We start from the raw sequence: 122,447 nt of genomic DNA, 5'->3' as shown, positions 1-122,447 counted from the left end.
AATTAAAACTTCAACAATTTTCTCTTAAACCAAATGGGAAGGAGTTAAAAAATTGGTTTGTAACTTCGTACGATTGTCCTGTATATATTTTGTTAAAACGATGCACCGGGGGCTAAATTCGAATCCACCCTAGGGGATGATTGTTCTTTAAACTCTACCTGAGCTCAAATGGCTCACAGCGAGCCTTTTCCGTCCGTCAGTCCATGACTGCGTGCATTGACTCGTTTATTTTAACGATGTCTCCTGAACCGCTTGGCAAATTTTCATGACACTTAATTTACAGAATTATCCTTGGATGCAATCTTTCAAATTTCTCTGTTCGTTATAGTTAATTACCTATTTAGATTCAAGTCACTTGAGCAGATAGGGATTTTACAAATGAGGTCTTCTATTGAATTCGTTTAAATTATGCCTCGAGGGTGAAAATTTGCCACGACGAAGAGGTCACATGATGTCTATATAATTATATAGTATATAGCTCTTGAAATCGTAACTTTTGAAATAGCAAGGTTCAGAGGTAAAATAATTGGATGTGTTACATGGTATGGTAGTCCTATACAAAGTCTGTTCAAACAAATACCCCCATGGGAGTAAACACTGGGCTGGGATAACATGATTTCTAATATAATTAACACATAATCGATAAGTTCCTAAATGTTTCAGGTGAGCGTCTTAGGATCTTTCAGGCCCTCTAAAATAACAGTGATTCTTTTGCAAACATTATCAATTTGAGCAACAAAACAGACCCCAATAAAATTCTCCACTGAAAAAGGGAGCTTTTAGTATCTTATGTTTTTAATATTTTGTTTTAAAACTTTGAGTTTGGTTTTAAAAGGTTATATTTGACGTTAATGAAGCATAATTTGTGTTATGTCGTTTCGGAAGCGGATTTCGGTGTTGGTTGTTATGATTCCTGTGGTAATGCTGATTCCGTTTCGGATAATGTTAATTCCATTGGTAGTGACGTCGTTATTGTGATGTTGATGCTATGGGTTGAGATGATTATGTTAATTAGGTGGTGTTTTGTGGATGGTAGCGATACAAATGATGCCGAATTTGGTATCAGGCATGCTTAAACCGGCAGTGATGTTGTTGTTGATGTTGTTGTTTTGCTGATATTGGTGGTGGTGATGTAGATATAAATTAATACACATCTGTTGATATCGGTCGTGACAACCCTGTCAACGGTGTTGCTGCTGTTGTAGGCGATGGTGGTAATGCTTTTTGATGAGTTGGAGGTGCTGCCGATTTTGGTATAATTTCCACAGAAGGTCTGTATTTGAGCAGATCTGATTCTGAATTTACGGATACTTATTAGTATATAAGGATGGTTTGAGTAATATCATTCACAAAATTATTATTGATGACAGGCAATCGGATGTTCCTTATCATAATATCAGGTTGGGTATGTAAAACATGAAATATTAAACGTTTAGTAGTTAAACTGTTCATAACATTTACATGTCACAATACTTCTCAAAAGGAGGTTTCAAATCGCCTTTTGTACGACCAAGACAAAAACGATTTTCCATGAATTGAATGAAAAACATGTTACCGCATGCATATACAAACCCTATTTGACGAAACGAATGCTGATTGAGGATTGCGGTTTCATTGACATATAAAATGACGCAACAATAAGATGTTTATGTCAAGATGAACGATATATTCCATATGTGTGTATTCAATGCAAATTTTATATTGCATGGTATTGAATACATTGCAATTCATAAAACGAAGTTCATTGGTTTTCTTAGTGTATACATTTTATTATACAAAGGTATGTTTTGTAGGGGTTTTCATTCCAAAAGTGTTAAAGCCGGCAGCAGTGTTCAATTGAAAAAAAAACAACACTGTAGCTTAACATGATTTTGTGTTTGTTTTATTTTACTTTAAAAAAAGCATCAACCGATGACAAAGTATTTAATTCAACAAGTATAATGTAAACTATATTATGATATCTATTAAATTACTTAATGGGCTGTTGCTGAGTTTAACAAAGCACCCCTTCTTGTAAAAGAAAATACTAACACTGAATAAAAGAACATACGATTGTGTTTCCGTCGGAACAAGGGGAGACCGTACTTGACGCGATCTTTTCTCACTTATATTTGCATTGCGGTTACGCGGATGATTTCAAACGGTTATAACCCAGAATGGAGGTAACATAATGTATTTTAGCAGCTGTTCATATATTCTAGTGACTTTCGTGTGTCATTTTTATTAACCTCTTTGCTTGTGTAAGTGTTTGTGTAAATAATACAATAGTTAACAATTGTTGAAAAATTGACATCTCTTCTCATGGATGAATTACTATCAAACCGGTCAAGGGGTTGTTGTAAATGATGACGATAAATAAATGTTAAATCATGGGCTGGTTATGTAATCGGATTCAGGCAAATAACGCAAATAATTTAAACATTAAACAAGTATATTCAAATATATTAACATTTTACTCAGCGAGCATATAACTGTATTAGCCGATGTATTGTTGATGAAATATTGGATAGTTTGAGATATCCTTGCAGTGTTTTTTATATTAATATTGTGATAAACAATGAATCATACCACGAGCGATTTAACTGCGAAAAGGTCGAATTATTAATTGTATTACATCAGTTATATGTATTAATAATGCTGAATAATTGTTGTAGGCGCATACACAATTGTTTGGTTATTCTATTACATGGATACGCTGATATTCTTATAACGTTTTTAAAGTTTAAAGGACAAAACTGGATATGACGTTACAGGGTAATAAACAAAAAATAATGTCGGCATACCATAATATGTATACATGATGGGTAATTCATGTACAATAATTATTCTGTTAATATTATAGTTGAGCTTTTGAAAATAATCTGAATATTAGAACGTCGCTTGAGCCATTTTGGTCGCCTAACGCAGAAAACTTCCGTCACGTAAATTATGCAATGTTTGATCTGAATTTTCATAACCATCAAGCTTCTTTCAAATATATCTTCATAGATGGTTAAAAAAACAAAAGCTGTCATTCAATAACTTAAATTTTTTGTCATAAAAATCGGCAACACATATCCTTAAAAAAAATCTAAATTAATCTATGTTGCAAGGTAAAAACGAAAAGATAGCATTAGTTCTTCTGTTGCTTCACAGTCGTTTAAAATTTATTCACAACAACTACGAATTTGTGTTATATTATATTATTTTAAGTGTAATAGTTTTGTTACAGTCATACATCTCACTGCTTATTTGTAATTTTAATATGATTGGTTTTTGCAAGAGCATGTATTACTCAACATGCAAAGAAATAATCATTATTCTTATGTCAAGCGGACCAACTGAACGGAAGGATATTCGCACATTAGATACTAACGAGCGAAGTTGTTAACACTTGAGCAATAGAGTTGCGTTCTGACAAAACTGGGCATAATGCATGTTCGTTAAGTGTAGTCCCAGATTAGCCTGTGCAGTCCGCACAGTCTAATCAGGGACGACACTTTCCGCTTTCGACATTTTTCGTTTAAATGAAAATCCCTTCTAAGCAAAATTTCAATTTAGGCAGAAAGTGTCGTCCCTGATTAGCCTGTGCGGACTGCATTGGCTAATCTGGGATGACACTTTACGCACATGCATTATGCCCAGTTTTCTCAGAACAAGGCTCAATAAATCTAAGTAGTGTTCATATTTAATAGGAGTTTTAAACATTATATTCATGTAGACAGACAGTTTATTCAGACTTAAAAATCAGGACATCGTTTCAATACATCGTCTGCCTTAAAACATTTTACAATAAATAACATAAAATAGTAATTTAACAATAAAATGAACACAATCGATGACAAAATCACCAACGTTTTATGAAAAGCAGGAACGATTGTGCAAACTGTCTTTACAATTGCTCTGTACCTTCGACATTGTATTCTGAAATGCCATCGAACGCCTCGGTGCCATTGGCAAATGGGATATAAAATCGCCAGAACATACCACAGCATTGCTTTGTATGGTAAGACCAAGAGCATTTTAACTAAGTTAAAGTTATATTACCAAATTATTTTAACACGTATAATTAATATAAGCATCATAAATACATAATGGATTGGACATGCTACTATTTGATGGCGATGGCATCCGTATTTTAGAAGTTGCGACTACGTCATAATAAAGTGCTTCTGTATTAATATTAAGAAACTATACCGCTGCATTTGCTCATTAAAAATAAGATTGTTAAAGGATTTACAAAAACAATACGTGTTTGATTTGTTTGCTATGACGCACAATATGGGGTACGGCAACGTTTAGTATGTTATAAGTTACATGGCAGAAGCAGCTTGTGTAACGACATGGAAATAATTTGGGTCATCTGATACCAAAGTGCGTAATCCGCTATGCGCATGTGCTTTATTTTAACGTAACTCAGTGTCTATCAAGTTAGAATTATAGTGATGAGTAAAAGCAATAGACATAGGGGTTCGATCTGGGGGAGGGGAAATGTGCGATATTTTATGAAACCGCTGACTGTTGTTGCACTTTATATAAAACCCTCAAGTATTCGCAGAAAATGTGTGTGCTTCCGATGTTATAATGATCGAATCCTGAATAGAGAAGCATTTGGCTATTTTAATATTTTCACATTTCAAGTGTTTGTCCCCCACCGTCAAGTGAAGATGTATGTATCAAATCACATTGTCCTCAATTGATCAAAGCAGTACCACACCATGAACAAATGTCCAAACTATATGCATCAGACGTATACAAATTGCATGTTCTGTTAATTATTATTTTCAGGACTAAACAACCAATCCCACCCACTTCCGAACCAATACTCAAGCCACTACACGCTCTCCATGTGCGATTACCTGTGTGCCATTCAGTTAGGTGGGACAGCATGTGATTGCTCCGCCCCCATCGCACCTGGACGAAAATAATTGAACATTCCATTGGCTGGTGTACAACGGCGAGTTTAACTCAGCATGTGATTGGATGATGATGTTTGAGCATGCGCTGTGATATCAATACTATAATATGTGCTATTGTTTGTCATTGTTAATGAGCAATATTTGTAAATTAAAAAAATCCTCAATGTATTTATTCTGTAATAACCATTTTTGTAATCGTTAAGTGTTTAACTAAAATGAAGCAAATACCTCCTGTACATGTGTGACTAAGTATATCTGTAATAGTGTTTGTAAAATAAAAGTGTGACGTGTGCTGTATTGTAATGAACATCAAATTTAAAATCAGTCAAACAGTGTCATTCATAGCCGAATAAACCAGTTTCACAATACCACCGCTGTTGCTATTTTTAGATATCACGTGACGCGTCGAATTTCAGAACGAGGCTGAACGTGTATAGATCTTTGGCGGAGGATATTGATGATTATTAAACAGTTGATTTTTATTAAATATATTAGAGATTTTCATGAGTACTGACACTAGTTACAATAATTTACGACAAACCTGCATGTGTTGTTCAGTCAATAAATTGATGAGGGGTTATAAAATAAACATTCTTACACCTATGTCATATTTTAAAGCCATAGTATTTAATACCACTAGTGTATACGTGTATATACATTTTATTTCATCTTTATTAAAGTTCAAGATACGCACGATCATCAGAGTAAATGTGGTCTGAAGAAAATAAATAATTGCACAAAACAAGTATATACATAAGTGTATCGTTAGTGTATAGAAGAACAAAATTAAAACAAGCATTTTCGTTGACCACAGCGGGGTTAAATAATGTTTCCGCAAAATACAGACTAAAGAAATTTATGACATAAAGTGACATATATGTATCACTCATAATCACGTTTAAAGAGAAATCAAGTGCATGCATTGACACTAGACAGTTCAGTTCGCTCCACGCTCGTTTTTTTCACCTGTACACAAGAATTCTTCAATATTGTCTTTCACTGTAAAAGAAAATTAAATCAAGTTCAAAGAAAAAGACATTTAAATAGTGCCAAGTGCTTTGCATGTTATATTTCCTTTTCTTAGAGTCAACACACATCTTACACGTTCGAACATTCATGAATAATAGTACAGACCAACAAACCTACTTTTGAAAATTTAAGTTATATAAATAGATTTATAAGGCTACGTAAGGACGGAGTTTAATGGCGGAGTTTAATTTTACCGGTACCCGCTAAATAGGTTAGTGTTAAACATAAAATTTTATAAATATTTCAAATGCATAGGTATTTAGCACTAACTTATGTATCCGAACATTCTTTCACAAGGACAATCGTTCCTACGATAATTTTGACAAAGCGCACATTCGTTTATACGTTGTTTTAACTACCCGGACATTCATTCCCACGCTGTTTTGACATCCCGGACAATCGTTCCAACATTATTTTGACAGTACGGATATTCGCTCCTGCATAGTTTTCACGCTTCGATTTCTGCAAGGTTTCGCAAATAACAGATTTCAGTGTAAGTCGATATATTTGAATATTTTTTAACGTTATCATTATCATGATTACGATAAAGTCTTACAACAGTATAAAGTCTCACACAAAATATGAGATTTTTTTTATTAAAACAAACGAAACTATATAAATAAGGACTCATTACCGGATAAAATGACTAAAGTGTCATATTATTTTGAAAAAATGTGATAAGAATGACCGGGATAGCAATTATTCATGAACGATTATCCGGGCTGTCAAAATAACGAATGAACGAATGTCCGGGCAGTCAAAATTATATTCGCACCATTATCCGCGCTGTCAAAATAACGAAGGCACGAATGTTCAGGTTGTCAAAAAAAACATAGGAACGAATATCCGCCTGTGTAAAAAATAGGCTAGGACGAATGTCCAGCAATCACTATATTGGTATGATAAAACTGGCTTATATCTATACTGTATTTAGTTAGAGTATTTTACATTAGTCTTTCAAATTACTACGTAATACTACTTCCACCACGATATACATTTGGTATCATAAATGGTGTCCAATGACCAGGCATCTACCACGGGCGGTTTATGGCACCATGCTGTCATTTAGTATTTGTCGGTACAGTATCTGATCATAACAAGATAATGGGTTTGTGCTACCGGGGCTATTAAACCACAGATGAATCAATCAACAAGATATATCTTTATTCAAACATCGCGATAAAAAAGCTCAAACAAAGAGCGTCAAATGTGGGCAAAAATGAAGTAAAGCAAGTGCTTAAATCAAGATTTTTTTAAATAATGTATTGACACTTAAACTGTGAAGACATATTTATTACTTATACTGACATTGTAATATTGTGTTTTCTAAATCATTACATCGCCGAATGTTCAAATTAAGAGTGCGCGGTTGAAATCAGGTGCGGCGTTGCGATGGACTATTGTAAATGGTTACACGTTCCGCCTCGTTCTGGAGTTCTGCGAGTCACGTGACTTTCCGCTCTTATCAATTTAGGCCTATTGTGAAAAGGGTCTATTAATGCGTTTCAATATTTTTTCATAATATAATTATAATTGTATTTTCATTTTTATAACGCCACGCTTCAATCACGCGTAGCTCAAAATAACGTTGACCGCGTTTGTACGGATTTCTGCTGACGACGTCACATATATGTTTATGTATCATTGCCAGCATTTAGCTATTTTTATTCTTTCATCATTCTTTAAAAAATTCATAATAAACATAATTATACTTGATTTCTTGTTAACATTTGTTTTTTGTTTGAAAAGCACGTGTCAACGAAACGCAATAAAATAAAAATATTGATAACATATATAAATAATAAATAATAATATAATAATATTATTATTATAATAATATAATATATAAATAATTTTTATTAAATATTATTGTTCAGGTCTTTTCATTAATTAGAGGAACAAAAAAATGCGTATTTTGAGAAAATGCGTTAATGAATTTATTAATGTATTTGTCGGCGGATGGTATAATTAATACATAATATCTTAAGGTTTTAGTTGATAATAAGTTTGTAATATGTTTCCGTGACCGCCAGATTTAAATCATCAGCCTTGATTATTGATCATCAGTGACATTATGGACATCTAACAGTTATAAGTGTCTATCGCAACCGTTGCTTATTTTGGTGTTTTCACTTTATATACACTTATATTTGTTAATGCAGCATCAACATACTAAAACAATATCCTGAAAAGAGAAAAATAATGCAATTGAATATCAACCGTACTTTCGTACTTCGTACAGAAATTATTCGATTTACGATGTTAATCTAAATCTAGTTTTAGTGCAGATTCGTTCATACAACACAAAGACACGATTTTGTTTTACGGATCATTTCGGCTTAGAGGTGAGTCACGTAAAATATCGAATATAATATATATTTTGTATAATCAACTGGTAGCAAGATGAGTTGCAGATAATTGGTCAGTAACCACATTAAAACTTTTGAAATGTTAATTCTTTTCAGCTCAATTTAACAGTGAAAAATGCCCATAATATCACTTAAAGTTTAAATTACAAAATGAAACCGATATGCCATAATTAATTTATGGTATTATCTACTTGTATTTCATTTCAATTTTACATTAAGTTATGACATAAATATTAAACCGACTAGGAAAATTCAACAAGGGCGCTACACGAGGCATCATTGTTAACTTTCTAGACTACCAAAACACAGTGCATATACTTTCTTACGCAAACCGGCTACGAAATTCCTCTTTTAGCATCAACAGAAATTTCCCGAAGGAAATAACACAAGCACGTGAAACCCCTTGGCCTAAATTTAAACAATCCTCGAAGCAAAGTCACAATGATTTTCCCGGCAAAGGTTGTTATGAATTGCAAGGTGATTGACGATGCTTCACCTTACTAGTACTTACTAAAACACGGAAACAGGGCCTAAGTTAGTTCATCGGTCTACAGTTAGTGGAATCCCCATGCACAGAAAGCGCCAAACATCATATGTAAGGAAGCTCAATAGCTCAGCATTTAGCATACATGCGCCCAACACTGGAATTATGCACAATGTTGTTGATCCGGCACCTGTGTCTAGTGCTAATCACGTTCCTAGAAGATCACAATCAGTGTCTCCCCATCCTCCGAGGGCAGTCTACACACGCACCCACGCACCAATATCGCCAAGAACTTCCTTCCATTCCCAGACGACACACAATAGTATCCAACAACATTGGGACACTCAATCAAAAAAGGACGCTCAATCCAGAAACAAGATCTCACTACCACCCGTCAATACGAACAACACCAACGAGACTAACAGTCATTCCAACTAGGCCAGCGAGGGGTAGACACACTACTTGACCTGAAACAAAATAAGATACAATTAGGAGCATTAAATGTTAGAGGAATAAAAACGCCTAAATTACCCAGATTGTGTAGAACTAGTTAACAATTTCGACATATTTTGCCTTACAGAAACCCATATAGATACCCATTACATAATAAATTTAAAGAATGATAAATTCCTGCTAACCACAGAAAACAAGAGTATAATCGAAAAGCTGGTGGCCTTTGAATCTTCGTTTAAGATAAACTTACTCCTTTGTAAAAATCATGGAATTAAATACTAAATATATACTCTGGATCTCCATTTGAAAAAAATTATAACACAATTTGTTGAAAATATTTTAATATGTGCTGTTTACATTCCACCTGAAAACTCAAGCGTTTTTAACTAGAATGAATGTAATGAAACGAAATATGTTACCCTTGCAGATGACTTTAACAGCAGAGTTGGAAACATGAAAGATTTTCATTATGTGAGATCCACACTTAAATTACCTTTTTAATATTGACGAAGATTTGCAGAGCCATCTTGACCAATGCAAAACTCTTGAACAACTATACATTACACTTACACTTACCACTATGAATCATAGAACCAATACACGTGGACTTAGACTTATCGATATATAGAAAAACAATAATAGTTTTATCCTTAATGGCAGATTTTCTTCTGAAAAAGCTTCTGACATTTTAACCTTTCGGAATAAATCAACAATTGACTATGTCATGGCTTCGCCCGAAAGCTATCACTTTCTTACAAATTTTCAAATCACTGAAATAGACCCACTACTTTCAGACGGCCACTACGTATTCAGCTGGTTCATAGCTATGCCAGAAACAGATTCCCCAAACTTGACTGACACAAGCCCAACAAACAGGAAGCAGAAACCACAATGGAAACCTGAATTAGGTGATCAATATGTTAATACCATGATTCACAATAAAATCAATCATATCTTATCACAAATAAATACACACCCCCATCGCAGCAAACGGTAGAATATATCACTGTTGACCTCCAATAAATTTTCAACCAGGCCTAAATCAATACATACCCTGAAAACAGTGTAACAAATCTTAAGAAGACTATTGCCAAGCAATATATGTCCCCTACCGGCTCCACCATTGTCAGAATTTGTTTTATTCGTTGTCATATCAACCAGAATATTTAACGTAGGAAGAAAATGAAATGACGTGCATAATGTCCTGATTGCCATCTATCTATGTTTCAAGTTTCATGAAAAAATATGAAGAACTTTAAAAGTTATCGCAGGATCCAGAAAAGTGTGACAGACAGATGGACGGACGGACGGACAGACGGACAGAAGGACAGACGGACGGACAGACAGACAGACAGACCGACAGACAGACAGTGAGACAGACAGACAGACAGACAGACAGACAGACAGACAGACAGACAGACAGACAGACAGACAGACAGACAGACAGACAGACAGACAGACTGAGCGCAAACGGAGTGAAACCGGTAGGGGACAAAAAAGGTCATGCAAACAATAAATCTTGGTTTGAGATTTGGTTCACAATGTATTAATGCGCGCGCTATCCATCACAACGCTAAAAATGAATACACAGCAAAATAAAAATCAAGACAACACATTAAGCATGACTTAAGTAAGTAAACAATATAAGCGCACACTGAATTGAATTATTACATTACAGAAAGTAAACAAAAATTTGCAAACAAACTTCGTGCCATTAAGGAAAAAATCCTAAGCAATACTGGTCTTTTCTAAACAAATAAAGCCCAAAACTAAGGTTGACAACAAACCAACGCTACAAGAGCTTTAGAATCATTTAAAATAAATTAACACAACACATCATCACACACCCCCGATTCAAACACACAAACAGAAATTGCCCAACTAACACAAGAAACAGACTAAACCACCTAAAAACTAACACAGAAGTAGAAAAATGCATTCAGAAACTCGAAAACTGAAAAACACTAAGCCCATTTGACAATATCCTTAACGAATTATTAAGTCTACCAAGCAACTTGTAATGTCAGTTTACATTAAACTATTGAATTGTGTCCTGGACACCGGCTTATCCAACAAATTAAAAATTGGTTAAATGGTATAAGTATCCCCATATTTCAAAACAAAGGTGATCCAAAAGATCCAAGCAGCTACCGATCTATTATTATTCTCAGCTGCTTAGGAAAACTATTTTCTTCTTTACTAAATGGAAGGCTTACTTAATCAGAAATGAAAATAACAGCTTAGACGAAAATCAATCCGGTTTCAGGAAAGGCTATTAATGCTATGACCATATCTTCACTTTATACTCATTAATAGACATTCTGAAAAAGAGAAAACAAAACCTTTTCTACGCCTTTATGGATTTTTTTTAAAGCTTTCGATTAAGTATGGCGTGCTGAAATATGGCATAAACTACTCAAACATAATAGTTATGGAACATTTCTGCAATAGATTTAATTCGGAACTCGCGCGCTGTTGGTTTTTCCGATTTCTGAGCGCGCGCGGGGGGTACAAACATTGTCATAAATACAGTTATGACCACTAACGTAGATATCCGATATGCTTCCCATTCAGTAGTGGATAACAAGTATTATTACGACAGTAGTGTTTCTTTTAAGAAATGTCAAAATTCAAGTCTTTTGTTGTTATAACTATTACTATTATTATTATTAATTACACATAACAAATCTAACACTGATATTCATGTATGTCAGACGTTTAATACAGGATTAAAGTCTTAATACACCGTTCAGATGTACAGACGCCTATACGAATGGGTCCAGTAGCTAACATCCTTAAAAGACATGAAAAACAGACTTTGTAAGCTCTGTGGTAATGAAGAAACCTATACAATCGGCTTGACATATGCAATATTTCTTCTGAAAAACATTATTGATGGTCTTGTTTTTCGGCATGCTTTATAGATATGGCAAATAAAAGTAATGTATAGTAAAGCTCTTTAGTTATGTGTCTTCTAATCTTAAGGTCTTAGTCTTTAGCGAATAATTTTCTTAACTTTTCAGATTAGATTAAAGAAAAGCATCACAATAGAGCTAAATCAATAGATTTATAAATACCCAACTGATATGGAACAATATATTAGTTATAATACTACGAATGGACTGAGGATAGTAAGGTTTTTGTTTCTTGGTACTTGTCTGCATGATTTTAAATATATTTGAATAGTATAATATATATATATATATATATATATATATATATATATATATATATATATATATATATATATATATATATATATATATATATATATATATATATATATATATACGATAGAGTCAATGTCTTGGTGTTTTTATTGACAAACTTCCATTAAAACTGTATGCCCAGGCCTACAAACAGTATATGCAATGACATAGTTACGTGACCGAAGCTGTATACATGTACTTGCAGCATTATATCGTGTTACATAGTATTCTTACAAATTTAACACGATCTAGATTAGTTTATCTAAAAAAATGATTAAATCATGGTATTTTTATCAACTATAACGAACGTTTGAGCAGAAAAAGTGGTGTTTACTATTCAGCGATAAAGGGCCCCATACACCAAGCACGTTCTTAGACAGTTCGACCACGTTTTGAAGAAAATGCAGAACGGGATGTGAACTTGCTTGAACGTGTAGTTTTAGTCAGAAAAAAAATCGTACTAAATTCATACGCAGTTCGCGCTACATGCAGCTCGTTCCTATCCCGTCCTATCCCGTTGCCAGTCCGTCTTTATCCAGTTAAAATCTGGTCAATTTCCCAATTGTCCCGTTGGTATACCGTTTCCAGTCAGACCGAGCCCGTCCTCAGCCAGTTCGATTACGATCGTATGCAGTTCTTCTTTATTCGTTGTGCAGTGGTAACTCGTTCAAAGGCAGTTCTCACTCCGTCCTACTACGTTCTTAGTACGTTTAGGACGTAGTTGCAGCCATTTTCTGTACGGCGATTATAAAACCAACTACGTTCCTGCTAGTTCTCATTTATGTTTCACGCTTTGAGCCGACCAGACGTACATTTGTAATGCCGCCAAGAAATAATTCCGCAAAATTTCTCACCCAACAAGTTCTGTGACGTCTCCGCCTTCTTTCTAGGCCCAACAAAAACAGTATATTGCTGCTCTGCTTCTAGCATAAATTGCACGAAGCCAACATTTACAAAATTAAGAGCTCCAAGAGTGTCCATGTTTCAACTTAATATCACACATGATGAATTTTCAGACAACGACCTCTATTTATATGCACATTGTCTGAACGTATTGTATTTACGGTTTGCACGTCGTAACAACTGCATTAAACGAGTACAACGTTCTTGAAACCTACTGCGAACTCCTTAAGGCTGGTATTCCATCTGTCCGTATCCGCATCCGCATATCCGCATCCGCAAAAAATAGAACAAGTTGAAATGCACTGTGTTTATTCCATCCATCAGCATACGTATATCCGCACGCACAAAAGGCGTCCGCAAAAGAACGCTTAAGTGAGCATTCTAATGCGGATGCGGACAAGATACGGACGGGATTTAGCACAATGAGAGTAGCTGTCATCTAAAAAATCAACTGAAAAACTATCGAATTCGTAAAAAATTACCCGGAATTATACAACCAATGCAGTTCTGCATATCGGGACTCTGATTTTTCTTCAAATGTTTGGAAAAGCATAGCCAAGGCACTAAAAGAAGATGTTTCAGGTATTTACCATTTGTATTCTTTTACAGACAGTACGATGATGTGTACCTTATATCTACTTAAATTCACGCTTGTCCTTCATAATAATTAACTCAATTATAATCTTTAGTTTTATCCATATACAAAAATAAAGATACGTTCAACGTATGCGGATAAATGAAATATAGCGTCCGTATTATGATTTTGCGAATACGGATGCGGATACGGATACGGATGCGGATAGATGGAATATTAGCCTAAAACGAGTACAACGTACTACGAACGTACTGAGAACTCGTAGAACGTGTTGCAAACGTTGTAAGAACTTATCTTTTAGTTTCTATTTATTTTCACGAAACAAGATCGTACTTGAGACGTAGTGCGAACGGGGTCGGTATGTCTGAGAACGGATTGGACGGACCAGAAACGGATTCGATCTGTGTGGCATCGTACAGGTAATTTCGGTCCGATCGCACTACGTTCTGGCACGTTCCTAACTCGACCTTAATACGACCTATCCGTTCTTAGTACGTCCATTCCGTTTCCAGTACGTTATTACTACGTTTAATTGTAGAAAGGGATGATCGAAAGAAAATTTTGAGTAGGCTCAAAGTTCTGAAACACCTCTCCCGTTCAACCCCGTTCCAGGGCGTCCACAAAGTTCGAAGACAGTTCGTAACAGGTTGCTACTACGATCACTCCGTTCTCACACAGTTCGAGCACGTTTAGTCACATTTTTTAGAACGTACTTCGAACGGAGTTGGTGTTTTGGGAGTATAAGAAAAAAATATTGATTCACTCTCTTTTTAAACTATGCTAGTCAGCTTTTGTTTGCTGAAATATCTGAAAAACCCAGACTGGAGAGTTCCGGATAACAACTATTGATTCAAAATAGGTACAACAATATCAAATCAAGCATTTCTGCAAATGGTAATATATCCCAGCCCTTCATCTCGGAAATAGGCGTTCGACAAGGAGAAAAATGTATCACCGTTACTCTTTTCGCTTGTTTGAATGACTTACAAACACCTTTGCATCTCAATGACTCGATTGGCATAGAGTTAACAAATCCCCTAGATCTATCCATGTTGCTTTAACTTCTCGTCCTTCTCTATGCTGACGACACAGTGATCCTAGCAAACTCAAAAACCGATTTTCAAAACAGTCTAGAAATCTTGGTATCCGGAGAAGCGCCCCCCCCCCCGGAGAACTGCCCCCCGGATAACTGCCCCCTTATTTTAAAGGTGGCGGAGAGGTGCCCCCCCATCAAATCGGTAGGGGCGGAGAACTGCCCCCCTGTCAGAATTTAGTAGGCGGATATCTGCCCCCCCCCCCATCATCTCTGTAGGGGGGGGGGAGGAGAACTGCCCCCCCCCCCGCCGGTGTCATATTAGTTATTAGTTACGTAGTGAAAACAATACTTACGGGTAATTTTACTTTATCGCCGTACACATTTTATCCGGTAACAATTTAATTTCAGTACAAGTATATTAAAATTTATCGAACTGAATAACACAAATTGTTTAGAGGCATGTGATAATACTGTTTAAGGCCCTTGGTACGCATCTGCACCACTCACTATACATGAATGCCATGTAAACGTCGTGTTTTAATAAGAGCGCGAAACATAGTCGAGATCCACACAGGAAACGCGTGCGTGTTAATACTGGCCATGTGTCGCAACTAAATATAGACGTGCAACTCAGTACTTATGGAGGAAAAGTTACATCGGAATTAATTTACATTATAAAGATAGTATTGACCCATGGAAAAAAACGTAAATTTACGTATAAAAAAGTAAATTAATAGGCAAAGCAAAGGCAATAATTTAGCTGACTTGAAGAAAAAAGTGAAGTGAAGTCGAATTTATAATCAATTTATTTATGTTGTTTAGTTAATTCATGTGACATACAAAATAACATACATAAATACACACATTACATGCATACATACATTCACAGTTACAATCATACATACATACATTCAGACATACATTAAAAAATATATACATGCTTACATACACGTTCAAAAATACATTAATACATACATACTCTTATTACATTCATACATACATACATTCATACATTCATACATATATACATTCACAGTAACAATCATACATACATTCAAACATATATGCATTCTTACATAAACAAGACACTTAAACACTATATTTTAATTAACTTCAATCGCACAAGTCCGCCGACAACGTTCAAAAACTGACTCACACTCTTCTTTTTTAAGTCAACTATCTGCCCTCCTCTCCCCCCCCCAAAAAAAAAAAAATATATAAAAAATATACGAAATAAATGTAGGATATAATATGATCGGTAATTGATAAGTATTAATAATAGTTCCGGACCATTTCTCTGCTCAACGTAGAGGGGAAGATATTCTTTGCAGTCCTAGCCAAGCGACTGACAACGTTCCTTACTGACAACAACTACGTTGATACGTCAATTCAGAAGGGTGGAGTTCCCGGATTTTCAGGCTGCGTCGAGCATACCAGTGTTCTCAGCCAAGTGATCAGGGAGGCACGAGTGGACCATGATGACCTGACTGTAGTGTGGCTAGACCTTGACAACGCTTATGGATCAATACCCCACAAGTTGATTGAGAAGGCACTTGAGCAGTATCATGTACCAGACCACGTTTGTAACCTGGTAAAAGACTACTACAGAGGCATTAAGCTACGCTTTGCTGTGGGAGACAAGACAACAGCATGGCAAAGCTTGGAGAAAGGCATTGTCACAGGATGCACAATCTCTGTGGTCCTGTTTGTGATGGGTATGAACCTCATCATCAATGTGGCGAAGAGAGAGACACGTGGTCCAAAAGCAGCATCAGGAATCTACTTACCTCCAGTTAAGGGATTCATGGATGACCTAACTCTGACAGCAAAGACCCACATCCAAGCAAGGTGGATGCTTTCGGCCCTAGAAGAGGCAGCAACTTGGTCCAGAATGAGGTTCAAATCCAGAAAGTCCAGAGCACTTGTTATCAGGAAAGGCCAACCAACCAAGAAATTCAATCAGTGCAAGGTGAGGACATACCATCGATAATGGACAGCCCCATTAAATGCCTTGGGAAGTGGTATGATGCTACACTCCAAGATGGGAACAACATCAAGCGCATCAAGAACCAGCTCACTGAAGGGCTGAAGCAGATTGACAAAAGCGGACTACCTGGCAAATTCAAGGCCTGGTTATTCCAGAATGGACTTCTCCCACGACTGATGTGGCCACTGATGCTTTATGAGGTGGCAACAACAGTGGTGGAAGGACTGGAGAGAACCATTAGTAGGCATTTGCGAAAGTGGCTTGGCGTACCACCCAGCTTCAGCAACATTGGACTCTATGGACGATCAAATCAACTACAGCTCCCATTGAGTTCGTTGGTGGAGGAGTACAAGGTGGCAAAGGCCAGACTTGTCATGACGCTGAAGGATTCAAGGGATGACATGGTCCGAAGAGCAGGTGTTGAGACCAGGACGGGAAGAAAGTGGTCCGCTAGCCAGGCTGTAGCGCAAGCCGAGCGCCGCCTGCGACACAAAGACATTGTGGGAACAACGGCAGTGGGAACACAAGGTCTGGGCTCTGCGGAGACGAGGAGTTGGAAGAAGGCGGACAGTAGGACAAGGAGGGAGATGGTCCAGGCAGAGGTACGTCTGGCCGAAGAAGAAGATCGAGGCATAATGGCAGTGGCAATGGGGTGCCAGGGTGCTTGGACAAAGTGGCAGACTACAGGAAAGAAGATGACATGGGCGGATATCTGGCGTAGGGAACCTCTGCGCATCAGTTTCCTGCTCAGGTCAGTCTACGACCTGCTACCTTCACCAGCAAACCTGCACAGATGGGGAAAACGTGACGACCCAACCTGCCTACTTTGCGGAAAGATAGGCACGCTAGAACATACACTATCATCTTGCCAGACAGCCCTTACACAAGGAAGATACAGGTGGAGACACGACAAGGTCCTCCAAGAACTGGCAGACATAGTGGAAAGGGAGAGGCGGAAGAAGAGGACTGTGAAAGAGACCAGAAAGATGCAGTTTGTAAAGGAAGGGGAAACCATCAAGAAGCAGCAGGCGCAAGCAGCATCGATCCTAGATCGTGCGCAGTCATGGGAGATGGCTGTTGACCTGAAACGCAGGCTGGTTTTCCCAAGTGTAGTCCAGACAACACAACGCCCCGACATGGTGATCTGGTCGGCAAAGGACAAGTGTCTGGTGATGGTTGAACTCACAGTTCATTGGGAGTCGCGCTGTGATGAGGCGATGGAGAGGAAAACAGCAAAATATGCTGATCTGCAGAGGGAATGCAAGGAGAAGGGGTGGCACACGTGGCTATTCCCAGTGGAGGTCGGCGTCCGAGGCTTTCCGTCAAAGTCTCTCTGGAGACTTTTCACTGCACTTGGCCTGACAGGAAGAGACAGAAAGCGAGCGGTCAACAGACTTGGGGATGCAGCGGAGAGAGCATCGAGATGGCTTTGGCTGAGGAGAGAAGAGAGGAGCTGGCAGCCGTCTACTGACACGTAGGGGATTGATCAACCCCTGCGGACCCACCACCAGGAGAATGTATCGAGATTAATGGGTCGAAACATTCAGTGATCGGTGGCTCTCGACTGAGGATGTCAGTAGTCCAGCAGTTTAACGACTGTTTACATCTCATAGAAAGTATGTGCTTTTTTAATAATCTGAATGTACAGTTGTCACATTTAATGTCTCTTTTACACTTGTGGTCGGTGTTTTCACGGGTTGTTAGGTGTGAAAGGTCCTATATACAACAAACAATAATTAAAATGGCAAAACATTAATCACACTTAATTAGGCAGGCAGAGAACTTGTTACCGTTAACGATAAGCACCGCGATCTTTTAATCTTTTAATTCGTAGACCGGACCGACCTTAATTGTTAAGAACTTGTTAGCTTTGAATAAAGCCGCATACGGGTTTATTATATTGAACCGTCCAAATCCGTAATTGGCGAAAACAAACAAATAAATTATTGTTTTCAGCTTGCATAAGGATGGATTAAATTGCATGCTAATTGTTTGTTTTAATTACGGGGAAAATATCAAATAATTCAGCCGCGAAAACTTTTTATTAGCAAAAAGTGATTTGTTTTTCTTTGTTCACATAGACGAAAATCACGTGATTATCAAGATGGCGACGTCCATGCCGAGGCAGGTACTTTTTTGCCGTTTTATAACTTTTATTACTTGTACAACTTTATATTACTTTTGAAATTTCACTCAATTTTCAGAAATAATAGCAAGAAAGTTACTGGCGTTATTGTCATTATATAACTCGCTTTATATATCGCCGCGAAATTTCTTTAATTAGAGGGCACTTCTCCGGGTCGTCAATTCTGACAGGGGGGCAGTTCTCCGCCCCTTATTAATCAGCAGGGGGCAGTTCTCCGCTTTATAAAAAAACAGTGAGGGGGCAGTTCTCCGCCCAGTGAAAAATCTTTGGGGGGGGGGGGCAGTTCTCCGGGGGGGCACTTCTCCTAGACACAGACCTGCCAATTGTCCTTACCCTAAAACTTTTTGACCACACTGTTTTACCAATCCTAACCTATTGCTCGGAGATGTTTAGCTTCGAAAACATAAAATACTATGCTTGCCTTGTGTAAAAAAATATTGTATGATTTGCTAACACTACTTATTAATTGAGTATTACTAACACATTTATTACACAACACTGACAATGACTGTGAGTACATTGCCTCATTAAAGGGAGATTATACGATTTTTTTATATGTTTTAAATTGTTATATATTTATAAAATATGTTACAATAAAATTAAAGAGGCAAGAAAAATTATACATTGAAGACGAATTTAATACGATGCAGTAGAGACAAATTAGCACACCGAGCCGATTGTGACGAAGATAGTTCGTACATATTTTCGTACAATAACTGTAGCATTCGTCTTTTTATTAGGATCAGAGTTAGTGTTCATGTGTCTTATAATTATATATCGTTGCAGGAATTTAAAATGAACCGTTAAACTTAATTCAGATTCACATCGTACATGCATGATATAGACCGTTCCAGAATTTAGTCATTACCCAATTATCTCCCCTGAATACTCTCCGCGCCCGTCAATACACTGCTGCCTAACAGCCCGTAACATATATAAGAGAGCACCGATTATTCAACGGATGAATATCTTTCTAAATTCTAAAGCCGTGACATGGCTTTGGTTCTTTTTGTTAAACTTTTTTGTTTGTCATGCAAATTGTATGAATTAAAGTTTTTCTGCCAGATGTTAAGCTGTTATGACAGAAAAATGTTTGAAAAACATGTATTTTTAGGTATTTGTATAGGAAAACTAACACATTGGCACATTTAAAAAAGCATTTAATTAAATTAAATGCAATATTTTTCATTTGATTATTTGCATCAATCTTAAAATCGTGTAAGCCTTTCCATTCCAGTGTTTAATTGCCCCTTTGTTCTTCATAATCCGATTATCTCGTTTTGATCAGATATTGTCCAGACTTAACTTACAACATGGTGTCATAAACCACACTGGGTGGCAGATGACAGTCTGGTCATTAAACACAATTGATGATGCCACCATGTCTCCTCTTTCTGGTAGTATTTAGCAGTCATTTGGTTGGCTAATTTACCTCCGACATACTTAACAGTTGCGTACGTTAGATAAGTTACATATCGTACAAATTAGAAGTTATGTCAAATATAGAATATCAGAAATTGTACACGGTAAAGATACTAGCTCGTTTAATTTATGAAAAAAATAAAGTATTTAATAATTATAAAATTTACGTAAAAACATTTAACGTATTTAGCGGGTATCGGTTAATTAAAACTACTTCATTCCGTATAAAGATTTAATGTTACGGCACGAACAACATTATAAAAAACAAGAAATTACATTTGACACCAACAGAGGTAAAAAATATTTAAAGAAATATATATATGTATATAAATATATGTGTGTTAAAATGTTAGATATTTGTCACTCATAAGCACTAGTGACGTGTTTTCAATGTACATGAGAACACAGTTCAATTTGCATCATGTGAAGTTGTGTTTTTCAGTTGTATGTTAATATTCCTAAATAGCGTCATTCTTTGTACAAAACCCATCAAATGAAAATTACATGTAAATACCGTCTGACATGCACTTCGCTTTTAATAGGGCTTTGTAGTACGTTTATTTCGATCAATCATTTGATTATCACACTAGCGTACTCATGCCATTGATAATTATATTTTTATAATTTGATGTATTACTTTTGTACTTTATTGAAGCTTTTCTGCAAAAAATAATACGGCTTATGCATAGAGCTCTTTGTTGTGTCAAATTGTCGTTCTTTCAGTCATCAGATAATCTTTACTTTGATGCTAATGTCGCGTTTTTTTTTAAAGATGCATATAAATGTATTAAAAAATTCGTTCGGCACTAAATATAATATTTAGAAAAAAAATATTCGGAATAATTGACTAAATAAGTGTCGTTATCCATATGTTTTGCGTTACTGCAAATACCTAAATAATACATTTTTTAGTATTTTTAGCTTTATAGCTGTTAAATGATTCCAAAGATGAAAATCTATTCAACTAGATATATTCACATTCTCTTCATCTTCCGTATAATCACCTAAAAGATCGTCAAGATCAATTTCACTCTCTCATGATAAAAATTTCTTTTTTTTACTTGACATAATTCAGCTCACAAAATTTAATTTAAATCCAAACAACATTTTTTTATCTCTGATTTCAGTTAGAACAAGAAAAATACTGGAAGGCGTATCAAAAATAGCATTTTTAATATAATATATTATGATTTTAGAATATAAAGTTTTACCAATTGAGACCAATTACAAACAATTAGCGGTAATTAATTGCGCGAGAATCTTTAAAAATTATTAATTAAAACATAATCTGCTTGATGTTGCGGCAACACAACAATGCATGCGTGAATTGTCTGTAAAAAGTTAAAAGTAAAAAGTGTAATCAAAGACAAAATATGAGCGACTGAACTGGCAAATTTTTGCCGATGATTACCACTTGATTACCCTCACACAAAACAAATACACGAAAGCATGTTAAACATTTTATTTGTAACAATCAATCTCAACTTCAAACAACCATTTTAACAACAAAAATGTGATAATCTCCTGAAAATAATTAATTAAGTAATTTATTCTTCCGACATCGGTAAAGCGGGTATTCTCTCCGTCTTTGGCTTTTGGAATCGCAGACTCGCACAAGTTAGCAGAAGTGAAATGGCGGACAGTCACGTGGCTGACAATATGGCGGCGGTCAATTTATTGATTCTGGAACGGTCTATACATGCTGGCGAATTCGACTGTACAGACATTTTCGATTTCAAAATTAAATATATGGCTTATTTCGCATTTTCGACACATGTTCTTTTAACTTTTATTGTAATTTATATTGAAATATATATATATATATATATATATATATATATATATATATATATATATATATATATATATATATATATATATATATATATATATATATATAATAAGTTTTATACACATTTTATATCAATATTTGACAAAATCGTATAATCCCCCTTGAATGTATATTATCAAAAAAATATGTTACTATCACCAGATGACGGGTGCAAACAACATAGTTTTAAAAAATCCAGGATGATTTTGGCATCGCACACATGTTAATGTGCAAATAATTATGATATATATGATGATATAATGATGATAATAACGGCATTTTGGCCAGAATGTGTATATAAATATTTACTACATAATAAGTGGTACATAATATAAAAACAAAGAATAATCAAATTGAAAAAATATATATTCAACTATGTTACATATAGGAGGTTTTGGGGATGCCGATAATGACGTCACGTTTGCGCATGCTCAAATTTTGGCCGTCAAAACTGCGGCCATTTTGCTATTGTTTGCATTTGATGTACCGCATCGTTATAAAATTACCATAATAATCTCTACTTGACACATATTCGCGACCCTTTTTAAGAACAACAAAATACGCAGAAATTGAAATTCTTTTAGAATAAATTAAATTCAATGAACAAACACAAATAAGGACGAAAATAAACAATAGATCGATTTCATGTAATCAACATATATACTGATTTGAACCTATATGTCTGTAAAAACTAACCTTGATACAGATTAAATAAATGTTATTGTTTATATTTAATTGGTCACACCAATTTTGACACTCTTTGTTTCAGCATTTTTAACCCAGTGTTGAATTGTCCCTTTGTTCATCACAAACCGATTAGCTCTTTATGATCGGATACTGTCCAGACTAAGAAAACAGTGTGTCATAAACCCGGGGACCTATACCCTCAATAAACCACATGTGTCTGGTCATTAAACACAATTTATGATACCTCCATGTCATCTCTTGGCATATTGAGCAGTCATTTTAGCCAAATACTCAACAGTTGCTTCAATAAAATATTTGAACATATATAAAAAATATACATTTGTCATAAATGGATTAACAGGAACTATAAAGCGTATATATTAGCCAGTTTAAGCATAACAATAAAGTGTTTAATAACTATAAATTTAAAATATTGTACAAATTTACTGCTACACAATTAACGTGTTTAACGGGTACCTGCAAATATAAACTCTGCTATAACGTGTAAAGATCGTGCGTTACTGCAGTGTTCGAAACATCATCATGAAAACAAGCAATCACGTTTGTTCATAGTAGGGATATAAAATGCTTGCGTAAAATGAATTAAATATATAGATTTATGGTATCATAAAATGCTAGATTTGTATCGTTCATTAACACTAGTAAAGAGTTTTCAATATACATGTACATGCAAAGACAGTTTAATTTTCAGAATATGCAGGTGTTTTTCTTCCATTTGAATGCTAAAATTTAATATTTTAATTCAATGTAAACGAAACGAAAATCCATTAAATGTAAAAGAAAATTAAAAATACATTTAAAGATTGTAATGTATTGCGCTTTTTAGGGCTTTGTTTTATAACTGATTCAATGCACCTATTACAATAAATTTCGATCGCTGATGAAAATAACACTTTCGCATCCACACCACTTATAATTATAATCAAATTATTATATGTTTTATTTCTTTTGAAATATCATTTTTTTTTAAGTCTTACTTTAAGAAAAAACCCCGGGTATTTATAGTTTTGTTTTGGGAATTGTAAGTATTTAGTCTTCCGACGACCTTTACTCTAATACAATGTAAATGGCCATGATCGAGAGGTGTGACGGCCAATCTATTTTTAGTAACGGAAAACCCGTCTTGTGACGTCACGCCAAAAAAATATTAATAGACGAATCGTACATACATACAAGAATATGAATGCTTTATCAACACATTGACATTTAAGCGATGCCAAAAAGCAATCGTACCGATGACATATTGACCCTTTAAGGCGTAAATATGGCGGATTTCGCTACTCGACAGGCCTGCTTAATATCAACGGGGATTTCGGGAAATTTCGGGGAGTAATCTAATGATTTCTGGGGTTCGTTGTAAAGTAGGTTATGTTTTTTTCCAGGGTGTTGCTATGGTTTTTTATTTACGTAACACACACTTATGTTAGTTTGTTTATGGATTTATATTAGCTTTATCAAATGTTTTATATGCCGCTTATTTTTTAATAAAATTAAAAAAAGAAAAACATGAGCAAGAGTTTCCATTAAGTTATTATTTTTAGAACAAGCCCATGCTCATAGTACCTATTCAAAGTACCAATCAAAAGGACCGATATTATGGGACAACGGTACGTGAAACAGATTATTATAGGGAGCTAAGTCTAGCCATTATTTTGTCAAAACATTGCCGATTTAAATGCAGTTTTCGTTGTTATGTCCAATAATACACATTTAACTATAGATTGACATAAAACACATGCGTGTTTTAGTTTGTATTCACTTCCAAAATTCGTATGTATTCATTATGAGAGCCGATACTACGGATAGACATGCTACTCCGCGTTACATTAGCAAACAAACCGGTTTCGCAAGTTTGTTTGTGAAGGGCTATTTATTGAAATAAATAGCGATCGAATTCAGTTCTAAGGAAGACGTCATCGTTGCAACATCGTGAACCGAAAATGGAGGAGCACATAAATCTAATCAGCGAAATCGTAGATGAAAAGTGAAATCGTCTTTAGCAAGCATAGCAAGAAAATCCGCTACTTCATGACATGAAACGCATTATAGAAAAGATAAGTTAAAAAAACTAACGTTACTCGCTTAAATCAAATTTCGAATATAGTATCTGCTGAACCATCATTTAAAAGAAAGTCAAATTAAGAACAATTTAAGCATAGAGCCCAGTAGATTGTCCCCAGAAGTGAGTAAAAGTTGTATGCTATGGTCTACGGACGTGGACATAGAGCCCAGTAGATTGCTCCCGGAAGTGAGCGAAAATTGTATGCTATGGTTCTCGGAAGTGGACAAAAAGGTATGATTTAAGCCCCGGAAGTGGACAAGACCCCATTGTATGACTCCTACAAATGAGTCATAGCGTTTATGATATATAGTAAGTCCACAGAAGAGGACGTTAAAGATATTAGAGGGTTGTCTGAGAGGGATTGCTAAGTATATGGTAAGTCGACGAAATGTGACTAGATTAATCCTTTTTTATAAAGGTTGATGATAATGCGGTAAAAGATGTCGAAAAAATTGGCATCTGGTCACAAATAGAAAAAAATCTCTACTAGGCGTGAAGCGGAAATAGTTACATGTAACAGAATTGTTAAAACTTTTCAAAATGCTTTGCTTAATTTGTACATAAAAGTGTTTTCAGACAATACAAATGTTAACTCTATATAACATAATGGTAGTCGAAAAATGGATATTCAAAATAGCTCAAGATTTAAATATGTTTTGTGATCAAAATAATATATGGATATGTCCGGAATGAATTCCATGAACAAACTATGAAAAGAGCAACTATTTAAGGCGATGTTTCGATTCAGACGATTGGCAGATAAAACCATATTATTTTATAACAATAGATACCACATGGGGTAAACATTCAGTTGATAGATTCGCATCGCATATAAATATTAAATGTAGAAGGTTTAACTCCCGATGGTGGGATCCAGGAACAGAGGCAGTGGATGCTTTAGTTCAATATTTGGGAAACGATGTAAACTAGTTAGTTCCGCCACATAGGTTTGGTTCCAAACTGCATCGCTAAGATGATATAGGAGAAAGCAAAATGCACACATGTTGTCCCAAAATGGGTCAGTTCGCCTTATTGGCCAATGCTGATTTTATTCGACGACATATTTATAGACTTTGTAAAAGATTGTGCAATTTTTGGAAGAGATTGTACGATTCCCGGAAAGGGAAATAACGGTTGTTTTTGTAAAAATAGATTATTATTTGATATGACAGCATTAAGATGCATACCATAATTAATGCATATATCACATATGTTTGACAAGTATTGGTTTGAGAGATACTCTGAATGAACGATAAGAGGACGCGGTCTTGCATGGGAAACACAGAGATCAAATGTCGGACATAATTGCTGGATACTTGGTTCAATCAAGAGCAGACAATGCGGTGAAGAAATATATATATATTTTCATTTGAACATTTAAAAAAATATTGCGAATATAATAGTTGCAATGCCAGCCCTTCCTCTATAAGTAGCAATGCACATGACTTAATTGAACGATCAATGAAAATCTAACAATGTTGTTTCAGTTGTGTTCTACAGTATCAAATTGGTTCATTCCATTAATGGTTCAAATTATCAAACAGAAGAAAAGTTCTATATGCGTTTTTCGTACATCGCACAACATAGTTGTTGTTTATGTTTGTTTGAAGCTAAGTTAGGACTTAACATTAATGAACACAAGAGAGTCAGCTGGTGGTATATAGAAACAGCAAATATATACATCGTTTTCGAAGCCGAAAAAAGATTTAGAGAGTTCACAGCAAATAATCAATTGGTCATTTATATTTAGAACTTCAATTGTATCATAGACTGTTTTATAGTAAAAAAATCACACGTCCGTTGTGTCGTTTCGCATTTCTGTTGCATTTTTGACATTGCCATGATAAACTTTCAAAATTGTCAATATGGATATTATTAGATTTAGCTGTCCACGTTTCTGTATATATAAAACTGTCATATGAATTTGTAATATGAAAACATCACTGTCCTCTAGTTTTTGAAATAAGACCCTGAACATTCCAGAATAGCACAGTTAGTTGCTTCCGGTCGTCTCCTTAAAGACCAGTCGTTAGGTCATACCCATGGTCATGGCGTCTTCCGACGCTGATACGCTGTCAACCGTAATCGCGGCGGCCACGAGGGGGGAGTTTCGGTACTGGGCCAGGGTATGGACGTTCATGGGTATATTTGACGCGGTCGATGTACAGCGCGTCATAGTTTTCTTTGCCGTTTCGCCTCAATCAAATATGGAAGCAGTTTCTTTCTAATGGAAGAGTACCATGCCACCGATAAGATGCATAATTATCACAAAAATTATTTCAATCAGGCTAAGAGGGAAGTAACCCGTGCGATGAATGTGCATCTTAGCGATAACGCAGCTTTAAATGGCACTTGGTTATGATTATTTGACAAGGCATATGGGGAAATGTCAAGTACTAGTATTAAAGTAAAAAAAGATTTTATACCTGTGATTATCGTCCTTATTACTCAGTAGATTTCAACTGTGGCTCAGACAATTTAATACGCGTAGTCAGTTTAAAACGTAATATTGGGCAGTGCTCTGTGTGTAAAAAAGGGGTTTAATGCATGTGCGTAAAGTGTCGTCTCAGATTAGCCTGTGCAGTCCGCATAGGCGAATCAGAGACGACACTTTTCGCGTTTATGATGTTTTTCGTTTAAAGAAAGTCGCTTCTTGGCAAAAAGCCAGTTGATGCGGAATGTGTCGTCGCTGAACAGCGGACTTCACAGGATAATCTGGGACGACACGTTACGCACATGTATTAAACCCGGCTCATATGGTTTAGAAAACACATAATTTTTTACTTATCATTTTGTCTGTTCATGATTGTTTCTCCTGCATTTACCCTTTATCAATGTGATACTTTTTTTTACTCAGCCGTAGTCCCTTAGAAAGTTAAATTTAATTTAAGACCTTCCTCACTAGATACAAGTTTTAAAGGCTTCATTTCTAACCCTTAGATACTGATGGGCAGCAAACAGCATAAAACCTGAACAGACTGCGAGTTACTCGCAGGCTGTTCTGGTTTTATGCTGTTTGCACATAGCCATTTTCACTGCGTTTCTTATGGAAGAAAGGGTTAAAGTGATTATGACGATTTCGTCTTTCCATGGCTGCGACTGTTGAACATCCGAGTATAGTAGCACTCTTCGTTAAATGTCCATGATAGCATGTTCATCTTGCACGCATGGAATCATTTAAACTATAACACGTCATTTTATCTTGACCATTGGGATTCTTCCTCACGCACTTTTACTGTGTGTATGATGTAATACAGGTACGTGTATCTATTTAAATAAGGCGATACTTTAGTTGCAGCAGGATGAGAAAACATCACGTGGTTCTGCATTTATGGGGAGTGACCAATTGCAAAACAGTGCAAAACAGTTCAACAAAAAGATATAACACAAACACAAATCATGAACGAGAAGCGGTCACTGACTTGAGAATTTTATTTTTAAACCGGTCTTATGAAGCGTCTAGCATCAAATTTGGTCCAGAGTGTTTCCAAAAGAAGTATAAATACATGTTTATTTTACTTTATCACAGTTCGAAGAAATGTTAATAAATAAAATATATTTCAATGTGATAAATAGTATCATGTAAATACTCAGCGATTGAATGCAAACCAGAGCCATCAGAATGAAAACTTTCTTAAGAATTATGGTTTAAACAAAACGAAATCACCGGCATATTTTTTTACTGAAATAAAACTGTCGAAATAATGCAACATGTAAACTTATCAGATCTTGGTCATACGATTTCTTAAAATGGCGCAATAGCAAAGGTGATAGCCGTGGCGTAGTGGAAGTGGAGTCATGGGTTCGGTCCCAAACGTGGGAGAGCTCTTTAGATCTCCCCAATAAACACCAAAAACTGGTTTTCATAGAAAAAAAGCCGATTCTGTGTTTACAATCCTAATTAGAAATATATTTCATTACTTAAAAGAAATAAACAATAGTAATGAAAGCAAGAACTATACTACTAGTACTAGAAATCCCGGTTACGTATATTTTGTCAATACAGGGTTGCAGATTGAAAAAGGCTCTTACATGTGTATATACATGTATATAAAAGGCTCTGAATTGTTTCCCAGACAGTGTTTTCCACATACTTTAATATTTTAGTTAAAATTTTAATGTATAACCTGACTACAATCCATGAATCAAGTTTAATGACTTTTACAATCTTTCCTGAAATCGCAAGGCTAAGTGTTTTTATAACATCTTGTGTGTTTTTTGTTCAAAGTGTTTTTATTCCAATCATAACCCTTGGGTCAAAACTGGAAACGTTCTAAGGATTTCGTTTTTACTATAGACTTTATTTGTTATTTTATTTGAACAAGTGTTCTCTCTCAAACCAAAAGGCCGAACTATGTCATATTAGGTGTGTTAGTTACAACGCATACTTTATTTGAAACACAACTTTTCAACTCTGAAAATAAAATTTCAAAGTTGAGCAATCTACGGCCATTTTGTGATTCTTGTTTTAAGATAATATTGATACAGATAAGGAAAAAGTATCTGTTTACAAACAAGAAACTTATGGTAGGGGTGGTTATCGAAGACTTCCAAAAGGGAAGTTAACGCTGAGGATCTTTGCTATCTGTACATTAACATTGGTTAAAAGAACTAGGGAAGTTTTAAGAGATAATAAATAGATTGTACAGGATAATTTTAACATTGAAACGACATTTATAGTGTCATTAATCGAATAGAACATTATACACTTGATATATTTGTATTACTAAGAAACAAATTGTTCCGTGTTTTATACCGCGATCTTCCGTGTGTCATGCCGAACATTTAATAAAAAATTCTTATTTATTATTGTATAAAGCACCTTCGAAATGTTCAACCTGTCATTTCAGCAAGAATAATTATTGCATAAAAGCATTTTGACGAGATGTTTTAATTGTAATGTTTTAATTATTACCGCTCTTGTCATTCTGACAAAGTCATATTATTAGGAACATATACACCCCCCTTATAAACAGTAAAGACGGACGTATATTTCAGTCGGAGAATTTTAGCGAGTAAAACATTTAAAATACAATGGAAGTATAAAGTATAAATTGTAATTTTTCGTTAGCGACAATGCTGGGTAAACTCATATGAACAAAGTCCTGAAAATCCTGTTGCAAAAGTCGGAGAAGAAATGTAAAAAGAAATACGTGATCTTTATTAATAAATCAAAGCGCTGAAGGCACTGAAGTTGTTCGTTAGTGCATAATTTAAGACGAAACTATTTTTTCAATATTAATCGCAAGTTTGAAATGAACACAAGCCATTCAAATTTATAAAGGGTGTGTCTTAACGCACAGGTCGAGATGTATGTGCACTTTTTGTCATCCTTTTTATTTTATAGTGATAGCTTAGACAAAATAACAACAGCATGGTCCTATTTTGACGTTCTGAAAGTATAGAAAGTATGATGAAAATGGTAATGAGAACTGAATATAAAGAAAATTTGCAATCGCCATCATATTAAATGATTTCATGATGGAAATTCCCTGTACAAAACTTTTGATTTTTTACACCATATACAAATTAAAATAGACAATAAAATAATTGATGAAAATAAATAAAAATTAAATCTGCGAGCAATACTTTTTACTAACGAATTAGGTAGTCATAAAGACAGCCCTGTTGACCCGTACTTTGGTGTTAATGCATTACTTGTAACCATAGCAATTCACACGGTTTCAACAACTCTGACCTAAACATGGGTATAGAGCACTAATGCGCTTTTTCGGCGTAGCTGTGTTACCCAGCTTTTCGCCTAAAAGACTTTAACATAACGCCAGCAGACACGCATGAATATATTCGAATATTTCATAGGCTGATTCGGGATAAAACCTTAAAACTTTGGCAACATCGCTTTGTCTTTGCTCAGCGTTAAGGATGTAGTACTATTCAGTGTAAGGAATTCCGGACTACTCTCTGTATGTTCAAACGACACAAATTGTGGCCCAGTTACAATTACGCGATAAAATCCATCTCGCAGAATTTCAGGGTCAGTACTCGTTCACTAAATCATCTGGGGAATATATAATTGACTATCGATAAACACATTTTGCGTTGAAGATAAAAAAACAAACATCACCGAAATAGTATAGTGTCACGATAAAAGAAAAAACTTTACTTATCCAGCCATAAATGTTTGCCGTACGCTGTCAGCACGTCTAGAAATCGTTACTGAACGCCTGGATAGGCTGCCCTTATTAACCAGTTTGCTATTTTGAATTTAATTTTGTATCGAAAAGCATTGTGCTAAAATGTGCCATTTACAATTGGCAATTAGATTTTTTTTAATGACCCTCGTCATGCGAAAATGGGTCTTATTTCATATTCGCCAATCATATACATATCCCACTCAGCCTGCGCAACTCTAATTCTGGTCAGGAGATACATAATGAGACCATAACACATTGAGTGATTTTATAGCGAACAGCATCGCCTCTGACCAGACTGCGTAAATGCACAGGTTGGGCTTAAGATACGCTGGCCGAAACGCATAAGACCCGTTTTCGCATGACGCGGCTATGAAAGTGTGATTTAAATGTGTAAAAAGAAAACTGCGTGTAAATGAAATATTAACATACGATGTATTTCGATTGTGAAGAAATACACTCATAATAAGGCATGTGAGGACACATATGGTGTGCACTCCCGTAGTATAATTTTTATCTACTTACACTAATGTGTGGTTTGACAATGATAAAACACATTTCAATTGGTGAATATGCGACTTACAAGTAAACAAAACCAATAGTTAAACTTTTGCTATCAATTTTAATAATTTAGAAACGTAAATTGCAAACTTTATTATAAAGTCAGCATTGACGCCGACTACCTTTTTAAAATATATTTCTTGTTATATTTAGCTGTTTTTCTGTATTCGGTTTTAGCGATTATAAAGCATGTGTGTTGTTGTCTGAAGTATTCCTGTTGTTTTTGGTGAACTCATGTTCAACGTTTTATAATTTGAGAACTGTGAATATAAACAAACTTAACCTTATACTATTGCGTTGTTAGCACCCGTGAATACAAAAGATCGCCGCTATCTGTTGAGGACAAAATAACGCTTCCCATGTAACGCAACAGTCGCGTTATAATGTAATGGACATCCCAATATACTTGTTTATCAGCAGAAGTTTCATTTTCCCGCATCTATTAATAGCCTCAGATAACGAATGACCAAATGAGCAAAAAAATACGTCATTAAAGGGATCTTTTCACGGTTTGGTAAATTGACAAAATTTAAAAAAGTTGTATCAGATTCGCAAATTTTCGTTTTAGTTATGATATTTGTGAGGAAACAGTATTACTGAACATTTACCATAGTCCAATATAACCATTATATGTATCTTTTGACGATTTGAAAACCTAAAAATTATAAAGCGTTGCAACGCGAAACGATTGAATAATTTGGAGAGTTCTGTTATTGTCGTTTAAATTTACGAAACTACGAAGATTGCTTATATAAGGTATAAAATAATTACACTGTGTATACCCGGCGGAATAGCCGAGAGGGCTAATGCGTTTTACTTCAGACTAACTCCAGGACTCCGGGGGTCACTGGTTCGAGCCCTGGTACCGGCTACGTTTTTTCCTTTTTTTAATTTTATTGTTTATTTTTTACTGGTGCTTTTAAGATCAAATGTTTACAATTATCAATATAAAGCATTTAATGACAAACTTCAAAATATGCCAAAATCTGTGAAAAGGCCCCTTTAAGACGCAGCAGATAGTGACTATTTTAATAATTCATAAACATTCTCTTTCGCGACACGTATAATACAAAAATTGTTTATAGATTTTTATTCTATATACGCTCCGTTCAAATTTTTTCCATTAAGCACGATATTCACATTATGTTTCCATTTGTGAATGAATATAATTGAAGAACTCAAACCTCTTGCATAAATTATACAACTCTTTCTCGTTATCAGGTTTATCGTAGTTAAGAGCGACCGACTTGACATTTGTTTTGCAAGCGAACAACTAAAAACCACACAAAACACTCTATAAACTATAAATAGCTCTACATGCGGAACGTATTGATATTATCATTAACGAATGCACGTATGTTGTATAATAACTATTTATGCCATGATAGATATACAGTCCACTCTCGTTATCTCGAAGTCGGCGGGAACAAGAAAAAATATCGAGATAACGAGAGTTCGAGATATCCGATTAGGCGTTTTCAAAGAAAAAATGAGACGAAAATTTACCTTGTTTTTTAACACCTAAATACCTGCTAAGTGGTCTAACTAAAGCCGTCATCGTGTGGCATAATACTCTCTACCTGATATATACGCGTTTTTACGAGGTACGATTAATTTTGCTATTTAAATGCTTAAATGACGTTTTAAGTATTACAGAATTGCATGAACACATGCGGTTATAATTTTTCTAAACTGTCGTGTAAACATCCGGTAATGTTGCTATTTAAAAGTTATGATGCAATTGACGTCCAATCAAGACGAGGGTTTTCCATCTGAACATGCGTAAATCACGTTCCGGAATACTGAACTGTACATGCACATTTTGTAGTTTGAAATGCTAAGTTCAATCGATTATTAGTACAGGATCAAATAAAAATGAAAAGCCATTTTGAGTCTTGTCTTTATTATCTTTATTACTGAACATCCCCAGATCTACATACAGCCTGTGTATTAATTGCAGTTAACTGATGTTAAAGTGACAGTAAAAGTGACAGGCCTTACTTAAGTGTTAAGGGCTAACGACATTACACACGTGTGATCATTGATGCAATGAACGGATCAATTCATTTTTATCCACAGATACTAGAAGGCTTCTAGTCATGTCTTTAATTCAGTGCCACTTTGACTTCAGTTGCTCTGTTTGGTACACTGGTTTAACTCAAATGTTAAAAAACAAGTTACAGGTCACCCAAAATAAACTTATCAGGTTCATATTAAATTTACATCCTAGGTCTCACATTGGTAAAGAACATTTTACTAGACTTAACTGGTTGCCTATTGAAAGTCGAGTAAACCAGATCACACTTTGTCATGTTTTTAAAATAAGCTCTAAGTTGGCTCCGCTATATATGGAAGATAATTTTACTCCAGTCAGTAATATTCACAATAAGAATACTAGGTTCAGAGTTAGAACACAGTCAGACTCTCCTAATACTGATCTAAACATGCATGATTGCAATAGGTTTGCCATTCCAAGGGTCAAGGGTTCTGGCAAAAAGTCATTTGCTTTCAATGGGTGTACTCTCTGGAACTCTCTTCCTCAGCATATCAGAGATGCCAAAAGCATTCCATCTTTTAAACACAGTGTTAGGGAGCATTTTTTAAGCCAGATAGATTTTTAATGTGCATCTCTTTAAGATTTCTTACTGTTGATTTAACTTGAATGTCAATATAGATAGATTTATTGTGTCTTATCTAGTTGCTGTATGATTATTCTTTAGCTTGGCAAATAATTTTATGTTAATTTTTAAACACTTAAATTGTGATAACTTCTTAATAATTGTCTAGTCTAGAACTTATCAGAATATATTCTATGCATTTAGGTTAGTGTAACTTAATATGTCACATGTCTTTCATTATTATTCACTGTGATATTACTATATACTGTGATATAAAACGTTGTCTCCTATGTCATACAATATTATAACTAAAGGACCACAATGGAAATAAGGGTTTAATTGCAAACCCTTTATTGTGCAATCCTTAACGTATAATGTTGATTGACATGGCTTTGTTTATACATGCAGGTTGTTTTTTATTACTTATTGTGTGTATATAACATGCTGCCATGTAAATCTATGCATTTTATGTTGAAATAAATCTATCTATCTATTTCCTACCGCACAGTATCGTGTGCAGCTTGGCGAAGCGGGGCGGTGAAGAATCAAAGACATTTGTTCACACCTTTTGCCGACACTGGAACCGTTATTCGCACTTCGAGATAAACCACGGCAAATACATGTATATCGGGACTCGGGACACAATTTTATATCGAGATATCGAATTATTCGACATAACGAAAATCGAGATATGCGATGTTTATTTATATAGATAAAGAAGGAAAAAAGTTGGGACATTGAACTTACTTCGACATATCGAGAATATCGAGATATCCGATGTCGAGATAACGAGAGTGGACTGTACGTTTACTTATTAATATCGCGAACAACATAATACTTACCGACAAAAACAACTCTTGTCAAACAGTTCAACGTATAAGTGATATTAACCTTTTTATGCCTAGTGGACTCTCCCATCCTTCTAAATTGGATCATTTTATTTCCAAAATTAGGGATGTCTAGTATATTTATTTCTATATTTAGAATATTTCTTACAGAAATTCCTTCATGCATCATGCGGCGTCTCATCTGGGTCTTCGCTGTTTGCCAAGGCCTTTTTCCTAGACGCTAGTCATAAATGGGTTAACTACTTTACATACACATTACCAATGTATATTGCAAACTATAGATGTAAGCTGTATTATTCTTGTACAAATTGAATTGCATTTAATACATACTATAAAATAATGCTGTTATAACGTATTGGCAGTCCCTTTTCCCCAAAATACTATATGCCCTTTGTGTTTATGAACACAGTAACTGTTGTAACGCATGCACTTCTTTGAATCAATTTTTTCATGTAACAGTGTATTCAAACAGCATAAACATTTACCAAGTATACAATCAGCAAGCATGAGTGACGTTTATTGTCACGATAGCTCATTCTTTAGGACCCCTTTATATTTTCCCGACAAATATGCAGCTTTAATTAAATGCGAGTATATACGACCTTATAAAATTAGTTTTCAAACAGAACAAAACGTTAAAAAATAACAACTTGAAATATAAAATTTCATCTTTCCTCAACAATGTGTAACTCTGTTGCTCTGGTTACCTTCCTACCATTGAGTAATTAAATGGTAATTAAATTGAATGCGTGTTAGTTCCATTTTATTATTGTTTAATATGAGTTGCAATTCTATGAGTTTTAATTTTATTTACACTTATATGAATCATGAATATTGCTGGGCCAAGTGTGAGGTTGAGCGCTCTAAAACCGGTTCATACCCCCAGTGCTTAACATTGACGTTCCAAGGCGACGACCCCAGCTTTATTCTTCTATGTGTGTATTTTGTTTCGTATTGCGCTGTTTCGTACTGTTACGGCAATTGGTCACTCGCCTTAAATAAACAAAGTGTATATAATAAGAATGCAATACTACTCCAGCAGCTGGAGTTTCACTTCTTTATATTGAATACAAGTTGTTGAGAAAAAGTACCAGACAACACCGGAAAAGGAGCTTGTTTATTTAAAATAAATGTCTCATGTACAGCAGAAAACTAATTCATGCACAAACAACATGTATACGAACAGAAAATCCCAATCAGCTACTTAAAAAATGGCCGTGCTCTGTGAAAAGAGGGTTTAATGCATGTGCGTAAAATGTCGTCCCAGATTTGCCTGTGCGGACTTTCGTTGACAGAAAGTCTCTTAGTAGCAAAAATCCAGTTTAAGCAGAAATTGTCGTTCCTGATCAGCCTGTGCGGACTGCACAGGCTAATCTGGGACGACATTTTACGCACAAGCATTAAATCCCCTGATGTACAGCACCCCTTCATGTACACACGATACGTACATAGTAAGGGAATCCCTATCAGTAGAAGCAGATTCGTTCATACGACGCATTGACATAATATATCGGTAATGCAACATATACGAAAACACGTTTCAGTGTAAAATGCCGTTGAATAAAACATTTGACAATATATCATACACAATTTATATATTTATACGTTGGTTAACACAGGTATGACATGGTGCCAGAAGTCATATATACTCGATTTAAATGAGTCAGTTTTGTTGTACAAGATACCAATATAAAAGCACGTATTTTCACAATCAAATGTAATAAAATTATTTGAAAATAGATCTTTTTATAAACAAATATATGAATTCAGTTTAACTGAATGTGTCGCTTAAAACATGTACAATACTTATATTGTATATACGTCGATTTTTAAAGGGCTTTTGATAAAACAGATCACATTGAATTTATTATTTAAATCTCTCGAAAGAAAGGGGCTACATGTTTTAAAATCAAGCTATAATCACTTGCAGACATTTGTAAAGAATAATTTCTCAAGAAGGGGGAATGTCATAATTCATATGCAACAAAGTTTTTCCCCTGCAACATTGGTACCAGACAGGGAGAAATAATAAGTTTGACAATCTTAGATTTATTTATTGATGAATTGTCTGCCCTTTCAAAAGACAAATGGTGATCTGGTAATTTTATGTTATGTTGTGATATATTATGTTTAATGTTTGCAGATGATATAGCAAACTGTGCTAAAACTGTCCAAAAGTTACAACAACAATTAAATGATACATATTGCGAAAGTACTGGAATGGAAGACAATTTACATTTAACCAAAATCATCGTGTTTAGTACACGTGGTGACTTAAAAAAAATTGCGAACGTTGGTATTTTAGAGGACAATAAGTTAAAACAACATCTAATTACAAGTACATGGGGCTCAAGTTTACCCCTTCCTAATCATGGTAATTAGATCTGAATAAGTTAGCTCAGAAAGCTATATTGTTAGTATACGTGTATGCGTATCAAACATTATATGGTTACTATATAATATTTTCAAACTACGTGTTATTGACTGTCATACACGCAATTGCCACGACTAAAAAATAAACTTCAAGTCGATGTTATCATTATAAATGCTTTTAAACGCATTTAGATCCCGAGAGATATCTTCCCTGAATATCCAAACAAAATTTAAAACTCTTTTTGCAATACCTCGCCGTGGTACCATCAACTCAAGGTTGAACATGGTAGACATTTAAACTGACCATGTGAATCGCGATTATGTACACATTTTTTAAATGGTGACAAGAGATTGTACGATTCCTGGAAAGGGAAATAACGGTTGTTTTTGTAAAAATAGATTAATATTTGATATGATAGCATTAGGATGCATACCATAATTGATGCATATATCACATATGTTTGACAAGTATTGGTTTAAGAGATACTCTGAATGAACGATAAGAGGACGCGGTCTTGCATGGGAAACACAGAGATCAAATGTCGGACATAATTGCTGGATACTTGGTTCAATCAAGAGCAGACAATGCGGTGAAGAAATATATATATTTTTTCATTTGAACATTGAAAAAAATATTGCGAAGATAATAGTTGCAATGCCAGCCCTTCCTCTATAAGTAGCAATGTACATGACTTAATTGAACGATCAATGAAAATCTAACAATGTTGTTTCATCTGTGTTCTACAGTATCAAATTTGTTCATTCCATTAATGGTTCAAATTATCAAACGGAAAAAAGTTCTATATGCGTTTCTCGTACATCGCACAATATATTTGTTGTTTATGTTTGTTTGAAACAATGTTGGGACTTAACATTACTGTACACAAGAGAGTCAGCCGGTGGTATATAGAAACAGCAAATATATACATCGTTTTCGAAGCCGAAAAAAGATTTAGAGAGTTCACAGCAAATAATCAATTGGTCATTTATATTTAGAACTTCAATTGTATCAAAGACTGTTTTATAGTAAAAAATCACACATCCGTTATGTCGTTTCGCATTTCTGTTGCATTTTTGACATGGACATGATAAACTTTTAAAATTGTCAATATGGATATTATAAGATTAAGCTTTCCACGTTTCTGTAAATATAAAACTGTCATATGAATTTGTATAGATGAAAACATCACTGTCCTCTAGTTTTGAAATGAGACACTGAACATTCCAGAATAGCACAGTAAGTTGCTTCCGGTCGTCTCCCTAAGGACCAGTCGTTAGGTCATACCCATGGTCATGGCGTCTTCCGGCGCTGATACGCTGTCAACCGTAATCGCGGCGGCCACGAGGGGGAAGTTCCGGTACTGGGCCATGGGGTTTGACGTTCATGGGTATATTTTACGCGGTCGATGTACAGCGCGTCATAGTTTTCTTTGCTGTTTCGCCCCAATCAAATATGGAAGCAGTTTCTTTCTAATGGAAGAGTACCATGCCACCGATAAGATGCACAAGAATTATTTCAATCAGGCTAAGAGGGAAGTAACCCGTGCGATGGATGTGCATCTTAGCGATAACGCAGCTTTATATGGCACTTGGTTAGGATTATTTGACAAGGCATATGGGGAAAAGTCAAGTACTAGTATTAAAGTAAAAAAAAGATTTTATACCTGTGATTATCGTCCTTATTACTCAGAAGATTTCAACCGTGGCTCAGACAATTTAATACGCGTTGTCAGTTTAAAACGTAATATTGGGCAGTGCTCTGTGTGTAAAAAAGGGGTTTAATGCATGTGCGTAAAGCGTCGTTTCAGATTAGCCTGTGCAGTCCGCATAGGCGAATCAGAGACGACACTTTACGCGTTTATGATGTTTTTCGTTTAAAGAAAGTCGCTTCTAAGCAAAAATCCAGTTGAGGCGGAATGTGTCGTCACTGCACAGCGGACTTCACTGGCTAATCTGGGACGACACCTTACGCACATGCATTAAACCCGGCTCATATGGTTTAGAAAACACATAATTTTTTACTTACCATTTGGTCTGTTCATGATTGTTTCTCCTGCATTTACCCTTTATCACTGTGATAATTTTTTTTTACTCAGTTGTAGTCCCTTAGAAAGTTAACTTTAATTTAAGACCTTCCTCACTAGATACAAGTTTTAAAAGCTTTATTTCCAACCCTTAGATACTGATGGGCAGCAAACAGCATAAAACCTAAACAGACTGCGAGTTACTCGCAGGCTGTTCTGGTTTTATGCTGGTTGCACATAGACATTTTCACTTTGCTTCTGAGTGAGTTACTCGCAGGCTGTTCTGGTTGTATGCTGGTTGCACATAGCCATTTTCACTGCGCTTCTTATGGGAGAAAGGGTTAAAGTGATTATGACGATTTCGTCTTTCCATGGCTGCGACTGTTGAACATCTGAGTATAGTAGCACTCTTCGTAAAATGTCCATGATAGCATGTTCATCTTGCACGCATGGAATCATTCAAACTATAACACGTCATTTTATCTTGACCTTTGGGATTCTTCCTCACGCACTTTTACTGTGTGTACGATGTAATACAGGTACGTGTATCTATTTAAATAAGGCGATACTTTAGTTGTAGCAGAATGAGAAAACATCACGTGGTTCTGCATTTATGGGGATCGACCAATTGCAAAACAGTGCAAAACAGTGCAACAAAAAGATATAACACAAACACAAACATTAACGAGAAACGGTCACTGACTTGAGAATTTCATTTTTAAACCGGTCTTATGAAGCGTCTAGCATCAAATTTGGTTCAGAGTGTTTCCAAAAAGAAGTATAAATACATGTTTATTTTACTTTATCACAGTTTGAAGAAATGTTCATAAATAAAATATATTTCAATGTGATAAATAGTATCATGTAAATACTCAGCGATTGAATGCAAACCAGAGCCATCAGAATGAAAACTTTCTTAAGAATTATGGTTTAAACAAAACGAAATCACCGGCATATTTTTTTTACTGAAATAAAACTGTCGAAATATTGCAACATGTAAACTTATCAGATCATGGTCATACGATTTCTTAAAATGGCGCAATAGCAAAGGTGATCGCCGTGGCGTAGTGGAAGTGGAGTCCGCCTAGCGATCGGGAAGTCATGGGTTCGGTCCCCAACGTGGGAGAGCTCTTTAGATCTCCCCAATAAACACCAAAAACTGGTTTTCATAGGAAAAAAGCCGATTCTGTGTTTACAATCCTAATTAGAAATATATTTCATGACTAAAAAGAAATAAACAATAGTAATACAAGCAATAACTATACTACTAGAACTAGAAAACCCGGTTACGTATATTTTGTCAATACAGGGTTGCAGATTGAAAAAGGCTCTTACATGTGTATATACATGTATATAAAAGGCTCTGAATTGTTTCCCAGACAGTGTTTTCCACATACTTAAATATTTTAGAATAATTATTGCATAAAAGCATTTTGACGAGATGTTTTAATTGTTATGTTTTAATTATTACCGCTCTTGTCATTCTGACAAAGTCATATTATTAGGTACATATACACCCCCCTTATAAACAGTAAAGACTGACGTATATTTCAGTCGGAGAATTTTAGCGAGTAAAACATTTAAAATACAATGGAAGTATAAAGTATAAATTGTAATTTTTCGTTAGCGACAATGCTGGGTAAACTCATATGAACACAGTCCTGAAAATCCTGTTGCAAAAGTCGGTGAAGAAATGTAAAAAGAAATACGTGATCTTTATTAATAAATCAAAGCGCTGAAGGCACTGAAGTTGTTCGTTAGTGCATAATTTTAGACGAAACTAATTTTTCAATATTAATCGCAAGTTTGAAATGAACACAAACCATTCAAATTTATAAGGGGTGTGTCTTAACCCACAGGTCGAAATGTATGTGCACTTTTTGTCATCCTTTTTATTTTATAGAGATAGCTTAGACAAAATAACAACAGCATGGTCCTATTTTGACTTTCTGAAAGCATAGAAAGTATGATGAAAATGGTAATGAGAACTGAATATAAAGAAAATTTGCAATCGCCATCATATTAAATGATTTCATGATGGAACTTCCCTGTACATAACTTTTGATTTTTTACACCATATACAAATTAAATCTGCGAGCAATACTTTTTACTCACGAATTAGGTAGTCATAAAGACAGCCCTGATGACCCGTACTTTGGTGTTAATGCATTACTTGTTACCCTAACAGTTCACACGGTTTCAACAACTCTGACCTAAACATGGGTATAGAGCACTAATGCGCTTTTTCGGCGTAGCTGTGTTTACCCAGCTTTTCGCCTCAAAAGACTTTAACATAACGCCAGCAGACACGCATGAATATATTCGAATATTTCATAGGCTGATTCGGGATAAAACCTTAAAACTTTGGCAACATCGCTTTGTCTTTGCTCAGCGTTAAGGATGTAGTACTATTCAGTGTAAGGAATTCCGGACTACTCTCTGTATGTTCAAACGACACAAATTGTGGCCCAGTTACAATAACGCGATAAAATCCATCTCGCAGAATTTCAGGGTCAGTACTCGTTCACTAAATCGTCTGGGGAATATATAATTGACTATCGATAAACACAGTTTTGCGTTCAAGATGAGAAAACAAACATCCCCGAAATAGTATAGTGTCACGATAAGAGAAAAAACGTTTTATTATCCAACCACAAATGTTTGCCGTACGCTGTCAGCACGTCTAGAAATCGTTACTGAATGCCTGGATAGGCTGCCCTTGTTAACCAGTTTGCTATTTTGAATTCAATTTTGTATCGAAAAGCATTGTGCTAAAATGTGCCATTTACAATTCGCAAATAGATTTTTTAATGACCCTCGTCATGCGAAAATGGGTCTTATTTTATATTCGCCAATCATATACATATCCCACTCAGCCTGCGCAACTCTAATTCTGGTCAGGAGATACATAATGAGACCATAACACATTGAGTGATTTTATAGCGAACAGCATCGCCTCTGACCAGACTGCGTAAATGCACAGGTTAGGCTTAAGATACGCTGGCCGAAACGCATAAGACCCGTTTTCGCATGACGCGGCTATGAAAGTGTGATTTAAATGTGTCGAAAGAAAACTGCGTGTAAATCAAATATTAACATACGATATATTTCGATTGTGAAGAAATACACTCATAATAAGGCATGCGCGGACACATATGGTGTGCACTCCCGTAGTATAATTTTTATCTACTTACACTAATGTGTGGTTTGACAATGATAAAACACATTTCATTTGGTGAATATGCGACTAACAAGTAAACAAAACCAATAGTTAAACTTTTGCTATCAATTTTAATAATTTAGAAACGTAAATTGCAAACTTTATTTTAAAGTCAGCATTGACGCCGACTACCTTTTAAAAATATATTTCTTGTTATATTTAGCTGTTTTTCTATATTCGGTTTTAGCGATTATAAAGCATGTGTGTTGTTGTCTGAAGTATTCCTGTTGTCTTTGGTGAACTCATGTTCAACGTTTTATAATTTGAGAACTGTGAATATAAACAAACTTAACCTTATACTATTGCGTTGTTAGCACCCGTGAATACAAAAGATCGCCGCTATCTGTTGAGGACGAAACAACGCTTCCCATGTAACGCAACAGTCGCGTTATAATGTAATGGACATCCCAATATACTTGTTTATCAGCAGAAGTTTCATTTTCCCGCATCTATTAATAGCCTCAGATTACGAATGACCTGTGCTGAGCAAAATACTACGTCATTAAGACGCAGCAGATAGTGACTATTTTAATAATTCATAAACATTCTCTTTCGCGACACGTATAATACAAAAATTGTTTACAGATTTATATTCTATATACGCTCCGTTCGAAATATTTCCATTAAGCACGATATTCACATTATGTTTCCATTTGTGAATGAATATAATTGAAGAACTCAAACCTCTTGCATAAATTATACAACTCTTTCTCGTTATCAGGTTTATCGTAATTAAGAGCGAACCGACTTGACATTTGTTTTGCAAGCGAACAACTAAAAACCACACAAAACACACTATAAACTATAAATACATGCGGAATGTATTGATATTATCATTAACGAATGCATGTATGTTGTATAATAACTATTTATGCCATGATAGATATAGATACCCGATATAACCAATATTTATTATGTTATTTTAAAAAGTATAATATTTGTATCGATGTATACGATTTCACTGAACTTTATTACATGAAAATAATACATTTTAGTAAATCAAGGCCACCGGACCATAATACATACCGCAATACCACAATATAATAACATTTCAAAGCTGTATCATATGTTTCTAATATTTAATAAATATAAATGTAATAGTTTACTTCTTAAGTGTTTATCGCCTGTAAAAATGGAATAGGTAACATGTTAGTTTCTTTATAGCGTTGTCATTATTCGAAGACATAATATTTCAGAATTGTCGAGCGTTTGAGGAGGTGTCGTTTGAAGAAAAAAATAGAGGCTACGCATGGCGCACAATGCACAACGTGCAAAAGTTGATCTCAAAAGCTCTCCCTCTCCCTAGGCATTACACAGCTAGCAAAATAAACAACAAAAAACAAAGATACGCTTTTAACAATTTTTAACACAATCAGTAAAATATTGTAGTTAAAAAGAAACTGTAGAAACATATTCTGAAGAGAAATACTTATTAACACCCATTCATCTAAAGCCATTAACCAATTTCCAACACAATACAGGACTGTCTATACATCTCGACAAAAAACATAAAAATAAATTATTAAAACGGTGACCCCAGTTTTAATCATGCTTCTTTTCTAATGTCGTATTGCATGAATTCATTTTTTGTGCAGGGAATGCCAAAACTAAAACAAATAATCAGATTTGTTTTTGTTTCGTGATTATATTTCTGAAGTTACATTATCAACAACAATTATCAATGGCTACGATGGCCGCAAATTATATGGCAACAGAAAAATTTAATTTATATGGATGTTTGACATAAAAAAGATCATCTGTGGCAAACTGAAGTACTGAACGTAACCTATATATAAGTGAATGCATTGTTACTCTGCAGGAAAACTGTGTTTCAATTGGTTAGGTAAACATATAAAATAACACATTAACTCTTATGACAGGAGAGTTTTTTTTTATCTGATTTTATAAGAACCAACGATGCTTCAGTCAACAATAAAATTCGGCAACAATATAGTCGAGGTTTTGTATTTGACCAATTACAACTTTTGTCTGCGAAAGTGATTGAAGAGTAACAATACAACCAATATGTTAGATTTAATGCTATGAATTATCTTTTAATTTATACTAGTTGCTAGTTTCCACTTATTTCTTATAAATAGGAAAGGTACTTTCACGCCACTTTGTTTTCGATAATTGTTTGTACTATTTTTATTTCCCACTTGATTAAGGATGCTCAAACACAAACATATTTCAAATCCTTTATTTATTGTATTTCTTAATATGTTAAATTAATTTTTGCGACTTTAAGTTCCAAATGTCGCAAACATGATCCCCAACTCGACTTGGAATAACCAACACAAGTTTAGAGTCGGCATGTCTAAGTGGAAACACACCTTTTTATGCCTTACATGTCTTGTGAATAAATCTAGGCATAGGATTTTCTTGGTTGACCGTTCGTTTGGGTTAATAATTTTAATTAGTGTGTGTTTCCTATGGTTGTGTCTATCGTCTTAATAATGTGCAATTGCTCACTTGCACTAAATTAAGGGTCTCTTGCTGATGCGATAGGAGCTGCACTTTTTGTTGTTGTGTTAGGACAACATTGTACTATATTATGTATAAAACATATTAATGTCAATGTCAATGTATTTGTATATACGAAGTAAGATTGTGCCTCAAGATTTGTCAGCATAAAATTGGCATTTGTATTTAACTCAGCTAAGTACGCGTTTGTTTGACTTGATATTGATAATTCGGTAAATTGTTAATTGGTGGCGAATTTATACGTGAATATTTCAATGCTTGCATAAATATTTAAAGCAATCAATCAAATTGAGGTTTAAAACCGTTCCAAATATATGCTGTGTTTGTTCACGTTTAAACTTATTATCCCGATTTCTCGTGCAACTTTGGTTTCACGTGGCTTTTAGTTGAATGCGCGGTATGTTTGCTTTATTTTTAGTAATGTAAATTTGAGCTAAAATAACACTTAAGTATATATGTATTCGACTGAATTAAAAACGCACATTTGCCTTTTGAAATGAGCTCCTCTAAATAGTAATGACAATAATCATGCGTATTCTAAAACATGTATCTACATTGAAAAGCGCACACACATATATGGTAATGCCTCCAATCTGGTTAAAACAAGAACTATGGAATAGACACCACACATATATAATAGTTTATATAACATGTTTTGTAAAACACTGATTGGGATATAATTCAGCTTAACAGTGTGCAGTTGTTTATGGAGTGGCTAAAGTCTCTGTTAAAAAGGAAGCATTGCACTATTATGAAGAAGACATTTATTCATCCGCAAGCCTTCATTGCCGAAATAGAGGTAACAGTGATTGCAAAAAATCCATATATATTGGCCATTGATAAATGTCCGTTCCTCTAATATCACAAACCTAACTATTGATTATATTTAAAAACAATACTGCTTGAATGATATTAAATCGTATTAAATCGTCATCAATCAACGTAAATATATTGTTACCCGTATAAGCAGGAATAGTGTTTCTTTCTTTTAAGAAATAAGAGATGTTTGTTATACACAACAAAATGATGTAATTGCATTTTTTAGACCATTGCTATTGTGGCTTTATGGAAAGTTAAGGACGATGATCCAAGTATTCTATATTTTGCTTTGTCAGTTTAATAAAAAACGACTTGCAGTCATTTCATTTCATAAATATTCAAAAGTTACAATTATAATGGCTCTGGTGTTTACAAACACTAAATTGTTGAATAATACTCATTCTTTTATACCTAATGATAAAATATGACATTTCTGCAGTGAAATAACAGCATTGAAGATAAACAAATTGTTATTTTCACCGGTGAAAATAACACATTTTCGGAACTACTTTTTATATTTTTAGATTATCAGTTTAAGATAAGTTTTTGTGTTAAACGCTAAATTACTCAGTTCACTGTTTGTAAAAATGGCGCACTGTATAAATGAAAATATGTGAACATTTGCGTATTCCTACGAAATAACGGACAGTAAATGTTACACTAGCAGCTTTTATGCTTAACTTTGTTTGCTTATTTTAGAAAGAGCAATAAAATGTTAAAACATTTCAGCTTTGTTTACTCGTAACCCATTAACATTCGGACTTTTTTTTCGGCGGAGAATGATGCAAACACTAATGAAGTTCTTTTGTGTATTGAAATGTATTGAGGCACGCCACGGGAGAAATGGTAACTTTTCAGCGGAAGGGAAACAGCTGTATTATTTTCGTGAAAACGGACATAAAAGAAACTCTTTATGTTTCTGCGCCACTCGTGAACATATCTTTTCTATGATCACTCGTGAAATAACTAACGATCTTACACTAACAGGAACAAATTTCCTCTATTTATTTCATTAAAATATATTTTATACCATTTCTCTTGGTTTATGTAATAAACCATTAATATTTATTTACACTTATGTTTGTTTATTGTCAATACTCTTAACGAAATTTGAGTGTTTCAGCTCCATAAAATCTTTTAAAAATCATAAAAAAACTCTCCTGTAATAATGGTTTGTGTTTGTTTTGCGGGCGTGTTCTCTGTCTAGTGTTGATGCTATTTGTCAGACTGTTTTACAATTGCTTACTCTTAATAAATGCCATACCTTATAAACGTTTTTTTCTCATTCTGCTACAACTGATGTCTCAATATATTTAAATTACATAAACGTAGCAGTATGACATCATACAAACGCAGTACAAATTGCGTAAGAAAGAAACCTAATGGTCGAGATAAAATTGCGTTTCAATGTTTGAAAGATTCCCAGTCTTCAAATCTTACTGGCCATTATAAAAACTTCCTTTACGAAGATTGCTACTTTGCTTAGCAAATAAAATACCAAAGCGTTTTTACTCGTTTTATGCTGGATAAAATTCGCATTCTTGAACAGAAATATGGTAAATACGTGTTTTCTAAGGAATATAAATTAACTATGATAGTCCTGTGCCGAAACGTAAACTATCACAATATTATGTTATCTTCTGACAAAACTTATAAAATTGTTTAAGCCACGCTAAGATGCTTGACCCTGGCTTGAATAACTTTACCGATCATGGGGTGAGGGGGCAAATAACAATTACAAAAATGATGCCTTTTAGCAGACGCGTGATATTCATCCATTAAGTCCACAACAAAAACACAATCAAATTGAAATTGGAACACTGTAAAACTCGTCGCTAAAAACTTGTATTGCCAAAATAGCGTGACAACATAATTCAAAAGCCCGCGTGGTAAGTTGGAAGCGCGCTCTCATTGTTCATAAGACATCCCGGGTTCGACGAATCCCAGGGCATCCACATTTTTTATTTAGCGTACTTTTCTTGAGATTTTAATTTTTTAAAATTGTTAAAAGTGTTACAGTTTTGTAAGAAAATATATTTTGTGACATTTTTCATAGATACGAAAATCTGTGAATAACTCTCATGAAGTAACTATAAAAAGTGAAACTCTTATTGTTCCAGCAGTATTACATTCCTAGAACATAAGGTTGTTATTAACTGAACAAAAATCGCATTATGTTTCGATGCCAGCACAAGAAAAGTGTAAGAGGGGTTTATATTTTAATCCACTCCTTTTGACACATACATGGTAATACCCAAAATTCCCTTCAAATCTTAATAATAAACAGCATTAGCACAGACCATTTAGTATTGGTTAACAAGGGAGATGATCGGGGTTTGGAGGCTATTTAAGATGATTTCAGAAGAATTTCACTCATACCTCATCGATCAGTTTAAATCTACTCGCAATTTTTCGAGTTTAGCTGTTTTACCCGGATTAAGTGCTCATGCTTACACAAAGGTAAGGGATAAATGGTCGTATATATTATTTCACGAAAATCCACAACACGTTTTGTGCATGGTTTATCATTATAAAGAGCTCGTGCTTACACAAAGGTAAAGGATAAATGGCCGTATATATTATTTTACGACAAATCCCCAACAAGTTTTTGGACGGTTAAGGAAGTTTATCACAGGATCCTGGTATTTGATAGCGTTCAAGGTGCTTCTCTGTTGAAGTAATATTTTCTGGACACTTAATTAAAAGTATCAAATCTGACACTTAGATTTTAGTTTCACTTAAAACTTGCGGAGTTATTAACATTATAAACCTGTTATAGTTTTGATTGTCAATTAATAATAGACATCGCATACGTAGGATACATCTGAAGACCTGATGCACACGTTAACAGGATTAATAATGCACAGTGATTTACGTAAAAAGATATTTTAATATTGAACCATATTAGTTTCCTTACATGTAGTAAATCTTGTTCCAAATTTACTTCCCTCTACTTGTTTATCTAAAGTCATTTTGATTACAATACACTTTCGCTAAGATGAGACTTCCTTAATGCGGAACGATACAATGGGGACTGCACAGGGTAATCTCAGAGAACACTTGACACATGCATTAAACTCCGTTTGCTCAGAGCCCGATGATATTTATTTTGGTCAAAGTTGAGTAATACGTACATATACGCTTTAAACGGCCACCGGAAAAACTTTGCGAAACCGAAATTTCGCAAACTTAAGTACCCTTTTTCTTGAAGGTTTGCTTATTTGTGATAAAGTATAAGATAAAAGTCTAACTTGTGATTAATAATTGGTTATTTTTGCTTGTTAAATGCGTTTTCTTCACTATGAACTTTATTTGCAAAGTTGGGGTACCCATGGGATTTTTGTAATAATCCCATGGGATTTTTCATTATCCCATGGGAATTTTGGTTTCTCCCATGGGATTTTTCTCCAGCTTTTTTTATGGGAGAAAAAATCCCATGGGATTTTCAAAAACATAAAACACGTTCGTTTGTGCTTAGTTATCGATTTTAAGCATTGTTAAAGCATTTGTGCTTATTTTCGTTCAATTTACTTTGATAGAAAAAAAATCCCATTTTTTTATGGGAAAAAAAAATCCCATGGGATTTTTTTCTGATTTTTAGAGATTTATTCATGTAACCTTCAGAAACACTACCTTTTAACAAATGATGAGCATTTCTCGCGATTTCAACGCGTTATATCGTGTTTTAAAATAATAAAAAAATCCCATGGGTATTTTTTTCCCATGGGATTTTTTTGTCCCATGGGATTTTTTTCCCATGGGATTTTTTTTTCCAATGGGATTTTTTTTAAGGTATAAGTTTCTAAAAGCTATATAATAATAATAATTATAATAATAATAATAATAATAATAATAATAATAATAATAATAATAATAATAATAATAATATTAATAATAATAATAATAATAATAATAATAATAATAATCGTGCTCAATATGATGAATTTGTACTTTTAAGCGACTAACATTTTTATTCGAGCCGATCGTCGAGTCCGAATGGTGAGTATAAGAGCAATTTACCAGTACAAATAAATCTCACTTGTGAAGAGAACGCTACCGTACTATAAAATAATCTTGATAATAAGTCATATCATTTCTCGACAGAAAATGAAAACAGTATCCATATTGATGTCAGCAATGTCCCCTGCTATGATAAATATTGACAAAATGAAAAACCTTGACAATAATTCCGTGTCGAATACGCATTAGATTATAGCAATCAAATTCATATAAGCATTGATAAGATAATATGCGAAAATGGGTCTTATGTCAAATACGGCAAGCGTAGCTCCATTCCATAATGTCCGGTATTAAGTCACGTCAAGTTTCGTGGTCGAATTATAGCATAATAATCATTTTCACATTACGCGAATCATATGAGTTTCCCTACATATATTGTGTTAAAATTTATGTTACACTAATGTGCGATGATGAAAAGGGGATATCGGTAATTCTACATTCGCCCGCCTAGTACCGAAATCCCCATATTTACGCCTTAAAGGGTCAATAGGTCATCGGTATGAATGGTTTTTGACTTCACATGAATGTTAAGGTGCAAAAAAATGATATTAATTTTAATTATTAAGCACTCTTGACAGCATTAAGTTGCCTCTCAGTGGGGATTTCGGTAATTCTACACTAGAACTTAAACGCGCGCCGGTACCGAAATCCTGCTGTACAAACCTTCAAGTGTCAACAAAATTATTATAGTGTTTTTTTTTCATTAGCAACCAGTGACATGTATTATCTCCCATTCGGTTACTTCTTTTGGAAAATAATTAGCGGGGATTTCGGTACTGCTACATTCGTACGCCCAGAGCCGAAATCACCCATGTTTACGCCAATCCCCCATATTACGCCTTAAAGGGTCTATATGTCATTATGTTTGGGTTTTGGCTTTGCATTAATGTTGATTTGTACACAATCATATTAGTGTTAATCATTTAAACACTCTTATCAGAATATTTTTTCCATTATTAAATAGTTTATTAATGTGAAAAATGTGTAAACGAATGTAAAAAAGGTAAAATGTACATTTAAAACATTGGTTACACAAAAGTATATGTAAATATAACATGACATAGTAATAATAAGTCTTCAGAAAGTATTTTCCAAACAAATCTGATGAAACAAATGATATCGTACTACCTTATTTACAATATGCTATACACTTTTGCAATTTAGTTATCAATGTTTAATCAAAGCATAAATCAGGATAATATGTTGCCTCTTAGCGGGGATTTCGGTAATTCTTAACAAGCACATAAACCCGCGCCGGTACCGAAATCCCCGCTGTACAAACCTTTAAGTGTAAAAAAATACTGATTTAGGTTTAAATAAAGGGAACAATAGTATTTTTGGCCACCAAAAAGCACTTCCGCGTCAACAAAACGATTGAAATTATGTCAGAAACCCAGCTTTTCATTGTATATATTGCAATACACCATCGGCCGCCGAGAGCGGAATACTGCGCTTGGCCGCTAAACAATGTGGATTGCATCAAATTAAATGTCAATTTTCGATTTTATTACAAAAAAAAAACACTGCCTTTTTATAAATATGTCAAGCACGTACACTTAACAAAAAAAATCGATATATCTTTATGTAATGTAGAAAAGTAAAGCGCTTTATATATAACAATGTTTTATAATGTCTCTCTGGTTGAGAAAAAAAACTAAACAAAACCATGTAGAACATATATGTTTTCATAATTAAAAAAAAATATTTAATGATGCACGTGATGTTTTATAATTGATATAAGTTCACGTGTCATTAAACGAGTTAAGGGAGAGATGCGAATTAAATTACACATAATTAAAAAATGATACTATACTGTCAGCTTGATTTATAAATTGTGTTCCATCGCGCCAATATATTCATTGTTCCATGAAATTGTGTATAAAAGCAAAACGATTGAAATTATGTCAGAAATCCTGCTTTTCACATGAAATGATCTTTAACACTTTATTTATTCCAATCAGGTAATTAATAATAATAGGGGAAGTCTATACTGTGTATTAGAAACTTGTTGTGGTGATCCCTATCTTATCCGCTCAATACACATCCACCTGGCTACTGTACAGAAAAAATTAGATTTACTTCCAAAATAACTGATTTCATTAATTGCTAACTTGTTGTCTACATTTTAAATTAACAACGATAATGGATCAACATCACCGTTGCACAATTATTAAGTTCACAGTAATCTGTACTTTAAATAGATAGCCTAATTAAAGACGGTGCTAATAAAGAACAAAGCGTGAATGTTGATATTAAGAAATTAGATCCTTTTTTGCATGACACTGGCAGTATATCATTTTATCTTATATAAATAAGCCACATTTAAGACATGGATAAAATTAAAACAAGACACATTTGCATCTTTCATTTCTTGAAAAAAAAATAAGCACGCAGTCACATATAAATAAGATACATTGAAGACACAGAAAAAAATAAATAAGACACATTTGCATCTTTCACTAAATTTTCTTAAAAAAACATGTGAAACTGAAGAAAAACATTTATTACTGACACATTATTCTAAAAGTCGACTGACAACTTAAGTTCAAAGAGGGATTTACAATTAAATAAGATCCATTTTCGCATGATGCTGGTTGTAGAGCAAGCAATACATTTCTTACTGACACATTATTCTAAAAGTCGACAGGCAACATAAATTCAAAGAGGGAACCACAATTAAATAAGATCAATTTTCGCATGATACTGGTTGTATAGCAAGTAGTCACATATTAATTACAGCTTGCATTAGTTGCAATAATTTTGTTAAGTGCGCGTGCTTCTGAACGTTGCGTTAAGCGAGAGTGTTGTCATTTTGTTAGTTTTATATTTTGGTATTATGTATGATTATTGCTTGTTTTGAATTTGAAATAAACGCTTTCTGGCAAATAAGCATCGTCTTAATTTTAATACATATAATGAACATTTGACATACAAAATGTCCAATAACATACCGGCAATAAAATTATATATATGTTAATTTCTGTGCATGTTTATACCGAAATTATAGCCGACATCGGCAGTTAGGGAAATTTAGTGACACACTTTAACACATCAAACATGCATGATAGTTCTTTTTTCATATGATATTCCCCTGGTTGCTTACCGCTGTATTGGTGCAGTTGATAACCCCGCCGGGACTACAGTAGGGTGCTAATACACACGTGTATCGTGTTCAATACAATCGTCTTAATTTTAATACAAATAATGAACATTTGACATACAAAATGTCCAATAACATATCGGCATTAACATTATATATATGTTAATTTCTTTGCATGTTTATACCGAAATTATAGCCGACATCGGCAGTTAGGGAAATTTTGTGACACACTTTAACAAATCAAACATGCATGATAGTTCTTTTTTCATATGATATTCCCCTGGTTGCTTACCGGTGTATTGGTGCAGTTGATAACCCCGCCGGGACTACAGTAGGGTGCTAATACACACGTGTATCGTGTTCAATACCCGATCCATGCTACAACGTGTAAGAACGGGAATTTCGGTAATTCTACCTTTTTAAGCTTGCGCACCTCTAATGGGCACATATCCAAATATAATTTAATTAATTATTTTCCTAATCAGCATCATTTCACTAAACTACATGCAATTTTGTAGGTAGCTTTCCATGTTTAAAAAAAATAAACCGATTTTTTCAAAACCACCCTCACGCTCGGCTTTTGTCCAGTTTATTTTCACCCCTTTGGGTATATAAAAGTTCCATAATTCATTCAAATTTCCAAATATGGGCATGCAGTTGGTGTGTACAGATGCAGTAAAGATGTTTAAAGTTTAAACAAGATGAAATAAGTATTCTTTTACAGACATTTATTTTTTACAAATTTTAATCTATGGAATAGCGCCATGAAATGTAAGTGATTTCAGCCAAGTAAAAATTGGGTCGGTTAAAAACAAAGTGTCATAAAATTCAAAATAGTATCATTTAAGTTATATTTTAAACTAAGTTTTTATAGAAACACTATATACAGCAAAAATACCAAAAAATAGACAGATTTACCGTTTACTTTTTGAAATAAAAATAAAAATGCAACATGCATCATTCGTATTTTCAGCAGTAAATTAATCAATTTAGCCATAACGTTGTTTTAATTTTAAAATTGAAGGATGTGCATACAATTTTCAACATATTTAACAATAAACATAGCTTATGTGCTATATTAAATCAAATTACGTTAGAAAAGAAATAAAACGCGTCGCAAAAAGTATGCGATGTCGGCAGGAATCGAACCTGCGCGGGAAAATCCCAAAAGATTTCAATTTCATCGCCTTACCCACTCGGCCACGACAACTTTACATCTGTGTAACCTTAAATTAGATATATATAAGTAAACAGGTAAAAAGGCTCGCTCGATCTTTGAAGAAATCGCGAAATCGTATTTTTCAGATGATAATTGGATCAAAGTCAATATTTATAGTGAAAATAATGTAATCTAAATGAATAAGTTAAACATATATCAAAATTCGAAGTTTGAAAAAAATAAAATGCATCTCTCGGAAATAAGCGATCATTGAAGATCGGCAATGGCTTATGTATGAAGTGAAAGGACAGTTGAAAGTTTCCATTTTGCACGTTAATGATTCTGATAATATGGTGACAAAGGCAGCAGTCCTATGTAGTATTGTGTTTGACCGGAGAGTAGCGTGATCTGTGTCGGTGTTGGGCGCTCTGAGGGCGCAATCCGGCTACATAGGTACATAGAAACCTCTTGTGGCTATAGTCCATGGATCGGGTTCGGCTGACAGGGAACATGTAAATTTTTATATGTATGTTTTATATCTTAATTACCTAAACGTATATTTATCCTGGTTACTTATTTACTGAGGTATGAGTTAGTCGCAATGATTGTAGATACGTTGTACTATATTTAGTAAGTATTTGGAGGACGAGTGGCACGGGCACGCGCTTTATTATCACTTATGCAAGGAACGCGTTTTGTTTATATACGTATTTTTGATATTCCGATAGGCTTAAGGGAGGTAACTTATTCAAGTAAAACGCGATATTTTTTGCGATGCCTTTTTATAACTCTTGTTTAATTAATTACATACGAATATACAGCTAAATTTAAGATGATTTTTACCAGAAAAAAATTTCGGAGAAAGATATATTGAGATTTTGATATTCCATAGACTGCGAGTCTCCATATATATTTTCTATTGCAGGGGAGGTAATTTAAAAATTTTAAAGTCTCCGAATTGGTCTTTGTTGTATCTATTTACGTTTATTTTCAAGCTTATGGCGATTAAAAAATTAATTATTATTAGTATATGCTCACATGGATATTGGTACGGATATATCGTGTTCATATAACTGTTACTACATCCATTTCATTCATTGATTTAAAGCCTAGCGCGCGCGAACTAATTGCAATCATAAACCAAAAAGGGTATAATGAACAGGATCACAAATGGTCAATTTACTGCGCCGATCATAATTTACCGATATTAACCAACCCTAGCCATAAGATTAACATATATAGTCCCATTAAAAGGGAGGACAGGGCTTACTCGCGCATGCGCCTAAGGGTGACTAGATTGCACGGCGACTATTACAAAACTGTCCTCTGCCCCCAGTGCAACATTCATAACACGTTTGAACATCTTTTCTTTATATGCCCTAAACACGCTGAACAGAGACTAGAACTAAGTGCAGGGGTAATAGCGGCCTACAAAAACCCACTTATCATTAATCGCGACTCACTGTTGATGCCTCCAAGCGGAATCGCTCCTGTTGTGCGACTGCACGTGTTTAAATTTTTGCGCGACACGGGCTATTTAGATAAAATATAATATTCCGTTGGACTATTAGCGGTAGATAGAAATAACAACACATACCGTCAGTTATATACTGCTTCATTTATTCAAATTAATAATAGCAATCTTATGTACTAATGACGGGCGGGACTCGGACGATGGTCACTTCGGTGTGCACCATATGGCCACCCGTCTGGGCCCGAACTGAACCTAACCCTATTATCCCGGCCCTATAGGAAAATTAAAATAAATAAATAAATAAAAACTCAGATCAATAATGGCAACTTTATGTACTAATGACGGGTGGGTCTCGGACGATGGTCACTCCGGTGTTGTCCATATGGCCACTCGTCTGGGCCCGGCTCGAACTTATATACTATTATTAATTAATTTGGTTCTAAAACTGTACCGTAAAACAATCCATGATATATGTAATTTTAAAGATTCCAATTAATAATGACTTATGACAAGAGGAAAATTGCATCAACAAATAAATAGATATAGAAACACTGCATGTAATGTGCACGCCGAGAACCTATAATTGTATTTGGGGTCCAAATGTACTTTGGATTGGTAGTACATTACAATGCAGTGTCCAATAACACCTTGTTGACGTCAATACATAAATAAACAATACTATAAACAAGGCAAAGATGAGGGAGCTGTCTATAACGAACGTTCGCGGTTTCCTCGTCTGCGCTTTATGATATATAGGAAAATTACACCAATAAATAAATAGATAAAGACTAATAATACTAAAACGACGGAAGGGTACGTCCCCCCCCCCCCAATACAAATGTCAGTTGGCCCCTTTCGACCACTATGGATAAGCTCTAAGCCTTCTTTTACAACCAAATAGCGCTCTAGGTAACAAAACCCAGGGTTCCGCGAGACCCTCGCTTTCCTTCTCTTAAGCTGTAATCAGCAACAACGACGAAGGTAGGGGACACAGACAACATACTTCCACGCAGGATCGGAAGACGCAGTAAGTGCGTACGTGGGCAAATTTACCCACAGTGCAACCCCTATAGGTGTAAATATTGTTGTAATTAAATGTGATTAGTTAACATTTTCCCCATATGTACAAGACTTAAACATGTTGAGTAGAGCGTGTCGGCTGGGCCAGAGGGCGCGCCTGAAGAGATATCTCTCGCCCGTGCACTCTGGCTCCGTTGACATGACATCCGTGCACTCTGGCCCCGTTGACATGACATACCCAACATGACAAAAATAAAAATAAAAAGAGAATGGTGACGGTATTTGTTGTTGTTGTTTCCCCTACTGTAGCGTAGGTGATGTTTTCTTGTAGAGTAGTGTAAGTTTTTTCCTTGCATGCCTGTGCCTTGTTACGTTTGACGTTGAATTGTAAACCTTGTATTGCTAACCTGCACGTATTACCCTTGTCACTATGAGGATCAGATCGAATTAGAGGGATGGTCAGCATTAACATCCCAGATCTATTCCCTCCTGAACAAAATGCACTAATACATATAATAACCATCTGTGTAACCACTAGCAATATAAACAGGAAGAAAAACGTGCGCGCTCTCTCTCTCAAAAACAAAAAAAGGCGCGTGAAAATTGTCTCCCAAAGAAAGAAAGTGTAGAACCAGATATTGTCCTCCCTGTACCACCAACAACCAATCAGTCATCTCGGTCCAACCATACAAACGCAGCCCCTTTTCTACTATATTAAACTTCAAAACTATTCTGACCCTTGCAACACCATTAAACACCTGACAATATCCAACAGCACAACAGAGAGAGCCCATGTGAATTTACACCAAGACACAGGGCAATAGAGTAATATCTGTACTAATCTATGTTTATGTACTAACAAGTCCTCCGCGAGGGACGTTAAACGGGGGTGCAGTGTATCGGTGCTGTACACCGGGCACTTAAAAGAACCAGGGGCGCCTCTGGAATCGGGGCGCCCTCTGTATCCCGCTCGAACCCCCACTAACACCTCTTGGGGCGGAGAGCACAAAAACCACACACAAACTTTAAGGAATTAACATTAATGCCAATAAGGATAATGATAATCTAGAGATAATAGGAATACTGCAAAAACCATTTTTATAAAAGGCAAACCACTACATAATCCATTAAAAAAAAAAAAAAAAAAAAAAAAAAAAAAAAAAGCATCTAGTCACATTAAGGTCTCATTGGCCATCGTGCTATGATGTATAATATGACCTTATTTTCTCCCCTGAAGGGTCACAGGGGCAGGTCGATACATCTGTAGTCGAGAAGACGCTGGACGACCTGTAAATAAATCTCAAATACACACACTCATTCATCATTCAGGTCGGGCTACACAAATCTCGTGAAGAGGCCAGCAGGACCTGTAAACAAACTCTCATACACACACTCTTCACTCATCGTGGCGCTCTCGCATGTCTGAGGCGATATATAAGATCGATGTCATATATTATACTGTATTCGCTGGTATTTTCGGTTGATATGTTTGATTGCTTAGGACGCAATGAATATAGTGTATTTATATTTAATCGAAGTGAGCTCATTGTTGTTTCTGGCGGTATTCAATTTCTGGTAATAGTTTCGCGATTAAAGACGTCTGTTCTCGGTTAGGTGTGGAATGTTCTTATTTGTTAATGTGCCAAGTGCTTAAAGGCGGTTTATCGCACTTTATTAGTCGGCGTTTCAAGAGAATGGGTAATAAATGCAAATCAGTAGGTGCTTAGAAGACTTAAGTACGGCAAGAACCACAACTCACTCTGCTAGAAACGATTACCACTGCCTGTCTGCAGCAGACGACAAATGATTCTGCTCTAGCAGTGAATGTATATACCAGCTTGTACACGCCATTGGCCAGTCTAGTGTTTATCATTAAAATATGCACATATTGGCTGCTTTCATGGAAAACGAGGCTTAATGCACGTCAAATAAGATTAGCCTGTGCACAATGATAAGCATATGCAATGCGAACAAGCTAATCAAGGACGACAACAGCGAACAACTAAAGTGCCTTCAGCGCTTTGATTTATAATATACATTATGTCCTATGTTATATGGCGTATAGCTACTAATATATGTGTGTATAAAATATGTTAACCGTCTTTATTTTTTAAATAAATGAAATCATACTGAAACTCTACGAATTGAGGATTTACATGTTTTTATGAGCTGTCAAAGATTATTACAAACAACAATTATTATCTTTTTTAATGCAGACACTTTAAAAGACTGTGGTTTCGGACCCAGGATCCTGCGATAAATCAAACGGAAAGGTACTTTAGGTACTTAAGCTACTTTGAAGAAACTCGGACATTGTTGACGCCCTGTCTTCAATAAATACTGTTTTTGAGTGAGGTTAAACTTACAAATGTATTTGTTAGCCAATTGACGTGTATCGTGGTATTTTGAAATTATTTTTAAAATAACTGGGCTAAGCATTGGTTTCGGTAGAAAAGTACTGCAACAATTTCGCTAGATTTGAACACATTTTAACACTCCGCATTATGATATTTTGATTCAATTTTTCATATTTATACCAAGTGAGTTTTCATTTGACCGCCTTGCGGATACAGATCCATTAGCATGTGCTTGTGTATTATAATAACAATTAATGAGTTAATTTACTACTTACAGTATCGTTATTTTCATCAACATCATCGTTATCAACGTTATCATGATCATCATCATCAACATAATCATCATCTCATCATTATCATCATCATCATCATTATCATCATCATCATCATCATCATCATCATCATCATCATCATCATCATCATCATCATCATCATCATCATCATCATCATCATCATCATCGTCATCATCATCGTCATCATCATCGTCATCATCATCATCATCATCATCATCATCATCATCATCATCATCATCATCATCATCATCATCATCATCATCAGCATCGTCGTCGTCGTCGTCGTCGTCGTCGTCGCCCTCGTCCTCGTCCTGCTCCTCCGCCTCCACCGCATCATCAGCAGCAGCATCGTCATCAGCAACAGCAACAGCATTATCGTCACTATCACCAACAACATCGTTATGGTCGTCATCGTCGTGATCATCATCATCAGTGTCATCATCATCATCATCATCGTCATTGTTATCGTCGTTGTTCTCCTCCTCGTCGTCGTCATCGTCATCATCGTCGTCATCGTCATTCTCATCATGAACAATTTCAACAACCGTAAAACCTATCGCTCAGCTCATTTTTGCAGTGAATTCGGATGTTATATCAAATCTTTTTGATTAATAGAGTTTGCTGCTTAATGTATTAATAACTAAATAATAATGTTGATAATATTGAAAATAAATGGTTTCAATTTTATTTATCCGTTTAAGATGCAGTATTTGACCAAGTCAATTCGTCGCTAAAAGTAGTCATTACACATTCAATCCAAAAAGCGTTACGAGTTGCTATTGAAACTATAATCGCATTCCGATAAAAATGGTGTCTGTATTAGGGCCTGTTTAATTTCTACGCTTAATTGCAATTCATAAAAATATTTTTAAGGGTACCGGTATATCTAGACACACTCTGTTATCCAAACAATCCCTGTGATCATAAACAAATAAACAATGAAATATAAATAAAATTAGATGATAAAAAATGGTATCTTCCTTTTTGCTGTTGCTAGTTATCAACAGAGTAGCACAACTTTTAAATATAAATTATATTCAATTCATAGCACGCTTAAAGATTTGAAGTTTATCTAAATCTATAAGCACAAACATATTTATGTTTGTTAATACAAAGCTGTAGCAGTTTTCTGATTGCGCTTGAAAAGATGTGATTGTTGTTGTTGCATTAATAGTATCATTAGTTTGTATTTCCAGATTAGGTATTCCACCATACATTTTGTTTTTAATCAGATGTCTTATAATTGGCATTGCAATATTTCAATAACGAGTAATCAACACAATTGACTTTATGTATTTTTAATTGTTTATCCATATTATCATTAACACTTGAGGGAAAAATAAGCTGTGTCATTTTTTATTTTTTATTTTACTTATGGTTCAGACAACTCTGCTTTTACTATATGCCGTAATAATTATAAGTTTCCGTTCACTTAAAGATATTGTTTTTCGTGTTGGAAAATTTAAATACGAAAAATATTTAGAGACAAGTGTGTTATGTTTGTTTGTCAATTATTTAATTGAAGTAGAAATAATACATCAGTGTACATAATTTTATTGTGTTGTTCCCTTCGTTCTTTACTTTAAAAATGCAACTTAACAGCTTTACAATCAACTGAAATAATATATAAAAAGTAAAAACAATAAACGTTTGGCTTTCTTAATACGATATCATTTCAAACGCTGTTGGAAGGAACCATTGCTTATTAGAGGTTTACAAGGTAATTTACCCAAGTACGCAAATGTAATGGTCGATTGCCCTTAGGCATGATTCTGTTTTATTACTTTAATCCGGTTGTAAAAATGCATGACCGAAGGGTCATCAGATAAGCAAAAACAGGGTCAAAATCTGATAAAATAGCGCTGTTTAACTGACTGTACGAAAATCCGTATGTCCGAAAATTTAGAATCATGAAAACATAAATATTTTGGCTTAAAAAGGAAATGTAAGAAAATTTAGAATGTAAGAGAAAATACGGTGGTTTTATGGTGTTTAAATCGATTAGAAATAGCAAAACCTAAAGACATTATCTCAAGTGTGATTTTCAAATGATTTTATATGAATGTACACACACGGTAAAACTAGTCTATTAAAATGAAATACCTTCATTGGTTCTCATGTTTTTAATATTTATTAAACATAGGTATTTGTGAACACTTGTTGTTATATAATATTGAAATGTACACGCATACTGAACATAAAATCATTAACATAACGGCTAAGTTGGTTTTTACTAAGATTGCAATAGTGTTTATTTTATTATTATGAATCTTATGAGGATAATTTTGAAAGTATGACACAGAGTATCTGAAGAAGATATATACATAATCACATATGTTGTTGTTGTTGTGGTTATTGTTTCAATATTTTTATGAGTATCATACATTCAATGACGAATAGCTATTAATTTGTCATACAAACACCATAATTATTATTGGATTGCGGAGATTAAACAAATCGATTCCCTAGTAACTGATATAACTGATACATTTTTTGAGCGACAATTTGAAACTAAATCTAGTATTATTTAAATTTGATTATTTTAATTGCAGACTTTTTTATTAACCCCAATTAATGTGTACGCAACGTTTCTTTTATTTAAATCGCTGAGTACGAAGCATCAAGCTATTTTTTAATTAATTGACAGTGATCTTTAATGTATGTCATAATATAAATTGAAATCAATCTTAATTAAAGCTTGAGCGGTTGGTTTGTAATAAGTTTTGTAAATGTTGCTGTAGGATATGTATGCACAATAAATACTAACGCTCTGGCATATTGTGATGGTGATATGATTATATATTGCACAATGAATATGTGATGATGTTCTTGTGATAATATTGAGGCTATAATTAGTTTTTGAATTAAGCTAGCTAATTTCAAATAAGATACAAACACATCCCAATCCTAAAATTATCAGTAAGTTATAGTATTGTTTGCCTCTAGGCGCATAATTAATTGAAGGCCTAGTTTATCTGTTAATCCTCGCCCCATGTGGTGTCCCAGTGGGTACACTGATATTAATACACGATGAATTGGTCCACAATTAAATCTCTTATAAAAACATGTCTCTCAGGTGACTGAAAAATGGCTGTGTAGATACAACAAATACTACTACAACGGAGACTAAGATAACACATGTTACAATTAATTTGTCTTCCTTGCGTTCTTCTTATTCGACAAACACTTCTAAAACAAAAAAGCAAAAAGCCGCTACTGCTACTGCTTCGGCTACTCTTACTGCTACTGCTACTGCTGCCGCTGCCGCTGCCACTGCCACTGCCGCTGCCACTGCCGCTGCCGCTGCCACTGCCACTGCCGCTGCCACTGCCGCTGCCAGTGCTGCTGCTGCTGCTGCTGCTGCTGCTGCTACTGATAGTGCTACTGCTACTGCCACTGCTACTGCCACTGCCAGTGCCGCTGCCACTGCCGCTGCTGCTGTTGCTTCTGATAGTGCTACTGCTACTGCTGCTGCTGTTGCTGCTGCTACTGTTACTGCTACTGATACGGCTACTGATACTGCTACTTCTACTGCTACTGCTAGTGCTACTGCTACTGCTACTGCTACTGCTACTGCTACTGCTGCTGCTGCTGCTGCTGCTGCTGCTGCTACTGCTACTATTGATAATAATTCTCCTTCTACTTCTCTTTCTAATATTGCTAGCGATGCTTCATAATTTATTATTAAATGTATCATTTTGTTAAAACAGGAAAGAACTGTTATATATATTTTCTTAAAGGGATCTTTTCACGCTTTGGTAAATTGACAAAATTGAAAAAAGTTGTTTCAGATTCGTAAGTTTTCGTTTTAGTTATGATATTTGTGAGGAAACAGTAATACTGAACATTAACCGTGCTCTAATATAGCCATTATATGCATCTTTTGACGATTTTAAAACCTAAAAATTATAAAGCGTTGCAACGCGAAACGATTGAATAATTTGGAGAGTTCTGTTTTTGTCGTTAAATTTTGTGAAACTACGAAGATTGCTTATATAAGGTATAAAATACGTCGAGAATGTGTACTCGGCGGAATAGCTCAGTAGGCTTAAGCGTTTATACTACAGGACTCTGCCAGGACTCCAGGGGTCACTGGTTCGAACCCTGCTCCGGGCAATGTACATTTCCTTTTTTTTTATTTTTTTCTTGATTTTTTACTGGAGCTTTTATGATCCAATGTTTACATTTATCAATATAAAGCATTTAATGAATAAGTTAAAAAAAAAGCCAAAATCTGTGAAAAGGCCCCTTTAAAGGTGTAAAGAATCTAAACTTTTCTGCGATTAAAGTTTTATTTAACTGGATTAGTATAGGCCACATAACAGACGCTATTGTACTGATTTGTACTAAACAACATTTTGTCATAATCAACAGTTTTAACATGCCGCAGTTTCCTTGGAAGTTAACCTTTGATTGGAGTTATGTATAAAACATTAACAAGGTATTTGTTGACAGTTTGTCCTGTCACAATTATATATTAGTTGAGCCAAACGTGTGATAAAGATCCCCTTTGGGGTGGCGATAAATACTATTTATATTGTTCAACAGTGGGAGACTGAGAAAACATATGTTACAATTAATTTGTCTACTTTGCCTGCTTCTTCTTTATATATTTTTCTTGCTAATCGTTTAAGTTTAGTTTTAGTTAAGTAGATATATCAATTTACATTTTTTGATAGATATTTATTTGGATAGTAATAGTATGTTTTATTTGACTTGACATCATTGAACCGGTTTATTCATTGATAAGATCGGGATCTCCACAGGTGTTTAATCTCGATTGTTAGGTGGGGAGAAGGGTCCGAATGATAATGTTGTCGTCGGCTTACGAATCACATTTCACAAGTTTTAGACAAATATGCATACGTTATAAACCTAATTTAAGTATTACATAGATAATAACTTATCTTTATTTTGATGAACTACGTTTAAGGTATAAAACTATAATTATCTATGTGTTGTGTGCCGCATACATACCATCTTGCTTTTTTAAATTTGATCACAACGGTCCGAAGTCATAAACATTCATTATGCATGGTTGCTAAAGCACAGTGTATACTAACTAACTTATGTTTATTGTTGTTTGCTAGGGTTATTATTATTATGTTTTATTTTTTTTTATTTTTTTTTTTGGGGGGGGGGGGGGGCTTTTATAGAAGATTTCAACTAGTCCTTCAATTAACGAAAAAAAATATTGGTATAGGAAATATAAAACAGTAATAGACAGCTTCATTCATGCTGTTCTATTATGGTGTTTTAACGCATATAATTATGTATGGTTGATGAAGCACATTGTATGCTACCGATGTTTATTGTTGTTTGATGATGATGTTAAGTTGGTGTTGCTGTTGTTGTTAATGATGATGAGGAGGAGGAGGAGGAAGAAGAAGAAGAAGAAGATGATGATGATGGTGGTGGTGGTAGTAGTGACGACGACGACGATGATGATGATTTTGATTATGATAATGAGATTTGAATTAAATTAATGCACAAAGATTTTTCTTTTTAGCGGCCAAGTGCAGATATCTGCGCTCGGCCGCTGTAAGGGTTATGTAATATTTGCAATCTACATAGGAGTCAATAGCAGATACCAAGCACCATATGCTTATGAGAAACAAAAGCAAAATATTGGCAATCGCTGAAATCTCGAATATGACTTAATCATTTTATTAAATGAAAACCGGTAACTATTTTAAACGGTTATTATATTGCAACAACTTAGCGGTGTTTATCCAAAAGACCATTGTTATAATTACAGGGACGTCAATAGGCCAAACTATTCAGGAAATATGATTTGAGTCGTCAAGGATAGATTTTGAGATCAATGTACGTCCGATGAGATTTAAAGGGAGTTGGAGGCGTAGGGACAGATTCGTTCGAGTACGCGATCATTTGAGAACAAATTATGTTAAAGCTTTATCGGAATTCCGGAAATTTGCGATCGGTACCGATTTTTCCTGGTTCTTTTTTTATTGATTCTGATAAGTTAGCGGCCGGCACGGACATGAATATTAACTGACGAAAACCTCTTCGCTACTTTCCGAAAATCTTCGACATGTTGCAAATATCCGTAATATTCCGCATTGTACTCACCAGAAATTGCAACTAGAAAGACTACAATAAATCAATTAGCTACGGCTCGGGCGGGGATTTACCTTTTATCCCTGTAAGGGACCTAATGCCCCAGACTACCGGCTATTTTTTCCGGAATTCGAACTTGATACACTTGATATCCCTGAATTAAATTTATATCCGCAATTCTGATCTCTAGAGTGCTGACTGTTAGTATTGTATTTGACTGGAATGATTGTCGATTATGTGTTTTTAAGATTAAAACAAGCTTACGAAGAACTTTGTGTTTGCTTTTTTGTACGCTTTCTTTTTAAAAATGTATTGTCCGCCACGGACGCAACAATTGACCAAATGTACCAGATTGTGGTCTCTTTAAAGTGCTATGTTTTTACTGCCGTGATATCTTTAACAAACTACACATTATTGATCGTGGACGTTTAATACTCTTATTGAATTTGTTTCCCCAAAATATGCTCTTCTATTAGTAGATGTTTAGGTGACGATGTTTTAATTATAGATCTTACACGGCCAAGAAACACTAGATAGGTCTTTGCAAAGAGAGCTGTTGGATATCGTGAATGCGTTCAATGTGGCCTGTTTATTTCAGAAAGCTATGTGCAATGTTTTATGGGGATTTCCATCAAATTGCCAATTGCAAAATTTGATTTAATTCATTCGGACCTACAAGCGGGAAACTTCTTCATTAAAATTCAATGGGCTTTTAAGAAGTTCGTTGAAAGGCCAAATTTGACGTTAAACAGCAACGCCGAAAAAATTGCTACTCAGTCTTATTTATCACTTTTTTTTGTAAGATTTACCAGTAGACGTTCTTCAGTGAAATTAAGCAAACACACAGTGCCGACAAATATGGAAGGGTATTTAGGTAAAAATTACATCCTTCTTTGTGACTGTGTCATGATTCTTGATGGTACTTTCAATTAGTATGTAGACACCTTTTCATGCTTGATGACACTTACATCTTGCCTGATGTCCAATGTCTATTTACATTCTGCTTAATGGTATCATGCATGTGTACAGATGCAACATTCTTGTTCGTTAATTGCATGCTGCATATGTGTATGTTGGTTTGTGCAGAGAGACTTGTGCAATAGGCGCAGTGCATAATGAAATCAAATATTAATGCGTTTAATAAATTAACGCGATGGTAAGATGTGAGTTTCACCCAAGCACAAAGCAACATACTATCATGCATGATACAATGATGTCAATTGACAGTCATTCCGAAATGCTACGGAGGACTACGGAAATTTACGGCGTATAACGGAAATTTTATGTTATAGGAGAAGTTGCGCACCTTTGTAAGATATTTGCTACTGAACCGAAATTAACCGCGTGTTTGTAGACTTAACTTTTTTTTGGTTAATGACTAACCATAATTTTTGTACAGTAATTTACCTTCAATAACCAAAGAAAGTCTATGGATATATTTGAATATATGCTACTAATGCATGTATGCAGAGCTCCAGATAAGACGCTTAAAGTCGTACAAAATTGAATTAAATTTAGTAAAAAAGTAGACTTAAATTCTGTGCGTACGGTTACACATTGGAAAAATAAAATAAGAATTCAAAATGTGTGATCATGCGTAAAACTCAATATCAATGCATATAATGTAAACATTTTATCAATGAGTTCCCACTCGTCTAGGCCCTCATTACAATTATGAAATCAACAGCACTTTAACGTTATTATGAATAACAGACCATCTTTACAACAGTCGAAAAGCCGAACGTTTTCCATTATCTGGTCCTTTTATCGCAAAAAGTCTGCTGTAACCCGGCAATTGTCATGAGCTCTTCTTAGACTATAAACCTTAATGCGGATGTGCCAAAAATTATATTTACCTGAAAAAAAAGAATTAATAATAGACTTTAAGGCTGGATTATTATAGAGTGTAAACCAAGATTTTGCTGAAAAAGTTATCTGGAACTTTGCATGTATGTTGAGAGGAAATCGATTACATAATTTCAAATTTACTAGAGTACTTTTATATTGCACCACATAAAATGCTTTAAAACTATAATATTGAAGTGCACATATAAACTTTATTATAGATGGGTAGGTATTTCGTGTCAATCTCTTTCACATATGAAAGAGCTGTTGGTCATGCTGCTTTAAGTACATATAGATGCATGACACAATTTAGATTAAGCAAAATAAAACACTAGGTATTTGCCAAGAGTCGAATATATACGAGCAGTAAGAGCGTAATCGTGCACAGCGAGACTTACTCATGTAGAATTGAAACTCTTATTGCTTTCTTTCGAAATAATTTCATGTGTCCGATCTAATATGCAATATGCCCGGTGTTTTTTTTTGCGGATTAATGTTCCGTTTTAGATCCATAATTAACGAATGCCTCAATATTTTCAAAAATTAACACCGGAATAATGTTCACCGACATTTTTTCATACAGATTGGATATACATATTATAGAGCTTAACAAAAAATACATTAAGCCCTGTTCTCCCGGCACACGTGCTGGACACACAGGTGGTTAGCGTGTGGCTATGATAATAATTAGTGAAAACATCTTTTTGAATGATAAATAATCATATTAAAACGAAAAATCAAATTTTCTATAAAAAAAAAATCACTACCGTTTTATATATAACAAGGTATCCAACTCGAAATCAAACGAAAACGGGGTGCATCGTTTTGAGCAGCCATTACTAAATTAATTTTGCAGCGATTTTCATGACCCGGTCTTATTCAACGCAGAAATGAATTTCCTTTTAGGAAATGTATATATATTGTTATATTTCTACACATGCTGGGTCAAATTTTAAGAAATAAAGCTATACATAATTCGCTTGACCCAGTTGTTATCGATCAGACCGTATTTATGAATGAAATCTCCAGTTGTAAAGACACAACTCCGCATTGGAGCAATGAAATCACTCTTGTGTTTAAAATGTCAGTTGGTTGAAATGTATGTAAACAAAGGTTTGAAAATGCGCTGGACAGTTAGTTTTGATGCATAATTCTACGGCAAGCACGGTAAGAATGTTTTTTTTCATACGTTTTATTGAATTATGGTATCGAGGTTCGTGAACTTTGCAGGGAAAATGCCCATTTCCCCGTGAAGATTTCAGTCATGAATACTGTCTGATCGATCACAGCTGGGTCACGCGAGTTGTGTATCGTGTTATTTCTTAAAAGTTGACCCAGTATTTGTAAAAATATTGCAAGACATATACATTTCCAGAAAGGAAATTTATTTATGGGTTGAATAAGACCAAGAACGTGAAAATCGCTGCAAAATTGATGAAGTAATGGCTGTTTAAAACAATGCATCCCGTTTTCGGATGATTTCGAGTTGGATACCTTGTTGAATATATATTTAACTTATTTTTTTTAAGAAAAGTTGATTTTTCGTTATAATATGATTACTTATCATTCCAAAATATGTTTTCACTAACTAGTATTATAGCCACACGCTAACCACCTGTAGCTGGACACTTTTAAAAAACACTATACAAATTCAAGTACTTATGCACTTAATTGATTGTAAACAATGACGGTTGAAATCCGTGCGTGGGAATTTTTCTGGTAACCAAGAGCGACGTCAACGTTCATGACAAACCTGTTTATATGACATTTATTTATTGATTTTTTCCAACTTGATTGAAAATTATGTTTTATGATATTTTAATACATGTAGATGAAGTAGTTGTTTTCTCAACGAGGAGTACAATAGTTGTACAGTACTAGACACGAGTACTTGTAACTTTCAGGTTTCTCTGTATACCACAGACATTATATAGTCATAAAATGATAAATATGTGTTTATAGAAATTGTAATTATAGCATGGTAAACAGACTAGAGAAATCTGAAAGTTTCACGCACAGGTCTGTGGCAATTGGGGTTTGGGCTACTTTATAAATATGAGGTCGATATGCAATGCACATCGGTAGATTACGTCTACTGTAATTATTTGGACTAGGGAAGGGCCACAATTCCAACACATCAGCCCCGTTATGTTCTGAATAAAATACATGTATAATTTCTTGAGTGCCAATTGCATCTTACAAATATCAAACACATTCACGGCAGTCAATTCATTGTGTAAACTTACTGGTCTTCATGGCAATAATGAACGTATTTAGTTTAATGGAGATTATATAACGAAGGGAACTAATTCAGCTTATTCAGTTTACTAGTCAAAATGATTCGGATGTTTTCGCTTTTTTTCCGAAAAGTAATTTATTCAACATACGGAAAATAAACGCGCGCCACCTGATGTCATAAATTAGTAACTTGCATTCTGCTTACTGCCTGTTGCTAACTGCCGTTGTTAATGACGCTTAGTGGCAAAACCGATTATGACTGGTTTCAGGAATAATGAACACACAAACATTGGATAGTCACCAAGCATGTTGAAACAATCATCAAGTATAACCGATAGAGAACAAGCATGTTGGAACTGTCATGAAGCATGTTAGAATAAACATCACGCATAATGTAAATATTATTCATGAATGATGTAATGTTGCAGCAATCATCAAGTATAAACGAATAGACAACAAGCATGTTGGAATTGTCATAAAGCAAATTAGAATAAGCATCAGTCATAATGTAAATATTCACCACGAATGATGTAACTTTTACCTAAATATCCTTCCATAGACATGTGTTGTTACTAAAATAGACATAGAGATTTGAGCATTGGGAGTGCCCTAATCATACTGTGCTTTAGCAGTATTAAGGAATACCGTTAGTGCCATCGTGGTTACACATTAAAATCCAGAGGGCGAAAACGCGATAGTACGATGGCGACAATGTGACAATACGATGATGACAGGGTGACAATACGATGGCGACAATGCGATAGTACGATGGCGACAATGCGAGAACGCGATAATACGATGACGACAATCAGACAGTGCGATGACGACAGTGCGACAATACGATGACGACAGTGAGATAGTACGATGGCGACAATACTACAGTTCGATAGTGCGATAATACGATGACGACAGTGCGAAAATACGATGACGACAGTGCGACAATACGATGGCGATAGCCGACAGTGCGATAGTACGATGGTGCCAATGCGATAACGCGATAGTATGATGGCGGCAATTCGAAAATGCGATGGCGACAGTGCGACAATACGATGGCGACAATGCGATAGAACGATGGCGACATTGCGATGATACCACGGCGACAGTACGATATGACTATCGCATTGTCGCCCCCGTACTATCGCACTGCCGCCATTGTATTGTCGCACTGTCGCATTGTCGTCATCGTACTAGCGCGTTTTCGCAATCGTACGAACGCATTGTCGCCATCGTATTGTCGCACTGTCGTCATCGTACTTTCGCGTTCTCGCATTCTCGCCCTCTGGATTTTAATGAGTAACCACGGTGGCCCTAACGGTATTTTGTACAGTAAAGTGCGTAAAATCTGGTTTGGAATAACAATTTATATGCCGAAAACAGATGTTGAAAACCCGACTTTGTTTTATAAGTAGTAGTCTAAATGTACAATGAGTTTTCCGAGCATTAAATAAACATATTAAAATAAAATTCATGTTCGTATCAGTTGAAGTTCTTGTTAATAGTAGAAGCAAAGAACACAATAAATCGCTGATTGGGCTTACTAATTTGAGGCAAGAAAAAACACATCGCGCTATTATATATAACATATAACGCGCATCCGCAAAGTTCGAGCGCCCGTCTCGGTGCCGTCGTTTCCGGTGAAAGTTTCGCACAGGAGCTACCGAGTTTGGATATGAGACCACGAATCATGGCTTGACTTTATATATTAGTCAGCGTAGTACCTGACCAGACTGCGCGGTTGGACAAGCTAGGATGGACCAACTTTGGCCGCATATGACATAAGACCCATTTTCGCATGACGCGGGTCATCTGACCTTTATAATGTGTATATAGCTTTGAATGGAATTTGCACATAGTTTTTGGCATGGACTTATTGTTATGTTAATGTGTTGCACGCTTTCAAAAGCAGAGGGCATATATAAGATCAATTATACTACGGAGTTCATTTTCTGTTGCAAAATGAAATGCAATAAAGATTGTTACTCAGCGGTGTGTACAGTATGACAGCGTTGTCTGTCTGCGATGCATTTATACTGGTTCTAAGCTGGCATACTCACCAATTGGACTCAACCATCTGCTCGAACAAGAAATGATAAGTTCTACTAGCATAAACCTTTAATTGTAACTCATTTTAAAAATATTCATGTTATTTATATTATTCAATTTATTATTCAAAATTATAATTATTATTTCCTTTATTGTTGTTTTTCGCATTAAGAAACTTATTCGGCTTACGAAACTGAAAAATCCCATTGGAAAAAAATCCCATGGGGATTTAAAAATCCCATGGGATTTTTTGTTTTTTTTTCAAACACGACTAAACGCATTAAAATATCGTAGTTGTTCATCATTTCATAAAATATGATGTTTCTGAAAGTTTCATGAATAAATCTCTCAAAATAAGAAAAAAATCCCATGGGATTTTTTTCTCCCATTTTAAAATGGGATTTTTTTATTACTATATATTTTTATATATAATTGGCATAAAACCAATATACAGTCCTTAAATAACGTTAAAATACTTGCAAACGCAAATAAAACACGTTTTTTAAAATGTTCAAAATCCCATGGGATTTTTCTCCCATTTGCAAATTATGGGAGAAAAAAAATCCCATGGGAGAAAAAATCCCATGGGAAAATCGAAAATCCCATGGGAAAATGCAAAAATCCCATGGGAACCCCAACTTTGCTTATAAATTTCATAGTGAAGAAAACGCGTTTTTTGAGTGAAAATAACCAATTATTAATCAACGATAAGACTTTTATCGCATACTATGTCTCAAAGTAGCAAATCTTTAAGAAAAAGGGTACTTAAGTTTGCGAAATTTCGGTTTCGCAAAGTTTTTCCGGTGGCCGTTTTTATCGTTTTTAAATGAATATATATCTCCATTTCATTTCATTGAAATGCTCTACTTAGTGTCGCGTGATACATGTAAAATATGTTTTAATATTTAATAAACCATGTTGTTAACTGTCCATATGCATTCAACATATGCACTACGCAATGTTGTAAACTGTCAATATGCATTCAATGTAGTTCATATACAATTTTGTAAACTGCCCTTACACATTCAACAATGCAGTGGTTGTCCTTACTAAAATGTTTAGCTATTTAGATATTTCATATTCTATCTTACTTTACATTTTCAAACTGACGAATTATTACACAATAAAAAAGCTAATTTCTCCTATATAAAGTCACGTTTTATACATCAGAATCACACATTTAATATAAAACAAGGTTTTTAAAAAGATATCTGCTGTAATGTGACATGTGCAATGTAAATCATAATGTGAGTACTCAAGCGGAATGGCCGCACTTCGTTAAGCGAAAGAGCAGTAACATTGCTAACAGGAAAAAAAAGACACATTAATGTGTTAATCGAGTTTAGATTTAAACATTATCACATGTGATTATGCAATCCATTTTTTAGATGCTACAATTTTATCTAGCATGATTCACTTCGTCATGATATTTCATTCATAAGCTTTCTCCGAACATTTCATTACATTAGCTAATACAGTCTGTTGTTAACAAGTCAAATATGGAAATAATTTTCTTAGCGATCGAGTGTTTTATACTATTTGGAATAAATGAAGCAGTGTCTGAAAGTTATGTATGCGGGCCACGTAATACTAGTACATGTGAATGCTTTACGGATAAACGAAGCTCGGTTATGGATTGTGAAGGAAAACATATTTCGAGAATCACAGATATATGTTCTGTTGTAGGAAATATTACTATTGAGCCAAGGGTCACACTGAGAGCTGGTAGAAATAATTTTGGAAATTTTAACGCCACAGAACTTGAAGGGTGTGAACATTTGTATGAACTTAACGTAAATTTTAATCAAATAAGCGAATTCAGAAAAGACAATTTTATTAATTTCACCAACTTGAAGATACTGGATAAATCCAGAAATAATCGCATGGTCTTCAAAAGTGGCTGGTCAGCGGAATTTATTCCACTGTCTCTAACTACTCTAATCCTAAATGGATGTCCTGTGGATAAAGCTGCTATACGGAACTATCCAAATCTTTCACACCTATGAAAACTACAAAGGCTAAGACTTGATGGGTTGAGAGACAACTTTGACATTGGGAAACACACCAATAGGCTGCAGGGGTAAGTTTGTCAGGGTTGTATTCCTACAGTCACTGTAGCATACCCCATATTTCCAACTAGACCTTTAAGCAGTTGGTATCAATCGTGAAACTGAACATTTCAGCTTGCTCCGTTAGGAATATTTTAGCTGGGGCTTTTTGAACAACTTAAACATCTGCAAATATTAGATCTGTCTTATAATCGAAAGCTTGGCTTCAGATCAATGGAAAATATATCATACAGACTTCAATTTACCGATATTCTTAGTGTATATGTGCCATATATACATACCTCGTTGGACTGGGAACATGTCTATTAAGGCAGGATCTCTGTTACATTTGGAACACAAGTATAGAAGAAATTTTTATCGCAGGCAACCGACTAATGTCATTTGAGACAAATGCCCTAATCTTGCTTCCTGAATCGTTAACTACCATGGATATGTCTGACAATGATCTAGTATTTACACCGTACATGTTACAGACCTCATGCATGATAAACGTCCGAAAATTGTTGGGCGCTTTGCAGCACTCCTCTTACTACCCGTCCAGATATAATGTTGAAGACACTGACGACGAAAGAAAAGGATGTGAGGAGAGGGATTTTACTAGATACCCTTATATGCAGGAAGCATTTCTGATGCAACTAACGGCGAACAAATGGCCATGTAATTATATACAACCAAATCTGAGAAACATAACTCTTGAAACTAATCTTCAAAAACTTCTAGAATTTGTGGATTTTCATGAGGGCAATATCATTTACAATGAACAGATAAATTATAATATCACACCCAGTGCCAATGCAATCAAGCATATTGATTTGTCAAATGACGTTTTCAACATATTCACCGATCAATATGGACCGTTTCCGAATATTGAAGTCAGTAATATATCCCGTTGTTACATAATGCAAATCGGGGAAAAGTCATTGAACTATCCTTTGAAAATCTTACGACTAGACAATAACTACCTAGGGAACCAATTAGCAGACAGTGTGAGATCAAGTATTTTTGAATGTTTAACATCATTAAAAACTCTTAATTTATTGGCAAACGGCATTACGATATTGCATAGATCGACCTTTGGCCCACTGACAAATTTAACAGATCTAGATCTTAGCAACAACAATATAGGAAATCTGGTTATTATGCTGCCTTCTTTAACAAATTTGTTACATATAGATCTACACGTTAATTTCCTTTACACTCTCGCAAGAAATATTCGGACAAGTTTAGAGCTGAATGCTAAGAAATTAAATTCTACGTTCGAAATTGACCTTCGAAACAACTCGCTAGATTATTCGTGTGAATACCAAGACTTTCTAAACTGGCTTTATGAACATAAGAGCAACATGAAAACGGTTTTCGGATTGTCAGATAAAAGGATCATGGATGCCACATGTTAAGAGAAAGAAGTCAGCAATTTAGAAGGTGACTGTAGATCTTACACGCTTCTGATTGTCCTTTGCTGTATCGGGATATCTTCAGCACTGGCCACAGTTTTGGGAGGCGTTATATACCGACATCGCTGTAAACTCCGATATCTGCTTTTTATGTCTAGGAAGAGGTTCTTCGGTTATCGTATATTACCGGACTATACGCTAATAGAAAACTACAGATTTGATGCGTTTATTTTATACGCAGAAGATAATTTCAGATTTATTTTAGATGAAGTTATTCCAAGACTTGAGGCGGAAAACGTTTCTTTGTGTCTGCATCAGCGAGACTTTTTGCCAGGTAACGCAATTTCGGACAACATTATCCACGCCATCCAGAGCAGCAGAAAAAACCATCGTCATCCTGTCAGAAGCGTTTCTAAGGAGCAAATGGTGCAATTATGAATACAACATGGCGCGAATGGATAGCATATACTCGAGGGAAGACCGGGTGTATCTAGTTATTGTTGTCTTGTAATTACTTATCGTTCGTGGATAACACACAGTAACAACCAAAGTTAATTTCTGTTTTCATCGAGATTTATTTCTGTTAAATTATTTCTAACACAACGCTTTTAATGTTCATGAAGTACAATTTTACAGCGCGGCGGCCAACATGGCCACTACGTCAAGAAGACGTGACGACTCTCAAAGTTCTTTTCCAAATCTAACCCAGAATCTGAAACTTACAACAAACCCACAGCATTTTATTCTGAGGAAAATAAACAAGATATGTCTTATCCCATTCTTGATTGGTTGACTGTTACTCTTTCCCCGATTTACTAAACCCATCCCTTCGAATAACCCTTGTTGATTGGATGGATCGCTCACGCATCTACCATATGTCACAGTTTGTGATGACCATGTGCAGATAATTTAATTAAAGGCTCTATAAAGGTGAAGATACGTATTTTTATTTACAGATTTTTAATTTTTTTTTTCATATTTTATTTATAAAGGTTATCAGAAAACAATATATATATGCTATTGGACATAATAATACAAAAATGAGCAATACAACTTGTTTTGAGCTCAAAATAAAGTGTCTTTCAAGTCAATAGCTGTATATCAAATCTTGTCGATATAACCAGCCACGTGATGATAGCCGAGCCACGTGGTACAATAATTGCGTCTTACAGTATCAACGACCCACTAGTTGTTATTTTTACGTTTCTTTTAATTAAGATATTTTTTTGTAATTAACCTAAACTAATACACTATTTTCAAAATAGAAAAGTAAATAATACTTCTTTTCATAATATACTTAAACAAAACAGCCTTCCAGATTTGGAAGGATTTTCTTGTGATGGTAGTGGTTATCACTAGTAGCCGTGGGGAGTTTGTCTCGGATCAGTAAACACTCGCTCGTAAGGAAATTGAGTTGTACCGATTATGTGCTGGTGGTGTGCAAGCAAATAAAGTGCCATAGTCCGGAAACTCTCGGTTGTTCCTTTTGGCCACTTAAAATGGTCGTTGTACATTAAAAAAAATGAAAACGTTAAATTGGATTAATGATCATGTAGACGTGACGAATTCAGATGGCGTGTGCCTATATCAGCTGTATAGGTGTTTGTGTTCTCTTCAAGTACGTGTTCATCCATAGACCGAGAAATCTCTTAATTGGGAGTTCGGATTCTACAATTTGGTCGCTGTACACTACCGTATAAATACTTGCGCTGTAAGCAAATTGGCTAAATGGTCTGTCACGTTCTGTCACGTACACCAACTTTGCAGGGACTTGTGTTAGTCTTTAGTCCATGATCTCTCAGACACATGGGCAATATGTACATTAAACACTAGATAAAAAAGTGTAGACGGATGACATTTTACGTACATTGACTTTGTTTCAATAACCAAACGAAACTATCAAAATTACGTGTAGATAAGACAAACAGCTTTCATGGCGATAAAGCACGTGGCTGTCATGTGTTCTACTAGCACGTATAAGCTGATGGTTTGAAAACTCTTGTATGAAACCTTTGGCAACTGAAACATTGGCACTAAACGTTAGAATTAAAAACAGGGAAGTTTAACGTGCATAAATGGTCACGTGCATATGACGATTTAAGACGGCACGGTGGTTGTTTGTGTTCTCTACAAGAACCTGATGGTCAAATGTTCTAGAAAAATCTTGATTCGGACTTTTGGCTACTGAACTATGGGCGCAGGACATTGAACAAAATAATAAAAGCGACAAAGTGAATGTTTGACCACATACATTGGATATGTGACCTGTATCTAAATAAATTAAAAGTGGTAGTTTAGCAAAGTATGGTGAATCAAACAAAATATAAGACAACGTCTAAGTGCAGCGCCAGTTAAAACACAATACAATCAAATTGACGTGCAATACATGTGGAATAAACAACCAAAAATGGTAAAGCCTGTTAAATACTATTACAAGGTTGATGAGACAAAATACTACCATTTTTGCGACTCGGAATAAGTGACGTGATTCGGAATACCTGACGCGACCTGAGATGCATATTAATACATAGGCTAACGATTGGTGTTTATTTATTAAATTTCTTTGTAAGACTTGTATGGTACGTTCTATAAAATTCGGATTTTGTAAATTAAGTAGTTAATATTTATATAAATAGCGCATGGTAACGATTTTATAATACGTGTATTATTTCCCATGCGTGTTTTCACGCATAAATGATCGCACAAAAATTCATAGACTTTGTATCTATCTATCTATCTATCTATCTATCTATCTATCTATATATCTATCTATCTACCTACCTACCTACCTACCTACCTACCTACCTACCTACCTACCTACCTACCTACCTACCTACCTACCTACCTACCTACCTACCTACCTACCTACCTACCTACCTACCTACCTACCTACCTACTACCTACCTACCTACCTACCTACCTACCTACCTACCTACCTACCTACCTACCTACCTACCTACCTACCTACCTACCTACCTACCTCCTACTACCTACCTACCTACCTACCTACCTACCTACCTACTACCTACCTACCTACCTACCTACCTACCTACCTACCTACCTACCTACCTACCTACCTACCTACCCTACCTACCTACCTCCTACCTACCTACCTACCTACCCTACCTACCTACCTACCCTACCTACCTACCTACCTACCTACCTACCTCTACCTACCTACCTTACCTACCTACTACCTACCTACCTACCTACCTACCTACCTACCTACCTACCTACCTACTACCTACCTACCTACCTACCTACCTACCTACCTACCTACCTACCTACCTACCTACCTACCTACCTACCTACCTACCTACCTACCTACCTACCTACCTACCTACCTACCTCCTACCTACCTACCTACCTACCTACCTACCTACCTACCTACCTACCTACCTACCTACCTACTACCTACCTACCTACCTACCTACCTCCTACCTACCTACCTACCTACCTACCTACCTACCTACCTACCTACCTACCTACCTACCTACCTACCTACCTACCTACCTACCTACCTACCTACTACCTACCTCCTACCTACCTACCTACCTACCTACCTACCTACCCTACCTACCTACCTACCTACCTACACCTACCTACCTACCTCCTACCTACCTACCTACCTACCTACCTACCTACCTACCCTACCTACCTACCTACCTACCTACCTACCTACCTACCTACCTACCTACCTACTACCTACCTACCTACCTACCTACCTACCTACCTACCTACCTACTACCTACCTACCTACCTACCTACTACCTACCTACCTACCTACCTACTACCTACCTACCTACCTACCTACCTACCTACCTACCTACCTACTACCCTACCTACCTACCTACCTACCTACCTACTACCTACCTACTACCTACCTACCCTACCTACCTACCTACCTACCTACCTACCTACCTACCTACCTACCTACCTACCTACCTACCTACCTACCTACCTACCGACTCCTACCTACCTACCTACCTACCTACCTACCTACCTACCTACCTACCTACCTACCTACCTACTACCTACCTACTACCTACCTACCTACCTACCTACCTACCTACCTACCTACCTACCTACCTACCTACCTACCTACCTACCTACCTACCTACTACCTACCTACCTACCTACCTACCTACCTACCTACCTACCTACCTACCCTACCTACCTACCTACCTACCTACCTACCTACCTACCTACCTACCTACCTACCTACCTACCTACCTACCTACTACCTACCTACCTACCTACCTACCTACCTACCTACCTACCTACCTACCTACCTACCGACCTACCTACCTACCTACCTACCTACCTACCTACCTACCTACCTACCTACCGTACCGACCTACCTACCTACCTACCTATAGACCTACCTAGACGACCTACGACCGACCTACCGACCGACCTACCGACCGATACCGACCTACCTACCGGACCGACCTACCTACGACCGACCACCTACCGACCTACCGAACCGACCTACCTACCTACGACCTACGACCTACCTACCTACCTACCTACCTACACCTACCTACCGACCGACCTACCTACCAACACTACCTACCTACCCACCACCACCAACCCACCCACCCACCCACCCACCCACCCACACAACCAACACCCACACCAACCACCCACCCACCCACCCACCCACCCACCCACCCAACACCACACCCCAGACCCAACCCAACCACCCACCCCCACCACCCACTCACCCACCCACCACCACCCACCCAACCCACCCACCACCCATCCACCGACCCAACACCCCACCAGCACACCCACCCACCACCCACCTACCTACTACCTACCTACCTACATACCTATCTACCTACCAACTACCTACCTACCTACCTACCTACCGACCTACCACCTACCTACCGACACCGACCTACGACCTACGACCTACCGACCGACCTACCTACCTACCCGACCTACCTACCTACCACCCACCCACCACCCACCCACCCACCACCCACCAACCCCACACACCACCCACCCACCCAACACCCACCCACCCACCCACTCACCCACCCACCCACCCACCCACCCACCCACCCACCCAGCACCGAACCCACCCACCCACCCGCACACCCACCACACCCATCCACCTACGACCTACCTACCTACCTAAAGACCTACCTACGACAACCGACCTACCTACCACCTACCTACCGATCCTACCTACCTACCTACGACCTACCTACCTACCTACCGACCTACCTACCTACTACCTACCTACCTACCGACCTACCTACCTACCTACCTACCTACCTACGACTACCTACCGACCTACCTACCGACCGACCGAAACTAACGACCGAACGACCCTACCTACCCTACCGACCGAACCTAACCCCTACCTACCTACCTACTACCACCTACCCCTACCTACCTACCTACCTACCTACCTACCTACCACCACCCTACCTACCTACCTAACCTACTACCTACCTACCTACCGACCTACTACCTACCCCTACCTAACCCCTACCTACCTACCTAACCTACCTACCTACTACCTACCTACCTACGACCTACCTACCGACCTACCGACCTACCTACCTACCTACCTACCTACCACCCTACCTACCTACCTACCTACCTACCTAGGACCGACCTACCGACTACCTACCTACTACCTACTCCTACCCCTACCCTACCTACCTACCGACCTACCTACCTACCTACCTACCTACCGACCGACCTACCGACCTACGACCCGACCTACCTACCTACCTACCTACCTACCTACCTACCTACCTACCTACCGACCTACCTACCTACCTACTACCTACCGACCTACCTACCTACCGACCTAAGACCTACCTACCTACCGACCTACCTACCTACGACCGACCTACCGACCCTACCTACCTACCTACCGACAGACCTACTACCTACCTACCTACCGACCTACCTACCTACCGCCGACCTACCGACCTACCTACCTACCTACTACCTACCTACCTACCTAACTACCTAACTACCTACCTACCTACCTACCGACTACCTACCTACCTACCTACCTACCTACCTACCTACCTACCTACCTACCTACCTACCTACCTACCGACATACCTACCTACCTAACCTACCCTACCTACCTACCGACCGAACCGACCTACCTACCTACCGACCTACCTACCTACTACCTACCTACCGACCGACCTACCTACCTACCTACCTACCTACCGCTACCTCCCTACCTCCCTACCTACCGACCTACCGACCTACCGACCTACCACCGACCGACTCCTACGACTACCTACCTACCTAACGACCTACCAACCTACCTACCTACCTTCCCTACCTACCTACCTACCCTACCTACCTACCTACCTACCTACCGACCTACCTACCTACCTACCGCCTACCTACCTACCTACCTACCTACCTAACCTACCTACCTACCTACCTACCTACCTACCTACCTACCACCTACCTACCTACCTACCTACCTACCTACCTACCTACCTACTACCTACCTACCTACCTACCTACCTACCTAGACCTACCTACCCACCCACCTACCCACCACCCACCCACCCACCCAAACCCACCCACCCAACTCTCTCTCTCTCGACCTATCAAGACCTACCTACCTACCACCGACCACCTACCTACCGAACATACCTACCTACCGACCTACCTACCTACCGACCTACCTACCTACCTAACCTACCTCGACCTACCTACCTACCTACCTACCTAAGACCTACGACCCGACCTACCTACCTACCTACCGACTACCGACCTACCTACCTACTACCACCTACCACCTACCTACCGACCTACCTACCTACCTAACTACCTACCAACCTACCTACCGACCTTCCGACCTACCTACCTACCTACCTACCTACCTACCTACCTACCTCCTACCTACCTACCTACCTACCTACCCTACCTACCTACCTACCTACCTACCTACCTACCTACCTACCTACCTACCTACCTACTACCTACCCTACTACCTACCTACCTACCTACCTACCTACCTACCTATACCTACCTACCTACCTACCTACCTAACCTACCTACCTACCTACCTACACCCTACCTACCTACCTACTACCTACCGATACCTACCTACCTACCTACCTACCTACCTACCTACCTACTACCTACCTACCTACCTACCTACCTACCGACCTACCTACCTACCTACCTACCTACCTACCTACCTACCTACCTACCTACCTACCTACCTACCTACCCTACCTACCATACTACCTACCTACCTACCTACCTACCTACCTACCTACCTACCTACCTACCTACCTACCTACCTACCTACCTACCTACCTACCTACCTACCTACCTACCTACCTACCTACCTACCTACCTACCGACCTACCTACCTACCTACCTACCTACCTACCGACCTACCTACCTACCTACCTACCGACCTACCTACCTACCGACCTACCTACCTACCTACCTACCTACTACCTACCCTACCGACCTCCTACTAACCTACCTACCTACCTACCTACCTACCTACCTACCGACCTACCTACTACCGACCTACCTACCTACCTACCGACCGTACCTACCTACCTACCTACCGACCACCTACCTACCTACCTACACCTACCTACCTACCTACCTACCTACCTACCCACCCACCCACCCACCCACCCACCCACCCACCCCCCACCCACCCACCACCACCCACCCAACCACCCACCCACCCACCCCACTCATCCACCCACCCACCACCCACCCACCCACCCCCCCAACCCACCCATCCACCGACACCCACCCACCCGCACACCACCCACCACCCACCTACCTACCTACTACCTACCTACATACTATCTACCTACCAACCGACCGACCCTACCGACCTACCTACCTACCTACCTACCTACCTACCTACCGACCTAACGACCGACCTACCGACCTACCTACCGACCTACGACCTACGACCGACCTACCCTACCTACCTACCGACTACCTACCGACCTACCGACCGACCTACCTACCTACCTACCGACCGACCGACCCACCCACCGACCCACCCACCCACCCACCCACCCAAACCCACCCAACCAAACTCTCTCTCCTCTCTCTACGACTACCTACCTACCTACCTACCGACCGACCTACCTACCTACCTACCTACCTACTACGACCCTACCTACCTACCTACCTACCGACCTACCTACTAACTACCTACCGACCTACCTACCTAACGACCTACCGACCGACCTACCTACCTACCTACCTACCGACCTACCTACCTACCTACCTACCGACCTACCTACCGACCTACCGACCTACCTACCGACCTACCGACCTACCTACCTACCTACCGAACCGACCGACCGACACCTACCTACCTACCGACCGACCGACTACGACCTACCTACCGACCTACCTACCTACCGACCGACCTACCGACCGACCTACCTCCCTACCTCCCTACAGACCGACCGACCGACCTACCGACCACCGACCGACCTACCTACCGACCTACCGACCTAACTACCGACCTACCTACCGACAGACCGACCTACCGACCGACCGACCTACCTACCTACCTACCTACCTACCTACCTACCTACCTACCTACCTACCTACCTACCTACCTACCTACCTACTACCCACCCACCCACCACCTACCACCCAACCACCCACCCCACCCCAACCCACCCACCCCACCTACTACCTACCTACCTACCTATCTACCTACAGACCTCTCTCTCTCTCTCTCTCTCTCTCTCTCGCTCTCTCTCTCGCTCTCTCTCTCTCTCTCTATATATATATATATATATATATAATAAAAGTAAAAACACGTGTCTGGGATTTTAAATATATATTGATTTAGCCAACGCGTTTCGCATAGCTCATCAGGGCATAATACAATATATTACAACGTCAAAATGTCATGGAGACGTTGTAATATATTGTATTATGCCCTGATGAGCTATGCGAAACGCGTTGGCTAAATCAATATATATTTAAAATCCCAGACACGTGTTTTTACTTTTATTATATAATATTCACAATCTGGATTATTACATTTTACTTATATAACTATATATATATATATATATATATATCTATATATATATATATATATATATATATATTATTTTTTATACATGTTATTTTACTGGAAAATAGTTTGTAAAGCTACATGAAAACATCAATTCTTAATGTCATGTTTAATACAATTTTAGACAAATACCTAAATGTCTTGATAAGCAGAAATTAATCAAGTTTTTTAATATGTTGATACATTAATATAGTTTTAAATTGAACATAATACCGTAATTATAAAACCTTAAACAGCTACATCTTAGTTTAATAAGTGTAGTATATTATATTTTGTTGTATTTTATATCAGTTTTTATGAGATTGTGATACTGATAGTCTCTTATAATTCGCTAAGAATGGCCACATTCATATATCCTATGGATCATTTATTGTAATAATTGTTATGATGAATTGTGGATGAGACTTAAATAAAATAAATAAACTTAAAAACTTTATCGGGTCGTTGTCATGACATCGTGTCAGTGTCTGGCGTACATAATCGTTGTACTAGGTCTAATATGGTAGCTCAGCCAGAATCTGATCATTTTGCTGAAAATTTTACATTTGAAGACTCTGGTCGTTTTTCCAAACCAAGAGTAGGAAGTATTGGTTTTAAAACATTTACATATAATGGTATCTGTTTATGGAACAATCTTCCTCAAAACATCAGGGATGTACCTAAACCTAACAATTTCAAGGGTGCCATCAAGAAACAGTTTTTAGAGTCTTTATAGCTTTTAATAGTGTAATTTTTATTATGAATTTTATGTTCTGTTAAAATACTGTGATACATTTTTAAGTCTTATGATCAATAAGATGCAAGGATCTCATAATTATTCTTAAACTTATAGTATGCTACAAAGTGTGTTTATTAACTACATATGCAGTGTGTAACTTTCTTATGCAACTTCTGTGATAATAATGAACATGTGATTATATTTGTTCATTCTTAATCAGTAATATACTTTATTAAACAGTACATATTGTGATACATATACATTATTAAATATCTAATACATGCCTGTTTCATGGTTACTGCCACCAATATCAAGGACCCCAATGGAAATAAGTGAAAATCATTTTTCTCTTTTTTGTGTTATCATTGGTATTGTGTGTGCATTCCATGGTTTGCTATGTATATTGCTGTGATAATATATTTATATTGTCTGCATTATGTAGTAACTATGTAATGTTCATATGTTTACCAAATAAAATTAATCAAATCAATCAATCAATCAATCCGCATGAAAAATGATATTAAATAGTACAACCACATGCTAAACCAATCATTTTCATGAGTTTTGTTTTCCGTTTATTATATTCTTCTCGATAGGTGTGTGCTATTAAAATAATGTACAAGTCGTGTGTTGTTTTTATGGACATTGTTGCTTTCTGTCATATGCTCTTTACTTCCAGCCCAATATAATAGTTTATGATGCGTGCATTGCAAGCTGTTTATGATGCGTGCATTGCAAGCTGTTTATGATGCGTGCATTGCAAGCTGTTTATGATGCGTGCATTGCAAGCTGTTTTAATTTCAGATCATGTTGTTATCAGTGAGGTAATTTGTTATTTTTCGTATATTTGTTTAGTATATTTTTTATTTTAGTAATTATAAAAATAAAAATAAACGTATAAACGTATCTATGTTTTTACCCTTTAATATTAAATATTTATCTTACCCTCGTAGACATAGTAAAAGAAATCTTCAAATAACAACAATACTGAAGTCAAAATATTCAGTATTTGCATAAACACACTAAAATTCTAAACAAAACAAATATATTCCGTTAAAAAATTGACATTAAAATACCACAAATCCAATAACAACAGCATTTACGAATGTGTCAGAAAATTAATTTCTCACGGCGCATTTGGTCACCGTATTAAGCTTAAACTAAAATGCATAAGCTGTATACTTAGTAAATGGACACGGCATGCTGATGGTATAAAGACAATTTAACAGTGGTATTGATCCAAAACAGGTAAGGTAATGAACATTATAATAGTTTTGTATATTTTACGGACCGATAGTAGCCCTTTAAAACTTCTCATTGCACAACATCTTCCGCACAACGTGTTCTTTTGTTTACAGAATTACACACTACATATCCAGATTTGTTTTCATTGATTGCCTTTGGGAAAAAGGGGGATTTTGTACTAGTATCCTACTCACACTCATATTTGCAACAAAAAGTTTGCCATACCTTTCACATCATAATTAAAATATCAGGTTTAGCAGATACTGAATAAATATCAACTAGTATATATAATCCTTGGAATATTCTCATGTCACTAGGAAACTGCAGCAATCTTTAAAATACTGACACAGTGTATATTCTTTTCTTTCGCATGGTAAAATAGTCACCGATTGATACTTATACATTGTTTCATCTAAAGGGACATTAACTCAGACATTAAATGATGCTAATAAATATTAAATTTTATTTCTCAACTTCCAACACTATAGATATTTGTTATATCAGATTTATAAAAAAAGGTCCAAAACTCAACTGATGTCGGAAATATGCCCATGTAAACAAGTTGTAATGGTGGATATTTCAATTCATTGATAACACTATATGCCTATCTCATAAAGGAGGACCATTAATGGTTACTGACCTACCACATTCAAAATGATAATTGATACGAGCCGCGCTCTGTGAAAAGGAGGTTAAATGCATATGCGTAAAGTGTCTTCCCAAATAAGCCTGTGAAGTCCGCACAGGTTAATCAAGGACGACATTTTCCGCCTTTACTAGATTTTTGCTACGAAGAGACTTTCTTTAAACGTAAAATATCATTAGAGCGGAAAGTGTCGTCCCTGATAAGCCTGTGCGGATTGCACAGGCTAATCTGAGACTACACTTTACGGACGGCCCATTTATAAAAACATGTTTACTAAGTAGCTTGTGTGATTTGTTCTTTAGTCTTCAGTTCTCAAGTATTTCCTACTAAAGGATCAAATAGAACATTATTATCGCACCCCTTTGTATTAAACTTTATCTTTATAATCAGCCAGGTAAATCTATATACCATATACACCAACTTACTTATTTAGTAAAGTGTTTCTAGTTAAAACATTCCTTTATTTCCTGTATTGCTTAAACATTGTAAAAGACACTGTCTTAACCAATTTCTCGTTGCAGTATTCCTTGATATTTGTTTGCACTAAAGTTTATTTGATAATTGCCGAATAATATACATATATAAATACGGTATTCAACACATTTCAAAACAAAACACGTAAGTTCGTGGAATACCAAGCTCTTAATAGATGCCTCCTTTGCAGCAAAATGTCGAGTTTTATCGATCATTTGAAATTATCAAGGTCATCTTTCACAATACCCTTCATTTACCATGTATTAATATTTTTTGCGTTTTGCTATAACATTAAAACTGTTTTCTTGATTCTGTGAAGATATAAGTCATGATATTTATGTGCGCATGTCTGGGTTTGATTTTGCTGTTAAACTCAAATCTGCTCCAATACGATGTTCGAACTGCTTTATCATTTCCACCCAAGTTTCCTCGCTCTCTCTCAGACGCTTGGAACCAGTCACCAAATAATCACACTTGTTGCTGAGATTTTCAGTCATATTTCTGTAGCAACTCAGCGCATTTTTCCAGGTAAGAATACGTTCAGTGAGGCTGTCGTACTTCATTCCAGGCACGTGGCCGGGAGCCAGACCATAAAGGTATACGTCATCAACCCAGAAAAATGGCGTCATCGTGGCCGCTCTAAAAATTGCGGGAATGACATCATTAGTGAACAAAACCATAAAACCGCTGCAGTATTCAGGATACGAGTTTTTCCCCCGGAAATGATTTTCGCTCACATACCATTTACGCCATATATTAGTTTTATTCCGAATTATCGGCATTGTGTTGGCCCGAATACGATTACATACTATTTGTTTCGTTTTGTTCTCAAACTTTGGTAAGACTCGAGTAAACAATATGAACATATTGACAACAATGTCATCGTCAGTTTTTAAAATAAATTTCGCGTTTCTGCATCGTTCTGTGATCCACTTGTACCCCATGACGCCCTTGTGAGTGAGGTTCCGGTAGGAATCTCGGAAATCCCCTTGCAGCATGTCGCGGTACTCATTGAACTCAGCTTCCATCTTCATCTGAAGCGCCGAATCCCCAACCTGCCCCAGAAGAAAGAGCACCCGGGCGACCCCCATTTTCCGGTAAAACGTGTCGTTCGCCCACGTCCTTCGTATCGCCAGCCTCATTTCGAAATGATCCGGAGCGGTATGCACAATTATTAGTACCGACAAATTTGCCACTGATGAACACAATTGAGGATTTTCAAATATGTACTTTCCGTTAATTGTAACTGGATACTTCGCTTTAGACGATGCATTAATGAGCCTATCGAGTTCAGGGTTGGGCGTTATCGCCATAAGCTCTGACGACAGGTTCGATGTTGTGTGTTGTGAAACCATTGTTGTCGCCGTCGTCACTTTTTGAATAACAGACCATTCACCGAGAAACGGACGGTTTAGCACTTGCTTGGTATCAAGCTTTTTCCTCTGAACAATCCCTCTCTGTATGTTATCCGTGTATTTCAGAATAATTACGAGGGATAAGATAGATATTACTACAGCTGCTGTGGCGATATATCCCAAGGAGCGCTGACACATTTTGAGCAGGTAACCTAGTATATCCGGTCCGGCAATTGTCCAGCGCCTCTTCAACTTGACCCGCTGTGTCTTCGTTTGTGACGGCATGGAAGTTATCTGCGAGTAAACAAAATAGTCGTAACTATGACTAGTTTAAATATTACCCCTCATTTGGTAAACAAGTGTTATTGCTGTCAGTGCTACTCCCGATGCAACTGATGATGCTACTGTAGCTGCTACGTTTGCGGCTACTGTTACTGTTACTCTTGCCTCTTCTGTCGCTGCTACTGTCGCTGCTACTGTCGCTGCTACTGTTGCTGCTACTGTTGCTTTTACTGTCGCTTCTACTCGTGTGGCTACTGTCACTGCTACTGTTGCTGCTACTACTGTCGACGCCAGTCTGGCTTTGACGATACTGCGTCTAGTTTTTTAGTCATTGGCTTTTGCCAATCGACTTTATTACTGGAAATAAAAAAAAACACGTCTCGCAGTCAGGATGCGTGCCTATCAAGAGGTAAAAATACCCGCATTTGGGATGTTTCCAGACAAAACAGATAGGATATTAGCATAGAATTTTCTAATTCTTACAATTTTAAAACTCTGTTTTGAAGATTACCTTATAAGAATTTTTTTAAGACCATTTTTAGTGAATTTGTTTATGACCATTTTGAATGAAACACGTTCTTAGAAAAACAGATTTAATCATAAAACAAATCTGTTATTGGCAAGAGCTAGATAACGTTAACCATACGTATTATGTTTCGTAACAGTTCATGAAAGTTTGCGTGTCGCAGTGGTAACGCGTCCGCTTACTGATCCTGATGATACGGACTCGAATACCGGCGACGTCAGTTTTTTCAACCTTTTTTCATACATAAAAAATAGCTAAGTCAATTAAAACGTTGAAGATTTGTAAGCAATCATATCTAATGACATTCATAAAACATGCCAAAATCTGTTAACAATTCTCTTAAAAACGTGTATCGGAACGAGAATGTGATTAAAGTATCGTAGTTCCAGGTCTTGTTTCATATCTGCAAATTGTGTTGCATATTATTTGTTTTTTTAAATAATTTGAATAAGGATTAAATACTTCAGAACGTGTGCTCCAAAATACAGCGAGCATGTAATAGTTTGCGTATGTAACAAAGTCGGTTAATATTACAACAACAAGGCAACAACGACAACAACAACAACAACGAATTGTTTCTTTCTGCTTAAAAGAAAACGAAGCGATCGTAACAGTATTATTAAAAGTAACAAACAATACAAGAAAAACAAAGATAAAACTTTGACCTTAGCGTCCGAATGAAGAAATCGCTCGGTCTCGTTAATAGTAATGATGTAATGATAACGTTGATTTAAAAAAAGAGCATAATTAAACGGCCAGCTAATCAGAAATAACATTTGCATCCGGGCATTTACTTGCTCTCAAAATTCCAAGCTCCATTGAAACATATTTATGATTTTCCGATTGATATAGATTTTTTGCAGTATTTAACCACTTCTTGTTTAATTTATTTGTACTAATTCTAAAAAAACTTTTCTTTTTGATAGCCTTTCAGATTTTCATTCAGTCAACTGTTTCTTTAACATTTACTTCAGAAGAAACTTCCCTGTATCTTGCCAATAGACTTTCAACGCCGTCGGCGCTCTCCATTCTGTTTCTAACACTTCCGCTACATTTGCCACTATTACTACTGCTAATTTAGTCAAATCAAGAATATTTATAGGATGCAGTTTTAAAAGTGTAACCAACAAATGTGGAAACAAATATTCAATATGTTTATCAATGCTGATCATTACGGTAGTAAATGCGTGCCGCGAATGTTCTCGCTAAAGCGATGCGCTTTTATTACAAGAACAATGTTGTGTACTTTTACAAACCTATGAGTGCTTAAACAAATTAATTATGTGTAATACTCGATATGGACCGTGCTCTGTGAACAGAAAGTTTAATGAATGTGCGTAAATGTCGTCTTAGATGAGCCTGGGCAGTCCGCACAGGCTATTCAGGGACGACACGTTCCGCTTTTATTATATTTTTCGTTCCCAAAAAGTCTATTCTTTGAAAAAATCCTGTTTAGGCGGAAAGTGTAGTCCCTGATTAGTCTGTGCGGACTGCTTGACGCACTTTACGCACATGCATTTAACCCACTTTTCACAAATCCAGGCTCATGTATTTATACAAGAATGAATTTTATTCTGCATAACGTACAATAAATATAGCAATATAAAACGTGCATTACAATTTACGTTATTTATGTAAAACCATGCAATCAATAATGCAACTATAAATTGCATCTATATATTGTGCATACACTTGTATATTTAACGACACACCCAGAAAACAAACCGGAAAAGGTGAGACTCTAATTGCTTATGGGTTCTGCCTAAGAAAGACACTCACCCCCGGAAACAAGTGATCGCGTTATAAAGTCATCAGACAAACATTGAATGTTATTTTCAAACTTTGGCATTTTATAAAGTAAAAAATTGAAAGATATTATAAAAAAAGTCGGCGAAATAGACAAAACCTACATACTTTAAGTCTTGTCATTTATCCAGAATGTCCTGTGCTTTAAAGTTAACGCAAGAATTATGATAGAACGGCACTTGTGGTTAATGCGTATTTAAGTTTTATATTTCTATGTCAACGTTAGGACAAAACCCATCCAGTATGTATTGCTTTTACAGTTGTATCCTATTTCTCATGATGCAGTACATACTGCACATTTCATGTATTGACAACGCGTTTGTATTACTCGTTTGTATCATTGACAAAAGGCAACAAATGTTTGTAACAGATTGACCATCTTTCCCTCTAATGAACCGAGCCTGGAGCATTCAATGGCGCTTAACAGTTGTTACATGACCAACAAGAAATATCTTTAAAAAAAGATATACGGCGTTGATTGTGGTCGATGTTTATGAACGATCAAAAGTTATCTCTATGAGATAAAAAGTAGCGGATGCCTTTTTTCTGCGCAGTTCTTAGCTACATCATAAGCAAATCAATTTCGGGGTGTTGCGCCAGATTTCGTGGCTTATTTTGCTTTATGTGATATTATTACTCAGATATCTATATTTACAGAATAGAAAAACACAAGAAACATGAAAATAAATGAGTGCATATAGGTCAGCTGGCAATACTCGAATCTTATTTAATTGCATAATTATAGTATAGCGAATTATTGTGCTCATGCTTAATAAACTGGTCTAAATGGATAAATATTTCTAATTAATTTTATCAAAATTGGTCCTTATCATGCAAATGTTGAAACCATATTAAAAATCGATGATTGACATACCACAATAATATCGCCGAATATCATTATTTAGTATCTTTCTGATCAAAACAGACTTCAAGTGCACAAAGTTTACGAGACGGCGTTTATATAAAGATTTCTGCTACTGACCGCAAACTGACCTTTGATACCTTGCGGATTGGAATGCAATGCATTTCAGTCACTACGTTATTGTCAGTAAGACCGGTGTAACACAATGATCGCAACCCCTTCTGCGAACTCCGGTGATGAACTGTATATAAACTCTGACTTTCACAAATGGCCGCGATTTGACCCGAAACCTCGCGGGTTGAAATGCAATGCAAGTAAGTACTAAATATGACAACATAGCCTTTAGTATAAACGCTTTTGCGCTGGTAATTCTCTGAAAATAAAAGGTCAACGCACAAACTGTATTTATGTCGAAAATTGATTGTAAAACTGTTCTATCTATTGAGCCTTTTCATTAGAGATAAAATTGTTTCATGCAGTAAAACAGTGTTTCAAAGACGCGGATATGTTTCCAATGTTCTGGTGTTATACTCAAATCAGCCAATGGAATAAATGAAGTGTATTCATTCGTACCTAGCCGCGGGAAATTTTATTTGAGTATTATTGGACACTTACAAAGGTCAAGTCAGGGTGAAAAGCTGGCTTAATACAGCTTACGCCGAAAAAAGTGTTAATAAGAGTTTTGTTTCCAGTGTCCATTTATAACTTGTAATTAATACAGGGTGGCACGTATGCTGCGCAAAATTGAGTTTATACCGATCCCACTACTTTAAAATGGCAACTAGACTGGTTTAGAAAAGATGTCCTATAAACATAAAGTTGCATTAACGCGAATAATGCTGTCCGCATAAACTTATCAGGGACGGTTCTTTCCGTTTGTTTTGATAATGTTTCGTTTTAAGGACATCATTCTGTTCTTTGCGTAACTTGTTTTATGCGGAAGGTATCGCCCCTGATTAGCTTGTGCAAATTTATTTCAAGTCACGTGTTTTATCAGAGCGATGCTTATATATTGTAAATTAAAATGATATCCGTTTTAAGGATTGAACATATAACAAGCTGTTAATAAAATGAACGATATAATTGACGTAGAAATACAGATTGACACCAATGTGACAATATTTGTAAATACAAATGTGTGAATTGTGAAAACGCAAATGAGAAATGTTTATTGCATGTTTAGAAGCGTGTATGTTAACTACACACGTTATACGTTACAATACTCCAATATTTGAACATATGCTGCTGTAATTTAAGCTTGCATAATGATATTACAGTGTTCGGCGTTAATTTATGTTATTGGTCAATAATACCGCTGTCTTTTATCACAAATGAACAAAAACATACACAGTGAAATTCGTCCCCAATATCCGTGACATGTTCACAATTCGCAGTGAAGCGGATGAGTTATTCTCAAAATCGTATACGTACAGTAATAAACCTTCATTCAATATTGACATTTGTTTAAAGCAGATTGGTTTGACAACGAGTGTATTACTGCACGAAATCACTACCATGACGCTTTAAGATATTTTAACCTAAACAAAACCGATTGAAATAGAAAATCGTTGTGTGAAAACAAAACTGTTCATAAAAAATAAATTTAGAAAAAGAAAAATAATGCATATCAGCGTAAAATGGCGGAAATTGAATGTGTAAAAAATAAAAACCGAAAGAATTTTGGAAATTTTTTAAATAAAAAAATATAAAGGTTATTGTAATAAAATTCCATTACATGTAGTATTTTCAAAATTTGAGTAAATCTAATTCGGGAAATAATAATGCAGAGGCATATTTTTTTTTGTTCGAATATTAACTTTGACATTGAAAGTTGTACTTTTCCAGGATAAGACCAACCTATAACGGTAAATGAGGTCTTAAATGCAAACAAACATTTAAAAAGTAATAAAGCGCATGGTGGTGACTTTATTTTAAACGAATATTTTATTGAGTGTATTGATATATTATCCGGTCATTTGTGTGATGTTTTTAATAGCATTTTCACATCAGGCTATTTTCCTGAAAAGTGGACAGAAGGTATAATTATTCCAGTGCATAAAAAAGGCTCTGAGGATGATGTAAATAATTATAGAGGGATAACCCTTGTTAGTTGTTTTTCTAAGCTATCAACAACTATTTTAACAAGCGCATCCAATCATTTTGTGAAAATAATGCAAAATTTCGGATGCACTATTCGGATTTAGAAAAGGGTGTTCAACTGTTGATGCCATATATATTCTTAATTCAGTTGTACAACATTATCTAAATGATATTCTACCACGGCACGTGACTTGTTTTCTATATACAAAGAAGAAAAACTACTGTTTGTTATTACCCCGATATACCAACGGTTGTTTAAAGTGACGTCACTTTGATTGTTCGCGCACATTTATATGAATGAAGACGACGTCATTTGATTGTAATTGTTGTGGTGACGTCACGTTTTCGCGGAAAAGTGGAGGACGTTCGGTTAATATAATTCTCATTTATAACCTTTAAATCGCGAAAACTTATTAATGAAATCGTGTTAGAATCGAAATAATCCACGGGTCACCGTTGATTATTGCGGTAAACACCAACGGTATGTCGTTCCGATGCTTGTTATCAAACCACTCGGGCTACGCCCTCGTGGTTTAATTCCTACGCATCGGAACTCCATACCGTTGGTTATTACCGCAATAACCAACGGTTACCCGTGGATTATTTCTTAAATAATCGTCTGTATGTTGTTTACGTCGATATGCTTCAATGTTATAATAGTATATATCGCAATGCATTATGGCTAAACATTTACAAATCTGGTATACAAGGCAAAATATTAAGAATAATTAAAAATATGTTTGAAATCATAAATGTATTGCAAAACGGGTTTATTGCAAAACGGGTTGTAACAAAGCTTTAAAGGCTATGAATACTTTGCTTTTTAAATGCAAACAGTACGATCTTAAACCTAGAATATTGTGTCAGTTGTTTGATATATTTGTTGGCTCGATTTTGAAATATTCATCAGAGATATGGGGTTTTAATAAGTTAAACGATATTGGCCGAATTCAATTCAAATTTTGCAAAAGGTTGTTTAATGTTGAAAGCAACACATGTTATGCAATTGTGTATGATGAACTAGGTAGACACCCACTTTATATTAATATGCATGTTCGTATTGTAAAATATTGACTTAAAGTTGTAAATAGTAAAAATATTATCATACAAACTGTGTATAACCAAGCGATAATTGATTGTGATAATGGATATACAAATTGGTTATCGATTGTAAAAAAGTTGTTAAATGATTATGGATTTTCAATAAAATCATCGAAAATGCAACTATGATTAATACAATTACGTTTTTATGTGAATTTAAATGTAGTATTATAGATACATTTAAACAAAATGGTTTGGCAATATGAATAACAGTTCTGTTTTAGATATGTATAGGATATTCAAAACAACTCTTGAATACGAAACGTACTTAGATTTACTGCCAAAATGTTTGCGTTCTTACCTTGTTAAACTAAGGGCTTCTCGTAATGAACGATACTGTCAATGTTGTGATCAAAGGGACATAGAAGACGAATTCCACTTTATATGTAAATGTCCATGTTTTCGTCAAATAAGGCAAAAATATATAAAAACTGTTTACTATGTGAATCCATCAGTTTTTAAGTTCCATGCTTTATTGAACTCAACTTGAAAAATTGAAATTATAAATTTGTGTAAATATATTAAGGAAGTTCTAACCGTTAGATATTGTATCCAAATATAATTGTCAACGAAAACTAAGTATTTCCTTACTGCCAGTGAAATGATATTATACTATGAACTATAAAGTCGTACTTCTTTGCTAATTATACTTTGTCGCAATTTGTTAGATAACATAAGCCATACGTTGTAATATATAGACTCATGACACTATTTCTATTATATTTCATGTATTTAGACGATGTACATTTGTATAAGTCTTAATAAACAGTCTGTTCTGTCCTCTGCCTGTTTTGACTTACTGATTATACAGAATACAGTGTTAGTTTATGTAATTGGTCAAAACTAATGCTGTCTTTTGTCAGAATACATCAGGCACATGTTATATCGGGTCGTTGTCATGGCAGCCGCATGAAACATTATATTTAACAATACATACCAAATGCTATACCAGTCGTTTTCATGTGTTTTGTTTTCCGTGTATTTTATTCCTCTCGATAGATGTGTGTTATTGACACAGTGTACAAGTCTTGCGTTTGTTTTTAAGGACATTGTTGCTTTCTGCCATCTGCTCTTACTTCCAGCCCACTTTATTAGTTAATGATGCATGCATTGGAAGCTGTTTTAATTTCAGATCCTGTTGTTTTAGTGAGGTAATTTGCTATCTATCGTATATTTGTTTTGTATATTTTGATTTTAGTAATTATGCAAAAAATAAACGTATAAACGTATGAACTGTCTATGTTTTTACCATTAAATATCATATATTCATCTTAACCCGTAGACATGATAAAGGAAATCTTCAAGCAACAACAATACTGAAGTTAAAGTATTCAGTATTTGCATAAGCACACTAAAAATCTAAACAAAACAAATGTATACCGTGTACAAAAAGAATTCACAATAATGTACCACAAATCCAATAACAACAGCATTTACGAATGTGTCAGGAAATGTATTCCCTTATACCTTATAAGTCTCCTAAATAAACCGCAAAAACAAAGATATAAATTGAAAATACAGCTTGTATTTTGGTATCTATGCGCACGACCAGATGACAAATTTATAACGTATAACATAAACAAATGTGAACAATTCACATTTTGATATATATTTCATAACTCATACATGAAATAACGCTAAAATAGTTTACACACAAAAACAACAACATACTATATTCCTGCAGATAATCATTTCAAGAGAAAACTTTTCAATACTTTATATCCAATAAAATATTAGGGAAATTAACGTGTTCTCTGGTTCGTAACGCAAAGCCGAATGGCTATGCCACAAGTATTTTTACCCGCCAAAACAATACACTGAGCCACCCCTACAGGAGACTTTCGTATGCAAAGGAAAATAATTTTCCTCTAATTCGCTGCACTCAAACTAGGAAAATTATATTTCCTTATACCTTATAAGTCTCCTAAATAAACCACAAACACAACGATATAAATTGAAAATACATCTTGTATTTTGGTATCTATTCGTACGACCAGATGAACGAAAAGTTCGGGCAAAAAACTAGCTAAAAATTGATTGACAAGTTTTCTGTAAACCCCAAAAAAAACGTTTATAAACCAAGTGATTTAGAGACAATCATTCTAGAATCCATATCATCTTTCACATACCCATCTTTTGCACTTTCACTAGTCCATCGACCATGTCTTTTAAACAGTCTATCTCTTACACCGCTGTTTGCAGCAGATGCAGCTCCTCCTGATCTCAAAGAGTGCAACCCAAAGCTAGAAATATCTGACACGTGCGGTTGAAAAGCCTTAATATACTGCTCGCATAAGCTTGTATAAAACATAACTTTCATCACTTATCTTGGTTTAACTCCGGTTTAAGTCTAAGACAAATTGCAAAATATTTAATCATCTCCCTTCAAATTTGCGCATTCAATGTACTTTTGTAGATATGTGTAAAGACACAAAACAGTTCCCGATTTAGCGATTGGTATCCATGACCCATCTCTATACTTGTCAGTTTAACTCGACTCAACAAAAACTAATATATATGTATCCTCAAACACAATGTCAGATACTTGCAATTGTAATAATTCTGCACTGCGCATAAACCCCGCATAGCCTAATAAACTAGCGACAATAATTCGTGGTGACATTACATCTTTATCTTTGTAAATACGTTTGTACATAGCTAATAATATTTCCACCGTTACGGGTTCTTTTTTTATTAGTTTGAGTTGACAAAATTCTTTTTGCTGACTCTACATCATTAGCTACTATTTTTGAATCAGTAGGAGAATCCAAACCATAAAAGTCATGCATCCATTTAATCCCGTAAAATGCAAATATAACAGGTGCGGGGGTTTTAGCACTTTGTAAAAGAGACTCTAAATACAACGCCACCGGAAAAGCCTTAGCGGGCAAAATGTCACTACTCCCTAACTGATTGCACAAAGTCCAATTTCTCCATCGAATAAATGCTCTTTCATATTTGGAACATGTACTTTCTGTTCTTGATTTGCGCAAGATGCCCGGGAGCAGCTCTACCCTCTCCGCAAAGACCTCCGGTAACGCCTCTTTTTTATGCGCATGGATCTGCAAAAAAAAACATATGTAAAAACACACACAAAATTAATACAGATTCTCTTTTACTACTCGATGTACATCATCAATTTCAGATCATTTTCAGACAAGCGTCTTACTGATCTTTGACTTTAGACAAGCGTCTTAATCGATCTTATATCACAGACACGAGTCTTAATGATATTTAATCACAGACAAGAGTCTTACTGATATTTAATCAAAGACAAGCGTCTTAAATGATATTTATTCATAGACAAGCGTCTTACTGATATTTAATTCCAGACAAGCGTCTTACTAATAGTTAATCACAGACAAGCGTCTAACTGTTATTCAATAAAAAACAATAGTCCTACTGATAAATAATCACAGACTCGCGTCTTTCTAATATTTAATTAAAGGCAAGCGTCTTAAATGATATTAAATCATAGACAAGCGTCTTACTGATATATAATTCCAGACAATCGTCTTAGCGACATTTGATCACAGACAAGCGTTTCAATAATATTTAATCCACTACAAGCGTGGTGATGATATTGAGTAAACGACAAAAGATTGTTTTCTTACAAGCGTCCTGACAGCCCTTCGGCTAAATAAATACAAAATAATGTACAATTAAGTCTTTATAACTGCATGGTGATTATATCAAAACCTTTTCACTTCCTGAAATCCATGCAACAAGCAAGCTTGTCAAATTTTTAATTTATGTTGCCAAACATACCTTTCCACTTTGACACGGAACATAAAATCGCCTGTCAGATGGCAGATGAATAACATCCAAAACCTCAGGAATAAAATGTCCATTCGGACATAACAATGGCCAAAATACCACAGAGGTCCATTGCGGAACAACTAATACACCGCGTGCTCTATCAACCATCATTGTGTTCACAACTCTTGATATAACAGAAATAGGAGGCACAAATAATCCTAACCCCAAAGAACATCTAGAAGTAAATGCATCTATACCTTCCGAACCAGGGTTCCAAACTCTGGAGTAAAAACGATCTAATTTTCTGTTGTAATGCGATGCAAACCAATCCATGGTAGGCACACCAAACTAAACTATTAACGCCAATAACTCGTTTTATATCCCCCAATCATAAAGGTCCTCTATCTTTGACAAATAGTCTGCCCGTTCATAGTCCGTTCGAGGGACCCACTCAACCTCTAATTTAATGTTATTTGCTAAACATAAATTAAAAATATCCATTGCCAAATCTTGCAAATATCTTTTTCTGGAACCTTTTTTAACGATGGCCACAACAGACTGATTATCAGAGAACCATTTAATGCTCTGATGAACAAGCAAGTGTTTGAGAGAACACATTATTCTAAACACAGCTGTTAATTCCCTCCATGTTGAAGACTCTTGTGCCCCATCAGGTGACCACATTCCATGCGAAACACCATTGATCGCATCAACTACATGACCACCGTAATCTGCGTGACTAGCGTCAGAGTACACATTTTTGGAACATTTATTTGAATAAAAAATATCCTTTTTATTCAATTTGGAAAGAGTTGCCTGCCAAAACTGAAGTTCATTAACACTTTCTTCTGTTATTATTATCTTACAATTCCAAGAAATGGCTGAATTGATATCAAAATTCAAGTACCTGGTCTTTATTTGAACGATATTTCCAATAACAATTGTCATTGATATGATTTGCCCAACAAAACAGGCTATTTTTCTTACCGAAATAGGCCTAAGGAATGTAGATTCTTCAATCAATGAAGAGCATGACCATAATGCCTTAGTTTTACTTTGCTCGGCAATCTGAATCTCACCATTGAAAGAATCAAGTACAGCTCCCCAAAACTGCACGACTTGAACTGGTATCCAAATGCATTTGTCTGCTTTAGGAATAAAACCTGAACTGAGTATATCTTGCTTTATTTGAGTGCCTAAAACCAACGTGTTTTGTATGAATCTGAACAACCAAATCCTACATCAAGAAAAATAAGTACGGATTTACCCTTGCTGCGCCATTTTTTGATCAAAGAGCGACAAATCTTTGTGAAAATCCAACAAGAACTACTTAATCCAAACGGAAGTACTAGAAACCGGAAGTAGCTGACCATGCCGTCCGCCCCCTTCCAACAAAATCCTAGAAAAACGCAATGTGGTTTGAAAATTTCAATAAAATGATAGGCGCTTGTAATGTCAAATTTTACAATGAAAAATCCTTTTTTCAAAAACGACAAAGCCACTTTTAAATCATCAAATTATTTAACACTTTGTTAATATAAATGTTTGTTTGCGGCTCTTAAATCTAATATAATATAAAGAAGTGAAATAAGTCTCTTTTTCCATCACTTTTTTTTCTGAAACTGTCATTGGATTAACAACATGTGGAGGTTCCTCGCAAATTTCAATTTAATTTCGATCTTACAAATTTTTGAATGGCCTCAGACACAAACTCAGTATTACTGCTAGCAGATTTATTATTTCCAATAACTGCCTTGGAGGCTTTGTGTAAAATAGTATTTTTTTTACCAGATTTAATAATATCAAGAACATAATCATTTGCTCCAATCCTTTTCCAAAATTTAAAATTTTCTCGTAGTCGTCCCCGCAAAATAATGTCTTTGTTTCATTGCTTGTATTCAAATAGTCATTGGTCAATTTAGTATAATCGTAAAAATACTCATCTTTCAATGTGTCTGATTTCTCTCGCTTGGGACTGCTACTTGGCCCCGGAAGTGGATGTCTGGGTGTTTTGACCTCTCGGGACGTATGGACAGTTTCGCCGGAAATGCGAGAATTCTTCGCAAGCGAAACATTTTCCTGGACGGGTTACACTCGCACTACTGTGTCTGCCGCTGTTGTATGGTCTGCTACCTCAAATAAGACCACCGCGACCACCGCCATAGAGCCCCCGCATGGGAGCAGCAGCATACGGGTGGAAACGTGATGACTTCATCAGAGACGACTTGCCTTTTGTTGCGTTTTTCTTCTTCTTTACTGCTTAATTCTCAGCTCGATTGATCCTTGCTTCGTCCTCGCTGTCGCTAGCCACATGGTTGGACTCGTACAGCTTCACTGTGTCCAAGCCGCCCTCGGACGTGTCAGCTATGCGTATCAGTTTGTTTCGTTTCTTAATATTGGCCATCTTTTCCGCTATCAACTCTCTACAATAGCCAGTTTTTCCATGTCCAATGCACCAGTCAATTTGTTTTAGACTGTCTGCAATGTCCTCGTTGAACTCGAATTGAACTCTGTTTCCTTTGAAACGCCACGTAACGTCCTTTTCTTTTTTTGAAGCGTTCTTCTTCTTGTGCACTAAATGCCGACCCCCACCCCCCCGAATTTCTTTCATCATGTATTTAAATTCACTTAACAGTTAATTAAATTTGGCGTGAATATCGTCGTTTGAATGTTTCTCCGCCATGTTTCCCAAATACACAGGTGATTGTAGTCAATCCAATAAAATATAAGGAAAATTAACGTGTTCTCTGGTTCGTATCGCAAAGCCGAATGCCTATTCCACAAGCATATTTACCCGCCATAACAATACACTGAGCCACCCCTACAGGAGACTTTCGTATGCAAAGGAAAATAATTTTCCTCTAATTCGCTGCGCTCAAACTAGGAAAATTAATCTCACTGCGCATATGGTCACCGTATTCTGCTTTAACTAAAATGCGTTAGCTGTATACTGAGTCAAGGGGCACGGTATTCTGATGATATAAGGACAATTAAACAGTGGTATCGATCCAAAACAGATAAGGTAATGGACATTGTAATAGTTTTATGTGTTTAAACGACCGATGGTAACCCTTAAAAACTTCTCGTTGCACAAAATCTTCCACACAACGTGTTTCTTTTGTTTACAGAATTACCAACTACATATCCAGATTTGTTTTCAGTGATTGACTTTGGGAAAAAGGTGGATTCTCTACTAGTATCCTACTCACACTCATATTTACAACAAAAAGTTCTGTCCAGTATTTGCCATACATTTCACATCATATTTTAAATATCAAGTTTAACAGATACTAAATAACTAGCAACTAATATACATAACCCTTGCAATATTCTCATGTCCCTAGGAAACTGCAGCAATCTTTAATTTACTGACACAGTGTATATTATTTCCTTTCGCATGGAAAAAGGCACCGATTGATACTTGTTTCATCTAAAGGGACAATAACTCAGACAGTGCATGATGCTAAATAATATTATATTTTATTTATCAAGTTCCATCACTATACATATTAGTTATATAAGTTTTATTAAAAAAGACCCAAAATTCAACTGATGTCGAAACAATGCCCATGTAAACAAGTTGTAATGCTTGATATTTCCCATTTATAAAGGCATGGTTACCAAGTAGCAGGTGTGATTTGTACTTCAGTCTACAGTTCTCAAGTATTTCTTACTAAAGGATAAAAAAGAACATTATTATCGCACCCTTTTTTTTAAAACTGTATCTTTATAAGCAGCCAGGTAAATCTATACAGCATAAACATCAACTTACTTATTTAGTAAAGTGTTTCTAGGTTTAAACATTCCTTTATTTCCTGTATTGCTTAAACATGTCGACACATTGACCATGTGGCAAAACACCATTGTAAAAAACACTATCTAAACCACTTTCTCGTTGCAGTAAAACTTGATATTTGTTTGCATACTAATGTTTTTTTGGCAATTGCCGAATAATATACATTTTTATACGGTATTCAACGCATTTTAAAACAAAACACGTAAGTTCGTGGAATATCAAGCTCTTAATAAATGCATCATTTGCAGTAAAATATCGAGTTTTTCGATCATATGAAATTATCAAGGCCATGCTTCATAAGACCCTTTATATACCATTTATTAATGTTTATTCGCTCAAGAATAAACTGTCTTATTCAACGCAAACGCTATTTTCCTAAGGGATCGCCGAAACCCGAACCCCAATTTTATAACCCATCCTACCCAGTCTACTCTAACACATAGACTCGTCCACTAAGTATAAAACCACTGCCCGTGCACATTGTCGTTCTTTTACTCACACCACAGGGTAGTTCGCGCTATGGTTTACAAGTTTACATTTTCACCCACCCTCCCACTTGATTTTTTATTGTAACACGATGCTTGCCAGATTTTTGGTATATTCCAGTGTTGTCGAGAATTACGAGCTCCATTAGAAATCCACATCGTCATGGCTGGGACTTATAACAGCGTACGGCACACTGTCAGTCTGTCCAATGGTCTACTTAGTTCGGCCCCCGACGACAGGTTCCTGCGTAATTGACTGTACTAGAGTTAGCGAATTTGCTAGACATTGATCAGTAAACATTTTGTTAATATTGGTTGTTTTCGGGTACAGTTTTCCAGAGTTATTTTACATTCAGTGAAGTTTTATCTCTGGTTTTTACTCTGGCATTGAAAACACCATTTTAGGATAACGAATAGAAGTGATGTATAGGCATAGTTTCCACGAACCCACTTCCCGCTTGTCACGGGGGATAGACATTATGTACTTAAATTTCCCGCCGTTCTCGGGGGAACCTGTATAATACAATTGATCCCAGCCTTGACATTATTATGCCAAACCTTTAAGATAATAAATTGCGTAGTTAAACTGTTTGGCGTTTGTCGTTGAATAATAATATTTTTGCGTTTTGCTATAACATTAAAACTGTTTTCTTGATTCTGTAAAGATATAAGTCATGATATTTATGCACGCTTGTCTGGGTGTGTTTTTGCTTGTAAACTTAAATCTGTACCAATACGATGTTGGAACTGCTTTGTCATTTCCACCCAAGTTTCCTCGCTCACTCTCAGACCCTTGGAACCAGTCACCAAATAATCACACTTGTTGCTGAGATTATCAGTCATATTTCTGTAGCAACTCAGCGCATTTTGCCAGATAAGAATACGTTCAGTGAGGCTGCTGTACTTTATTCCAGGTACGTGGCCGGGAGCCAGACCATAAAGGTATACGTCATCAACCCAGAAAAATGGCGTCATCGTGGCCGCTCTAAAAATTGCTGGAATGACATCATTAGTGAACAAAACCATAAAACCACTGCAATATTCAGGATACACATTTTTTCCCCGGAAATGATTATCGCTCACATACCATTTGTTATTCTTATCCCGAATAATCGGCATTGCGTTGGCCGGAATATGATTACATACTATTTGTTTCGTTTTGTTCTCAATCTTTGGTAAGACACGATTAAACAATATAAACATATTGATAACAATGTCATCGTCAGTTTTTAAAATAAATTTCGCGTTTCTGCATCGTTCGGTGATCCACTTGAACCCCATGACGCCCTTGTGAGTGAGGTTCCGGTAGGAATCCCGGAAGTCCCCTTGCAGCATGTCGCGGTACTCTTTAAACTCCGCTTCCATCTTCATCTGAAGCGCCGAATCCCCAACCTGCCCCAGAAGGAAGAGGACCCGGGCGACCCCCATCTTCCGGTAATACGTGTCGTTCCCCCACGTCCTGCGTATCGCCAGCCGCATTTCAAAATGATCTGGAGCGGTATGCACAATTATCAATACCGACAAATTTGCCACTGATGAACACAATTGTGGATTTTCAAATACGTACTTTCCGTTAATTGTAACTGGATACTTCGCTTTAGACGATGCATTAATGAGCTTATTGAGTTCAGGTTGGGGCGTTATCGCCATAAGCTCTGGCGACAGAGTCGTTGATGTGTATTGCGCAACCATCGTTGTCGTCACGTTTTGAATAAGAGACCGTGCAACGACATACGGACCGTTTAGCACTTGCTTGATATCAAGATTTTTCCTCTGAGCAATCCCTCTCTGTATGTTCTCCCTGTAGTTCAGAATAAATACGAGGGATAAGATGGATGTTACTACAGCTGCTGTGGCGATTTTTCCCAAAGAGTGCCGACACATTTTGAGCAGGTAACCTAGTAAATCCGGTCCGGAAAATGTCCAGCGCCTCTTCAACTTGGCCCACTGTGTCTTTGTGTGTGACGGCATGGAACATATCTGCAAGTAAACAAAATAGTCGTAATTAATAACAAATTAAATATTACCCCTCATTTGGTACATAAGTGGTATTGCAGTCAATGCTACACTTGCTGCAACTGATGATGCTACTTTTTCGGCTTCTGTCACTGTTAGTCTTGCCGCTCACGTAGTTGCTACTGTTGCTGCTACTGTCGCTGCTACTGTTGCTTAAATTGTCGCTTCTACCCCTGCGGCGACTGTCATTGCTACTGTTGCTGCTACTGTCGCAGATACTCTTGCTGCTATTGTCGATGACAGTCTTTCTTTGATGACGATACTGCGTCTAGTTTTAGTCAATGGCTTTAGCCAATAGACTTAATTACTGGAAATTAAAGGCATGTTTCACAGTCAGGTGCGTGTATATCAAGAGGTACAAATACCCGGATTTGGGATGTTTGTAGACAAAATAAATAAGATATATAACATCGAAGTTTCTTATTCTTACAATTTTTAAACATTTTTTTGAAGATTATCTTCTAAGAATTTTTCTAAGACCATTTTGAGAGAATTTTTTAATGACCATTTTAAGTGAAAACACGTTCTTAGAAAAAAAATGTTCATAAAACAAATATGTTATTGGCAAGAGCTAGATAACGCTAACAACAGGTATTATGTTTCGTAACAGTTCATGAAAGTTTGCGTGGCGCAGTGATAGCGCATCCGCTAACTGATCCTGATGATATGGACTCGAATACCGGCGACGTCATTTAAAAAAAAACATTTTTGTTACTATAAAAGTTAGTTGAAGTCTATTAAAAAACGTAATCAATCATATCTAATGACATTAATTAAACATGCCAAAGTATGTTAATAATTCTTTTACAAACGTGTATGTGTACGAGAATTTGATTAAATTATCGTATTTCCACAGCTTGTTTCATATATGCCATCATTCCAATAAATACAATAAATATATTTCTAGAATTTCTGCTAACTGTTTTCATACTCAGTTATGTGTTTTAACAAAGTGAATCTCGTCGTATTTGATTTTGAGACATCATACTTTTTCAATGTGTTTATTAATGGGGTACGTTACTTTAAATAGTTTTTACATATATATATATATTTGTCTTGTTTCTTGCGGGAGCATGTCGAGTTAATTTTGGGGCTGTAATATCGTTAAACGTAAATGATGGCAAACATTTACCTTGCGATTTTCGGCGGTGAAAGAGCGGGTCAAATTACAGTATTTTGATATTATCTGCACATTTTGATGCATATTATTTGAAATTATTTGAATCATTTGAAAAAGTTTTAAAAACTTCAGAACATGTTCTCAAAAATACAGCGAGCGTGTAATATTTTGCGTATGTAACAAAGTCGGTAAATATAACAACAACAACACGACAACAACAACAACTTGTTTCTGCCTGCTTAAATGAAAATGAAGCGATCGTAACAGTACAATGAATAGTAACAAACAAAATAAGGAAAACAAAGATATAAATCTGACCTTAGCTTTCGAATAAAAAATTCGTTCAGTCTCGTAAATAGTAATGATGTTATGAAAACGTTTATTTCAACAAGAGCATAAATAAACGTGTAGTTAATCAGAAATAACATTTACATGCGGGCATTTACTTGCTCGAAAAATTCCAAGCTCCATTGATATATATTTATGATATAGGATGGTTGGCAGTATTTTTCCACTTCTTGTTACATGTATTTGTACTTATTCCAACAAAAATCTTTTTGATAGCCTTCCAGATTTTATTTCAGTCAACTGTTCCTTCAACATTAACTTAAGCAGAGCTTCGCTGTATCTTGCCAATTTGACTTTAAACGCAATCGGCGCTCTCCATTCTGTTTCTAACACTTTCGCTACATGTGCGGACTCCACAGGCTTATCTTGTACGACACTTTACGCACATGCATTAAACCCCCTTTTCACGGAGCGAGGCTCATATATTTGTATGAATGTTAGTCTACCTAGAATCTACTTTAAATATAACAATATAAAACGTTAATTAATTTTACAACATACAAAAGGCATGCAATAAGAGATTGTGCATACACTTTTTATTTTAAAACAAACCCAAAAAGCTGACCGAAAAAGTGAGACTTTTATTGCTGATGGGTTCTGCCTTAGAAAGATACTCGTCGCCAGAAACAAATGATCGACATAATAAAAAAGTCGTCGAAATAGACAAAATTTACATACTTTAAGTCTTGTCATTTTCCAGTTTTTCCTCTTCTTTAACTTTGACGCAAGAATTATGATAGAATGGCACTTGTTGTAAATGCGTTGTTAGTTGTCAGTCGTATTTAAGTTTTGTTTTCCTATGTCCTTGTGGGTACAAAACCCATCTGTGTGTCTTATCTTTACAGTCGTATTTTATTTCTCATGACGCAGTGAATACTGGACAATTCATTTATTGATAATGCGTGTGTATTTCTCGTTTTGATGAAGTAAAGGCAAACACATGTTTGTAACAGATTGACCATCTTTCTCTCTAATGAACCGATCCTAGAACATTCAATGGCGCATAAAAGGTGTTACATGAACAAACAAATGTTCACATGGTTTTTAAATTGTCCATACAAAACTTGTACTTAATACGGATTGGCACGTATGCTGTGCAAAATTAAGTGTATACCGATCATTCCACTTGAAATGTTAGAGCGCTCTAGCAAATATGAGTTGGGCGTAAAGTGTCGTCCCAGAGCAGCATGTACAGTCCACACAGAATAATCAGGAACCCCATTTTCCACCTAGACTGGCTTAGAAAAAAAATTCATATAAACGAAAAATTGCATTAAAGCGGACAATGTCGTTCGCATAGATTTATCAAGGACGGTACTTCCCGTTTTTTTAATCATTTTTTGTTAAAAGGACATCTGTCATTGCGTAAATCTTTTTTTGGCTGAAGGTATCGGCCCGGATTAGCTTGTGAATAATGCTTTTCAAGCCAGGTTTTCCCCAGAGCGAGGCTTATATATTTTACATTAAAATATTGTCAGTTGTAAGTGTTTAGCATATAACAAGCTGTTAATAAAATGAATGATATGATTGACCTATATAAAATACATATTGCAACGAATATTACATAAAATTTGTGAATCGTGAAAATGCAAATGGGAAATGTATATATAACATGGTTAGAAAGCTTGTTTGTTAACTACACAAATATACGTTACAATACTCTGATATTTGAATATATGCTGCCGTAATGTGAGCTTACAACTTGATTTTGTACGGATTAAAATATGCATGTTCTACTGTTGCCATTGAATTGTTTTAATTTGAACGGAGAAGCGACGAAAACAATTAAAAAATAAGATTTTATTAAAGGGGCCTTTTCACAGATTTTGACATGTATTGAAGTTTGTCATTAAATGCTTTATATTTATAAACGTAAACATTGGATCTTAAAAGCTAAAGGAAAGAAAACAAGAAACACATTTAAGAAAGAAAAAAAGAGTAATCCTCAACTGGGATCGAGCCACTGACCCTTGGATTAAAAGTCTAGACCGTGCTTATAAAATGAGCGGTGTATTTTATACTTTATATAAGCAATCCTCGTAGTATCACAAAATATAACGACAACAACAAAACTCTCCAAATTATTTAATCGTTTCGCGTTGCAACGCTTCATAATTTTCAGGTTTTTAAATCGTCAAAATTTGCAAATAATGGATATTTTAGAGCATGGGTAATGTTCAGTTTTACTGTTTCTTAACAAATATCATAACTACAACGAAAACATGCAAATCTGAAACAATTATTTTTAATGATGTCAATTTACCAAAACCTGAAAGGGCCCATTTATCTTTGCAGAGGTTTCAAGTCTGAGCCGCGCACTGGATAAACCGTACTTAAAATATTGCCCAAAGTATTATCCCAGACAAGTCTGTGAAACCCGAGTTCAACGCATCGGCATTAAGCCAAGTTTTCCAAGAACATCGCTTATTTCAATTGTCAGGTTTATTCTCTATAAGGAAGTATTCGGCAGGCAAGATCTTTAAAACCTATATTGGCGAATATGAACAATGCATTAATGTATAGGCAATATCAGCAAAAAGATATATAGCCCCTGTATAGGCCCATGTAAGGAATAACAGTTAATGTAGACCTTCATGGGACCATGTGATGAAGAAAAATATGTAGAGTCTATATGGAATCATATTAGCAAAATGGTGAATCATGATATGACGATTACCTCATTTTGCCATGAGTTAAACCTCTGTCTGTCTCTCGACGTTTTGAGCTTGTTGTCTTTCAATGTTTTTCTTTAAACTGCTGCTGGCTTCTTCATTATTGTTTCTGTCGACCCTAAAATAGTAGAGCCACATTCTGGAAAAAATGGTAAATGCATGTGCGTAAATTGTCGTCCCAGATAGGCTTTTGCAGTCTGCATATGTTTACCAAGGACGACACATTGCACATATATGCATTTTGTTGTTTAAAGAAGGTCGGTTATTTCTAAACGACAATCCAGTGTAAGCGGAGGAAAGTGCCATCCCTGATTAGCCTATGTAGACTGTACTTTACGCTCATGCATAACCCCAAGTTTCCCCATAACGAGGCTCAAGTTATTGGCGTCGCTCTGGGGAGCGGCGACTAGTATGTAATTCATTTTTTTTTCGCTTATGGGAGGAAAAGTTATTTTATGGATCAATGTATATATTTTTGTTTTAAGAATATCTTGCATAGTAGTGATTTTTTGAGTAAATTAGTGTAAATAAGTACTGCATTTGTGCCTATTACATTTATTACAACATTTATTGCCAATAATGCAAAGCTAATTGTTTTAATTGTAAACTGATCCACGACTGATCACAGGGGAGAGATCACAGGGCAAAAACGCGAAACTTTCTGGTCTTGTATAAAAACAAAACATAATCAAAATATATTAATTTTTTGGTTTTTCTAAATTGCTTATTTAGTGGAGAATCAATGTAGTACGATATTTGACGACCTTTCGCGCAAGCAAGTTTATTGGAAGGCGTAGCGGAACGAAAACGTACAATGTATTAGTTTATTCATAGCCATATAATAACGATCGCTATACACAATTTTACCAAATAGCAGTACATAAATGATGTCAGCCGGAATAGCTCAGTTGGGAGAGCGTTAGACTGAAGTTGTTTACGCAACAATCATCTAAAGGTATCGGTTCAATCCCGGGTTCCGGCACGAACGGAACAGTTCGGCGACTGACATTTTTTCAGTCAGGTTAATAAATATAATAAAGCTTAATTTATGTAGACATTTAAAAATTTATTTTACTACAATTGGACATTTTTATTAAAATTAATGGATGCCGCGTGGTGACAACGTTAATTAAAAGTTCTTACATCACTTAAATATCTTATAAAAATACACTCGTTTTTATATTAACAAATAAATGCAAACAACACATCTATTATCCATGTATGTATATGGTTGTCTATCATAGGCGCTAAGTACTATCCCTACCACATATAGAGCGCGAAGCGCGACACGTATTATTGATTGTAACAATGAGTATCGATAAAGGAAGCAGCCGCTTATCAAGGAGGAGCTGTTTCCCAGCAACCCGTTTCCCTAGAGTCAAACACTCATCGGATTTTTTTTAAGAACCACATATAGAGCGCGAAGCGCGACACGTATTACTATCCAGGTGGTATGGGCCCTTTAGCATTCTCCGACCATTACGTCCATAGTTATCTTCCTTAGAAGTTGATAAATTTTGAAATCGTTGCTCGAAGTTCAAAATTTTCATCCGATTGTTCCCAAACTTGCGCATGTTTTTTTTATCAATGATAACCCAACCCAAACTCTATATAAGCAATATCGAACCATAAGTCCAGAATTATGTCTCTTTGAATTAAAAAAAAAACAAAAAAAAACTGCTTGGTTAGGTGATTATGTCAACATTTTCTTCAGATTCTTTCCAAACTTACAGTGTCTTCATATCAATGAGCATTTTTACCTCATTTAAAATGAGAAACATCGGGACAATAAGTCCAGAATATTGTAATCCAATTAAAATCACAATCTTATGAAATATTTGTAATATTTAAATTTTCACTTTAACTTATTTAATAATTTTAATTAATCATAATTAATAAAGTTTTAATTAATTTCAACTAACAAAATTTTAAAATAACTATTGCATATTGTTTAAAATAACTAGTGCATATTGTTTAAAATAACTATTGCATATTGTTTAGAATAACTATTGTACATTGTTAGAAATACTTAAGGAATTGCGCAGTTCATATCACGCATTAAGCCCAGTTTTCACAAAACTACACCGGAATACTTTTTGTGCCAGGTGAGCTACAAACTCTATCATATTGATGTACTATAAGAAAACAGCTTACTAAGCAAACAAAGAATAGCACATTCCAATCTAAATTGTTTACCAAATCAAGAACGCAAACGTAAGCAATAGAAACTTCTAGAAAGTTCCATGACCAAGGGTTAACAACTTTGACCCGAACAAATATAAAAAAGTAGGTGAATCAGCGTACCACGTGAGACCACATAGGATCACGTGAGAAACGTATTAGGAAAAGTCTGATCAGGTTTCAGAAAGTTGCATCTGAAGGATATTTAAGAAAACACTGTGGGGGACTCACCACAGTGTTTTTCCGGATATTACAGGTGAGCTGTTGCTACTTACTTATTTTCAAACCTAAATTATAGTTTGCTGCAAATAAATATATTCATACTTAAATTATTGTTTACTACTTTAATTTGTTTCAGCTACATTCAATGTAGAGTATTTAGGAAAGTTGTTTGACTGCACAATATCCAAATAAATATATATTGTGTATTAATGATAATTGCTATTTTATAAGTATCATATTAGTAAAACAAATAGTACTGTCTTCTCATAAATAAATAATTTCTTTATTTTATGATTTAACAAAATAATGTTAATGCCTGAAAACTGTTAGTGAAATTGAACAATATTCTGTGTGATTTATTAATATATATTAAGAATCAATATCGTTGCATATGTACGTATATATCATAAATGATATTTATGCATGCAAATGTTTATCTTGTTTAATAAATTAACACAGTGTTTTCTCGGATATTACAGAGAATAAAATGGGCTGTTTACACTGTCGACTTCTTTGATTATTTACATCTATTATGGATTATAGAATATTAGCGCTTAACGTTAATTTGCATAAATTGAAGAACGGTAGCATTTAATGCTAATTGAGAATGAAACACTACAAATACAACATTCACTAAGACCGTAATGGACAGAATAATCAATTATTAAGAACTAAATAATGTATCGTACGTAAATGGAGATCCCGTTACCGATTACACTAGATGGAAATAATGAAAACTTCAAGGATATTGAAATAACAAGTAAAAGCACGTACGATATCTGGTGGAGAATAGGTTCTAAAGTTTAATTCCTTTACAATAACATTTTCCACAACAAAAATCGTCAGAAATGTTTCAAGATGTCTCACTACAATTTACGTTCTCGCCTATCAGCCACTCTACCGCCACAGTTGACGCCGCCAACATCCCCACCTGACGAGTCGACAGTTCCGGAGCAGCCATTTCAACCATCAACTACCATATCAAAACAAGACACTCCAAAATCATCAAGTGAATCAAAACCTTATTTACAAACTCCCGAAGATTTTGTTGCAAGTGAAAAACGTCGTAAAAAACAATTACGTTCAGATTTTCATAAACAATTAAATTCTATCAAAACAATCAGAAGAGTAACAATACATGACAGCCCATTTCAAAGTCACCCATTACAATCCGATGCATCAGACACCGAAGAAACCCAAGAAACAACACTCCAGCCATTAACGCAGGACCCGCCGAAGGAATCGCTGCTCGAGCCATTATCCAATTTCCGGTACGACCCAGTACCACCGCCATATGGTAATTTTCAGTGCCTTCCCGACGAACGACTACAGGATCCAATTTCCAGTGTTATTTCGCAGAGACCTAACTTTTTCTTAAATACCCCATCACCTAGTGTTAATAGTGCTAATTTTCCATCGCAAAGTGCTAATAGTGACAATATTAACTTACGTAGGCAGACGCCTTCCGCACCTGGCCACTCTCCAGCAGACGGGGAACGACCGGCGAGAAACTTCCATACCGCACAGACTTCGGACCCAAGAGGTACAATGTTTAAGCCAAACATAATTAAGTTAGCATGCTTTACAGGCAGAGACTATGATAGTTTACCAGCGTTTCTAGCAAAATTTCAGAAATTTTGTAGCATGAATAACATTGATAGGGGTGAATACGCTAATGTTCTTCCATTTTACCTGTCCGACAATGCAGAGAATTTTTACAATAATATGACCGAAGATATTAAATCTAATTATCAAGAACTCACCAAAGCACTTGCTAAACGATTCAGACTAAAGAATTAGATTATCATCTAATTGCTATTAAACAAAGAGCAAATGAATCATGTGATGATTATATCTCGAGAGCATTAAAAATTTCTACTGATGTACAAGGCTTAGAAGAAAAAGTTCTCGTAAGCTTGCTTGTCAATGGATTAAGAGACAGTATTAAGAAAGATGTTATTTTAAGACAGCCAGAATCTCTGTCAGAACTGGCCAAATACTGTAAACTCTGTGACATGACCACGTCATTTTCAGTCAATGCTATTGACACAAAATTTCAAACGTTATTGGAAGAGATTAAAACCTTAAAAGCGGACATCAAAATTAAGGAAATTAATGCTTTACAGTCAACCCCAATACCAAATATACAGGTAGAAAATTCTTACGCTCAACAACATATGTTTCCAAATCAAATGCCATCTGTTCCTTACAGCCGTTATCAACAATTTCAACCACGACAAAACCAAAATTATAGAATGTCAGTACCGTTAGACTATCAAAGACCGCGAATAGTCGATAGATCCGTATCTAACCCACGTTTACAAGTACACAGACAAAATGCACAAAACCAAATTTGCCCCAAATGCGGATACGATTCTTGTAGGGGGGGTAGAAACTGTTTTGCATTCAATAAACGATGCAACAATTGCCAACAATTCAATCACTTCCAATCAATGTGTTTTCGAACTAAAAAATGATGGAAAAGACAGAGCAGTAGGTACCATTTTAACAACGCAAATTATTCAAAATTCCAAGTAAAACACGAACAAATAAATAAAAAGGGTTTAATTAACAAAAGTACGCATACAACTCAAAATAAACAAAAACAAAGTATTAAATCTAAACGTAAAATATTAGCTTTAAAGGTAGTATCCACATTTTTTCATAATTCTTTACCAGGAACAATTGCAGATGTCCCAACAAACATTCTTTTGGATTCGGGCAGTAGTATGTCTGTAATCAGCAAATCATTCTTCGCCTCCACAAACATTTCGCGAAACGAATGCCTACCATCTAATCTCCATGTCAAGACCGCCATTTCTGATAATTCGTACAATGTAGAAGGGGTCATTAACCTCCCAATGCTAATTGGCAACACGCGCTTTGAGCACCAGTTTTACATAGTACAAGGCTTAACGAATAATGCAATACTAGGAGTAGACGACTTTTCGCAATACGAGGCAAAATTAAATTTTGAGACTAATACTCTTGAAATAAATAAAGATAATATTACATGCAAAACCAATTTTATAACAAATGAAATTCACTGTATTCAAGCTAATAAAAAGATAAGACTTAAAGCTCATTCATTTCAGAAAATACCTGTTCAATTAAAAGAATGTTTTTTGAATAAAGATTTACATATTATGGATGAAACAAATATCATGGAACTTGATTTATGTATTACAGACAACAAAAATAAAACTATACAATTTCCAATTTACAATAACTCGAATACAGAAAAAATGATAAATAAATATGATATTTTAGCTTCAATACATATTTTAAATGAAAACGAAATATATGACATTAATAATTTAGATAAATGTAACGAAAGTGGAAACGTTAAGACGACAACCGAAAAAGAACAAATATTACATAATAAAATAGGAAAAGAATTTGCGAATAATCAGCAACTGTTCGATCTCTTAAAGCAATATCAAGATATTTTTAGTGATTCAGAAACAGATGTCGGCGCTGTTAAAAATTTTGAATGTTCCATCGAATTGATACCGAATGCTATACCTATACGTTCAAGACCATATCCGGTAAACCCCAAAACGAGACAAATCATTGAAGATGAATTACAGAAAATGCTAGATAAAAATATAATTTCACCATCAACTTCAATTTGGAGTAGTCCTATTGTATTAGTTAAAAAACATACACATTCAGATGATATTTCACCAGAAGACCAACAAGAAAATAAACAATTATATAGGTTATGCATTGATTACCGACTGTTAAATAAAATTTCGAAGAAAATGTATTATCAAATGCCTACAATTGTAGATGTTCAAAATATGATCGCAGAGAAAAAGCCAACTATCTTTACTAAAATAGACATAAAACAAGCATTTCTTAATCTACCCATGGCCGAAAATTCTAAAAAGTATACTGCATTTAATTCACCAACAGGACGATGTTTTCAATTTAACGTCCTTCCTTATGGTTTATGCAATTCTCCTTTTTATTGGTCATTGTATCTTTCAAAAATATTAGGAGAATTCAATTTCAAAAACCTTCTATTTTTTCTGGATGACTGTATACTTATGAGTGACAATATTGAAACCCACATCAAAGAACTTTCTCAATTTTTACATAAACTAAAAGAAGCTGGTTTAGTAATAAATCTTAAAAAGAGTCATTTCGCACAAAAACGAATTACATTTCTAGGCACAGTATTTGAAGGAAACACTATTCAAATGGACCCTGACAAATTGAAAATAATTAACGAATTCCAAATTCCTAATAATCAAAAGGGATTAAAGAGTTTTTTAGGCATGACAAATTTCTTAAAACGGTTTATAAAAGACTACTCACACATTGTCGCCCCGTTAAATAGATTACTTAAGAAAGATACCATATTCAAATGGACCGAGGAACATGACAAAAGTTTTAATTATTTAAAACGGGCATTAATGGCAAAACCAATTTTACGATTACCAGATTTTAATCAAGAATTCACTATTTATACAGATGCTAGTACCTCCGCAGTAGGATTCATTTTATGTCAGGAAGATTCTCCAAACCGTCATCATGTTATTTTATATGGGGGTCGTGCTTTAAAAGATAACGAAAAACGTTACAGTAGTTGTGAACTGGAATTATTAGCAATCATTTACGCTTTGAAAGAATGTAGAGTCTATATATCAAATATACATGTCAAAATTATAACAGACAATAAAGCTTTAACATTTTTGCATACAGCAAAACACTCAAATGACAGACTATATAGATGGGCTTTAGAACTAGAAAATTATGATCATGAAATCATTTATAAAACTGGCAAGACAAATCCGAGCGATTACCTTAGTAGAATTAACTATTCTCAATCAGACACCCACGTTAAATCCAAGGAAAACATACATACACTTTCCAATGATAACGCACCTTTAACACCTCCACAAACCTTGGCACCAATACAAGTAACGCAAAATAATCATTGCTCCCAGGTTAACATTCTCACAAGAAAAATGCGAAAACAAACAATCAACACAACACCCACCAATCATCAACCAATTATCTCTGCTGACAATCAACTTAGCACCATTCCACCTGACAACAGTGTTATCTCAGATAATGATCACATACCTGGTTCACAACTCCAGACAGTCAATGACCGCAAACAACACGCGCACTTAACAACTAATCAACTAGACATTATAAACTTACAAGCTACATCAAAAGACTTCGGCGACATTTATGCATTTTTAAAGAACGGTCATTTACCTGATGATAAAGACTCAGCAAAACGAATTCCATATATAAGCACCCAATACGAAATAGTTGACAATGTTCTGTTTCATTTTTACGAACCAAGATCTAAGAAACATCAAACTGAAAAAACTTTAATTAAACAATTAGCTTTACCTGAGTCATTAAGAAGTGAAATACTCTACAGTTTTCATGATTTAAATGGTCACTGTGGTGTTGATAGAATGTTTGCAACCCTCAAAACTTTTTATTACTTTCCAAAAATGTATCAAGCAGTTAAAGATTATGTTCAATCTTGTAAAAACTGTCAAATATTTAAAAGAGATCACAATTATAAACCATATCCACTACAAGAACCTTTTATTGCAAGCGCACCATTTGACATGTTACACATCGACATTGTTACGGTAGCAAAACAGAGCAAAGAATATAAATATGTTTTAAGCGTTATATGCGCATTTTCAAAATTCGCACTATTTATACCATTAAAAACGCAAAACACTATTGAAATCGCAGAACAACTTTATCATAAAGTATTTGCAATATTTGGACCGCCCAAACGTATCACATCTGACCGAGGCCAAAACTTCTTAAGTGGTATAATGGATGTTCTTTATAAATTCTTTCAAATAAAGAGGCATCGAACTTCATCTTATCACCCAATGAGTAACGGAATGGTAGAACGGGTACACTCTACATTACTCTCAATACTACGTACATCGTTAAAAGACGAAAGCGATTGGCCTGATAAGCTTTCCAGTGCCCAATTAGCCTATAATTCAACAGTATGTCCGAAAACGACACAATACTCTCCGTACTACATTCTTTTCGGCCGACATATGAATAAACCCATCACTTCCGAATTATTTCCACCAATTAATACCAACCCTTCAATAAACACTTATGTTGAGGAATTGAAACAAAGATTTAAACTTATATGGAATATCACACAAGAAAACATAAATAATTCTCGTGACGTTATGTGTAAGTTTTTCAATCGCAAAACTGCAATACGTCCATTTAAATTAGGAGATCTTGTTTTTATTAAACAAGAAAAAGTACCTTTAAATAAATCCAGAAAATTGTTTCGAAAATTTTCAGAGCAACCCTATTACATAACCAAAATATTACAAAATGGCACATATATTTTGAGAGAAAGATATTCAAACAAAGAATTAAAAGTTCCGGTTAATATCAACAGATTAAGAAGATACCATGATGAAAAGGATTTACGTGATTTATCTCAAACATTCAAACTCCATGAAAAAGAAACTAATGATAACACAGAAAATCAAAACAATCCGCAAACCGTTACCGACAATACACAGCCAAATATAACGGCAATTGACAAACAAAATACAATAAATCAAAATGATATCCCACCAAAAAATTCAAACAAGAAATGGTACAAAGCTGACAAAATTTTAAAAACCAGAATTAAAGATAATCAAAGACAATATTTGATAAAATGGACAAACAAAAAGTATAAGAACAGTTGGGCAAATGACGAAGACACATCAGAAGCACTTATTAAACAATTTTATATAAACAAATCTCTAAAGAAAAATCACAAAAGAAAACGGTAAAATGATAAACAAATTAACTGTTATTTTTTTTTCTTTTAGGCAAGATGTTGGTCACACGATTCATTATACTTTTCCTGTCACTTGTGGGAGCACACAGCGAACAATTGCTGATGAACCATGGCGTTAAGTTCTCAGATCCAAAAACAATAAACTTCGTGAATAATGAATGGACGCATACTTTTCGATTTGATATGCCGGACTATCATTTCAATAGTGACATCGGTAGAAATTATTCATTGTGTAGAGACACTTATTTCTACGAAAAAGGATGTACCATTAGCGTCGAATTCAACACTCTAAGGATTTTAATGGAACATGATATACAATCTTTGTTACACAAATTTCGTAGCATGATTCCTACAATCTCAGATAAACGGAAGACACGTGAGTCACAACCCTTACTTCCCTTTATAGGACAATTAGGTTCAACTCTTTTTGGCATTGCAACAACGTCACAACTTAATCGATTACGCGATCATGCAAATAAATTGGCACAAAGAGTTAATCTCTTAACAAACACATTTACGCACGAATTCGGCGAAATGGCATCATTTGCAACTAATGTTCACGAGCATATGAAATTATTCGATGAATTCGTTGCGAATGCTTCAGCAGTCAGGCATAAAATTGTGGACGAAATGGAATCTATGTCAAATAAACATACAACTGCTGAAAAGTTAATACTAGATGTAAATGATAAAATGATCAAAATAAGGTCACAGTTTGATAGGCTAGCCATAGGAATTGAATCACTGAGCAATCGTAAATTATCGATTCATATAATAAACCCCGAACTAATGTCCCAAACGTTAACAGAAATAGCTTCGTCGTTAAAAATCAACTATCCGACTCATAAATTGGTCAGCACTGAATTGGCATTCTACTACAATCATGCTGAATTTATTTATGGACGCAACAATAATTCGATATACATAATGGTATTGTTTCCACTGACAAACAGTTTGGATAACGAAATTTATGAATTAAATTTCTTTCCAATTCCTCTTGACAATGATATAAAAAACAAAGATGCTAATGAATTCACATCAAAACCGCGGTATTTAATTTATAATGGAAAAAACCTATTATTCACATTTCTTGATGAATCATTCTTGAGAGACTGTTTGACAGCAGGTTCAGCAATTTTATGTAAACATAATGTTATATTTGAAATCGATTTCAATACGAATTGTTTCGTAGAACTCTTGAAACACGGGGACAATGCAAAAACGAAAGATATATGTGAATATAAGATAGTAAGAAACGTCTTGAAACCAGAGCTGAGAATTTTAAATAGTTCTAAGGTACTTGCATACATGCAATCAAATTTAAAATTGAAATGTGTAAATCGTTCTAAAACAATAGATGATTGTAAGTACTGCATTATCGATGTACCATGTGCATGTAAACTAGTCTCAAAAAGTCAACGTATTGATGAGCAATTCACAAAATGTTTGACAAACGATACTACTGTCGACCAAATATATCCAATTAACTTACCGTTACTCCAACAATTTTTTAATAATACGGTTTTGGATAAATTGATGAAAAACATTTCGTACAATGACCCAATAAATGTATTATTACCGGTATTTAAAACCTTCGATCAAAACACACAGGATATATTAACTCGGTCGCACAAATTAGAAATTGACATGCAAACCTTTGTGAAAAGAGCAAAGAAAAACCAAATTGTGTACCATAGCCTAACAGAAGCAATGCTTAACGGTGAAATCTCAATTGAATCAGGTTTATCCACTTTTGATATAATTTCAATCATAGGTATATTACTCACAATCGGAAACACGCTCATGTTGATATTTCTTTCACGAAAAATTCGCATTCTATTAACCGCAATTACACTAATAAAACCAACAGCGGCACAACATCTTAAATACGACAATCCCACCACGCTATCACCACTTCAGGAATTTACCAACAGTCTTAATGAGTCTCTGAAATATGAACATTTTCTTGTCTTTCTGGCCATGATTCACGTTCTCTTGCTAATAACAATCCTTCGCAAATTGCAAATATTCAAACGACAACGTGGCACTCTTTTGATTTTACATGTATCAAATGGTTTAAATTGTATTGATATCAACATCGTCAGTTCGGTTTCTTGTCGATCAGAATGGATCATTGACTTACCTGTCACCCTGAACATAAACAGCATACGCTTTGGATTGTTTCCAAAACTGCTCATTAACACTACAGAAATTTCGTTTCGGAACGCTACAGGGGATATAATAATGGAAATACCATCTGCTCTGTCAATTAGCATTTATCAGTACATCAAACTTCGACAAATGCTCAACACAAACTATCACACTGAACTATTCTTGGTCCATAACGGAATTAAGGAACGTACATAAACGAACTTCAACTTCAACTTCAAAAAAAAAAAAAAAAAAAAAAAAAAAAAAAAAAATGGAATAGCATTAGTGGAATAGCATTAGTTATCACTTTGTCATCATCATATTTGAATATGTTATAACTTTGATGTCAAATTTTGCATGGATTTCAGCTCTGACGTCAATTATTCAATGTTATATTTCATTTTTTTTCCATTTAACCATTATAAATACTTTGAAGATTATTGAAATGATTTAATTTAATCTTCATTATTAAATACTACATTTTACATGTTTTCTCATATTAGATGTCAATCGTTACATACTTTGATTTTATTCATTACATACACACTTCAAAATTTGTTTTTATACTTTCGCTGTTCTCATTTCAGGCGCACACGACAATACATCATTCATATAAATATAGTGTGTATTTCATAATTGTGTTCTTAAATTTGTATTTTCATTGATACTCTATTGTATATATAATATCATTTTATCGTTACATTTTTGGTTCCCTATTGTCAATTTTACATTTCATTATTTTCATAAAATGGATATTGTTATTAACATTTAATTTTTTATATTGTTCTCTAATTATTTCAAGTTATTATTTAAATACAATGGCAACTCTTCTAGTAATTTATACATTTCCCTCCCTTTAGATCACCATCAACTGCATCATATAAAATACTTTTTAAATACTTTTCCCAAATTAAGAAAAATCCATAGACGCACTAAAAAGTTACTATTTACCCACATGTTAAATAATCCTAACATTTCATTTTCAAGCTTAATTTTTGCTATAGACTACTTCGACATAAATATACTCTATCTTCAAATGCTCGACCATCTACTTTATGAAATCCACCCCCTAAATTTTCAAATCTGCCAAACAATTATTTTAAGGTTCGGTTCAAAATCCCAAATATCCATAATAGCCCACAAAAGATTTCTTCAATCAAAATTTCTACCTCCCTCGTTATACAATTTTTCCATTACAGACATTTTAAATGCAGATCTTAAACAAATCAATAAATTAATGACTCAACATTTTCGCCTTTACAAACAATCCCTTAAATGCCAATCGATCCCTATCGATTTTGACAACACATATTGTCGAGTTTGTCATGCTTCGCTGAAAAATTGTCGTCCAAAATTCAAAAAACTTGA

At 35.6% G+C, this 122,447-nt stretch overlaps 2 protein-coding genes and 1 pseudogene across 2 annotated transcripts; 1 reads left to right on the top strand and 2 right to left on the bottom strand.

The window, feature by feature from the left end:
* Window positions 1-16,965: 16,965 nt before the first annotated feature.
* Window positions 16,966-89,428, top strand: LOC127860814 (uncharacterized). The gene is made up of 3 exons (XM_052399104.1): window positions 16,966-18,132; window positions 88,482-88,583; window positions 89,252-89,428. Exons 1-3 carry the CDS (start codon window positions 16,966-16,968, stop codon window positions 89,426-89,428), a joined length of 1,446 nt encoding a protein of 481 aa, XP_052255064.1.
* Window positions 89,429-100,672: 11,244 nt separating this feature from the next.
* Window positions 100,673-102,038, bottom strand: LOC127859951 (uncharacterized; annotated as a pseudogene).
* A 740-nt stretch (window positions 102,039-102,778) lies between these two features.
* LOC127859950 (lactosylceramide 1,3-N-acetyl-beta-D-glucosaminyltransferase-like) lies at window positions 102,779-107,859 on the bottom strand. The gene is made up of 2 exons (XM_052397600.1): window positions 107,721-107,859; window positions 102,779-105,538 (listed from the first exon to the last, which is right to left on the bottom strand). Exons 1-2 carry the CDS (start codon window positions 107,733-107,735, stop codon window positions 104,240-104,242), a joined length of 1,314 nt encoding a protein of 437 aa, XP_052253560.1. The 5' UTR covers window positions 107,736-107,859; the 3' UTR covers window positions 102,779-104,239.
* Window positions 107,860-122,447: the final 14,588 nt, after the last annotated feature.

Source organism: Dreissena polymorpha, chromosome 15 (genome assembly GCF_020536995.1).
Source record: "Dreissena polymorpha isolate Duluth1 chromosome 15, UMN_Dpol_1.0, whole genome shotgun sequence".
In the NCBI taxonomy this organism is placed as follows: domain Eukaryota; kingdom Metazoa; phylum Mollusca; class Bivalvia; order Myida; family Dreissenidae; genus Dreissena; species Dreissena polymorpha.
This window is presented reverse-complemented; position numbering and strand designations above follow the sequence as displayed.

Coding starts and splice junctions, on each gene's coding strand:
- LOC127860814 (XM_052399104.1), top strand. CDS start 16,966: ATGGACAGCCCCATTAAATGCCTTGGGAAGTGGTATGATGCTACACTC. Junction 18,133..88,481: donor CGGCAAAGGACAAGTGTCTG/GTGATGGTTGAA, acceptor ATCCCCTTGCAG/CATGTCGCGGTACTCATTGA. Junction 88,584..89,251: donor CGGGCGACCCCCATTTTCCG/GTAAAACGTGTC, acceptor ATGCTACTGTAG/CTGCTACGTTTGCGGCTACT.